Here is a 144,179-nt window from a genome sequence, read left to right as displayed (position 1 = left end):
ATGTACGGTATACTGTCCATGTCCAGAAAGGTAATTAAACATCTTCAAAGTAGTCCAGCCACACACAGAACACTCGATCATGCAGGATACACATACACATTTCACAAGATCTCACAGCTGGATTCGACTTAGTTTGCAAGGTTTGTGAGATTACTGTAAAGTGTTCATTAGACCGACTTCTTCGTATTAGACAGAACTGTTAACAATGACAGTAAACAAGAGAGAGACTGTATGCATTGCTCAGGTGCAGCCTTTCTCAGCGCCGTTAAAATAAAAGTCTGCTCCGCCGTCTAAATAAATTTCCTGCCTCGGACACATCGGCCAAGCAGAAAAACTTATTGGGCAATGCCAATATTTGAAAAAAATGCCCGATATCGGCTGATCTATTTGCCGTGACGATATATCAACTGATCACTTGTGTAGATAGTCAGATTTTTCACCTTACTTGTTATGTTATTTTAGTGTAATTGATATGCTACTATAGTTTTTGTTAGTATTTTCAATTAGATTACATTTGATATATTTCTTATTTTCAGTAGCGTTTTAGTAATTCTGTTGTGTTTTCATCATTTTTAGTAGTTTGTCTATATAGTTTTTCGTTGGTTTTGGTTTTAGTTAATGATAATAGCCTTTACCAATATTGACTCACTTTAAAATGTAGCCATCAATTCTGTTATATAAATATTTTTGTATGAGCTTTCTACGTAAAAAATATGAAACAAATTCTGAATTTGTGCTTGGTTGAACTAACATATGTAAGAACCTTGTCACTTAATATTTAATTTTGGAGCGTCAGTCTATTTAACTATATGACACTGTCTTCTTTTAGTGTCTTATTTTACGTTAATCACCAGCACGACGAAACACAAATGTTTCGCCTCAAGGCCTTCTTCAGTCTGTTGAATAATTCAGTCCCTCCACCCACTTCTTAAATAATTAATTTTATTGAAGTCATCATTCATAGCCAATGTTGAGTCTCTAAAAATACACATTTACATTCCATTTAAATGTTTGACAATTTCCATTTGCACATAACACAAATTTTCACAACTACCAGTACATTACATAAGACATGATTACACCCATGGCTATGACATGAATAACATGAGGGTCCCATATTTATAACAATTTTACAATTAAAGTGTTTAATAGTTTCATAAATAGACAACCACCGACATCAACTACCCCAGTTAGATATCAAAATACATAACAATGGAGGGTGCAATGATTAAAGAAATGCATCGTCTTAAATTATCATTGACCATCACATTTTATTTCACAAAATATTAAAATGAACTTGATCAAATGTACAAATGTTGAACCTTTATCACATTATCTTTCTAGTTGAGTAGTATTAAATATGACCTTATGATGATGAACATGTTATGACGATGTCTTCCTGTAACCCTTTGTTTTACTCATCTGGTGGAAAAATGGAAGTGTTTATTGTTTAGAGGCCATCTGTTCTTGCTGATGAATCACTTAGTCGGTTTAAATATGAGCATTATGCCAGCTCTGTTTTACTTCTCCGGGACTTACTGCTTGATCACATTATTTCCACGAAGGTGACTGAGAGCAGCTCTTGGACTTACACACAGCAGGCAGAGCTTTCCTTCTCATGCCAGCAACCAGAAAGCACAATTCACAGAAATTACGATGCAATATTTTTGTATCTGAACTTGAACAAGAAAGCAAGCACTAAATGTTTTAATAAACATTAGGTGATTAATAAAAACATGGCAGTGCCAGCTTAATTTTGAGCAGTTTTTGAGTGATTGTGGGAACTTTTAGTACTCAAAAGGAAAAAAAAAGGAATAATGAAAATTCTGCTTATTTCAGTGTCTGCTATTTAAACTTTATACTGATGGTGTTTCTTGTAGACATCATGCAGCTTTCAGAGGCAGTTCTGAACATCCAGCGGAAAGCGTCATGCGGAGCTCTTCAAATCAATATGACATGCCTGACAGCTTAAAACAGCAGACTTGGAGGGACTCTCAGATTCTCTCAAAAGGTGTTGGTTCTGCTTGCAACTAATGACTCTTAGCTGAAGGCACTGCATCATAATACAGTGAAGCACTGGCTGACACATAGATTCGATATTCAACACAACGTCACCTCCATCTCATCGCTTTCCATGAGCAATAGATGCCTCATTTTAAGAAACCTTTGCACTCCAAATTCGTGCTTAGGGTTAAATGTTTAATCTGTCAGATCCCAATTCATGTAATATGCATGACTGCAAATCCCACCTAGATCTGCGCTGACCTTTCTTATCTGTATGAGAGTGTGTTGTCATGACGAAAATCTTGACTGATGTACAGACATGAGATCGGGATGTTCATCTCTGGTGTTGAGACTCTGAAATGTATGTGTGGTGAAAGGTTCTCCACATTCAAACGCTGCTATTTTTGCAAACCTCTTGTACCTTGCCTAGATGCAATGTTTTTAAAGCAGCAGGAAGCAGTCAATGACTAGATTACTGGCAAAATGTTTGTTTAGGGTCAAGAGGGCTCTGTCACAAGAATGGCACGGAGCAGCAGTCCAAAAAGCTATGTGTTTTTTCATCGCTGTGTGTGTGTATAAAAAAATCTATTTTAATAAATTGCATTATTGAGAAATTAGTCATTGTAAGCCAGTTGAGGTTAATTATAGCTACATGTGCAGTGTAAATACACCCTCAGTAAAGCAACTTCTGCGCTCCACTCCATATGTATGTTAGATTGTGTAACCTTCCTGATTTTTAATGCTTTAATGTCATTTACTTGATGGTGTTATGTCTATAAACACATTTGTTTACTCTTCCTTTAAGTTTGTCTTAACTCTCACGAGGTAAAGGATGGAATACATTACATAACTTTTGCCTGATTTGCAGTCTGGACAAGCCTGGAGAATCAGTCTGCAGGTTTTGGGCAGTTGGAGATGACAGGTTTCACAGAAAAGTGTTTAGTGTATGATGGGTACAAATTCCTCTCCAACAACAAATCTGTTCAGACAGAGGATATCAAACATGTTTGATATTTTGAGCTCTTTCTAAAAACACACATTGTTTTCATTTGTCATATATCTTCTTGCAACAAATTGTACAATTGTTTTACAATTGTTTTGTAAAATCCATTCAGGATTTAATTTAAATAGTAAAAAAAAAAAATACATTTAATGGACATACATTTATATTTGGCCAGACTATGCAGAGTACAGTGGTGGTGTGATGTGCATGAGTGGTGTGGCTGTAGGCTGGTTATAGTGAAGATGGGATCTCAAGTATTCCAGAGGGGCTAGTAATGGAAGTGGGAGAAGCTTTCTTGAAAATGGTAGTTAGTTAAGATGCCGCAGATTATATTGTTCATGTCGGGAAGAGGAGGATGAAGGCTGAGATGGAGAGTTATTCAGTGGTGCCTGCAGCTGTATGCCTGAGAAACATTTTCCCTTCAAATATTTTTGCAGTTTTATGTCCCGTATTTCTATCAAATGAACCAGTGATGCCAATCATTCATGATTTAATCATCCTTGGGTTAAATGCAGGGCTTTTCACGTCATTTTCTTTCTTTCTTGCACTTTATTTTGAGTCAGTTCTCTCTTTTCGATGAACTGGCCTAATGCATTTGGATCACGCTTTCACTGAATCATATTGGCTTTTGGCCAACGGTCTGAAATTGACGGGTACTTGAGGCAAAAATGCCACCAAACTGGACAAAAATGTCCCTGTTCAGTTTAGCTGAATCTAAACTGAAAAGTGTTGATTACATTTAGATATGCTCAGATCGCATCATATTTATTTTTATGCGTTTTACAGCATTGCACATTATAACCAATCACACACTATTCTGAGTTTATAAATGCAATGGCCAATCAGATGCATTCAGATGAGTCGTCACTGAAAAGCTGGCGTCTTGTTCAGTGTGTGCATTCGCTGATTGAACTAATTAGTAACTTAAAATGTGTTTATTAATCTGTGATCACATTAAATATAAATTCAGCCTTATTAAAATATTATATGACGTGACACCCACTGGACTTGCCTAAAAAGCGGCCATTCACACCGAATCGTTTTTTGTGTCTACCCGCACTGTTTTTCAGTCGTTTTCCTATGTGAACATGTGATGGATGTCTTTGACCATTCCATTGCTCTTAGCAGTTTTGAGTGGTTTCAGGGTTTAACATGTCTGTGCGTACCCTCAGCTGAAATCCTGCAGGCACCCCTGCCTTGCAGCATCAAAATTTACATGCAAAGGCTAGTTCAAACGGTCTCAAAAACTTGCTGCTTGTTGGTGTTTTGCACAGACTTTTCTATTGCTGGTTATCGTGCCATGGAACATTTGAACAGTCTGGTATGATTTTCCATCGAACCCTGAGATAATCGTGTTGGGGAGTAAAGCAATACTTACTAAAGCATTACTATATTTGAATACTTTTTAAGTAATGGAGTAATTTAATGCATTATAATTTTCAAAATGGTAATAAGAATATAGAACAGTAATGGTATTGCTTTTAAAAGGAGTAATCAGTAATTTGATTACATTTTCAGAGTAACCTGTTCAAAACTGATCATGAACTGTTGCCATAGCAGTGAGATAAACGCCTTTGCAAAATCTTTATAAATGAATGTGTGTGGATGTAATTGCCTTAGTAAAACCAGAAAAGTCATAAAGTATGTATTGTATATTTGATGTGTAATTGAGTAGTTTAATTTTTCTTTATAAGTTTTCTGTAGCATCATCTTCAGCATCAAAACACAAGGAATGCAAACACTGATTTCAGAGCACATCAGTAATAATTGTGCCAAGTGGGTTGGTTCAGAGCTTAAAATACTTTTTTTAAAAATATTTTTTATAAAGACTACTGTTCTACAAATTGTGATTGGTAAGATTTAGTTTCTTTGAAGATCAAATATTCATCAGCATTTATTACACATATTTTTTCTTGTTTCTTTCAAGCAATTTAATGCATACTTTCTAAATAAAGTGCTTAAAGGGGACATAACACACAGTTTCACCATTTCACAGTTTTGGATGAAGCACATTGATGGGCGGCTGGGTGCGATCTCGCTCTCACTCTGGTCAGTGTTTGTTCCACCCTCGTCTACTTCATAAAGAGTCATGATAAAAAATTAAAAAAAAACTCTCCGAAACTAGTACAAACCCAGAAGTACGATTTTTTTGGTCACAGAAATACTCTGTCATATGTCCAAATTGTTTTTTGAAACTTTGACCATGCTTAGCTCTTTAACAGTGTAAACAACTCTGAATGCATGAAACAGCATTGTAGCCCCTCTTTAATGAAAAAAATCCCACATATTTGAATGGTAATATATGTTTTTGTTCAATATGTGTATTAACAAAAATGAATGGTAAATATACTTCTGGAAAAGCAAGTTGTGCTTACTATGGTTTTGCTGTGAAACTTTGTTCACAATTAAAGATGTTAAAGGTGCTCACCGTCATCTTAAGGGGGAGGTTGTTGTTCCTGCACCAAATTAACAGGTCAGCAAGATTCATTTTCCAGACTGATTCATCATCGTTTCAGTAATTCTTGTGGTGTCACCAAAATAGATAATTAAATAGTTTATTGTGGGTACATTTTAGTGTTTATTGCTCCCTTGTTCAGATCTCTTACAAGCAATTATCTTACAAATCTAACTCTTTCCCCAAATGGTTTGTACGCCCAAATTGTACAAGTAAACAAATTAAAAAATACCTGTATCTTTAAAAGTAAATGGAAGATTTGGCAACCTGATGTACAATTATTTAAATAATCAGTTTACACATGTTGGCAAACACTGGCATGACTAAACAACACATTGTAAGCACGCAGCTAATCTAGAATTTAAATGTGTGCTTCATAAAACCATCTTTTAACGTAAATACAATGACATAGAGGAAATGAGATGCTCAACATTTGAATAGAGGGCACAGCATTAATAACAACCAACCTCAAATAGCTGATTAATGATTAGAGAGGCCTGATCCCTGAATATATTTATGATTATATGAAAGGCACAAAGTTCATACCATTTGTGTTACTAGGCAACTGAAACAACTTAACGTTTGCAGTGAAGATGATGTGAGACTGAAGAACAGTTGGATGAGCTGTCATAGATGGCAGACTGAATAAAAGGGATGGAGTAGACCGTTTACTTTTTGAATTTTTAATGGTGTTGTATTGTATAGCCTGAGGGTTTTTAAATTTCTCTGCTTAGGGTTCTCAGACTGAAGGGTCCAAATGTCAAACAGCTGTGAAATGAACAGATGGTGAGACTTGGGAGTAATTCTGGTTTTTCATTTTATTCTGGATTTCGATATACACTTATTCAGAAAGGGATATGGATGAAAATGTCTATAGTTTATCCCTCATTGTCATGTCATTTTTTTGTGTAATTAGATTCATTATGGCAATTAGAGCAATGCATATGAATATTGCCATATTGTTTAGTTCAGTTTTGCTTTTTTGAAAATATTTTGGTAGATTGATTTCTGCATTGTTAAAAATAATAATAAAGTAAAACATCTGTCAAAGATTTACTTATTTGTTGTAGTTTTTTTGGCAGTTTACTTTTATTATTACTGTTATTGCACTAATGAAGCTTTGCTATTATGGTATGGGCTACATTAAAAAATACTTTTATGATTCAGTAAGATTTGCAGTCTTCCCAGCATGCACTGGGGCATTAATAATTAAGTGAAAGTGAATAGAAAGTGAAGTGACATGTGGCCAAGTATTGTGTCCCCATCTCTGTCTCCATCTTTCAGGATCAAACAATGTGCAAATCTAGCGTCGAACTGGGCCCTTTTTAATAAAATATCACAGAAATGACATCAACAAATAACCATATGTGAAACTGTTGCTGTCCCAGAAAAACAAACTGCATCCACTGTTAATGTAATGCTGGGTTCTTTGGGAAACTGAACAAGGTTATCTTTCCCTCACAATCAAAAACACACTTTTTTAAAGACATTCTTCTCAAGCAAGTCCTGTGCAGTGCTGCCGATGTCTTCCGTAACCCAAATGAAGCACATTGATGGGGAGGCTATTGATCTTTTGGGAGAGGTGCCCATACAAGGAACCCCGTCCTTCATGATGTCATGTAGGGCCAAGCTTGGAAAAAATACTTTCCAAAACGTATACAAACTCGGAAGGAATGTATTTGGTACAGAAGTACGTCCAAATCTTTTTTTTTTTGAAACTTTGGCCATGTTTAGCATGATAATCCATCTCTTTAACAGTGTTAATAATGCAGAATGCATGAAAAAGCATTAGCCCCTCCTTTAATAAGGATGGATTTAAGTGTATCTCACTGAATTTATATTTTTGTTGTATGATGACTTTTTGTCACTATGTTCTATCATTTTGTATCAGCAAACTGTCCAGGAACATTGCAGAGTTGTAATTCTTTTTGGCCTATTTAGAGAACATGTTAATCACTTATTATTATTATTATTTATTTATTTTAATTTTTTTTTAGAAAAAAAGCTATTTAGTACTGACAGCTGTTGGTTAAATGCTGCAGTAAGGACATATGTGCCCCATTTTGGCAAGTGGCTGCAGTTTTTCTCTCTTTTTTACTAGCCGACTTGCTCATTTGTCTAATGGGAATGAGTTGAGTAATGGAATAGAACAAGAGTTTTAACCCTGCAGTTCTCCTTCGGGAACATCATTCAATCTTTTAGCGTTAAGCAGTGTCTAGTGTCTCACAATAAGTTGAACAGCCTCAGTCTGTGCTTTCTGTCCTCATTAGATCTAGAGCTGAAGAGCTGAGATCAACATGGTGCAGCTGCTGTCATGAATCAAGCTCTTCATTAACACCAAACTAATCAATTAGATTAGAAAGGCTTTGGGTTGTTCAATAAGCAGTCTGCACAAGATATCAGAGAAACATCTCCTCTTCCCCTCTGTGCTACAGAAATCTGCAGTCTTTGAACCTCTTTGAAAGTGTATTCCATACATATACAGGATAACATTTCCTATTACTGGTGAGACATTATGTATAGATATTCCCACCTTAAAAATTTAACTCTTTCAAGCTGTTCAAAGCTTTGTAATGGAAAAGATTTATGCATCACAGAGTCAACACTACCTAATTTTTAATTATTATTATAATTTTTTAAAATAACCCAATATTTTTGGTGATTTTTATATAATATCACATTTTTATATGCTTGGTTATATCAAAGTCCTTTTAAGACAAGTCATGTCACTCAGCGGCCATCTTTGAAACACCGCTTGGGCATGCAAGTGCAACTCCTATCTCTTTGAATGGGGAAACATCAAATTCTCCAAAACAGTTCACTAAGCTTACGATTAAATATTAAAATATGTTAAATGGAGTTGATACTTTTATTCAGGGTGCATGAAATTGAGAGTCAAAACATTTCTGTCAGGACCACTATATTCAAAATGATAGATACTTAGCATGAACTTTGGTTTGGTGGGGAAAACATTTTTCAGTTTTTTTCTGTTCTGGGAAAAAACTCCCTGCCCATCCATGTAGCCTGTCTTGAATAAGCAGGGAGAGCAGCAATAATAACCCCTCTAGGGTAAACAGAACAGAACAGAACAAGGCAGATATCTTTAATGTACTTAATGATATTTAAGTGTAACACTTCATTCAAGATAAAGGAGTCTGATTTGCAAGGAATATCAGAAAGTCAAGTCCTGACTGTGGCGAAAGGAGGAGATGGGGATGGAGGAGGAAAAATTGCTCCTGAGCAATCTGAAAAGCTGCTGAATACTACTAAATAGAGCTTATATAGGAATGCCATGAAAGGTGTTGTATTCCTATAGGTAGATGTGATCAGCTGAGAATCAGCCGATGCAAGCTTGACTCACGTGACCTGCCAGAACTAACGCTAACGCTTTATTATATATATATATCAAATAAATGCTTTTTTTTTTTTTTGCCTGAACTTTCTATTCATCAAGTTTCTACAAAAATAACATTCTTTTGTAAACTATTTTTAATATAGATAATAAGAAATGTTTTAGAGCATCAATCATGTGACATTGAAGACTGGAGTAATGGTTGCTGAAAATTCAACTTTGCCATCACAGGAATAAATGATGGTATAGTGTATATACAAATGTGCAAGAGACAGTTAACATGTGGAGTTGTAAATAAAGGGCATCATAAGGGAAATCTATTAAGTTCTACATTCTCTCTCTCTCTCTCACACACACACACACACACACACACACACACACACACACACACACACACACACACACACACACACACACACACACACACACACACACATTCATTGTGTCTAGTTATAATCTTGTTTTTTTTTGCAGTCTTTGAAAATGTTTTTGTATATCCCTATTCATCCAACACAGTATACTCTGAATCTTTGTGTGTGCAGCTTTGTGGGAGGTTGTGGACTTGTTTCAATAGGCCTTAATGTTTATATATATTTTTTTACTACTATCTTTTTTTGTTTGACCTGTAAAAAAAGCCTTACTGATAGCTATTATTCTTTGTCATAGATGTGAAACAGAATGACATGCTGTTATTATATTTCACAAACCCTGCATATTACTGGTTGTGATTTTTTTTTTCTTTATAACTGAAATACTATAAACAAACAGTTCTGAGAAAGTGCGCCTACTGATGTATTATTGTTTCCTCAGTCCCTCTGACAGCTCATTGAAGTGCCTGCTTTCTTCTGCTGCCATGGCTTCCACACCGCCTCCTCTCATGAAGAAGCACAGTCAGACTGATCTTGTGAGTCGCCTCAAGTCCCGCAAGGTCCTGGGTGTTGGCGGGGAGGATGATGATGGAGAGGTGCACAGGTCAAAGGTAGCATCCCACTTGCCTGCATCAGTCTTCATATTTGACCTCAATATCTATTACTGGGGTTAAGTAAAATTTGAAGTGTCTGTATTAATATAAATAAAATAAAAAAAGCTGTGAGCAGCAATTATCCAGACCAATCACTATTTAAGCAAGCAAGGCATCAAGCATCAGACCAACTGCAGCAGTGAGTAATTGAAGCCATTGTAAAATTATTTGTCAAAATGGCAGAAAAAAAATCATAAATAAAACCACTAGTAATTTGATTTAATGGGTCATCACTTTTGACCACTTTTGTTATCAAATTGATGTGACGTGGTCAGTGTGAGGTGACAATGTCCCACACAAAGTTTGGTGTCAATATGTCAAAGCTTTGCTGAGATACAGCCAGATTCGGTTTGGTATCATTCCAGCAAATTCATTGATGCGTTAAATGATAACTGTTTGGTATATTGATGCAAAATCCATAACTTTTTTACCAGCATGGTCTGAAGATGAACTGACAAAATTCTACTCAACATTCTGCATTGAATCTAAAGAGACTAGTTGTGTGATTTTTGGCCAAACCTTTCAGAATTTATGTGCAAAAATAGCCATTTTTTATATCTTGTGCCACTAGGTAGTGCAGTGCTGAAACTGTGCAGGTAGCCTAAAGTCATAGTTTTTATAACCAAGTTAGGTCTTAATGTTCTAAAGCGTTGTAGAGATATAGCCAGCCTTACGTCCATTTTGGCATGCTCTTTGTCAAATTTGTTTGCACGTTATTTATTGAATGGTTTGACTAATGTACTTGAATCCCATAGCCAGCATGGTCTGAAGATATTCTGAGCCAATTTGGGTCAAAATCAGACAAACCATCTAGGAGGAGTTTGAAAAAGACATAAATATTGATTCATAGATCAATCCGATCAATCCGTAAAATTTTGGTGTGCAGTCAACTCGGCGTGATCCAATATATATATATATATATATATATATATATATATATATATATATATAAATAAATACATTTTGTGATTATGAAGTAAAGATGTTTCTGATCATTACATTTAGAAATTGTTGTTTATCTTTCATAAATTTCTGTTGAAAGCAATATATAAATTATAGAATACATTGCATACAGAGCTATTTTACTTCATGGGAGGTGGGGATACATAGCATGAGCCACACATTTATTGTGCAATAAGAACACACCTGCTATGGCAGAGGTGGCTGACTAGATGAGTTGTGTCACAGTGTGGCACACAGCTCTAGGACACTAAAACCTCTTTAACAATGCACGTTGGTCCCGGAAATTGCCAGAGTGTAAATGCAAATACGTCTGGGGATTGACTCTTTTACTGGGTGTTTTGAAGGCAGATCAACATTCACAAAAAAGAAATGTTTGCAAACTGGTATGAAACAGAGATCAGGGAGCTCCTTACTACCTGCGCTGCAGCTGAAATAGTTCGCCATATTAGTGAAACGGTATGGCAGTGTGAATGAACCAAAATAAAAAGATCCTGGGACAAATCACGAAACATTATCTGTGTATTTTCCGGAATCTCTGTGTGAAAGGGGCTTAATTGGCCCCTCACACTCATCCTGAAGCCAGCGTGCAGTCATGTTACATCACTATGAATAACCCACAATAAGAGCTTATTGGCACAACTACCCGTCTCATGTTCAGTGCTATTAAAACTCATGGGGCTTTGAGGTAGTCCACATGAAACATGGGCATTACTCAGACATGGTCACCCTCTCCACCTCCACACTTTGCATCAGACTCTGTGTAGGGTCACAGAGGAAGATCAAAGACAACATCCATTAAGCGGCAGTCGCCCATCACCCTCTCTTTCAACAGAGATGGCTCAGACAGCACCATAATGACTGGAGATATATGCATGAATGCAGCTCCACATGAGCTTTTAAGATATTTTATTAATAGAATAGTTCGCCCCAAAATTACATTTGTAGATTAGTCTGTCTCTTCATCTGAACAGATTTGGAAAAATTCATTCCTTTTCATCATTACATCACTTGCTCACCAATAGATCCTCTGCAGTGAATAGGTTCCATCAGAATGCAAGAAGGAAAAAAAATCACAATAATCCTCAAGACCAATTCACTTTTTGTGACTTGAAAGCTCAGTGTTTTTATAAGAAACAAATCCATCAAGATTGCTTCTGGCCAAAATATCAGTCCTTAATCCATAATAACACTTCCTCCAGTGAAAAATTATTGTTTTCTCACATCAAAATCCACCAACACATTTGTTTATAACGACTTTGGGCTGTTTCGGCTTCTAAAATGTGCTTGGTCTGTGCATATTTCTCTTTAAATATGCACAGACCAAGTTTAAGTGAAAGTGAAAGTGACGTGACATTCAGCCAAGTATGGTGACCCATACTCAGAATTCATGCTCTGCATTTAACCCATCCGAAGTGCACACACACAGAGCAGTGAACACACACACACACTGTGAACACACACCCGGAGCAGTGGGCAGCCATTTATGCTGCGGCGCCTGGGGAGCAGTTGGGGGGTCGATGCCTTGCTCAAGGGCACCTAAATCATGGTATTGAAGGTAGAGAGAGAACTGTACATGCACTCCCCCCACCCACAATTCCTGCTGGCCCGAGACTCGAACTCACAACCCTTCGATTGGGAGTCCGACTCTCTAACCATTAGGTCACGACTTCCCAAACACGCAGCTTTTCACTTCACAAGATGCTATTTGTTGGACAGGATTTATGTGGATTACTAGAGTATTATTATGATGTTTCTATCAGCTGTTTGGACTCTCGTTCTGACGGCACCTATTCATTGAAGGTGAGCAAATGATGTAATGCTAAATTTCTCTAAAACCATTCTGATGAAGAAACACACTCATCTACATCTTGAATGGCCTGAAGGTGACAAAATTCCCAGTGAATTTTCATTGTTAGGTGAACAGTTCCTTTAATAATTGACCCAGTTAAAGTAGATCATGTTTTTTTTGGGGTGCAAAAGCTTTCTGTGTAAAATCTAATATGGTAGAAAATGATTTTACTCTTGCATGACTTGAAGACTTGTCTTTTACGATATTGATATTTCTGTCCACCAATTAACGTGATAATGTGGGCCATGATGTATTTGAAGTACTCTGTTTAATTTCCCCATTATCAAGCTTTCATCCCAGTTGCCGCGATACTGCAGTCAGAGGAACATACTGTGTAGCTTCAACCATTACAGTACAAAGTACTTCCTGTCCCCAGCAGTTGTCAAGATGTATTAACCCCCCAGAAACAACCAGAGCGAGGTGTCGATTGAGTGATGGTCTCCATAGCACATGACATGCTTTTGTTTCTCAGTGCGACATGCATTCTGAACACTTCATCTCTGCGATCACTTTCCTCCTGAGAATAATCAGTGGCCCACCTTATTAGCTACTGCTGTTTACTGGGTATATACAGCAGCATTTGTTTATCAAGTCTCAACAAATTGCTTTGGCAATGTCAGTTGAATGAATTGCAGTCACTGTTCATGTTACAATGAGCTAAGGCTGCAGAACTAAATATTTACAAAACAGAAAGGGCTGATGTCAGCTTGTCTATGAGGAGTTTTACTGTAAGCCATTGCTATTTATGTGCTCCTGTTACACTAAAACAGTCGCTGTGACACACGTCCCCGTACAAACACACTCTCACACTTTCATGCTTCCCCTTTAAAATGACCTTTAATCAGAATTTCAGCGCCACAGCTTCTCATCAGAAACGGATTGGGTTTTCATCAACATGAAATTACCCATGCTGCAGAGGCTTTTAGTGAAGCATGGTGGAGTAGGAAGATGGACAGAGCCCTCTCTTTTAGGGTGGGAGAAGAAAGAGAAAGCCTGCATGTGTAATAACCATTAGGACAAGTTTTTTTTTGTTGTTGATGGAAATGGAAAAGAGCTATGTAACATAATTGGGATAATTTCTTATAGAGTACATCAAAGTAAAGATAATGCCTATTTGTGTTTCAAAAATATGTAAATATATATATAGCTACTGTATAGTTTCCTACTGATTTCCTGCTGAATATTTGGTCTCGCTACGCCTGCAACCGGTGTTACTATTGGTAGGTCTGACAAGCTTCCTTGTTAGTGTTTTATGCAGACAAAGAAAAGAATGCACTTAGTGAATTTTCTGTGGGATTATTTAAGAACATGTTTTTAAGGCTGGGCTTACCGAAAGGTTTGTTGACCTTCTTATCTTAACCACCTGTTTATGTTTGCACACAAAATGTACACTACCATTCAAAAATTGAGGTCAGTAATTTATTTTTAAAGATATTAAAACTTTTATTCAGAAAGGATCCAAGTAATCTTTCAAATTGCCACAGTAAAGCCATTCATGATGTTACAATAGATTTCTATTACAAGTAAATGTTTTTCTTTTAAACTTCAAGCAGCAAAACGGTTTTCAAAGTTGATAGAAATATATTTATTGAGGAGTAAATCAGCAGAATTCAGCTTTGTCGGCACATGAAAAAATTACATTTGAAAATGTATTCAAATAGGAAATAGTTTATTTAATATACTATTTCTAAATATTACTGATTTTACTGTATTTTTTGATCAAATAAATACAGCCTTATTAGTGAACAGTCTTGCTCTGTACCAGATACAGATAAAAAAAAGTTTTTGCAATAAATTACCAATCTTATTTTGTAGCTTTTATAATGTTTTTATAATTGTAATGTTAGATGCTCATTGCTTACTGATATGCTCTTTTAAAGAGAGCATTCTCTTGCAGTATTCCATGTCACTTATGGACTCATTTGGCTAACCAAAGGAAGCATAATACTGTAACAGCTTCCACATCCGTATCTGTATCTGTCTCTATCTGATTCTGTCTGAAGGAGCTCTGCTCTACTTTGGCCCTCAGCCTGGATTATGAACAAACAGCCCTCATTGTGAAACCACCAGCCTGCTGTCAAAATAGATCTATTCAATTAAAACAAAACTCAAACTTTCCTATCAGTCCCTTGAGATGCTACACCAAAGTTTCCAATTTCATAAAATAAAACTGTGTCCCTCTGCATGGTCCATTCAGTCTTGGCAGGCTTGGGCTATCAGCAAATCTCATAATCACACTTTTGTGAGTCAATTTTTCAAAATTTGACATTTTCCTACCATGGGCCTGTATTTTTTTTTCTTTTCGTGCCACCTTGGTCCGTTTCCAGAAAGATTGTAATAAGTTATTCATGTTTCTCTCATGTGTCTTAAAATGTTACCTGCTTATATTGACAATTCTCTCATTTTGCAGATCAGTCAGATGTTGGGTAATGAGATGAAGTTTGCTGTACGTGAGCCCATTGGTCTTCGGTAAGACTTTAGAAATTATCATTCAGACCACTTTCATATCATCAGACCAAACTCCCTACTAATTTAATTGCTCCATTGTTCTGTGAGGTTTGTTTCTTGCCAAACCTTGAGGGTTTTGATTTATAAGAAGTCAGCTGGTGTAGTGTCCTTCATCCTCTCATTGCAGGGTTTGGCTTCTCATCTCTGCAGTGCTTTTCACATCCACATCCTTAATGGTAAGAACTTTAATCAAAATGTTTTATGCTCCAAACAGTTTATGGTCCAAAATGAAATAATTCTCGCTGTATTTTGTTCAGTCAATTTACATTTACTTTTTAAAAGCTTTGGGTCAATAAAAAAAAAGATATTAATACTTCTGTTCAGCAAAGATGCATTAATTTGATCAAAATTTACAGTAAAGTCAATTATAATGTTACAAAAAATATTCAGCTTTCTTTTAAATTGTCTGTTCTTCAAAGAATCCTAAAAAAAAAAAAATACAGTTTCCACAAAAATAATAAGCAACATGGTTTTCAACACTGATAATTGTAAGAAATGTTACTTCAGCACCAAACCAGCCTATGAGAATAATTTGTGAAGGATCATGTGACACTGAAGACTGGAGTAATGTCAGCTCTCTGAATAATTCAGCTTTGCCATCAGAAGAATGAATTGCAGTTTATTCAGTTGCTACAATTTAGTCATTTAAAATACTATAAATGTAAAAAAAAAAAAAATATTTAAAACATTTATTTTTTCTGTCATCTTAAAGGATTTTTTTTTGCAGATTTAATGCCTCTCCCTAGAGTTCCTGTACCATTACATTCATTATGTGACCTTCTCTGTTTTGTAGGCCCTGGCTTTTCCCAGTTGGCTCTGCGAATTAATATTTGAGATCACCACCACCAGGATCTCCATCAGACTCTATGGGGGAGCTCTTCTATGTATGTTCAGTTTTATGGTATAGCATTAGAAGGAAGAAAGTTTAACACTATAAGGCATAATAATTCTAAACGTCTAACTTACACATACACAATATTGCCACATAAATTTTGAAACCTTTTACATAGAGTAAATTTCACTTTTTAAATTTGTAAATTGCAGACAAGTCTATAATTAGTTAATGTGGGTATAGAAAAGAATCAGTTTGTTGCTTTGCAGCCTGAAATGAAGATGGGCACAGTTTTTGCCCAAGTTAAAGATATAATACCAACATGTCAAAAAAAAAAAAACTGAATCAGAAAAAGATAATCCCCTCCTAAAAATGACGTGTAAACTCAATCAGAATTGCACACAAAGCATTTTGACATCCATCTATGATCAGGTTTGGTCACATTATTATTTCAGCATGAAAAGAGCTTTCCTAGAGCATTTCAGTCCTTGGTAGTGCAACTGAAGAAAACTATTGATGGCAAGGCACTGTCAAAAGATCTCAGGGATAAAGTTTTGGACAGGCACAAATCAGGATATGGATACAAATAGTTTTTTAAGGCTTTTTAAATTCAATTTAAAAAATGTCTAGAAGCATAGTGGCGTCTATTATTAAAGGGGCCATGAATTGCCTTTTTTATTATTTTGTTCTGTTCTCTGAGGTCAATAATGTTATAAAGATTTTTAATAAAAAAACTCCATAATTTAGAAGTAATAGGCTATTTTCTGTCCTGTTTTGACCCCCTCATCGGAATGCTCTGTTTGATTAGGTGTGGTGGATTGTAGACTCAGAAGTAAACGCCAGCTGCTATGACTGGCTCACAGTTGTGTATGGTAACAATAGTGTCATAACTATTTCTTATGATTTGAAATCTGTTTACCTCTCAAAGTAAAAAGAGGTTGTAAAGTGTGATTTTGTGGCGACTATGCTAAAATTTAATTATTCTAATCGTAATTCATGAAGAATTTTGAGAAGTCTGACAGTAATCAGTGTTGAATACTACTTTAGGGTTAACCTTACCTGTTTTAAGTGTTTGAAAATGATTAATAGTTGAAAATATTTGTTGAAAAGTTAGAAAAGTAATAAAAAAAACAATCAAATGTGATCAGTTACATTAAAGGGGTCATATGACGTTGGTGTAATGCAATGTTATGCAGTGCAGTTTAAGGTTTAAAAAACACATTATTGCTCCTCTATGCCCTGCCTTTCTCAAACTTTTAAAAAGCTCATCATTCTGAAAAGCGAGATGTACTGTATGCTGATTGGCTAGCTATCCAGTGCGTTGTGATTGGCTGAATGCTTCAAGCGTATGATGGAAATGTTATGCCCCTTACCACAGCGGTTCCCAATCCCTCAAAAGGAGGTGCCAAGCCAATCTTTGAAGGGAGCTTGAACAGAGACCACCTGGGTAAAGAAAGTGAAAGTGATAAAAGTGAAAATTGATAATTGATAAAGGTTACTACCGTGATGTTGTCCAAAAAGACCAGAACATGTGCTCCCTTAAGACCAGCAAGAAGGATTTCAGGGCTAGAAAAACTTCCATCATCTCAAAGCAGTTGATGTGCAAGTATTGCGCCAGGATTGACCAGGAGCCGAACGTCTGTCTGGCCTTTTAGAGAGCTACCCAACCTGAGTTGGAGGCACCTGTCTTGACCACCTTCTGGAGGTCAGTCACAGTGGGACGCCTGATTGAAACAGGCAAGGATTTTTGAGGCCACAGCTCTGATGCAGCGGTGGGTTACCTTGAGATGAAAACATCCCAGACGCCAAACTGCGAGAACTGACCCTCTCCTCTTCCACTCTGCATTTGGATCAAGATTACTTCTTTGGGTCCGATGTCACTCTGGGGCAGGGTCCTTGATGCGAAGTCTAAACAGGTAGCAATTTGCTGTCTGGGTGTGCTGTAGAAGCCCATGCTCAGATTTAACTTGGGGCTGAGGCGGTGCTGCCTTGGCCGGCTGCCATCAGGATGTAGTCTTCTGGTGACTTGAAACAGTCGCTGCACTGGAGGTGCACTGGAGCGCTTCGGCAGAAGGTGAAACATTGCCTTCAATGACCTCTGAGAGTTCTAAAGTGCTCAGCAAAACCATCCATGGCAGGGCCAAACAGTCCCTTGGGAGAGACTGGCGAGTCCAGGAAGGTGACCTTGTCAGCGTCTCTTATTTCCGTTAGATTTAGATTTAGAAGGTGGTGCTCCAGCATCCATCCACATCATCCACGACATCTTCCTCATCAGACCCGCCAAAGAAAATCAAGCCAACCGCATCTGGTTAGGGGCACTGATCCTCAAGTGTGAAGCACATGGGCGAGTTGAGGTGTTGTGGGTAGAGTGAAGCATATGGGGACCAGTATCAGAGTAAACAGAAGTTTCTCTCATAAGTGTCAGCAATGCAATGGAAGAGACTGTTCGAAAGGGAACTGTGTCCATCTTTATTTCAGTCTGCAAAGTAACAAAATGTGATTATTTTAAATGGGGTAATTATTTTCTATAACCACCTTAAATTGTTTAAAAAAAGAAGCATTAAATATTATTCAAGAACAACCAGAAAAGTATGGCATTTGTAAAAACGTTGTTGATAACATTAAAATAAAATGCATGTCTATGAATTGGACCCGTTAGGACACTTTGTATAATGGGCCACCTCCATATTGGCGCCCATCATTTTGGAAAGAGATGTTTAAATTTACATTTTTCTACATATTGTTGGATATGTACTGTATATGTGCATGTCTTTACACTTTCGCTTTTCCCTCTCTATCTCAGTTTATGCATAGCTAATGCATAATGTACACACATTTGTGCAAGTCTGTCTCCCACTCACTGGAAATATTCATGACTAGATGCGCTTTTCACTGCCAAATTCGTGTATGATTTCAAGTGGTATGAATATTTTATGCCTCGGTTTTAAATATTAATGAGTCAGTACAATTCCATTTAGCCACATATAGGGCAGGGCTTCAGTGTGCTGGGCAGTTCGACTGTATTATGACTAGTAATGACCCCCTGCTGGTCCCAGGATTCTTCACAATAACAGCACATGCCAAGCTTACCCCGTGCTTGAGCTTACAGTCAACCGTAGGAGGTCTTGTATTATAAAAGATTGCAGGGGTGGCTTATGGGTGTGTGAAAGTGAGTGTTTTGTGGAAAATAAAACCCTTCCCTCCCTATGCCCTTATTTCATTATGAACAGCAGCCTATTTATCTTTTCTCTATAGCGTAATATAGCCTCTAATTCAGCATAAAGACGTTTTTTAGATTTAGATTTAGTGTTTAAATTGCAGCCTTAACCATTATCCCTACACACATTATCAGTCCGAGTGCTCATGAATATGACACTGCAGCAGAGCCCTGGAAGTTTTACTGTATGTACACATGATATTAGCATGCAAAATTTTTGAAGGGCTGTCTTTAGCAGTCTAGACCCCTCAGTGAGAACCAGTGGCCTTTATACAGTGTGCCACCTGGTTTAGCTCACAAACAACTCATACCCCTGCAGCGATGCAAGGTGTGAGTGTTCTTCTGTCAGATCAATGGCCAGTTCGATGGTGGGAATTACTCAAGCAAGGTTGGAAAAATAGTGCTGGCAGATGGCACTTGGCAGGTTTGAAGAAACAGCTACTCTCCACATTACCACAGTGTGGAAGGAGATCAGAAAGAATCACAGCATCAGTTCTCTGATCTTTTGCATGATTTCAAGCTTTTTTATTCCTAGCCTAAGTGCTTTGGTGTTTGGAGGAGAGTCTGCATCCTATTTAATAGATAGGTGCCCTTTAACGTCTCTAGCTGACTTAGGATGATCTCAGAATTGACTGAGTGTTTTGCTCTTCCCAACAGGTATCTCATTAATTCTGTGGAATGGCTTGTACACAGCGGAAAAGGTCATCATTCAATGGACACTACTTACAGAAGCATGTTACTTCGGGGTACAATTTCTAGGTGAGAGAGGTTTTTTCTCTCGTAATTAAGGCACAATTTATCTTGTCTTAAGGTTTTTTTTTTTTTTTTTACAACCTTAACCAATTTTAAACATTTAATTGTATGTATTTTTATATTATTCATGTTTTTTTCCCCCATATTTTATATATATATATATATATATATATATATATATATATTAAATGTTAATATGTTAAAATGTTTTATGATTACTGTGTGATTACTGCATGATAGTGGTAGGTTTATAAACTCTTGCTTGAAAACAATGCAAATCATTATAATTATAATTATAACCCATTCTTAAGATCCTTCCAAGACTAGAACAAGTCAATAAAACCTGATGAAATCTGTGGGCCATTTTTGTTTTCTTAGGTTAGCAGAGAATATCTTTAATACTCATTGTGCTTAATGCTGTACTGCCCTCTTGTGGCAACAAGCGCTCTTTAAAATCCAATCCAAGCACAAGCTTCAAAGATTAGATACAAAATTTACCTTATTAACCCCTAAGTAAATGTTGAAGTGATTACACTTATGGTATTTAGGACTGTCACATAATAAAAGTCTAGTTCTAACTTTTCTGAAATATATGGTACATGCATCTACTGGTACTTTATGCTTATGGTGTTTTCCACTGCATTGTATGGCTCTGCTCGGCTCTTCTCGACTCGACACGGTTTGTGTTTCCACTGCAGTTTAGTACCGATTTAGATTGGGCGGGATATATATGTTGTTATTGTTACGTCACCTCTACTGCCGTGACATCATCGTGAACACGATATAAACAAACACACAACAATGGAGCATATTGATGGAATGGTGTTCTTCATTCTCGGCCTGTGGATGTTTTTAACTGCAAGATGAAGGAGTTTGTTTCAAAAGAAACACTGGAAAACTCCCCAAAAGTGAGCCATTCAGTGGAAAAGCATCATTAGATTAATAATTTATTTCATAATTTTTTTTTTTACTTATTTTACTTAAATTAACATTAAAAAAGATTCAATATTATGTTATGTAATTATAAAAATTTTTGTCAACATATTTCATTAACATAACATGAGTTAAATGTTTGTGAATTGAGTGTTGTAGCTGTGCTGCATGGCACTCTTGTTTTTTGCTAGATGTCTGTATATGTTTCAGACTACTACTTTGTCTGACTTTATAATTAGTCTCTGTACTCATTTTTCCCCCAGTGACGTCCATCACCCTCTTGGAGATGGGCACATTATCCAACGGTGCAATCGTTCTTCTTCTCAGTGAAACCTTCTTCCTCTTCATCACCTTGAGTTACTATCATCACCTCGGCCGGCGCACCAAAAAGATCTGAGGGAGGCCAGCTATTTGTTAAATGGGTAGATTGGCAGCACATAATGCTTTGAATACATTAGCACCTCTATCTGGACCAAATGAATTTACTCTTAAAATCAACCTCTGTTTGTGGGCAATTTCCATTTTTTTAGCACATTATTTTGGTCTTTACTTTCATTAGATACAGAAGGCTACAGATCATGAGTGTTGTTTTTATGTTACATTACCTACAGAGGGTATACTTTTCTGACAGCTCACTTTTTTGTAAAAGCTTTTTCTGAGATTTTTTTGTATGGAGGGTAGATTTACGGCACATGTGTATGCCAGAGAATCCCAAATGTGTCAAATTATTTTGGGAAGATGCCTGTAATTCAGGTCATATTATGTAATAGTTTAGTGAACTTCCAGTATGTGGCGTGTTATTCTATGGTAAGAATTTAGTTTTAAAATGGTACTGGTTTTAATTGCCAGGCACAATATACACAGCATGGCACAGTGGTCAACAACATACTGCAAGACAAAGGGTAATACAACAAATAGCATTAAATAAACAAATACATAAGTAGTTTTTTTTATACATTACAGAAATAGGATTGTTATATTTACTTGTAGTTACTAACATTGCAAAGTGAAGACTTTGCAAATAAATTCCTTTTAGATTTATGGTTCCCAACAGTATATTATGTGAAATAAAAATAACAGATCTAGTATTAAATGCCATTTAATGTGTGTATTTTCAAAAGTACCTTATTAACTTCATAAGATTGTCAAATACAGCTTTGTTTGACTTCACACAAAGAAATTCTGCCCATTTCAATTCAAATGTAACATTTTGCTGCTTTACATACCTAATGAACATTTACACAACAGTTACTAAAGTAAATCGTGCAATTATAAACTTAGTTCAACTTAACGATTAAAAGTTTACAGAGAATTTGAAAAATCTTTTGAGGGTTGAGGTGATTTTTCCATGTCTTCATGACATTCAAGATGCATGTTACTAATGACTTTACTTTCACAAATGCATCTGTATATAGTAAAGGGGCAGTCCTCCCAAACATATATTTTTTATTTTAGTTCAAAACTTATGAATATCTATCTTCATTGGAACAAAAAAGGAGTATCGTAAATGTAGTAAATACGATGTTTCAAGTCTGAATTATATGATGGTTCCTTTGTGTATCGTCATTGATGGTGAACTTAAGAGAATTTTCTTTTTTGTATGAACTATTCTTGTAACAACTACCATTATGCACAACAATCGTAAATTTTAGAACTGTATGTAATAAGATATGCTTTATGCCTTTAGTGATCATTGCATGAAGCCAACAATGCGGATCGGCAAGTAGCGCTAAAATGTAGCACTTTTTATCGCAGAAAGCACATTAACTTATAGAATAATCATGTATACTATTATGATTATTCTATAATTAGAACTAGCAGGTGTTATTCCTTATAGTATATGCTTCTATCACTGAACTGTCATTTGAGATGTGGACAGTTACTGCCCTTCCATAGATCTTAGATATTTCTTCCAGAGAACAACAAATGGCTTTATTCCAAAGGGAAATCAGAGGATCATATGAATATGTGCTTTGGAAACGTCAAGTCAAAACTGCTGTTTGTTTATTTATTCTGTGCATCTCTCTTGACCTGTTTAGTAAAAGTTAACTAACAAAACAATCGACCATGATTTGATGTCGATGCACTGTTCATGATTTTAGACTAGACGGTATATTTTTAGGACACTTTTTGCTTTGTAAATATTTGAATGATTCAGGAATGTGTAACACTTCTTAAATGTCTGAAAATGTGCAACTTTTCTTGTATTAGTTTTGTTTTGTTTTTGAGAATGATGATTGCATCGTCAGTTTTTAGAATGTTTGTTCTCATTCTTTTATCTGTTTTGAAGGAAAAAACACTCATGTTTAAAAGATATGTAGCTACTTTTGTAGAGAGACAGTGAATGTTCTTAATAAATCTATAAAGTTTTTGAAATGGAAAATGTATTCTTGAGTCATTGTCTGATTCCTATCCACAGGAGCTACATGGATATACATGTGCATGAAATATATGTCCAATGCATATTTTTATGAGATATGTATATACAGTATTGTTCAAAATAATAGCAGTACAATGTGACTAACCAGAATAATCAAGGTTTTTAGTATATTTTTTTATTGCTACGTGGCAAACAAGTTACCAGTAGGTTCAGTAGATTCTCAGAAAACAAATGAGACCCAGCATTCATGATATGCACGCTCTTAAGGCTGTGCAATTGGGCAATTAGTTGAAAGGGGTGTGTTCAAAAAAAATAGCAGTGTCTACCTTTGACTGTACAAACTCAAAACTATTTTGTACAAACATTTTTTTTTTCTGGGATTTAGCAATCCTGTGAATCACTAAACTAATATTTAGTTGTATGACCACAGTTTTTTAAAACTCCTTGACATCTGTGTGGCATGGAGTCAACCAACTTGTGGCACCTCTCAGCTGTTATTCCACTCCATGATTCTTTAACAACATTCCACAATTCATTCACATTTCTTGGTTTTGCTTCAGAAACAGCATTTTTGATATCACCCCACAAGTTCTCAATTGGATTAAGGTCTGGAGATTGGGCTGGCCACTCCATAACATTAATTTTGTTGGTTTGGAACCAAGACTTTGCCCGTTTACTAGTGTGTTTTGGGTCATTGTCTTGTTGAAACAACCATTTCAAGGGCATGTCCTCTTCAGCATAGGGCAACATGACCTCTTCAAGTATTTTAACATATGCAAACTGATCCATGATCCCTGGTATGCGATAAATAGGCCCAACACCATAGTAGGAGAAACATGCCCATATCATGATGCTTGCACCTCCATGCTTCACTGTCTTCACTGTGTACTGTGGCTTGAATTCAGAGTTTGGGGGTCATCTCACAAACTGCCTGTGGCCCTTGGACCCAAAAAGAACTATTTTACTCTCATCAGTCCACAAAATGTTCCTCCATTTCTCTTTAGGCCAGTTGATGTGTTCTTTGGCAAATTGTAACCTCTTCTGCACATGCCTTTTTTTTAACAGAGGGACTTTGCGGGGGATTCTTGAAAATAGATTAGCTTCACACAGACGTCTTCTAACTGTCACAGTACTTACAGGTAACTCCAGACTGTCTTTGATCATCCTGGAGGTGATCATTGGCTGAGCCTTTGCCATTCTGGTTATTCTTCTATCCATTTTGATGGTTGTCTTCCGTTTTCTTCCACGTCTCTCTGGTTTTGCTCTCCATTTTAAGGCATTGGAGATCATTTTAGCTGAACAGCCTATCATTTTTTGCACCTCTTTATAGGTTTTCCCCTCTCTAATCAACTTGTTAATCAAAGTACGCTGTTCTTCTGAACAATGTCTTGAACGACCCATTTTCCTCAGCTTTCAAATGCATGTTCAACAAGTGTTGGCTTCATCCTTAAATAGGGGCCACCTGATTCACACCTGTTTCTTCACAAAATTGATGACCTCAGTGATTGAATGCCACACTGCTATTTTTTTGAACACACCCCTTTCAACTAATTCAACTAATTGCCCAATTGCACAGCCTTAAGAGCGTGCATATCATGAATGCTGGGTCTCATTTGTTTTCTGAGAATCTACTGAACCTACTGGTAACTTGTTTGCCACGTAGCAATAAAAAAATATATGAAAAACCTTGATTATTCTGGTTAGTCACATTGTACTGCTATTATTTTGAACAATACTGTATGATTATTTTTCATAATTACATGTTTTACTTAATATGACAATATATTTCATATATGGAAATTAAATAGCCTAAACATATATTTTGCATTGAAGCTTAACTGTCCTGAATGAAGTGCTTGGGTCAAGTAACTGGGTTTCGGTTTCCTTCTACCTACATGCTGTCATTGTTTTAGTATCCAAAATGTTTGTATTCAGCAGATTATGTGCATCTTTCACTTTCAGAATTAATTGTTGATGACAGCTGCAAGTGGGCAGCAGATTTGTTAGGTAGTTATTGGTCCAGCTCAACTGTTTTGAATGTACTGCATGCTTCTAGCTCAAGTAATTGGTGTTCCCCTCAGCTGAAGCTTTCACTTTCCACTTCTAGCACCCCCCACTCCCCCCTCCGCTACAACATGAGGTGATGTTAATATTTATATGACGCTTTTATTTGGTTTTATATGTTGCAGTATGCCAACAATATATATCTAATGTACGCAACATATATGCAAAATATCTGTATGTTCATATATGTCTTTGAAATAATTGTTAAAATATGTGCAGTTATATTTATTGTTTTTTTTAGGATGGATATACATGTGCATGACATATATGTCCAATGCATATTTTTATGAGATATATGTTAATATATTAATATTTTTCATAATTGGGCCTATATATGTTTTACTTAATATGACAATATGTTTCATATGTTCCTTCTATATGCTGTCATTTTTTTTTTGTATCTAAAAAGTTTGTATTCAGCAGATTGCATGCCTCTTTCACTTTCAATACTGATTTTTGATGACAGCTGTGAGTGGGGAGCAGATTTGTTAGGTAGCTATTGGTCCAGCTCAACTGTTCTGAAGGCTACTGCATGCTTTTAGCTCAAGTAAATGGGTTTAACCTCAGCTGAAGCTTTCACTTTCTACTCCCAATCCCCAAAGCATTTCATATGGAGTCTTGATGGAGATGAATTAAGCAAAGTAACTGTCCATCACAGTCGGTATTGGTTCTCAACGTTTTTACAGATTTTTTTTTCTTTTACACTTTTGCTGAAATTAATATATATATTTTTTTTCACTTTTGCTGAAATATCTGATTTGAAAGTGACGTGTGATACAGCCAGTATCTGTTGGGAGTTCAGTGCTTTGCTCAAAGGGAATTACATCACACCCAATACCATTTTAAAAACCCCAGGATGTGTCCTAATCAAATCAAAGAAAATGCAGATAACACATTCATAAAATAAATTAAAGACATATTGTTGCTTTTAGTGCGAATCGTCTGAGAAAATCTGCAGCTTCCTAATGTGGGACACTGAAAAGTCTATGATAAAAGGCAAAAATCACCTTGATTCATGTGGAATAGTAAAATGGTTTTGATTATTTATGGTTGAAACATGGTTGAAACAAAGTTATACTATATTTTGATGGACAAACATTTTATAAGCACATTAGACCAACAAGTAACAGGATTGTCTTGTTTAAAATTAATTTATTCTCCTTAATATCAAGTTTGTTTAAATTCTATGTCACTGACCTTTGGGTGTTCTTCACACAATATGCTTCCTGTCTGATGATTGCATCTGAGAGGTCATATGATGTTGATGACATGATACCACAGCTTTGGCTACCTCATTGTTTCACTGGCATTTATGGGGAAGCTACAAACACTAGACTTTAAGTGTCCCACATTAGGCAGTGACCCATTTAAAGGCAATTCACCCTATATAGTCAATGTAGTATACAGCTTTCTCTGTGTCATACGTGGCTGCTTGTCATGCATGAAGTTTTATCTAAATTCTGAATAAAACCTCGTAGGTTATACAGCATGAAAAGACTGCTCCCTTTAAATTTATTAAAAACTGTCACTCATTCATCACGATCTAACAAAGTTCCAAAAAAAAAAAAAAAAAAACATAATAATAATAATAAAAAAAATACAATGAACGTGACAGCACGATGAAACTTTTTAAATGTTTTTGTTAGAAAAAAGTTACGAGCATGATGGAACCCAGCACTAGCCAAAAAACGGTGAGTGGAGCGGTGATTGCGTGGATTCCAACCTAAACACCTCTGATTGGCCATTGCGTTTTAGAAGTCAACAAACATGTCTGTTATTGGGTACATTGCTTATCTCTGCGAAAATACATTGTAAAATTATTGGACGCTTTCTAAAGAAAAATAGACACTGTATTGTTTGCCAAATCTATTTCTTTATGCTATTATTACGAAGAAAACAGCTGTTGTGGGCAGCTTTTCCCTCTAAAAGCAAGCAGACTGATTCAACAGCAGGCAGTTGTATGAGTCAGAAACTCAGGTCCGACCGTCCCCCTCGGACTGTTCTCATAAACACCACTTGACGGAGACTCTGAGTAGCCTTTATTATCCAACTCCAGGCTGCTCGCTCGCATTAGACTCATTAACGCTGGACGAGACGCGCAGCTGACATCTAATTCTACTTCTCTCATTTTCCCATCCCGACACTATACGTGAGTATTTTTTTTTAAAACATAATATTTTAGGTAGGCTAACTAATGTTTTATATCTTATTCTGAATATCTCGGCTATAAATCTCACACGACTGGAAATTAGAGACTGGATGAGAAGTTTAAATAGACAGTCATGAGTTGTCTATGAATATCTTTTCAAATGTTTTAATATCCCAGGCAGTTTTAATGTTTTGGTGTGTCACCTGTAACAGATTTTCTATTAGCAGTATTGTAGTAATATTGAATTTTTTCGCTTTTTCAACTGTCCTATAAATGTTTCACTTTTCTAGTTTGGATTTAATTTCCTGTTCATAGATTACGTCTGTGAAACATTATGAAAACAATTCAAGGTGTTGTTTATTCTCTCACTCACTGTCATGATTTCGCTTTCAGTTTTTTAATATTTGATCCTTGAGCTGTTATTATCAGACAGGATAAGGAGTGTTTATAATGTCCTTTTGCTCATAGTCCTTAAAAAAATGTAGCCTACTTGTTAGTTTTGTTCAGGGTTGTGAAAAAGCCTGTTTTCCTCCCCTGCACAAAGTCTGTATTTTTTCGCCTAAAAATATTTTTAGAGAGCTCTCTTTTTGAGGATTGGTTAATTCATTGGTTTCTGTAATCTGAGATCTGTCGAATGTAGGTCAGGTCGGTTTACAACTGTCAGTGATTTGGCAAGAGAATTGAAATAGTCTTTTTCTGTTTAGAGGGGAATAGGAATTTGATTGACACGTCTGTCTTTGCCTACAAATTAGGTTTTATGATTTTGATGATTAGATTAAATGGGACAATTCATTCAAAAATAAACATTCTGTCATTACTTATTCACCATCGATTTGTCCAAACCTGTATGTTTCTTTCTTCTGTTGAACATAAAAGAGGATATTTTAAAGAATATGGGTAACCAAACAGTTACTGGTCCCCATTGTCATCCATATACAATGGAAGTATGATGTTGGCCAGAAACTGTTACGTTACCAATATTCTTAAAAATATCTTGATGTGGAAAGAAATACATACAGGTTTGCAACAAATTGTGGGTGAGTGAATGATGAAAGAACTTACATTTTTGGTCGAACTGTCCCTTAAGTTGAACTACAAATCAGTAACTTAAGTTACAAAATAATGCATTAATAGCCTAATAACAGTTAAACATTACACTTTTAATACTTTACTGATTAATTTATACAGTAGCAAAGTTGGATTTATAGTCAAATTTGTGTGCACAAGCAAAGTGCATGTAATATAACAAATCTGAGTTTCGCTAGAGTAACTTCTAAACAATAAGACTTTCTTTTGAGTGCACAGTTCCAGTTTGCCCTCATTCCATTAGGTGATGCATCAAGTAAACATAGGTCCCTCCACGGTCCCTTCAAATGTTATCGTTTTTATTTTTAAACCATAGTCGTCATTCATCATAAAAACAGTCAATTTAGTAGCTACTTGCACAGCCCACTTTAACACGACTAGTGGCATCAAGTTGGTCTTTGTGTTTAGGTGGAGAGATTAACACTCCTAATGAATGTACGCCTTGTTTCTGCCTGAAGTAACTGTGGATAGACAAGGCTGTTGGCCCCTGTGGGCTTCCCCTTGTTTAGGGTTTCACTTTTCTCTTTTCTGCATGCAGTGAGGACTGAGAGACTGTTTAGTCTCAAGAGGGGACACTCTGCACCCCTCATACCAGCCTGCTTGATGGGTTACCACAGCAACCTTTTTGGCATGCACAAGTTTAAATGAAGCTATCGTGGAAACGTCAAAGACTAGAAGGCCTTGAATCATAGGCTTGATTTTGTAGCTTAAACAATTGCAAGTAAGCTTAATCATGTTATATAAAGCATACTTGCTCAGTCAGCAAAGAGGTTTGTAGTTCTAGTACTAGACTCCATGACACTTGTGCACTTGTATGTTTACTTTGGATGGTAAAGTTGCCGCACCTCTAGGGATGTTATTGGTTTGGTGGTAACTTCAAGGCTACAGTGGGTTCCTGAGTGTGCAGAGTTTCTCCTTTTGTTCAATTTAAAAAGCGTGGCTGAAAGCTGCCATTGTCGTGGTGGGAAATCAAAGCTGGTTCTATCTTTGTGAGTGTGGGGGAGGGTTGTTGGAGATTGAGGTGTGTACTAGAGCCCCAGTGTACACTGGGTAGATGAGCTGAATGCTGATGAACTTCAGAATGAGGGCTGAGCCTCAAAGGATAATTGTAATTGCTTTTAAGATACTCTCAAACAAGTAATTGCTTTTAAGATTCTCTCATTTTGCAAGCATTGCTTTGCCTTTCAGGTGATTTAAGGTTATTTTTCTGCTAAAGCAATTTTGGCAATGAAAGAGATAAGATAAACTACTACTGATGAACTGATGGTCCTGTTAATATATATTGCCATGTCTCTCCCTGTGGTGGTGTGCTGGCCTGATTCAAGTTTTAGTGCATTGTGACACACTTTTCTATCTGACTGAGCTTGGATAAGTTATATGTGTGTAGACCTTCATATGTGGTACATCAGCACATTGCTGACCTTGATCGGAAGCACAAACAGTGCTTTCGTCAAGGTTGAATTTGTTAACCCTTTATCTAATGTAAGACATGGTACAGAGATTAGGAAATTCACTTAAGGTAAAAATAAAGCCTTGTTTCACTCTGCAGAATGAGGAGGAAGTGGTAATTTGATTCCACAGACTTCTGTTGCATGGGATGTATCTGCATCTGAAAAACTCATTACAATCTCTCCCTTGGTATGAGAGATTTATAATTGAGCTGCCTGGCCTCTGCTCAGCAACACTGTGATTCTCTCTTCAAAACTACATTTAAACAAGCAAGCTAAACACATTTTCAATTGTATTCCTGTCTCACAAGAGTAGTTCTTCATGAACTGATAAAAACTAGAAGTTCATGTAAGTTTGAAGAAAATAAAAAAAAGACTAAGAAACTCCGTGGACATGCATTTGCTTATGGGATATTATATTTTAGACACTTTTATCCAAAGCAACATTTTTACCTGCGTATTTAGATGTGTTTATAACCAGGTTGATTATTTTCTATACCCACGGTCTGTGTCTTCAATGTCACATGATCCTTCAGAAATCAGATTAATGTAAAACATTTTTCATTATCAATTTTGATAGCAGTTGTGCTGCTTAATTTTTTTTTTTCAGGATTCTTTGATGAATAGAAAAGTTCAAAGAACAGCATTTACATGAAATAGAAATCTTTTGTAACTGTATAAGACTTTATTCTTTTCCCTTTGATCAATTTAATACGTAAGCCCCCATACAATTTTCTGCTGCTTATAGTTTATTGATACTCCAAGTCAAAGGTGTATTTCACTGTTAAACATTTAGCAAGGGTTCGAGAGGTTTCTTCAGATGTAGTATCTCTTGTATAGTATCTCTTTGTTCCAGCAGTAGTGTTTACTCCATCTGGGGCCTGATCTGCATTGTGGTGTTGCTCTATATTTGCTAATAATCAATCAAAATTTTTTCGCCCTCTTTGAGGTCACTGATAAAGTGCACCATGCTGCACACCAACAGGCCCTCAAATAGCACAGGAAGAGTGTATAATACTAACCTATTAAATATAGCTGGAATGTGGGTCATCATCAAAAAGCTGTGGCAACAGCCATCACGCAGTCCAGAGGAGAGTATTGATTGATCCTGTGGAATTTAGATATGTGTACTCCATTTGTCTCATGATGACGGCATGCTCTGTATGAAAGCAATTGGGACTTATATTGAATATTTAAACTGTAGAAAGATGGCATTGTATAAAAGTCAGTGTGCATGATGAAAACTGTATCTTTGTTTGCAGATTCCATTTTTGTTTCTATTTAACTCTCATCACTAATCCTAAAAAAAATATTTTATACAGCTGTCTGTTCATTTGACTGAATTAAACATTGTTATGCTGCCCACTTGCCTTTTGTCTTAATCAGTGTCATCATTTAACTGCTGTTTCCCTGTTTTGGGTTTTTACAGGTCAACAAAATGGGGAAAGGATGCATCGCTGCAACCAAGTACTTCCTGTTTCTCTTCAACTTAATCTTCTTCGTAAGTTTCACTTAGTTTTTAAAGAACAAGTTTAGTTATTTCAGTCATTTGACCTAGAAAACTGTTGATAGAGGTTCATTTTAATTTTTAATTATTCTATTTTTCATTTATATTATTTTCATATCACATAAATGTTAATATCTAATAAATAACATTACAGAAAATGTAACATAATCAAGTTGATCTTTATTATAAAGTGTTACTGCATTAGGAATGGGCAAACTATTCTTGGAAGGTTTCCTTTTCCCAAGACTTTTTATAAACAATGCTCTTTAGCTCACTCACAGCTGGTGCTCCAGTTTTCGTAACATTAGTTTAACACTAATATTCATTAAATCAGGTCTCACATTCATATAAATAAGTCAGTACTGTTTAAGATCTTCAAGTTGATGCAAACACACGTTTATTAGTTGTAGTTGCACCATAGCAGTCTTGCGCCTCTCTATCACAAGAATGTTATCATCCAGATTAAGTGTTTTCCATTTGTTACCCAGACAGTTTACTCCTCTCTATCTCGGGGGAAACAGCCCACTCTCCCTTGTCATCCTTGGGCTTGTTCCATGTAGGAAAAAATTTATTCTCTGCGGGCCTGGGTGCTCAGGCTCAAAGAGCACAGGAAGAGCCCAGAGAATAATTCCAGCCATTTGTAACCCAACTAGTATACTTAAATACATGTTTAAATGAACCCATAGTTTACAGTTTACTGCTGCACAGATTTTTCAAACCAAAGATATCCAAGAGTGCAAATGAACTACACTGTGAGCATAATGGGATCTTTAGCGGCCCACCATGCACCCCTAAACCTGGCACCCCAGCATGTGCCCTGGTGTTAGGCCTAAGGAGAGTAGATGGGGTGTTTGTCCGAGTGTATTTAGGGAAGGCTGTGGTGTTCTTGAACTCATGGAACATCCGCCGAGCTCCCCTCCCCTGCTGCCACGCAGAAGCACAGCCCAATCAGTCCCAGATGTGAGCCGAGAGCAAAGCAGAATGAGTCTGGAACCCCACAGTTAGAAATGAGGTCCATAACTTCCTACGGCCCTGGATTAGTGTGTTTGTTACATACTCCTGCACACGTAAGCACACAACCTTCCTGTCTTTCAGGGAAGGCATTAGTACTAGAGTTTTCATCTCTAGCTCTGTCCAAGAGATTTGGAGTGAACAAGTTGCAGCTTGTAAACTGAAATGTGGGGCCCCTCGTTCCTCTCCTGTCCTGCAGCACATGATTGATTCTCTCCTTCTTTCTTTCCTCTCTCTTCCTCTGCCCCCTGTCTATTCCTTTTTGTCTCTTGACAGATCTTCGGCGCTACGATTATGGGATTTGGACTGTGGATCCTCCTAGACAATCAGAGCCTCATTGCAGTGTTGCGTAAGTGTTTGCATAAAATGTGTGCAACTAAGAGAAAACCATAAAACATCATGCAGGCGAGCAAGCAGGAAAATCTACTCTCCTGGCCATTTTCTCTGGGTTGGACTGAAATGTGTTCACATTAATCTAAAAGGCTATTTAATGACCCATGGGAGAGTATCTTTGCTGTTGGCTGGTTGTAAAAACTAAAGGAAGTTATGAGAAAAGATGGTTGTCAGTCTTGTGTTTTTATGCTCTTATTAGTGAAGTTTTATCCCATTATGCCTTTGAGTAAAACCTCCTGGGCTCATGCGCCAGTGACTCAGACCAACTTTTTCTTGTTTCGTTTTGTTTGATGAGCACCATTAGTCTCATCTTAATGTGTATGATTCAGGTTTTTGGACAGATTGTCAATGATGGGCTCTGTGTTCTTCATCACCCCACCCCCTGCACACTTCTGATCTGTTTTCCATCCCAGAGGCCATTGCAGGGAGCTCTGGGTCACTGGGTCTGAGTCTTACAGACACTGCCAAGCAAGCCCGAGCTACATGTTCACAGCTGGCTATGGATCAGCCATTGAGTTCACAGCTCTGTGGCGAGCCAGGCAGGGCCTGTGTGTGACATAGCACGTCTGAGGCAGTCTGCAGGTGCTCCCTCGCTGCCACACAGGGCTCTTTTAGCGACTGTCTCATTAGCATGCATCACGTCAATGCTCAGATCAGGCCTCTCGTTGCATTACTCATTGGAAAGAACAAATTAACACTAGTGAGCTGTGAGCACGTATATGCAAGGATGTAAAAGAATGACCCTCTATCTGCCTCTGACACTAAATTCCATGTGGTCTTAATCTATACTGTAGTTCAAAAGTTTGAGATTTTTTAAAATGTTTTTCAGAGAAGTCTCTTGTGTTCCCCTAGGCTGCATTTATTAAATCAACAATACAGTAATAATGTGAAATATAATTACAGTTTAAAATAACTATTTTCTATTTAATATATTTCAACTGTAATTAATTCCTGGTATGGCAAAGCTAATAAAGCTTTATATTTTTGTGAAAACTGTAATACTTTTAGTTTTTAGAATTATTTGATTATTATTTAAGAAATAAAAAAGAATTATAGTAAAGTTAATAAAGTTAAAGTTGATTTAAGAACACATTTTGTTTGAAACAGAAATCTTTAGTAGCAGTGTAAAACTCATTACTGAGACTTTTGATTTAATGCAAAATTTCTGAATTGTAAGTAATCATTTCTTAAAAAAAAAAAAAAAAAAACGGAACAAACTTTTGATCAGTAGAGTTTCTCAAAGCCAGTGTCAACATTACTGACAAAAGTGGTCAATAATGAAGGGTTTTTAATTTCATCAATAAAAAGCACACCAAGATTATTCATAAAAACTTGTAGTTAAAAAAATACTGTTAATGCAAATATGGTAAAAGACAAACAATGCAAAAAATTAACTTTAGCATAATTTTGAAAAGAAAAATTGTAGGAAGAATATAAATGCTTTTAATAATCCTTCAAAAATGTTGGAAAGTGACTCACTTGAGTGGCATAAGCTGAAGCTAAACATTTAACATACAATTTTATATATAAAGTATTTGAATTTTAATAATAATAAAAAAAAATTGTTCTTCCTCATATACTAAAAATAGAGGCCATTTTGAATCCAAGTAATACTGACTAAAATAAATGAATATGACATGACAAAATTTTATTTTGTCTGCAACATGAAAATGAAAACTGCTCAAATGCACTGAAAGTCAACATTTGCAGTAGTTGACCTGGAAAGGTCAGGGCATTTTTAAGGTTGTCTTGCAAAATGAAGTGTGCCTGACCCAAGACTTGAACCCAGTCTGAGTGACTGCGCCATAACAAAGTTTTTGTTTGTTTGATTGTTCAGAGCAGAAAATGGATTTTAAAAAGCTCAGACCCAAACCATAGAATGACACCAACAGCAGTGGATTTGTGAACCTCCTGTATTCTTCCTTTGCCATAATTCATCTGACAGACACATTCCTGCAGTGAACAGTGGCTGCTGTATGTTTTTTGGGACTCCCAGACATGCATACAAACAGTGAGCCCATCGTAAAAAAAAAAAAAAGTTTTCTGAACATCATTGTTTTTCTAATCCAGATGACGGTGGCCTTTACTGGCTCAGCTGATCCCTAGAGGACACCATTAGGCACATTTACTGCATGGGATGGTTTGAGATTTACAGTACTGAAGCTACGAAGGCCCACACATTCGAAGTTGAAATGCAGACACGTTTTATGCTTTTGTTTGCAATGTCACTGCCCATTCTTAGGCTTTGAGCACTGGAGGGAATAACTGAAACAGAACTGGTTAAAAAGGCATTTGCTTTGTTAAGGAAAAAGGTCTTGTTCTTTATTCTGCTATTGTTTGTGGGTTTGTTATGGCGACATTTGTGTAATATTTACCACATGGCACAAAATAACTGTGTCTGGCTATTTCCAAATAAAACTCTCTGCTTCTTTTGATCGTATTAAAAGCTTTTTTACCAATAGTTAAGTCAAACTTCAAAAAAGCCAACTGCTGTGCATCTTGTGAGAATTATTCCGCAGTAAACAGAAGGGGCTGAAATGATTTCAAATAAGATAACTCAATTCACATTGTTTCTTAGGATGCTGGAGTTACTAAATGACATCCGCTAGTTCTCAGTTTTGGGTTTCCCAGTATCCAGTTCTCTCTTAATCATTAATTACTAAATAGTTTAAATTATGTAAGATGTAGACAGAACCTTCTCAACCGTGTGATAAGATTAACTCATTCTGTTAGTTGTGCTTAGATGCCTGCTGCGATCATCAGGGTTGAGATGGTCATCTCATCTAAGTGCTTGGTTTCGTAATGATGATTACATCGGGTCACATGATGGACCATTGTATCCTCCGCACCCACAGTCACACAGACACTGTGGTATTGTTTGCAAGGCTGTCTGTGGTAATGTTGTTTTTGCTGGGGAGCCACTGAGGTATTTCGAAGCAGGATGATATGACAGAGACTAGGACCAGAACACAGTTAGAGAAGCTTTTAGCTTTTAAGGTGAAGCCACAGAATGTTTAAACCCACTGTTCAACAGCATACAGTGGGCATTGCCTGGTACTATAGGCCCTCATGTCTCACTCAGGATCACAAGTGAGACTTGCCAACCCCATCTCAACATTACACAATGCATATTCATGAGAACTACCCAAGACTGTAATTACTGGCTAGGGGTATTTGAGAACAAAATTAGTTTTTGGTGTGCCAACTGACCAGCAACAGCACATTTCATTAGGTAGAATTGAAGTGATTGTGCTAAATTTAAAGCTCGACAGACCATAACAAGTTTTTGATCAATATGTTATTGTTTTTAAAATAAGTCTCTTATGGTCACCAAAGTTGCATTTATTGTAAAAAAATATAAAAAGTGAAGGATCATTTCGAAAGATTATTTTGAAAAATTATTACAATTTTAAATAATTACTTTTTTCATTAATTTTTTTTTTAATGTTATTTATTCCTATGATGGTAAAGCTGAATTTTCATTTTCAGACATTACTCCAGTCTTCTGTGTTACACGATTCTTCAGAAAACATTCTTATATACTGTTTTGGTGCTTTAGAAACATTTGAAATTATTAATGTTGAAAACGGTTTTCTGTTTAGTTTTCATGAGGAAACCATGGTACTTTTTCAGGATAGAAGGTTCAGAAGAACAGCATTTATTTGAGATTTGTCAATTTAATGTCATTGCTGAATAAAAAGTAACAGTATTCATTAAAAAAAAAAAAGTCATACTGACCCCAGAGATGTAAATTTTAGCACCAAGATTAATAAATACAAAAGTATTTTTCATTGCTATTTCATGTTAACTATTGAATTACCCCCCCCCCCCAAAAAAGTGTTTTCAAAGTGTGTTAACTGAATTACTGCTCATTAACACAATTATGATAAGTTTGTAACCAAGATTGTGTTTATTTTTCTCACTAACAGAGGATTCATCCATGGGGCTGAAGGTGGTCTCTTATATTCTGATTGGCGTGGGCTCATTCTCCATGCTTCTGGGATTTCTGGGCTGTCTGGGGGCCATCTATGAGATCCGCTGTTTGCTTGGATTGGTAAGACACATAAATGCAACAATGTTTAGCACTGTTTTTAACATCTTTCCTAATTTAGTTGCTGTTCGTTTTTAGAAATCACATGCTTTTTCTCATGCAAATTCGAAGTACAAAAAGAACTTCTGCTCTCGTGTGTAAATTTGCTGTGCTGAGTGGTTTAATGTCACGTGACCCTTGCAGACTGGACTGAACCAGCTGTTGCGTTTCTGTTTCACATATGTGAGACTGATATATGTGGTGGGGCATGCACATGGGTCTGTCATATCTTAATCCATTGTCTTTTTCTCTCTTTCCAGTATTTCACCTGTCTATTGCTCATCCTCCTTGCTCAAGTGGCTACTGCCATTCTCATCTACTTCCAGCGGGACTGGGTGAGTGAGTGAACGCTCTTACGTGCCTACCATAATACAGTAGTTCACTCAAAAAGTAAAATGTGATCATTTACTCGACCTCATGTCATTCTGAACCTGTATGACTTCTGTGGAACACACACACACAAAAAACATATTTTGAAGTGTTTTAGACATAATTTTCATTATGATGATATAATGACAGAATTTTCATTTGTGGGCGAACCATCTCTTAAAGCCTGGCATCAAAATGATTTTGAGGGCAAGACACATAGGACTTGTATGCATGTTAAAATGTTTTGGGAAAGTTGAGATCAGATCTCTATGTGTTCCATTTGCCAGCTAGACTTTATTGTGAAGGTTTTGTTTAGATTTCTGAAACAGCTTGAAAAGAGGTCAAGAGAATCAGTGGCTGAAAATGATCTATAATGCCCCCTATTGCATTTACCAAAAAGTGCATGCATTTGAGGATGGCTGTTTTTGAAGAGACCTTCACCATGATGACCCGTGAGAAAAATAATCACATATGTTAGATACAGGATGAGGACGAATGCACGCAAACACTTCAGCACCCTCCATCTAAATCAGCCAGCAGCGAGTGTCTCTGAGGATGTTATAGGAAGCATCTGAGCAGGATATGCAGTAAATCATAAAGAATTTGGAGCAAGTAGATGATAGATGTTGTCCTTGTTGTATTTGCTTACCTGTCATCTTCGACATAAATACAAACCCGTTTGGAGACAAGATGAGCATGCAGTTGGAAGATTTGCTTCCAATACAAATGCAACACGTTACTCTCACAGGAAAAGACTTGTGCGAAACAAGTGTGTTTGAATTTGTTCCATTTTAATAGCTTAGTAGCAACTGTTTCCTCAGTCGGCAAAGTGAGTCTCAGGTCAAATAGCTGGGGCTGGAAAAATAAACCACTAACCTGCTTTACTCTCGTTGCAGTTGAGGAAGGAAGCAAGCGAAATTGTGTCCAAAGTCGTGGTGAACTACCCCGGACAGAACAAAACCACAGAGCAAGCCTGGGACTACCTCCAGAGAACAGTGAGTTGAGAATGGGTGTAACTCATACACTGTCTTAAATTCAGATTAGAGACGTGTATTATGTGTAGTGTGTGCATTTGAATGTATTTCCATGAAAACCGCAAGGTTTAAGCTCTTGAATGTAGAAATACTTGTTGGGTTGACAGTTTAGCCTTTAAGAACTGACGTCAAGGCTTGACTGTTCATTTTTTCCACTGGAAAAGTGTATTAGGCTGAATACTGCATACATTTTAATGAGAAATTAGTGGGCCGATGTGCTAATTATAAATGATTAAGATGTCAGTGGGTTAAACAGTTCTGGTTCATAGTCAAGCCAACATTATAAAGTACTTCATGCCCGGTTATTTCTTCTCTGTGTGTCTCAGATGCAGTGTTGTGGCTGGAATGGACATGAGGACTGGGAGGCCAACCTTATGATAAAGAATACATCGTTGGATTTTTACCCATGCTCCTGCCACAATGCTTCCCTCCCACCACATACTGTGGCTGATAGCGGCTTCTGTCAGACCACATCTAATGATTGGCCCGTCTATAACACGGTATGGGAAATATATTGACTCCATTAATCATTTTTTAGTCTCAGTTTTATCCCCAGTTTAATAATTTTTGTGTAATTCTTAAAGCATTGTTAAAGTGAAAATCCACCCAATGAAAATGTGGTTCCAAAATGTCTTTCCTCCTCCTGTGGAACACAAGATATTCTGAAGAATAAAAGTAAACAAACAGTTTTGATTCCAATTGACTTCCGTTGTATGGCCAAACAATGTAATGCAAGTCAATGGTAACTGAAACTTTACCAGAATTCTTCAGAATATCTTCTCGTGTTACTCTGAAGTCAGTCAGTCAAACAGGTTGGGGATCATGAATAAACATGAATTTGACAGATGAATTTTCATTTTTGGGTGGACTATCCTTCGGTATGACAGATAAATACATAGTTCTGCTAAATGTATTACACATGTCTGGGAAAGATGGATGCTAATAAATTACATATCACCTACCTCTTTCCTCCGTAATTTTATGAAGTTTGAGATGCATATATCTGGTAACTGGTCTAGTTCAGGTGAAAGATCTTATGACCGAGTGTTTTTCTGCCTTTGTCAGGGCTGCCTGGGAAATGTGGAGAGCTGGCTCTTCACAAATTATGGAATTATTTTGGGAATCTGCCTTGGTGTGGCTGTCATTGAGGTATGTTGCATCTCCTCTGGCCTTGGCAGCATGAACAATACGCCTTTTCATTACTAAGAAATCATGGGGTGTTTATTATCAATTAAGTTTTGCTATGCACTCTAAGAAAGAAAACAAACAAAACCGTCATTGGTGCATTACTTTTTTTAAAAGGTAAACTTTTCAACTTTTTACAGCAGAAAAAAACATGTTTACAGCCTGGTTCAAAAAATGATTTTGGTCTATATTGCTAATTTTGCCCTTCATGACAACTGTGAGGGTGGTGAATTTTCTTATAACTCATCCGTTTAAATTATATTAAGCCTTAAGGTTCTGCATAATTAAGGGCGTGGCCACTTGAGTGACAGGTGGATTGCGCTGCTGACAATGCCGTCGTGCTAGGTGGTCGTGGCTTCAGCAGTCAGCTCCCGCCTTTTTGCCCATTTTCGATTATCCGGGAGTCGCGCGGTGACGCGCTGCCAAGATGGCGACGGCCCGCTGTGCACACTTTAGGCTTCAAAACCGCATCACGGACACTACATTCATATTTTTTTACAGTCTGTGGTACTGACCCGATGACAGCTCTGTACTTTGTGTGAAATGTAACATCACAGTTTTCTGAAGAACAGATTGGACATTTCCATCTTGATCCCTGTGGAGTGACCATTGTTTGTTTTTACAGCTCCTTGGCATGATACTTTCTATGGGCCTTTGCAAGAGTGTACACCAAGAGGACTACACCAAAGTGCCACGGTTCTGAGGAGGAAACACGGACACTTGCACACAAATGTATTCAGTCCCTCCTTATTGTCTTGGAACAAAAGATCTCCCTCTTTTTCTACAGTATATTCAGTGTTTCCAAAAGATAAACTTTAGGGTTATGTTTAGTCGTGAGATTCCACTCTTTGTCAATAACACTATCCCCTGTGATATTTAATCAGATCTTTTTAGTCCAGGTTGATTAGCCCATCATATGACATTGTGAAGTGTACAACATGAAGGATGCCCACATAAATTAATGAAAAGTGTATGATGAGTCCTGGATCCCCTGAATGGTCTACTTATTCAACAACGCTCTTTAACACCCAGGCTGGTCTGCTTGCTTTGATATTTTTTCATTGTAGCGGCCCAAACTATGAGTTAACAGCCTATTAAAATTTGGTTTATGCTTTATACAAAACAGAAAAACAATGAAGGCGTGCTTTTGTTAAATCAAGGGACTTTTCTTTAGATTTTGTGGTATACGTAGACTGACACAATTCCCACTCTGCCCTATAGTGGCATGTCCATGAGAAAGTTGTTTGTTTTATAGTCCATCATTTATGTTTGTAAATCAGTGTTGTTTCAGATGTGTTTATTTTAATTAGTGTGTATATATTTTAGATTTCATTTGCAAGTCTAGGGAGTCTCTTTTTTTGTACAGGTGATAAATGTAGTCTTTTTTACATGCTTAATTTGAGCATATTTGAATGAGCTTATTTGTAAGGAAGTACAAAATAAAGCTATTCCTGATGATGTGAACCAAAATGAAGATTAGCCCCCAAAGTTGACTGCAGGTTATTATTATTATTATTATTGCATTGATCCTAATTTAACTGATTTTCTCTGGCACAACTACGCATTCAATTGTATACTTGCTATGACAAGTATAAATGAAAAAATGCTAACAATGCTTTCTGTCATCTGTAATAGTTCTTTTGCGTATGTAAAACTTTGAATTCTTAATAAAAGGTACACACTTATTTTGTTATGTTTTTGTATGTTACAAAAAGTCATATTTTTTTTAATACAAGGAATACAGTCCCCTACAAAGTAATAATGAAATGATAGAATAATGTAACTTCATGTACCTTTCATTTGCTTTGTTTTTATATACCATGTACTTTTGCCAGATCTTCACTAGGTGGCAGTAGCACATCTGTTCTAGTTAATGTTAACTGGGAGTGGTGGTCAGCAGTTAACCTTTAATTCAGAATGATTTGCTTAATAGGTAAGTAAATAAAAATAAACCCTGTATTACTGTATTAGTAAACCATCAAAAAATAATACATATGCATACAGTAACATATTTCTTACCCTGCTTTTTGTTTATTTCTGCAGTCAAATGGTGGTCTTTCTCAAGGGGTCATTATGTAGGTCTGCTTCTCTTCTGTGTTTTAATGAGGTGTTAAATTACACTGTCCACCCTTTTTTCCTCCCTTCATTGCCTCCTGCTCACCCCCTTCACAACCGACCTGCCTGTGAAGATCCATCCTTTTTTCAGAAGGCTGTGACTTTCCAAAGTCTTGCCCAGCCTCCACACACATGGATACTCATGGTCAACTTGTCTTTTTTTAGATGCACATGTCCAACTGCTTTGAAAAAATTATTCAACATAATTATTATTTTTTTTCTTCTAAGCATGTAGATCTCTATTAATCTATGGTAATTCAGCTCAAAGAGGACGTGGGTTTCCTTTTCCATCCTCCCGGTAATGCTCTGCTCCAGGTCTCCAGAGCTAAACTTATAATTATAATGGTGACGGACTGACCCTGGAGCTGAGCTGTATTTTGTCAAAAGGCTGTCTGGAATATCATTCTGATCATGTTCTGCCAGCCTGCCAAACAACAACAGCTGCTGCTCTTTTCTCAAATAGCTCTCATAGCAAAATTATTTCATTGTGTAGCTGTAGAAATCTGACTTTTTGAGTAGTCTAGAAATTAAATTTTATAAGCAATATTTACAGTCTCATGTTGAGGTCAGTTTTGTAGATGTGATTTAGTTTTTAAAATGTTCCTAATGTTTATGACCACATAAAGAGAGAAATACCATATCATAGACTGATGGTAACTGTGAGAAAGAGCAGCTGACAGGAAGCCACAGAGACATGACTGCACGAGACAGAGCTGTCATTCACACACACACACGCACACACACACACACACACACAGTCATACTCTGCTCACCCTCATTAAGTTTAATCTAATTTCACTTCACATAGATGGCTAATGAAGGGTAGGAGGAAGTCCACTAATAACAGGAGAAGCAAGGGGAAGTTCGAAAAGTAAAATCAGCTCTAAATTACTGAAACATTTTACTTATTTTTTTTTTTTCAATTGTATTATGACACATATTAGGTTTTGCATACCAATATTTACGTGAACATGGGCAATAGTGTAAGATACATATCTGCTAACCCTTTATTTTGATGGTTCCTCAACAGACATTCTACTGACTATAAGCAATTTTGTAAGTACATCAACTTATTCTAGCAACCCTAACCTTAACCAAGACCAAGTAGACCATCAAAAAAAAAAAAAAAAAAAAAAAAAAAAAAAGAAGCTTACAGCAAAATTTGTTTTAGCCTCACAGGAAACACTCGAAAACAATCAACCACTCACTGTGCAGACCTTAAACAAACAATGTCATGAAATAAACCATCTTAAATTAAGTGGATTCAATATGGTATTAATTGTGTGTTATAAATAATCATGCTCTTAAACATTATTACCACAAACGCGCAACTATTACAATGTATTATAACTGTTGTTATGATCATTATTATTTTTTTTTAAATGCATAATGCATTCATTATAAAGCCTTATGCATGTATAATAAATGCAGGCTTCATAGAAAATGTTACCGAAATTTCTTATATAATAAAATGTATAGCCACCAAGGCACACATATTATATTTATAAATAATATATTATTTCGATAGCCAGTGAAAATAATTGTTTAGATAGCTAGGGAAAATTGCTGGAGTTTACATGTCTTAGGAGTTTTGAGAACAGTAAAATCACCATTATAATTGCGTCTTTCACTGTATGTACCATATCTGGTCCTTGAATAACAGAACAGCGTAATAGAAAACTGGAACAAAATCCCTATTATAGCAGTGTCCTATGCAGACTGCATGATATGCAGCATCCAAAAATGAGAGGCGCATATTTTGGACTTGGCAAGATCACCCTTAAGTTGAAGAAGTACAAGCCTCTATAACACATACTCTCACGCCCCACAGTACACCCTGGACTACATTTCCCATGCTCCATTGCACCAATCACAGGCACTTGATAACAATCACAACATGCACCTGAGACCAATTACACACACACACACACACACAGCACAATCAATCAGACACGCTTTATAGCACTGGACTTCCTTTCACACACTGCCGAGTATTGTTCTGCCCATATCCTTCTCCTAGCGATAGCTGTGATACCAAGCCATTCCATGTTAGTTTTCATAGTTTTGTTTCAGTTTCTAGTTTTCAAAGTCTTGTTTCAGTTTCTAGTTTTCGTAGTCTTATTTCATTTTCTAGTTTTCATAGTTTAGTCTTTTTCTTGCCTTGCCCTGTTCTTGTGTTTTTACCCTTTGCTCTGGATTCTGGATTACCACTCTTGCTTAACCCTCTGGATAGTGTTCGTTCATCGAAGACCCACGCTTGCCCTAGGAATATTCTTTGTCTTGCCCTCTATATACCTGTTTGCCAGTGTTTGACCATGCCTATACAACCACCTCTCTGTGTAATAATAGTTAGAATATGGATCCGCATGTCTCACGGCTCTTCAGCCCCGTTACAGTTTTCATGGAGGGGCAAGTGAGATGTGGGGGTGAACAATGAGTGAAAGGGCTGACCTGAGAACAGTGATGTTGAAGGTCTGGCTGGAGAAGATCTAAAATGTTGCCATGATTTTGCCAAGGAAGACATGTTCCTGGATCAACATCTTTTGTTGATCCTGGATCAACATTTAATGTCCAAAAATACAGACTTAACCCAATCACTACCTCTAAACCTTAACTTACCCATAATTTATTCCTTAAATCAGAGGGAAGTGATAGCTTATTAACAAGGGTGTGGATGAACACATTTCCTGAAAAGTTATCTCTCAATTCTTATTGGTTGATTAGAATGATGTTCAAGGATCAACAAGGATGTTGATCGAGGAACATGTTGTACTTGGTGAAATCATGCTCACCAGATCTAAAGGGCAGCTCATTGTAGGTCTGGGACACTCATCTACAGGTGCTGGTCATATAATTTGAATATCATTTAATATCATATAATTTTGATGACTATAACTGCCAACTAAGGAAAATCCCAGGAGACAGGTCACCAACATTCGCTTTTTACCTCCACTCTTCATGTATGAAATAAGAACAGTTTCCTGTCTGGAAATGATTTGGTTCTACAGCATATCCAGCAATGAGATCAGCACCAGCCACTCCTCTGCACTCCAGATGAGGTCTCCTACAGGCCGTGACCCTTTTTCCTGCTCTTGGCAGCTGCTGGAGACTTACAGACTAGGATGGACCGCTGACTTGTGCATATTATTGGGGTCATTCTGTGTGAGCTCAGCTGCTACTTTATATTACTGTAAGTTTTTCTCACCAGTTTTCAGAAGAAACGGAGTGCTAAATACTTTTTGAAGACTCAAAGTATGCTGTGATTTTATTTTTAGGTTTTAACATAATGTTGTGTTACCAGAACATGATGTGACAATTATTTTTTATGCACCCATGCTAATCATAATACTGACAGAGGTCTTAGATTTTTAGAGGTCTTAAATTTGGGGACTGAAATACAGGAATTGTGATATAGCAGAGAATGAATGTGCAGTTTCATTAAGCCTGTCTACTGTTTTAATCAATTTTAATACAGCTAATGCAGCTGGAAATGTGAACGGGTGCATCGACAAGAAGCTAATTGTTATGTATTACAATCTAAAAAATAAAGACACTGATATATCTATATGCTATTAAATAATTTATAATAATTTTTTTAATTAATATAATAATTTATTCTTTTGACTCTTCCCTTTTTTAAAAACAATTAGTTTTTGTGAAAACATGTATCTGAACTGTAAACTGTATACTGTAATTTTACAGTCCAATATGTTATCATAGATATTGCCCTATGCCTTATGGTATTCACTTAACTTGTGTAGGTGTCAAAAAGTCTTAAATTTAAAAATCCTGCAGGTACCCTGGATTTATTTAGTCCTTTAGAGATGATTACATAACTTTTTCTGATTGTCAGTATGTTGTGCCCACTGAATTGTTTTTCATGGTGAGTCTTCTCTTTTCAAATATGACGAAATCTCAACTAAATACCACAATTTATTAAGAAGATTCCAGGGAATTCTGGTTCCTATAAGAGCCAGGATTTCTTATCTCTTAAAAGAATTTCCTGGATCCTAAAAAGCTGACGTCTTCCTGGAACCAATCAGTTTGGACATTTATGGAATATATATATATATATATATATATATATATATATATATATATATATATATATATATATATATATATATATATATATATATATATATATATATATATGTATGTATGTATGTATATATATATATATATACACACACACTTTTTAGAGAGAAAGTAATTTTACAAAGTCTACATGTTGAAATATATGAACACATCTGTATTCATATGAAACAGTTTAATATTCACAGCAAACAAATGTATTTCAACATTATAATTTCTTTTTTTTTTTTTACACAATTGTTTTTAGAAAATTATCCAAAAGAAATATCACAGCAATCTCAGTGACAGTCTAATCTCTGTAAATGGTTACTGTTAGGGGTAAATAATTTACGGTGTTAAGGATTCCTTTTTCTGGATTTAAATACATTTTACAAATAGCGTAATTATTGAATACCACAAAACACCAAAAAAGTGTTTTAACGAGTTTGGAAGTTTTCCCATCTGTCATCAACTTCCTAGAAATAGGAAGATAAAGACAAAAAAAGCCATGTAGCATAACTTAATTTTGTCCCAAAGAGATATTTTAATCTAAATGCATGTCTGCTGGTTGTTGCTTGCCTTCACTGGGTAAATGAAAGACAATAGTGAATCTATTTATGCTGATCTGTGGACAGATGGTGTTCTGATGTGCTGTATCTGGTCAGAAAGGGCATGAAGGGCACTAGGCTTGAGAAACAGAAAGGAAAGGGGAGGCAAGACTGAACTGAAGCTGTTTAAACAGCTGTACTGAATCAGCAAGTCCCACACCAGAGCCCGCACACCTAGCTGAGATATATAATTTAAAAAAAAACTTTTGTTTTTGTTCAGATTGTACACATAATCTCAAAATACCAAAGCCAAACCTTGCCATACACTCCAAAGTCCATAAACTTTCTCTTTATACCTTATTTTTGCAACCTAAATGAATAGACTTTATTACATCACATTCACCTAGTCCTTTTATATTAAAAACGTCACAGTAGGAAATTGATGCTTTTCATATATACATTGACTAGTACACACACACACACACACACGCGCACACACACACACACACACACACACACACACACACACACACACACACACACACACACACACACACACACACACACACACACACACACACACACACACACTTATATCAGAATGCATGTACTTTTTTATATTAAATAATTCAATATATGTAGAGAGAGCAGCTAATGCATAACATTTTAAGTGTCAAATCTTATTTTCCAACTGCCATTGCCAAGAAATTAATTGTTTCAGTAAAGCTATTAAATGTAAATACAGTATTGTTCAAAATAATAGCAGTACAATGTGACTAACCAGAATAATCAAGGTTTTTCGTATATTTTTTTATTGCTACGTGGCAAACAAGTTACCAGTAGGTTCAGTAGATTGTCAGAAAACAAACAAGACCCAGCATTCATGATATGCACGCTCTTAAGGCTGTGCAATTGGGCAATTAGTTGAATTAGTTGAAAGGGGTGTGTTCAAAAAAATAGCAGTGTGGCATTCAATCACTGAGGTCATCAATTTTGTGAAGAAACAGGGCTGAATCAGGTGGCCCCTATTTAAGGATGAAGCCAACACTTGTTGAACATGCATTTGATAGCTGAGGAAATTGGGTCGTTCAAGACATTGTTCAGAAGAACAACGTACTTTGATTAAAAAGTTGATTAGAGAGGGGAAAACCTATAAAGAGGTGCAAAAAATGATAGGCTGTTCAGCTAAAATGATCTCCAATGCCTTAAAATGGAGAGCAAAACCAGAGAGACGTGGAAGAAAACGGAAGACAACCATCAAAATGGATAGAAGAATAACCAGAATGGCAAAGGCTCAGCCAATGATCACCTCCAGGATGATCAAAGACAGTCTGGAGTTACCTGTAAGTACTGTGACAGTTAGAAGACGTCTGTGTGAAGCTAATCTATTTTCAAGAATCCCCCGCAAAGTCCCTCTGTTAAAAAAAAGGCATGTGCAGAAGAGGTTACAATTTGCCAAAGAACACATCAACTGGCCTAAAGAGAAATGGAGGAACATTTTGTGGACTGATGAGAGTAAAATTGTTCTTTTTGGGTCCAAGGGCCACAGGCAGTTTGTGAGACGACCCCCAAACTCTGAATTCAAGCCACAGTACACAGTGAAGACAGTGAAGCATGGAGGTGCAAGCATCATGATATGGGCATGTTTCTCCTACTATGGTGTTGGGCCTATTTATCGCATACCAGGGATCATGGATCAGTTTGCATATGTTAAAATACTTGAAGAGGTCATGTTGCCCTATGCTGAAGAGGACATGCCCTTGAAATGGTTGTTTCAACAAGACAATGACCCAAAACACACTAGTAAACGGGCAAAGTCTTGGTTCCAAACCAACAAAATTAATGTTATGGAGTGGCCAGCCCAATCTCCAGACCTTAATCCAATTGAGAACTTGTGGGGTGATATCAAAAATGCTGTTTCTGAAGCAAAACAAAGAAATGTGAATGAATTGTGGAATGTTGTTAAAGAATCATGGAGTGGAATAACAGCTGAGAGGTGCCACAAGTTGGTTGACTCCATGCCACACAGATGTCAAGCAGTTTTAAAAAAACTGTGGTGATACAACTAAATATTAGTTTAGTGATTCACAGGATTGCTAAATCCCAGAAAAAAAAAATGTTTGTACAAAATAGTTTTGAGTTTGTACAGTCAAAGGTAGACACTGCTATTTTTTTGAACACACCCCTTTCAATTAATTGCCCAATTGCACAGCCTTAAGAGCGTGCATATCATGAATGCTGGGTCTTGTTTGTTTTCTGACAATCTACTGAACCTACTGGTAACTTGTTTGCCACGTAGCAATAAAAAATATACTAAAAACCTTGATTATTCTGGTTAGTCACATTGTACTGCTATTATTTTGAACAATACTGTATGTAGTGCAATTTTTGTCTTAATTTTTTAATGTGTATCAATGCAGCCATACTTATTCCATGCATATACTGCAATATATTGAAAAATATAAGCTAGTTTCCCATGAATGGAAATGTATTATTTAATATATTGCATTAGATTTATTCCCAAATAAAATGATAATTTTTATGGGCTCAGGCAGAGGATGTTATTGTATTATATGAAATTTTTATGAGATGTGTAGAGCTATGAATATCCCCATGACAGCTGTCTTTTTCGATCTATTTTGATCAAATCAATACATATGAAACACTGTATGACTGCTGTTTGTTGATTTTAATGGACTGCTTCCAAATGACTCACATTTTATCACTAAAGATTTAAAGGCTATTACGTTAACTCATCTGGCATGACATCACTCCAAATCACTTCACAAAAATGCATGAAAGGCGACTCAGTCTTGGCCTTTCTCTCATCTACTCTCTGTCAAGAATCTGATGTTCAGCTTGATGACAGCTGGGAGAAAAACACAGTCCCAGCAGACTCCAGCTGCCACTCTATCTTTATGTAAAGTGGAGAAGAGTGTTTCAAGACAAGTCTTCACATAAAACTTACTTGGACAGCGGGAAGCAGGCTCTGCACTGAAAGAAAACACATGTCATCTGAGGTAGTTTTGCTTTAAAGTCTATGAGGCCATTTCTTTTTCTACACTTTTATGTCCTAGGAATTTATTTTTATTAAAATGAACTAAGATCAAACTACCTATAACAACCCTCACCATCATTTATTTTTTATATTTATTTTTCCAAAGAGAAAACCTTGTTGATAAAGAGCAATTTCAAGTATTATTTTTTTTACTATGTAAATATGACTTTTTTTTTCATTGTCATTTCCAGTCAAGCTGCAGTTTTGTCTATGCAAAACATGCAAAAATATTATTTATTTGGATGGCCATGGGTCTGTTGAAAGCACTATATGAATGCAGTCCATTTACCATTTACCTGTAATTTTCAAGATGATAGCTGACCATCCATGACATGACACATGGGAATTTAGGGGTATGGTTTCTGCTGGGCCACATAACACTACCTTCACCTCCCTATTTCATGTAGCTTACATAACTGAATGTCAGTACCCACATCTCAAGAGTTGGCTCAATCCCCGTGGTCTGACAGAGAGAGAGGAAAGAAAAAGTGGAAAAAATAATAAAAAACAAAACAAATACATAGCTTGCCAAACTGTAATAGCTTGATATGATATATGCCCTGCAGCATTCAGACACAAGGCTGTACCTGTCTCCTCCTAGCATTGCACACGTGTCTTTATAAATAGTGAAATGGCTTTAAACTATATCTGTATCTGCTTCAATACCGACACACTTTACCTATCTCCCCCTCAGGGAGAAGGAGGGATATCTATACCTTTTTGTTTCCACAGCATGTGAATGTCAATTAATAATGTCAGTTAACATTTCCATTCCTCATTCCCCACCCTCAGAGCTCGACCTTTCCTGAAGCCCTTTACTTTGCTGCCTTTTTAATAGCTCCTGCCAGGAATGATATCAGAGCTGGAGGGTTAGCGCTGCAACTGCAGTACAAAGGAGTAAAGACAGGAATACAAGAGGAGCTGATAACCAGCTCAATCAAGTTCTGAAAACATTTAGAATCGTTGTGCAATTCTAAACAACAAATATTCTTCCTATAAACCACAGGCAATTGTTTCATGAAACTTTCTGGAATTTATAGTTGACATTATTGCTCTTCGTAAAGAGTAAAGCGGCTTAAATTCGGATGTTGCTCATCTGTATTAAGGTCTATCAGGGATTACTTGAACTGTGAAAGATCATTTCTGACTCACTGAACCTGATGAATACCTAATTATCACAAATGCTCTCAACTTTCTGCCCTGAATAATAATGACTTTTATGACTAAAAACTCCAGAACAGTTATAGTGAGGAATTTAATATATTATTATTATTATTATTATTATTATTATTATTATTATATAAAATATTCAGCCATATTAATTATATGTAATTACATATCCACAGCAAACATAAAAATAACAACACTATAAACATAAATTGTATTAGCTAAATGATCTATCTTGTTGACATGTATTTGCAGAAGCATCTCCATGCCTTGTCATGTGATGACATCTGGAGCTGTAAATAAGTTGACTTCTCTCACTGTGATCTGTCATTCTCCCCACAGGTGACAAGGAGAATTGTACATTATTTATTAGTGACCTCTGGCTGTAGTCACAGCTGCTCTGGACTTATTACTGGACTGCTCCTTTTCTGATAGCGTGGAGTTGAGGTTCTCCCCATGTATACATTGTGTGATGGATTTATTAGTCATCTCTCTTTGAAATAATGAGCTATTGTATGATAACGATTTATTTCATCATACCACTTTGTTGTTTAGAAATGCCAAGATTTAGTCATCTTCAGGACTATAGTGACATCCAAAAGACTATGACTACATTCAAAAACTGGGATCTGGCAATAGTGATTTAAACCTAGAAAAAACAAGTAAAGATTGTGAAAAAAATAAAATAAATAAATAAATAAATATTATGAAATATTTATGATTCTGCATTATTTCTTTGTCAATAATCATATAAGGAAATGTTGTGACATTGATCATGTGAACTCCTTCTGATATTCTTGTAAACAATGACGCTCAAGATGCTCTTTTGATCATTCTCAAATCATGCTGGAGAACATAAATATGATCTTTTCTGTAGCTCAAAGTGTAGTGCATAGCACTAGCAACACCAAGGTCATGGGTTCAGTTCTCAGATAAATCAAGAAATGTAAACATTGAATGCTATGTCACCACAAGTTTCTGCCAAACGCATAAATGTAAATAAACTTCATGTTCTGAACAAACTTGTGGAGTTCATGCCTGAGAGCAGACTTTCAGAACCCCACTGTGTGGGTTTTGCAGCTAAAATGTTGTTGATTGGTCTGAACCTTTGCCCACCTGTACTGAAGATGCCCTGTATCAAAACAAGCAAAGAGCTGACCTCTACCTTCGCCCACCCAGACTCCCTGTGGTTTATTTTGCCGGATGATAGCTGGATCTTACAGGCTTCTCCACCTATCTAGGTGGTAATAATTCAAGGTGTAGTCTAAAATGTGATGCCCTAATATTGTTGAAACTAGAAAGACTAATTCGCTTAACAACTGACAACACATTATAGACGAATCGGCACAGAACCAGACTGCATGTTAATTTTCACTTAGCAACGGAATCATAATTCTGACCAAAGTCAGAATGCAGTTTTAGTTCCTAAATTAACATATAGCTTCACTTTCAGATGTTTATGATTAATTTTTTTAAATAATTTGATTTTGTAATGAATAGCATGATGCTTTTTCAATTGCCTGCAGAGGTCATTGAAGATAATGGGCCTGATGGAATAAAGAAAAAAAAAAAGTGAAACTGGCATGCAGAGTTGGGCTTATTACACAAACATCATTACTCATTAATAATAATTCCCAGTTTGCCGGAAAAATAAAATATATCAATCCCTGCATTAGAGATACACTGTTCAGTGATTAAAAATTAAAAACAATGAAAATGTAAAAAAAGAAATTGCCTCATGCAATGCTGTAGCAAACAGCTTTGGTATTTTTAAGTTTCCAGTCCTTGAAGAGTAAGATGGAAGTTAGCTTTCACTTTTGCTGTTCTTCACAAAAAAGGATGTAAATGAGAAAATAGCTCGCCGATTTGTATTCCATGCTTCTTGATCTTTCCTTTAGCTCAAACAGGTTTAATTGCAGGGAATGCAACAGATAAATGTACCCTGAATACTGTGTAAGTTGTTTTAGATAAAATGTGTCTGCCAGAAGTGTAATTGTAAATATATGCCCAGCCTTCTAACAATAAATGAAATTAAACCTTGAATTATAGGCCCTGTGACATAATATACAAGATAGTCTTGGTTTATCCATTAGTAGTGATAACCAAAAATATGAAAACATTTGGGGAGGTCACCTGTGACCTTTTGGATGTACATCTGCTAAATCAATATGAAATTATCTTATGAATAATATCAGAATTTGACTGTACCATTTGACTATAATTTCAGGAATCATCAAATTTTCACCACCCCTCCCAAAAATGTTTGGACATATGCCCATGAGCTTGCTACTGAGCATAAAATCTCTCTAAAATGTGTCTGCCATCACTGGCTGAATGTAAAGCTGAAACTGTCTGTGACAGGAAAGAATAAAGTGAGGACTGCAACTGAGCAATGTACCTGTAGTCTTTGTCTATAAATATAAGCCTAAAGGCTCAAGTGGAGCATGTTATGATCTAGGCTGGGTCACCTTGCATTGAATTATTTATGCAGTTCTCTCAGGACCTCACAGAGCCCAGATCAGTCAGTTACAGTTCCTACAGCCAATGTCACAGTCAAAACAGTGTCTAACTGGTCAAGAGTGATGCCACAGACTCACGTTCATATTTATTCTAAGAAGAGCATATACACATTATTTGTCTCTAATGCTCTGGGCTGGAAATTAGAAGGTTGCTGGTTTGAGTCCAGACAGGAGAGAACCATGAGCCATTTCTCCAGGTACTGTCTTTGTAAATGCTCTATTCCTTTTTTAAATTATAGTTCTTAACTCTCAGAAAAAAAGGTACAAAAGCTGTCACTGCTTGATATTTTTACTATATGATGCAATGCATCAACCAAAGGCCATGGGTTCAGTTCCCAAGTAATGCATACAATTATTAACTACATTTTGATAGCAATGCTAGTTGCATTGGATAAAAATGCTGAAATAATATGTGTGCTTATGTCTTATATTTTATATCTGGGACCTTTACACGAGGAGCTTAGAAATTAATGGAAAGAAAAGTACAATTACTGAGGCTGATAGAGCAACACGTTCATTCTTTATTAAGGACAGACATTTTAGTCTCTTAACTTTTGTGGGCCAATGTTCATGTAATATGTCTACAGGTAGTTAATAAAAATCTAATCAAAAGCTGTGAATCTTTCATCTGAGAAAAAGCCTATACCAGATAAAACAACTGCTGGTCAGAGCGAGTTTGGTCTTACTGGAAACTGACTTGATTTGATGACTTGATTTGACTGACTTGATGACTTGATTTAGGTTTCAGATAAAATATAGCGAAGGATTGAATATAACATGATCTATAAAAGGATGTAGAGGTATACACACAAACACACGCGCACACATATATAACATCCCCGTGATTTTCTCTGACTTACAGTACACCGTTATGTGAAAATGAAGAATTAATGACAGGAGGCGAGAAGGTCTAGTAGCCGCCTCTGGCCAGTGTGTTTTGTGGCTGAACAGAATCACACAGAGCGCGCAGAACAGAACAGCGTAGTGTCGAGTGGAGTCAGTGCAGCTGAATGATTCAGTGCTGTCGAAAAGAATGAGTAAACGGGGCGAAAGGTTCACACAACAGTTGGAAGAATCCTAAGGACGTTTTCATCCTCCTGGATACCGGATTTTTCGTTCAGTTCACAAAACACGGTAGGTGTTTTAATCCACCGACGACATCGCTGAAAGCTGACTGCAGCAGATAACTGTGAGACGTGTGTGTAGGCTTTTTTCTGAGGATCTGAAAGTTTCTTCGCGGACATGGAGATGTTTGCGATGACATATCAGGATACAAGTTTTTTTTTTTTTTTTTTTTAAAGTTGTCTTTGGCTACCTTTGCAGTGCTAAATTGGACTAGACTATAATGTTATAAAAGATAAAATTGTTTGAAGAAATCAATTAGGCTACTATACTAACGACGTTTTTTTTTATTATTCTAACTTTTTAGTTGAAATGAATGACAATAATAATTATATGAGTATTACACATTAGGTCATATATGGGACGACCATTTATTGGAGATGAATTACAATATTGTTTACAGGTTTGATCACCAGGTAAACATTCTAGCCATTTGCATTGAACAAGGTGGGAGATGTCACGTGATGTTTGGGTGGAACCTAAATAATTCACAATGTGTTTTGAAGACGGAAGAGTATATTTTGTTTCCTGGAAGGAAGTCCGTGTTTGAGGCTGAAATGACTAGCAATCATTGCGGGCGCCAAGGGTTTTTACTTTGCTTTGCTTTGGTTAACTTGTGTAATCTCATTTGGCAGCTGCCAAACCTCACATATTCTCCTTGGGATTATGTTGTGCGTTTGAATTCAAGCCAGTCATATTTCTAATTTTCCCCTTTTCATACTGTTCCCATTGCCAGTTGTAGCCTAGCTGTTATTTTCACGTAAAGTGATCACAAGAAAATCATCATCAGGGAAGTTTACAGCAGGTTTGTTTGCTTCAAAAATATTTACAGTAAATTTCTTCATGACAAAAGTGCTTGTCCAACAAGTCTCTGAATTTGTGTGCATGCTGAATTATTATTATTTTTTTTTTATCAGATCAAAAAAGATCTCTCAAAAATGTAGTTGTAGATGCAAAAATGAAAAAAAGTGCAAAGTAAAAAAGACCAAAGAGCAGATGTTTCAGCAAATGCTTTCTTCAGTACTCATAAGGGGAAAAAAAGCAACAACACACTTATATATGCACAATTGCAAACTGTTGACAGCTGATGAGGGATAATTGTCATGCAACAATTTCTCTTTACAAAAAACATACAAGATCCATCACTTCATTTAATCCAGTCGGGGTAAATGATTTCTAACCTCTCTTTTTTTTCTAAACAGGATGATTTTGAAAACAAAGCCCAGAACTTATAAAGCCCAGAAAATGAAATGATTGGATGAAGCATTAAAAAAGTACTACTTTAGCTTAAAATGTTAGAGAACATGGCTTTCAGGGGGTTAGGAGCTGGCTAGTCTTAGCCTCAAACGTGACGCCCATGGACCCTTGGCTAAACATCTGATGCATATGGGTCACAAAAGTGGAAACACTTCAGGAGTGTCGAAGTCACCATATGATTGGTTGAATTCTACATGAATTCTAACATTTTAAGCTAAAGTAGTACTTTTTAATGCTTCATCCAATCATTTCATTTTCCTGTTAACTTTTAATCGCCCATTAAGGAAAATAATAACATTTTCAGAATTCAATAATTATTTGCCATGTTTATCTGATGTCCCGCTTTTGCTCAACCCATCCTACACAATTTCAGACCCATGTTCTTCAGTACTCCTTATACCCTTGCAATGTGTTGTCGTTCATGACACTTCGGTGACAAATCCCTGCTTCCAGATATCGACTGGCCATTTAAACTTAAGATAGATGTCAGGAAAAATCCCCTTTAAAGCAGCCAGAACCGTCATCCTCTGATATCTATTGCTATTCATCCTCTGGCTTTAGTTAAAGACAGGCAAAGCCACTTAAAAGAAGAAGTCGCGCTGGGGAGGAGCTGATTGGCAGGTGAGGGGCTGATTTGGAGGCAGTGGGATTAGACAAGAGTCTGAAAGAGAGGAGAAGTGAAGCTCAGTCAGAACCCGATTCCCTTTTGGTGAATAAAACAATTAAATGCATTTACTGGGTTGAGGAAAGAGGGGTGTGGAAGGGCTGATGTGCCAACACCAATACTTTTTTTACTGTGTATTTGCCGTTTACAGCATAAACCAATTGCATGTATCTCGAACAGAAACAATGGTTCTTTAAAATGGACTCAGACAGTTTAAATCAATTACACAGCCTGTCAGTGTCGAAAGTTGTTGGATTGAATCAGGGTTTGTGGCTAGCAGGGGCTGAGGAAGAGCAGAACAGCACTACATTAGTAGCACTCGAGTATCTTTAGTATATTAGTAAACCTGTGGTGCCAGTTACTGTACAGAATATGTCTACTGTCTACTTATGTTCTTTGGTTTTCCTTTTTAAATTTTATAATTATGGTTGAATGTCTAATGAAGAACTATATTGTGAGGGTTTGTTAGTTTTAATGTACAATGATAGATAAAGTATTGGTTCATTAAAAAATAAATATTGAAGGGATTGTAAGAGATAATGATTGATATTGAGGAAGTATTTCTGGCCACATGCAATCTGCAGAGTTGTACGTGCTTCTTTTCATGTCCCAAATTAAGAGACTTGTTTGAATTGAAATATCCCACATTGGCCACGTGGTCTTCCTCTCTCTCAATAACTTGTTGGTTAAAAGTCCTTTTATGTGTTGGATTATGCTTTTTCTTTGCTTGCTATCTGTCATTTACTTAGGCTCATGTTGCCTTAAACTTGAAAGAAAGGTGACCTTTCATTGCATTCCATTCAGTGAAAGTGAATGGTGACTGAGGCTGTCATTCTGCCTTTGTCTCCCTTTGTGTTTCACAAAAGAAAGGTTTTTAAGTCACCCAAAGGTCTGGAACAAAATGAGGGTGAGTAAATGACAGAATATTAATTTTGGATTTTTTTTTAATTTGAATGAAAGTGTAATTTAATGAATAACAATTCATAAATTCAACAGATGATGTCATACTGACATTTGTACTGTCATACAAATGAGTGTACTGTATATGTAATTTAAGTAAATTAATTTCTATATATGACATTTCAAACAAATTTGTCTAAAGCCAATAAACCTTTTCAACATTTAGACTTTCAAAAAAGACTTTGTCAAGCCATCTTTCAAAGTTTGCCTTGACAAAGCCTCCTATTGTAGTTTTAACCTACACTTATTGCAGTTATATTTCAGTTAATTAAATTCAGATTCAAATAGCAATTGCATTGTGTTTTCATTGTGATTGCTACATCAATTCAAAATCATGAATTTAATTGGAATTTAGAAAGCATTGTCAATTGCACAACCCCACACAATGCATCATGTCAGAGCATGTGCAGTACCCACCAGGCCACGTTTCCAATGAAAAAGAGATTTTTTGTCCAGGGCTCCACCTGTGAGCATTTGTGATGTTTCTGACTCCTCCATGATCAATGGCGACCCAGGAGATCCCGGATTTCAGCCTGTAAAGTCTGAGGCCATGCAATGAGGCTTCGCCCGGGCCCATCTGAAAAGCTTTTGATGTGTCCGTATGTGGTTGAGAATGTGGGTGAAGCTCACAGGTGTCTGTGTTCATTTGTACTTTCTGATGCTAGTTAGGGACCTGCACCATGCAGCGCACTGGCTAATTAGGAAGGAAAAGAGAGGAGACAAAATTTCATTTCACAATGGGACAATTCTGTCATTCCACGCTGCATATATGTGTAGACTGGTGTCTTTGTGGGGAATCACGATGAAGTATCCAGGGATATGTAAGTCCCACCTGTTCCTGTTTTTCAGCTGCAGTGCAGAGTGTTTGCCTGCATTCAGGTGTTACTTTGGTTTCAGAGCTGTATGTAATATGTAAGTGTATTTTGTATTCATTCAACATTAATATTATTATAGAGATAATATAAAACAGTACATATCATATATAATTTATCCTCTATCTAAACTATACTGTATATATTATCTACATCATAATTTGCTAAATCAAATGCGGCTAGGTTAAAATTCTTGTTTTATTAAAACAAAAAGGTATCTTAATTCCACATTCTGAAGTCATTGTTATGGTGGCAGGCTTCTTTGTCGATGTCTGCAGCATAGTGAACAATGGCCAGGTGGTGCCAGAAAGCCTTCTATCAAAAACGCTTTGACACAGCATATATGAATAATGTCGCTCCCTGTTTTCTTTGACAGACCTCTTTCAGTATGCACAAAATTAATTTCCAAGTTTCCAAGTGGTGTTTTTTTGTGTGCGTGTGTTTTGTACTGTTGTGCTCATAGCTATGAATGTTGCTTTGTCTAGGATTCAGCCACAACAGAACCGGATTGGAGTTTAATAATTTGAGATCTAGAGTTTTCCTGCTTGGGCCATATCTGGTCTCTTGGCATCTATAAAAGAGGCTCATGTTTGCTTTCAGATTATTGGGTTGTAAAAATGTTTAGACTGTTGTTTACATTGTACTGAAGTCTCCTTTTAAGACCCTAGTGATATTATTACTCCCCCCCCCAGTAACATGAAGGTTAATGTACTGGGACTGTTAGCAGGTGGAAGCTGCTGGGTGTTGAAAATGAGAACATGAGCCAGAACCGTGCTCTGTCGTTATATAACTGTGTTAGAGTTGCATTTACAGTAGCAATATATAAAATTTGTTTAAAAAAAAAAAAAAAAAAAAAAACTTTTTGGTGCATACTTTTGCTTTCATCGGTCATGAGCCGTTTTCATAAACTAACACCATCTGTCTTTCCACAAACCTCCTCGCTGGCTCAGTGATTTACCCAGCCTCCATAATTGTCCAGTTTTATGTAACCTGGAAATTTGAAAATGGGAGGACTTGCATTATCTCACAAGAATTTTTAATCTTTACAGCCTCCCTTTTCCCCCCTCACTATTTGCACTTGTTTTAGATTTTACATGTTTTTCTCAGCATGCAAGGCTAACTTGTTTAGCTATCAAATTAAAAAAAAATCATCTTTAATTCCAATCTTGCACCCCTTGTGTACCAAGGTTATGTTATTTTTTAAGAAGAAGCACATCCAAACTCCATATGCATGAAATAAAAGCAGAAAGAAGAGGATTAGGGGAGAGAAACTGCTCTCCACAATTCATTAGACATGCTGCTTTACTGCTGTTCACCATATCCTACTGTGCTCTAATAGAAACTGAGCTTCGTGTTGGTGAAGAGAGACTCTTTGTGATGATCATTAGGCCCAGATGGCTTGATTGTTGTAAGGGATGTGTTCACTCAAAATTCAATTTGGCCTGTACACACGCAGTGCAAACCAACCAATATTAGACAAGAAATCGCAGAGGTATAATATGGTAATGTAATTTCAGTCATATTTGAACATTGTGATGATGATTATTGATTTTTATGGTACTGTGGCCTTGAATTATGTACCTAATCTAATTTTTTGAATTTGCAGTCATGAAGTGGCATGAATTCTCTCCCAGAAGTCATTTAGTGGATAGATGCTGTTTGCTGTGAGGCTGTGTGAACTGAAGTCAGATCTGCTGCCTTTGACCAGTGCCGTAATAAATCACACTGACTCCCTCAGGACGTTTGAACATCTCAGACAATGAAACATTGGGAAGAAATCTGGCCATGCAGTAAATAAGTCTGAGAATCTGTGCCTTTTCCCATTAGGAACTGCCCCTTTGTCTTTCCAGGTGTCGCATGGTTGCTAATTCATTCTTTCCTAATGGAATCACTCAAGTAGAAAATGAAAAGTCTGTGAATGACAAGTTTTTTTAGTCTTTTCTCGTTCTGCAAACTCTGACCATTATGTGTACCACCTCTTGATGTAAGTGTTTATCTAAAGTGTCAGTGTAGGAAAGCAATGCTGCACTTTGAGAGCTTGCTGGAACATTGACTGCTATTTTGTCCCTTTGGCTCTAGGGGGTTGGATGCAACATAAAGAAATGGAAAATTTAGTATTAATGATAAGCAATCAGGTGATTATATGTATTTCTGTAAGTGCTATTTATAATATGTACAGAAGAAGAGAGAGTTTTTGTTTGATTTTGAAATATTTTTGTTCATTGTTAATACTGAATGAGAATATTCAGTAGGAATGGTGTGCTCTTACGGTCCATTTTACACATTTTACAATGTGTAGAGTCATTCTGCTGAATGATTTTCTTCTGAAGTGCACAAAATGTGTAAAATGCCTAAGCCAAGGAGGTCTATAATACTTGGACATTATCGATTGATTGAAGAAGTCTCTTACAAAGAAATGTTGTTCAGGGGAATGAATGTGAGTTTCATTCTTTCCAGTTAAGTTAAAGGCTGTGCATTTGCTTTTCTTTGTCATCATTTATAATTTAGTTAATTTATAATTTAGCAAAATTTATATTTTAAAAATTTATTTATTTACACATAATGCATAGCATAGCCTTCATCTCAACATTTATATTTGGTTGTGGAGCATTCCACACTTTGCACTTTGTTTGCATAAATTACAGAAAATACATTTTGGCTTTTTATCAGATTAATTAAAGTAAAAATTGACAAAACAATGGAAAACTGCTAATTAAAGCAAATTAAACCACACCTTTTTGATTTGAATGGCCATATTGTGACTCTGATTTTGTGAAAAATTAGATTAAGATTGGATTAATTCAAATAAATGTGCAGCCATAGTTGGTATATTTTGATGACGGAATGTAATTGCACTATGGATGGGAACATTTTCTCCCCTGAAATCTTTGTTTATTTACATAAATCGATGTCAACAGCTGGCTCACAAGTTGACCACCCCATAATGGAAAAGACTTGGTGCTTTTCTAATTCGTCCCTGGAAGTGTCTTTTATGATAGCACACCACCCACACTGAACCACTGCATTACCCAGTGACCTCATGCTGAAGGAATCATTGAGAGAATGGTAAACCTAATCGTCATGCTAGTTACTTGTGTGTTATTTCATCAAACATGCTGTTGAGTTGATAGAAGAGACCAGTGGGTCACTGACTGTAAATGTGCTGCATTTAGTGAATGCAAAGAGTATAGGGGTGTTAGGTCTGAGGAGATGAAGAGAAGGATTGTGAGTATTAAGTCCTCACAGGTGTGCTGAGTTATAAATATAAGGTTTAAAAAGTACATCACTCTAGGTTTGGTTTGAAGAATAAGATCAAAAGGTATCCCTAAACCAAAAATGATGACATAAAAAGAGAGAACTAGTCCTTCCAACAGTGGCCTGATTCTGTGTCCTGTCAGGAGTGTTTCTCAAACGGTGAGTGTCAGTTATATTTGGGACCCCAGGTACTGTATAGTAGCCGAATAGCTTTGTGCTCAGTAAGTGGATGGATATGGGTCATGATTGATTCCCTTTGCCCCTGCAGTACTGGAACAGACTCCAGAGACTGTGAGAGAAACCAGGCTCCTCAGTGTTTTGGACATGTACTTTTAAGGTATACTGCACATAACTGTGTCCTTGGGGTATAGAGTTTGGCATTCAGTTCTCCCTTTTCATGCCTAAGGTTTTCTCTGACACCTGTCATATGAAACAGCAGGAATGGAGCTTTTTTTTGTAAAGGCTGATCTGCATTTTACCATGTTTAACTCAGAGAGAATTGTACAGGAATGGAATCCTTACAAGCAGTATGGCGCAATTGTGGGATTCATCCTTAATTTATATTTCCTCCGAGCAGGGAAGGGCAACAGTGTCTCCTCTCCTCAAAACTGGATGAGAAAATAATTTATATTACAAAAATAACATACAATATATTTTACATAATAAAATACAGCACAAATATGAATAGATACGATTTGAAAAGTCTAAAAGTTACGTGTATTTATAAAGTAACACTGTCCGACACCTGCAGATAAAGTTAAAGTGGAGGCTTTCCCTCCCTTCGGTCTACTGACTTGCAGGGGTGTCAATCTCAAATCCTGGAGGGCTGGAGCCATAATTAAAAATGTCAAAATATAACATGAAATGGCTGTCAGTTTTTAGTGAGCATTCAGCTTGATTTTCGTGTGTGTGACAATGTTTGTGACAGTGCTTTTTTGTGACGATGACCCGAAAATAAGTTGACTATTAAAAAGAACAGCTGAACATTAGTTCATTTAGGTTATTTACACTAACTCGGCCCATCAAAGTGTGATTACAAAGTATTGCAGAAGACTTGTTTCAGTAACTGTTCTAGTGGCGCAGATGGTCAAGAACGTGTTAAGTCATTTTTGACGCGATCGACAAGGGTTTGTATCCGCATTCTTAGATGGCTGCATCAAATAACATTGAAAGCCATGGAAGTTGAGTGTAAAGCATATGATTTATTTCCCAATGAATGAACAAAATTTCAGTCTTTTGATGGATAGGCTGCTTACATAATTTTTGGCAAATCAAAATAAAGCTAAAAATGAAAACAAATATTAGATGAAATGCTTAAATCTTTTGAAACACTAAAATATTGCCTTGGCAACTGAAATAAGTTTAAACTGAAGTACTAAAATTAAAACTAATGAAATAAAGTGAGATTTAAAGGGGTCCTATTATGCTTTTTCAACTTTAGTTAGTGTCATGGTGTGGTGCGGGAGAGAAGCACGTAAAACAAGGAAGATGATTATACAGAGTCTTTAATAATCTACAGGGGTAGTCCATAAGGAGAAGGCAGAAAGACACATACACGTCATCAAAACCAGACAACTAAACACTGAACAGAATGAAACTTATAAGGGGAACGTTAATGAGCACAATGACAAGACACATCTGAACATAATGACACAAATCAACACTAGACAGAAACTAGGTCACACAGAGAGCATGAGGAATGGAAACATATAGTAAATATATGTGATAGTTCGCACCCCTCCCAGAAGGTGCGTCCTCACTTTTTTTGTCTTTATTTATGTTATGGTATATAATTCTGTATATTAAATAACAGAAAAAGAGATTTTCTTCAGTTGAGCTGCTGACATGTTTTCTGCCTATTTGAACTGAATCAAAACAGTCAGATTCACTTTTATTAAATTATACTTTGAATTACCATTGTAGCCCTTATGAAAGCTGGAAACAGGTCTTGGTAATAACTGCTGGTTTGTTTATCACAACTCAGATGAGTTAGTCATCACACCGTGTTCCAGCCATGGTAACGTTAATGTGTCGCTCTTTCTCTATCATCAGTTCTCACAGTTTGTGCAGCATGGGAGGCTGTGGAGCCCTCAGAATTGAATTGATCCTGGGTGATGTAACTCTGCAACAGCTGGAAAGTTAGTACAGACAAAGATCAATATGGTCGGGGAGCAGAATTAATGTTCTGGAAAATGTGTGGTTTGAAATTTTGTTAAAAATATCAAACTTCTTTAGGAAAATGCATGCATTAATTTAAATGTATGACTTAAATATTTTTTTTAAATAAATAAAAATTATAAGTTTTTTATTACTTTAGTTTTTTCAGAATATATGTCATATATATACATTTATTTACAGTATATATACATACATAGAGAGAGAGAGAGACCTCAGTTTCCCGCAACATTTTATTGGTCCTCTATTTTCCTCTGGGTTTGTTTCCATGGAAACAGATGAACGTTTCAATCCCTTAGCAGCATGCCCTATACGAACTCCCCACCATGGCTAATCTGCTCTTGATGCTCTGTGCTCAGAGGCTTCAGGTTGACAAAGAGTTTTCTACACAGTGCATTGAGTACTCGGGACGCAAGTGGCTTATATCGTTTCAGTTGTGTGGCCTCCTAGTTGATAATCAGTGTGTTAATGATATTCTGTTTCTCTGAAGAATTGTGGATGTGAAGCATCCTCTAGCTTGAAGGTTAAACTGAATAAACTGCTTGTGAGGGCCTCTGGAGAAATTAGTTTTGTGAATGAAGACATTGTTCATTCATATTGTTCTCGAAGTCATTGATCAGATTAGAAGAATGAGGACTTTGTCTTAGTTGGATGCTCTTGTTGTTGCAGAAGAAATCCAAGCAGACATCTAGCTTTTCACACTAGGAGCCCTAAAAGCATGTATGATCACTCACTATTGAAGAGAGTTGAGAGTAGGGGGTCTCAATAAAGGTATTTTATGAGTAACATTTGAAAAAGTGTGCCATACGAAATAATGACTTTATTTTATGCACATTTATCCACAGTCTCAGAGAAGAAGTTTGAAGCAGGTCTCTGAAAAGCATCACTCTTGCCATCAACTGGAAGGGAGAGACAATTACAGGTACATTATGGTATGGTGATTTTTGATTATTTTTAATCATGATATCAAAATCAGATGGCTCTTGCCACTGAGGTCAGCATGCAAATTAACATTCACTTGCTTCTTATTTTTAAACCCACATTTAACCCTGGGAATGCAGTGTTTGTGCATCACATCCACTAATGCTGCCTACAACCATCAATCTAAGGAATCGTGTTTTCATAAAACCCTCATCATCTACCAGTTGCTATTTTGATCTTGGTTTCACAGTGTTACCTAATATAATTTAGTATACTGTCCATCTCCTTTAACAGTTTCTTGGAAGTATCAATAGTTTATCTCTGATGCTTGACAAGCCATATTGACAGTATAATGATAAATGCTCCTCTTAATCATTTAAGCTGGCATGAAATAGAAAATTGTTACCATCTTTTCTTCCATATAGTTTAGTATATTCAAGTGAAGTGGCTGTTTGAACAAGGAAAAACATGTAGGGCATGACTTGATTTTGCCTAATGGGAATTATGCTGTTGTTGTTTTCTAAGAGTATGCCTTTAATGCGAGGAACAGGTTGCTGCAGGAGAAGGATTGAAACCCGTCTGCCTGTTAGAATCTTATTAAAACATATATATATATATATATATTTTAATAAGAATTGTATATTTATACTTGACTTTAACCCTATAAAGCTTACTGTATTATGTGTGCTGCACAAATTTATGGTCCCTAAATTATCAACAATATCTAAACATTGCTGTTGTATGCAAAGTTCAACATTCCTTCTGTCCTCTGACTGATAGTTCAGAAAAAGCAAAAGGCCATCTTATGTCATGTCAGAACTTATTACTTTTTGCCCATATAAATTACCACATCTGCACCAACTTGTATATTCCAGCTCTGTTTGGGCCGCTTAATAAATGTTTTTAGTATGAATAAAAGTATGAGCTCCATGTGTTCCTATATTAGATTAAATAAGCTATAAAAGCCTGATGTATCAAATATAATAAAAAATAATGAATTTTTAAAAATATGTTTTGTCTAACGTTTCAATAAACTGTTCCATTATTTACAGCTACAGGAACATTATAATATATGCAGCTTCAGACATTCCCACACTGAACAAATGTCTTCTTTTCATGATGAGTATGGTGTGTGTGTGATGGTGTGTGTTTTACTAAATTCAGCCGCTCTGAGAATGTACAAGAGGAGCAAGGGTAAATTTAATCTCTGCATTTGTATGCCATAAAATTTTCCATTGTTAACAATTTTATTGTCTAGTGCTTTCCACTTCCTTCCTTTGGAAGTGCAAAAATGTGAAGGAGCCTGAACTAAAAAAAATGCGAAGGAACCTGAACACCGGTATACTAAACTTTCTCAAAACAGAGGCTCAGTGTGAAGTGTTTTAACACTATTCTGCATTGATTCATTCATGTTATTGTTGGTATTTAGAGCAGATGATGCAAGAGTAAACTATTTGTGAGAAGGTTTCCTGCTGTTTTTTTTTAAAAAAAAATTTTTTTTAATCACTACTTCTCCCTCCAGCTTTACTCTTTGTTTTTTTTCTTCTGGCTCCCTGAGTCTGTCAAACCTTATCTCAACAGGGTGCTAACAGACATTCAATATAGCTAATGGTAAAGTTTTTCTTAGCATGTTCATGGGTTTCATTGCTGAAAGCCTGTATTTTTGTGGTTACATGTCCAAAATGGTGTCTGGTAATCTCAAAGTTTATTAAAAAGCAAAACATTTGTGAATATAAACCTGACATTTCCTTGTTTTCAAGGAAACTAGACACCCATCCAATCTCATATACATGTTTGTGTCATTCTCAGCATGTCATTGAAAGTACTAGATGTATTTTGGCAGATGTCTTGCTCTCGGATTGTGACTGGTATCCTTTAGAGACAGAGAAGAACAGCACAGTTCATTTGTTTATCAGTTAGCAGATAGCACTCAGTTACCCTCCAACACTAACACCCTCTTTTCCTTTTAGAGTAATTAGAGCTGGGAACATGGTAACACCCAGTGGATGTTAATGGTCATCATTTTTGGTACTCTCTCCATTGTCATAGTGAGGATTTTTGGATAAAACTAGAAAGTTTGAGAAAGAGCGCACTACTGTACATTTAATTTATAATGCATTAAAATTAGGAGAAAAAAAATATTACCTTTTTTTGTGAAATAATTATCTTATTTTGGACTAACACATTTACTATATAAAATCCCCCTTTTCAAAACTAAATTAAATATTTTCCATAATAACTTTATTGGCAGGTTTATCAGACACGTAGTTTCTAGTCCTAAGGAGAGCCACCATTAAGAGTCTATGTTTTGTCCTGAAATATCCACCATGTTTTTGTTGTTCCTTCCTTACAGCATAATGCTGTTGACTTCTGCTAAAAGATTCAATTCACAGATCTCTTGTGTATTTTAGGGTCAGTGTTTTCTGTCAAAACACATCATGTGAAGGTCATAGCATTGTGGATCAGAGTAACAGCTCCTGAATACCAATGAGAACATGGTAGATTAAACATACACGAAACAGTATGGAGAATTTGTCATCACATCAGGAGGCTTTATACAGTTTAATATAGTTGAATTCAGCATTTAGTGTAAATTAACCTTGTTTTCAGTTTTTTTAATCCATTTTATTGTGAAAGATTCATTAGTTGTTTGTGTGTGTGTGTTTGTGTGTGTTTTGGTTTTTGAGCTTATACTTTTCAATCAATGTTATCTTGACCTTCGGGTGAAACGACAGAGTTCTCTCTGGTGATGACGGACTCATTCATTTGATCCACTTAAAACCTATCTTTAACTTACAATTGACTCCAAACTCATATTCAGATCTGCCTTCATCCACTCACCAACCGATGGAGAGAACCAAGTTCCCGTCCTACCTATTTTTTGTTTTTCAGTAATCTGTTTAACTCAGATGTACATTACGGAAGAAGATCAGCCACTACTTCTGTTACAATTTCAATTACCATAACAAAATTCTATGCATGTGATTAATATAGTTCAAATAATGGTGATTCATAGTCTGAATAGACTGAAGAATCACTGTTTCTACTGTGTGCTTGGCATGAATCTTGAGAAGGACGAGCTTTATCTCATTTTAAGTTATTTGGTGCAGTGATTTTTCATCAGAGGTAAAAGCAATAGCCGTTTCCCCTCAGTTTAGGGACTTGGATAAGAAGAGTGGGAGGAAGAAAAAGCTCCCCAGGGAAAAAAATCTTTATTAGGTCTCAGTTCAGGAATTTATGCCTCGTTTCATCAAAAGGACTAGATATAGAGAGGCCAGTACATCTAACCATAGATCCTGTTTTGACAATGTATTTCAAAGAGTGTGACATTTAATGTGGTTTTATTATTTTTAGTTTCTGATCATTATTTAGCAAAGCAACCCTCTACGAATACTTTGGGAATGTAAACGTTATTGGCTAGTAGATTTTTTAGTTTAATTGCCAGAATTATTTTACACACACACACACACACACACATACACACACGTTTGTTTTTGTGAAAAATGGGGACATCCCATAGGCGTAATCATTTTAATACTGTACAAACTGTATATTCTATCGCCATTCACCAACCCTACCCCTAAACCTAACTTTCACAGGAAACTTTGTGCATTTTTATTTTAAAAAACCCATTCTGTATGATTTATAAGCGTTTTGAAAAATGGGGACATGGCTTATGTCCTCATAAGTCACTCTCTACTTGTAATACCTGTGTCATATCCATGTCATTATACAGAGTTGTGTCCTGATATGTCACAAAAACAAGAGCACACACACACATACTGTCCTAACTTTTTTGGAATCGGGTTTGTATTATTACATGTATTTTCAGTGCTAAAGTATTTTAAGTTCAATATATTTCACTGAAATCAGCCTCTTGCTGGTACAGTTATGAGAAATTTAAAAGCATGCTGTCTGGTTTATATCACTAAGGGGAATGCAAATCTGTTAAAAGGTTGTCTTTTAAAATACAGTATACAGTAGATGGCTTATTTTTCAGTTGATTTCTGTCAATATTATTCTTAATAGTAGCCAGTATATTACACGTCTGTCAAACATTTTTCATCATATGCTGAAGTATCTAAAATGTTTATTGAATGTTTAGAAACAAATCTTGATAAAAAAAAATACATAAAAAAACTAATACTGTTATTTGTTTGTAATGTAAATGAGTGAGATCTTTATAACAGTACAAAAATGCATTGAATTTAATTATCAGTTGTCACTATACAGTATATATCCAAAATAATAGCCTACAAAATGATAATTAAATGCTTAGATTTATGATCTATAAGCTAGGTTTAGTTTAGTTGTTTTTTTTTGGGGGGTGGGGGGGGGGGGTTCCTTTCCTGTTGCTTCAGAATTATACTACATTTTAGAAATATACTAAAAGGCCTTTTACTTGATAAAGTACAAACTATTAATCAGATGAGAGAAAGCTTGTAGCAGATTGTGTACATAGATTTTTCAGCAAAAAATTTGATCAAGTTTATAATTTAGAGACCTCAGAAATTTGTGCATTAGATACGATGCAGTACACTTTATATGCTTAATAAAAGTTCAGACTGGACCACTTTGGCAAGTTACTCGAGTTTATTGAACACAATTTATCTTTTGCGGTATGGTTCTTTATGGGGGTTCTTGCTCCCAAATTAATAAACATACAAGAGTTTAAACATTAACCCCTCAGAACCATCAGCATAGAAATACATGGCGATTTAGACACTTAATAATGTGTCTAAAAGCAGTGGTAATGTTTGCTTTTAATCGTGTAAATGTGGCCGTGGGACGTCTATCCTGTAGCTTGGTTATGAGGATGAGTGTCTCTCAGCAGTGAGGTCCATGCCATCCAGTACTTGGAAGCCTAAGTGATCTGAAACAAAGAGATGACAACCAGAAGGTGCACTGTAATATGCTCATGCTTATAATGGGGAGGGAGGGAGGGTTGCAAGATATTTGAGCATACTTATCGAGCAGTAGTGCCACGTATATATGCCCCGTGTCTAATAGGAGAATGGTAGTGATTGGAGCTATTTGACTGCTGACCGCATCAGCTGGCTGCAGCCTATACCTCCGTGGCCTGACTGAACAAACGCTGGGCTCGATTTTACCAAGAATTAGAAAATATGTCAGCATTCATCCTCTTGTAAACCTGTATGAAAAAACATCCTTGGATGCCTCTGACTTTCATGGTATTTTCCAAGAAAGAAAGACAAACTTGTTTGGAACAACACCGAAAAAAAAATGTTTAATTCATCCAATTAAAAAAAAAATTAGGGTAATGATTCACATCTCTATTTATTTAATTTGAGCCAATGAAAAATAACTAACTTCCCCTAAGGGCAGGATGTTTATTTTTCATTGGCTGAAGTTAATTAAATAGAGATGTGAATCATTACCCTACATTGTTTTAATTGGATGAATTAATTTTTTTTCAGTGAACATGAAAGTGAGGAAATGATGACAAAATATATATTTTGTAACCATATTTGTTTATTCTCCCTGAAGCTGCCAATAAACATACTTTACCATTGTATCATAATTCAGGCAATAGTTTGTTGGTTGTATGGTATTCCTTTTTTATTTCACTTAGCTTCAGATTTGCTGTCTTTTTTGCTGCCAAAATGGGTGTTGCAGTTTGTGACAGGGAATCGGAGAGAAATGTCAGAGGCAGTCTTTTAGTCTGACACCCCACTTCCATTTTTAATAGATAACTGTGACAGATCTCTAATGACAGCAAGACTTCAGCAAATGCAGTCGGTAGGTGTGACATCCTTTACCAAAATAGAGTTAAGTGTATAGTGAGGAAACATGGTAATCATTCAATCAGAAACATGTATCCTAATGTTATTATTCGTAAAGCAATTTGTACTTCCAATCCAGAAAAAACCTTCCAGATGGAAAGATCTTACACCAATGCTGGATCTCATGGGTCAGCTGAGACAAACATGCACAGATGGTTTGAAGAGCAATGTCCTCATGTTACACGCAAATAGCTTATAACAAGTTTTTACATGCTATGTGAGGAGTGGATGAAGAACCTCCATACTGTTTCTCTCTGAGCTGTACCACCCAGTTGGAGGCTGTCTCGTGATGGATGAGTGCGTCGAGAACAGCTAGATGCAGAAATCATAGCTCAATCCTGCCCTACTATCTCCTCGGTCATGGACTTTCATCTACTGCTCTAAAAGTGCAGTGTTTTTTTTCCCTCTTCAGTTCAAGAGGTCCTTTCTGCATGAAACACAGATTTTTGGGTGCTTTATGAGTTCAATGAGCAAATAGTGTAAGACTGTGAAATCTGATATGTAGATATTTGAGTTTTAACTGAACAGAAGACAGCTTAGTTCCTGTATCCCGGTTTAATTTGTGCCATTTAATAGTCAATCTGTTTTGTAAAATCAATTGTAAAATGTTTGCTTGTTTTCAAAAAAAAATCATTAATCTGACATAACATATCTTCTGGTTTTAAGAGTTCTGATTGTCCTTGCGTCTGCACTGATTAACCACAGTATAAAGCCACCTTCCCATCACCCCCTTAGTGTCTGGTCTTGTTGTTACTTCTCACGGTAACTTACCTGACTACTTACCTGATCTGCTCTTTGATCCCTTCATCTTCAGTCATCTGCTCAGCATTCCCGATTCCCCATGAACCTGCAAATCAAGCACTGTGTTACTGCTCAGCTAAGTCTCAGCTCAGGTCAAGTATTGTTATCCACTTTCTCTGGTCCCGTCTGCCCTGGAACAGCTGTATGGAGCTCGCATTTTCTCAAATCTGGACCTGTGGTTACAACCTCATTTGAATCCTGGAGGGTGGTGAATGGAATACGCCATTTGTTAAACCATCTGGCCACTACGGATATTAGGTTATGCCTTATGGCCTCTCCAACTCAGTCTCGGTCTTCCAAGGATTCATGAATGAGGTGTTCCAGGAGTACCTCCACTGCTTCATCGTAGTGTACATCGATGACATCCTTGTTTTCTCACAGAACCTGACCAAACATCACCACCACGTGAAGAAGGTCCTTCAGAAGCTGAGAGAATACCACATCAATCTTAAACTGGAGAAGTGAGAGTTTCACCATAATTCTATACAGTTCATGGGATATGTCATCAACCACCATGGCATTCAAATGAGTAGAGGAGGTATAAGTCGTCAAGGAATGGCCACAACCAAGCGCCATCAATGAACTTCAACAATTCCTGGGCCTTTTCTACTTCTATCACTGGTTCATCTCCAATTTCAACCAAGTCTGTGCACAAAGCCTCTTAAAGATTTGTGTTGTGGTTATTTACCTGTGTTGTCTCCTTCTGTGTGCTGACACTAATCATAAAAACAAAAAAAGCCATGGAAACTTTTTAGCGAATATTCAGTCTCCACCACTGACCAGGTCATAATATATGAAACATAAACATGGGCATGCAAACATCACTGCACTGTGCATGCATGCTAGTATTTTTATAATCTGATTAAGATATACACCATGCATTGTAAATTAATTAAATAATGTACGAAGATACAAACAAAAAATGTACGTAGACCATTAATTTATCTAATGCAACTTCTTTTGTCCATTATTGGAATATCTGGATTGTTGTGATGAGGTTTAAAGACCTTGATAATAATTTTAAAAAAAGGTCAATATGACTGTGATAATGGCCTTGAGATGTTTGGGCTGAGCCTTCGAACCTACTAAAGTTGGTGGTCTTAATGTAAGAAGACTGATATGTCCAACCATCCTCCTTTCCACAAACATACTGGACAAATAAAATTGCTCACTTACCTGCAAGTTGACTGAGTTTAGCAGGGCTCCCGAGGTCCCTTCCATTCCACCACTTATAACACCTGACTGACTCGCAGTGTTGCACAGGAAATTACTTTTAAAAACCAGGCCGGGAGGATTATTGAATTATGCCAGAACCGTTCCGTGAGAAGAGAGGTGGAATTATTTTCCGCCATGGCATCTACAATCAGCTCCCGTGAAATCGGCCAGCTGTTCAGAGCTATTTTTACAGGGACCACAGCTGCAGAAGGCTAGACGAGACACTGGCCGAGTCCCTCTCTTATTATACACACTACTGCTTCACCTGATCCCAATGGTCAGTGTTTGAGGCAGTAGCATTGTCAAAGCTACCTGTGGCAGGTGAGCTCAGGACCCAATGCTCTAATAAAGAACTGTACCATCATTAACCTAGATTCCCCTAATGGCCTGTAATTATAGAGATTGTATTGTCAGCAAGGGACACTTTAGCTCTTCAAAGAGGGAGCACTTACCATCAACCTCATTACTCTAAAAACACGTGGAAAAACAAGTATTCTTTATCATCACAAAGCTGAAAAGCGAGATATCGATAGCCAGAATCGAATTTGTCCAATCACTTTGTTGTATTAGCACACTCTAATAGTATATTTGTACACTGTGCACCCTGCATTGTCTCGTAGCAGAGCAAAGGGAAATATGCATCATTAAAGTAGCACAGGTGATGGAACATCGTTTGAAAACACCGGGAGCATATAGGTAGAAAAGAACTAGAGTGGATGAATTTCAGAGAAAGACTGGAGCGCACAGCTTGCGGTCTGGAGTGCTGAAAGGAGCCGTTTATTTATCCGTCTGAGGATTGCTCCTGGTGTGAAGATGAGAAAATGTGTTCTCCAGCCAACCTGATGGTGTTTTTTTTATAGCCAAGCTGCCCGTTTTCAGTACTCCTCCTCCATATTTCTTTTCGCAAACAACTCATTGTGTACATCGAGTCAGCATGTAACATGCATGAGCAGTCAGTGCGAAATGTTTTGTACAGAGAAAAGGCTGTGAATTTTGTTTTACGTCAATCTTAGTTGTTACATTTCCAGGCATATGATTACAGGAGCTGCCAGTCATTCTTTGAGCTACACAATGCTGCATTATTCATCTGGAGCGCCTGAACACAATATGTCTGTCAATGTGTGTTTTGTCAATGCCAGTGTATTATTTAAGTAACAAATTCACAAAATGATCTCACTGAATGAGCTTAAAAACACAAAAGCCCCTCAGTCACAACATTGACTCCTGGACTTGTCTTTAAATGGAACATGTGACTTTCGCATCTCCTGTGCAGTAACAGCTCTCTTTGTTTCTTATGATGCTTCCTCAGGGGCAAGGAGAAGCTTCAGCAAGAGGCACAAGTATGGAGGGGGACTGTCTCATTTGCATCAAGTACCTCATGTTCATCTTCAACTTTTTCATTTTTGTGAGTGCTCTCTTTCTCTAAAGGTTCCACAAGGGGGTTTGAAGTGATGCCATTGGGGAACCATTTTGCGTTCTCCAAAGAACCCTTCTTTCAACAGTGTGAAGAATATTTTAATAATTCAAAGAAGCTCTTCCACAATAAAAATGAAAATTTGAATGTTCTTAAAAAGGTTCTTCATGGACCTATTGATGCAGTTAAAGAACATTTTTTTTTTATTTTTTAAGCGTAGACCATTGTTTTACATACCATAGGCTGATAAGATCTGAATTTAAATACAGCATCATGCTAGTTGTGTTTGTTTCAGACTGACTAGGAGTGCAGATTTGCTTTGGTTGGAAGTGTGGGAAGAATCTGTTTACTTTATTAAATTGAAAACCTGATGAGATGCAGGTGCAGACAGAGTTCAAAAGAGTCTGAATGAAATGTTAACATAACAGTATGAAAAAAAACCGCACTGATCTTGCGCCAATGTGACTTCATTTTGCTCATAACCACACTGCAATTCCTTTGTTCTCAAAGGTGTTTTTTAGCAGTATTATTAATTTCTCTCTTCCATACTATTGCTGTGGAAAAATGTGCTGTTCCATAGAAAAACTGAGCATCAATCATTATTTGATGAGCTCAATATGTCTATATCATAAAATCATATTTTGTGTTTACATTGTGCTGGGATCTATACTAAGCCATTTTGTCCTCCTTTAGCTTGGAGGTTCATTCCTTCTTGGGGTGGGAATCTGGGTGTTGGTGGACCCAACAGGTTTCCGGGAGATTGTGGCAGCCAACCCTCTCCTGTTTACAGGAGTCTACACAATTTTGATCTTGGGCGGCATGCTGTTCCTGCTGGGATTTCTGGGCTGCTGCGGAGCCATACGAGAAAATAAATGTCTTCTACTGTTTGTATGGGATTTTCTTTCCTACTAGATACAAAACTTTTTGATATCTGTCAATATTGGATATTTATTGTAAATGCCCTTTTCCCCAATTGTACAATTTAAATAATTTAATGCTCGCTTAAAATCAATCTTTAAAAAGTAATAATAATTTTAATAATTTAATAACACAATGTAATCTTTAGCAAATATTTTTTAACGAAATGTCATATATCATATATATATATATATATATATATATATATATATATATATATATATATATATATATATATATATATATATATATATATATATATATATATATATATATATATATAATGCAAATATATCATAATGCTTTTTTTATTAATTTAAACAGAATAATATTCATTTTAAAATAGGCTATAGCATCATAATAATAACTGGCTTCTCAGTATCAGCTAGAATAATATTAATATTGTGAATTCCTATTCATATTTGGCCATCTAAACTACTTCACATCTGATTTAGATGCAAATGTCCTGTTTTTCTTCCACAGTTCTTCATGCTCATACTCATCATATTTCTGGCAGAGCTGGCGGTGGCCATTCTGGCATTCATTTTCCGGGAGCATGTGAGTATTATTCTAGCTGGATATCATCAAGCCATCTGTAATATACCTCTGTTCTCACTACTACTGTCTATCTGTGGATCAGCAGCTCACCAGAGATTACTTCACCAAGGAGCTGAAAGTACATTACCATGGCACCAATAGCACTGATGTCTTCACCTCAACATGGAATGCCATTATGACCACAGTACGATGACATACTGTAAAAAATATAGCACAATAATGGCTTTAAAGACATTAAACTGTGTATTGGTGTCTTTATAGTTTGATTGCTGTGGGGTGAACAGCGCTGAAGACTTCGATGATCAGAGCCTCTTCAGACGGCTGAACCCCAGCAGACTAGTGCCAGAGGTTTGTTGCCAGAGGAAAAATCTGATGATGAGCAAGGAGGAGTGTCTCAAGGGAATTATGCCAATCCGTATCAAGGTCAGCAATGAGTTTACTACAAATTAGTAAATGATTGGGAATGAATGTGCAACAAGAAATGCATCAGCAAACTGAGAAGGAAAAAGGATGAAAACCAAAATATTTTTAGAAAGAACAATGTGGTATATGACCCTCTCAGTGTAATAGCTCTCAAAATCAATGATTAATATTCTAAATCATATACAGTATATTCTTCTATTAGTATACATTAACCGGCCACTTTATTAGGTACACCTGTTCAACTGCTCGGTAACACCAATTACTAATCAGCCAATCACATGGCTGCAACTCAATGCATTTAGGCATCTAGATGTGGTGAAGGCGACTTGCTGAAGTTCAAACTGAGCATCAGAATTGGGAAGAAAGGGGACTTTGAACGTGGAATGGTTGTTGGTGCCAGACGGGCTGGTGTGAGTATTTCAAAAACTACTGATCTACTGGGATTTTCACACAGAACCATCTCTAGGGTTTACAAAGAATAGTCAGAAAAAGAGAAAATATCCAGTGAGCGACAGTTGTGTGGACGAATATGCCTTGTTGATGTCAGTGGTCAGAGGAGAATGGCAGACTGGTTAGAGTTGATAGAAAGGCAACAGTAACTCAAATAACCTCTCGTTACAACCAAGGTATGCAGAATACCATCTCTGAATGCACATCATGTTGAACCCTGAAGCAGATGGGCTACAGCAGCAGAAGACCACACCAGTGTCACTCCTGTCAGCTAAGAACAGGAAATGGAGGCTACAATTTGCACAGGCTCACCAAAATTGGCCTGGTCTGATAAAAAATTGGCCTGATCTGGTCTTGATTTCTGCTGCCACATTCAGATGGTAGGGTCAGGATTTGGCGTAAAGAACATGAAAGCATGGATCCATCCTGCCATGTCTTAACAGTTAAGGCTGGTGGTGGTGTAACGGTGTGGGGGATATTTTCTTGGCACACTTTGGGCCCCTTAGTACCAACTGAGCATCGTTTAAATGCAACAGCCTACCTGAGTATAATTGCTGACCATGTTCATCCCTTTATGACTACAGTATACCCATCTTCTGATGGTTACTATGTCACAAAGCTCAAATCATCTCAGATTGGTTTCTTGTACATGAAAATGAGTTCACTTTACTCAAATGGCCTCCACAGTCACCAGTTCTCAATCCAGTAGAGCATCATTGGAATTGGTGGTGAATCTGCAACAACTGTGTGATGCTATCATATCAGTATGGAACAAAATATCTGAGGAATGTTTCCAAAACCTTGTTTTAGAGGATAAGAATTATGGCAATTCTGAAGGCAAAAGGGGGTCCTACTTGGTACTAGCAAGGTGTACCTAATAAAGTAGCCAGTGAGTGTGTGTATGTATAAACATGATACACACACACACACACACACACACGAGTAGTTATTAATAAATGATGAGGAATTGAGTATCCACTGAAGCAGCATCATTTTGTTCTCTCATATTAAAATCTGTACTTCTTTGAAACAGGGCTGTTATTCAGCAGTAGTGGACTATTTTGAGACATACATCTACATGGCTGGAGCCCTTGCTATTGTGGTGCTGACTGTTGAAGTAAGGTTATGATTTAGCTTTCTAATAAAGTATGATGTAATAATTTTACACTTATAATGTGATGAGGAATTGTTTTTCAAGAAGTATGGGTTGTGATCGCCACCTAGTGGAGAGAGAAGTTGATTTACCATGAAATGTGCTTCTAATAATAATAATTATTCATAATTATTATAATAAAAATAATAACAACAATAATGTTTAATTTATATAGCACCTTTCCCAAGTTCAGTGTAGTAAAGAAGTATTTTTAAAACAGTATTTGCATTGAACTCTTTGCTAAACTCTATTTGTTTTTCTTTCTCTCCCATCAGCTTTTTGCCATGGTGTTTGCTATGTGTTTGTTTAGGGGAATCCAGTGATCTTAACATGCTGTACATTAAGGACATTTTGAGAAGGAAACACATGACATGGAAGACATTTTTAAGTAAGAAAAAGAAGAAAACACTTATATATCTGCCATCTCTATGTTGTGGTGTTGGAATATCTGAGAATTGCCAAAATGTATCATACTTCACAGATAGGAAATAGAGGCACTTGTGAAAAACAAAAGCAAGAGTCATTCATAAGTTAAGGATGGCATCTCTGGCAGTCCTTTAAGGTCAATGGAGGACACCTTGCACTGATATTTGGTTGAATATTTATGGATGACAAAAAGACTGATTTGTACCAATGTGTTTTACCTTTTATTTACAGCACATTGTTCAGCACTTCTTCAGGAGAAAAATAAAACTACACTGTGTGAATGGGAGAGTTGTCTCTGGAATAGGGAAGATTGGTGTGTGTGTGTGTGTGCTCTTGTTTTTGTGACATATCAGGACACAACTCTGTATAATGACATGGGTATGACACAGGTATTACAAGGAGAGGGTGACTTATGAGGACATAACCCATGTTCCCATTTTTCAAAACACTTATAAATCATACAGAATTAGTTTTTTTTAAGAAAGTAAAAATGCACAAAGTTTCCTGTGAGGGTTAGGGTCAGGTGTAGGGACATAGAATATACAGTTTGTACAGTATAAAAACCATTACGCCTATGAGATGAACCCATTTTTCACAAAAACAAACACGTGTGTGTGTGTGTGTGTGTGTGTGTGTGTGTGTGTGTGTGTGTGTGTGTGTGTGTGTGTGTGTGTGTGTGTATAAAATCAGAGTGGCCAGCAGCTTAAGTAATGTTTTGTGAGTTGCAACCGTGAATATTTTATGTGATTTTAGCAAAACTGTGCTGTATTTGTGTTGTATATATTGTACACATGACACTGAATGATATAAAAAAATCTGCAGTGCTTATCATTATTATGTTTTTCATCATTGGTTGAATCTGGCTATTCCAAAAGCAAATCTAAGCATTCTAGATAAAAGATTATGGCAATACACCAGACTGTTTTAATTTTTTGGGAGATTTGTGATTCAAGATTAACGCGTGTCATAAATATGGTGCTGCATTCATATTGCATATTAGAAATCTAGGAAGCCAGAATGAATTAGACTTTTCAAGTGTTAGTCATCCATTAACCACTTGTGAGCAACACCATGTTTACGGACTTCATTTCCTTGACTACCTGTAAATATTTTCTAACTGCCTGTTTCATTTTGCTTTGCAAGCATTGTTTGTACTGTTTCTAAAATATTTAAATTGTACATAACATATATTTGTTTATGAACTATTAACCTATTTGTTAGTAGCTTTTAATGATAGACTGGAGGTAGATTTTATTACTCCCACAGGACACAACCAACACTGGATGCCATTCTTGTAATCTTAACATCTTTCGGTATTCTTTTGACATAGCCAATTTATATCATGCAACACTCTACTTAGGAGGTAAGTTGCAGAATCAGATCTATCAGAAATAGGGGACCAGGTTTGAAAATCACATCTCCAACATATTATGTAAATATGACAGTCCATATACTTGTTGATATTCCCATCATTATTGAAATCAAATAGCTAGGTTTAGCTCCATAATATTCATTGAGTCAGCTTCATGTCAGAGATTTCGGTAAAGTTATGTTTATGATTGTGCCATTAAGCTTGTGTCTGGTGACAGAAGTTACATATATCAGACTTTTCTCATGACTCCATGCCCTGATCCATGCTAAGCAGTTTATAAGTGATCTTGCTGCACATTACTGATGTTACTTGTGACTTTTAAATATTGAAAGGAACAGTAGGTTTATGTAAATGTTATCTGTCTAGTCGCTTAAGTGTCAGACACTTCTCTGTTGAATTTTATTTATAAATTTCAAAGTATTTTTGACTATTTACTCATTTTATAATTTCAGAAATGAAAAAAGAAAACCAATGTTTCTCTTTCATTTAATTAATGTTTTCCTAACTGAACTACGGAAACACAAATTAAAATGTCTGAAAACAGATTTTACTGAGTCTGAAAGGTACCTATCCTTTATTCTGACAGTTAATTATCAAAATATCACACTTCCATCCAATTTCCTGTCCAATAATGGAATTTCCTTCTCCACTTTGCACATTTTTAAAGCTCTGTATGTCATTTCTTACTTTCTGTTGGAGATCTCTAGATACTTCTTGTATAGTCTCTTAACATCTTTCACAGGTTCCTTTAAAAAGAAAGCATTAAAACATCTTCCTGCATTTCATATCACCAAATAGTACTGTTTTGCCCATCCACATTCTATTTATTAAATATTAATAAAAATGAAAAAAAGAGAAATTTGAAGGCCACATATTATTTCTAAGCATTAAGTGTGTGTTAAATATTACATTGTTTATTTAATACTATAATCATTGATTTCCCATTAAAAAATGAAATAATCAGAGCTGTAAAACTCATCTGATAATGCAGGTGGCTGAAGTAGGGTCAATCCATGTTCAGACACTGAAATAATGTGATATGAATTATTTATATTTACTGCAGTATCGATTTGTAGAGACAAATAAATAATGTGGTGCACAGACCTGTGACACCTAACTGCTGTATCTCCTGGATCAGAGAGCAGCCAACTATGCTCACTAGGAGCGTCCACATTGTATTCGGGGCAGCTCCTCTTCACCTGTGCTCCTCTTTTGTTGGGAATAGTCCCATCTTCTTTGGTACAGCCTTTCTCCTGTTAGCTAAATTGTGTTAAACCCTGAAGTTATTCAATTCAAAACACTTAAAAACTAATTCTAAGTTTTTAATATAGAACAGGGGTCTTCAAACAAGGGGGTGCTAAGGTCTGAAAAGAAAATGTCTGAAAAAAGGGTGTAAAAAGGAAAAAGGTTTGATTACACTTTGACTCTTTATAACAAAACAATAATAAACAAATCTGTTTAAGGGAAAAGTGTTGCATTGTACATGCTTTCAAGAACAGTTTTTATTTTAGATGTACAATAACTAAAAAAAAAAAAAAAAACAATCCAACAAAAAGCAAACAAACAAACATATTTTTGGGGTAAAGCACTGCACATGTATTCTGTCAAGATTAGTTTTTATTTGTGTTGTAACCTTAAAACAAGTATTTTTTATTATTTGATCTAACAATGTTTGTTTAAATTAAAAAATTGTGAAAAGCGCTATAGTCTACATAACTTTGTGTTTATCTTCATAGTAAGACCTTTATAGGCCTACTTATGGACTACATAGCTGACATTACTCTAAAAGTGTGTAAAAATATATTGTGTTGTCCTACACATAGAGAAGAAAAGTTAGAAGATAAAAACAACAAAAACAGGCATCAAACCCCCTAAAAAACCCACTTTGAATGATGTTCTTGTATTTCGTCTTGACTTGTTGCACGTTCTTCTAGGACTGGATCTGTTTAGCCATGATGTAAATAGATTAGATTATTATCTTGATACGTAAATCCGAGATATGAGATCTGAGTTTTGTTAAACCACAGTCAAGGAACAGGACCCAGAATACTGTTTCTTGCATAAAAGATAAAAACACCAGGCATAAAGAAAATATCACTTTTATACTCAACTAATGCTAGCTAGCTAGACACATACTACAGAACATGACATAAACACACCAAAAATGCTATGTAGGCGGTTTACTAGGTTTCAAGACGCAGCCAATGCCTCACATTCGTTCTCCCTCTACAGCAGATGGCGCCACGCGACCCGAATTACAAGAAAAACGGATGAGACTAACGCATGAAGGAGAGACGATTTCAGCTGGCTCTTTAGCAAAAGAAAGGTGTTGTGGGATAATTTACAAAATTTAATCAACAATTTCATTTTCAGCCTTTGCACCATACTGGGGCAATAACTGAGATTATGGTTGTGGCGTGCTGAGATTTGAGGCAGGGAATTGGACACCGTTAAGGTAAGTTAATGATTTTGTAGTTGCTAGCATACCTGCTGTCGTTAGCGAGTGAGTTTTGGATTTATTTACAACCCAAGAAAGACAGTACATATTTTGAGTAAAATGCTTGTTTAAAATGGCTACTTTTATTAATAAATATAAGTCATGAAGAAATTAGAGGAATTGGCTTAAATAAAGTAATTGGAGTTTGAAGGGTTAATTGTATGAAAGATTAGCTGTATCAGTCGTGTCACGTTAGTAAATTAATTGGAATTAACGTTAGATAAATCAATCATATTATAAATTATTTTTAATGTACCAATAATAAAATGAATCCGTATTGAATCCGTTATACCTTTGTTAGAATTAGAACAATCAATAATATAATAAATGATTTATAATTAGAGGAAACAATCATGTGTAATTCCAGTAAATGTATTACGTTAAATGATGAATCCGTCAATTTCCAAATATTTATCATGTCATAAAACAAATTCATTCGAACCTCACCCGTTAATAATTTTGTAAATTAATTACATTTAGATATATTAGTAATATAATAAATCCAAACGAGACTCAACAATCATGTAAAAAATTAAATGGCATTATATGGATGAGTCATATAATGAATTAGAACATTTACTAATATAACAAAGTATGGATCAAATTATAAATTAATTGGAATTTGATAAGTCAAACATAATTAGTTTTATTTAATTGGATCGATAATATAATAAATCAGCTTTCCAATGTAAAATCATATGATAACTGAAATGTCATTAGATGCATTAGCTATAAAAATTAGAATTGGAACAACCAGTCATATAATAAATTGTATTTTAAAGAGTCAAAAGTATAGAAAATGAACTGATAAAGAAGATCTTGTACAGCTATTATATGTTGTTGTTTTTTTTTCTGTTCATCAAAACATTTGCTGATATTCTCACTGCATTCACGTGCAGATGTTCATCAGTGTTGTTTGTGTGTTCTGCAGTGGGTTTGGCTCATCATGTGTGCATCAGTGAAGTACGGTTCCCGGGGCCCTGCACTCATACCCCGTATGAAGACTAAACACCGGATCTACTACATCACCCTCTTCTCTGTTGTCTTATTGGGGCTGATTGCAACGGGGATGTTCCAGTTCTGGCCTCACTCCATTGAATCCTCCGCAGAATGGAGTCTGGACCGTCGTAGTGTGCATGATGCACCATTGGTCAGGATACCTATGAGCAGCCCTATTCCTGAGAGGGGTGACCTGAGCTGTCGAATGCACACTTGCTTTGATGTGTATCGCTGTGGATATAATCCCAAGAATAAAATCAAGGTGATGCAAAGAGAGAAAGAATTGTGTTATTGATTTATGTTTATTAGGTTGGATGTCATTACAGGGCTATTTTGATCTGATAATAGTGTGTGTTTGTACACAGGTGTATATCTATCCTCTTCAGCGATTTGTGGATGAGGTCGGGGTACCCATCAGCAGCACTGGCCTCTCTCGAGAATACAATGACCTGCTGAGCGCCATATCAGACAGTGATTTTTACACTGATGATGTGACCAGAGCATGTTTGTTCATACCCTCCATTGATGTGTTAAATCAGAACTCACTGCGGGTTCGTGAAACTGCTCAAGCACTGGCCGTGCTACCCAGGTAGATATCTTTGAGTATTTATAAATTACCTTTGCCTACTTTGACTTTATTGGGTCCTCAATGTATTATTATAATTTTTTTTTTTTTTTACATTAGAACTTTCTCTTACATTGTCACTTCTGGCACTTTTCTGAGCTATGTACTTTTATTTATGCATTTTTAGGTGGGACAAAGGCATGAACCACCTGCTGTTCAATATGCTTCCTGGAGGACCCCCTGATTACAATACAGCTCTGGATGTGCCCAGAGACAGGTGAGAGGTAGTAGAAATTAACAGGCACACAAAATTGCTTAATATGTCAGGAAGTCTGAATGTTAAAATCATGTAAACTTCCTTTCAAAAGTTTGGGGAAAGTGCGATTTTAAAATGAGATGCGTTAACCCAATCAAAAGTGACACTGAAAACATAAAAAAAAGAAAAAAAGATTCCTATTTAAAATAAATGCTGTTCTTTTACAGCACAAATGTTTTTAGCATTGTTAATAGTAGGAAATGTTTATTGAACCCCATTTCAATTTTGAATGAATTCTTAAGGCTCATATGAGACTGAAGACTGGAATAATGGCTGCTAAAGATTCAGCTTTGCCTTTACAGCGATAATTTGGATTTTAAAATATATTTGGTAACACTTTATAATAAGGTTCATAAGTTAACATTAGTTTACCACTTTAGGTAACATGAAGTTAGTGTAAACAACACAACGACAGCATTTATTAATCTTAGTTAATGTTAATTTAAACATTTACTAATGTATAAAATCAAAAGTTGTGCTTGTTGACATTAGTTAATGCACTGTGAATTAGGGCTGGGCTATATATCTAACAATATGATCATGTGCACCTAGTCAGTAAATCCGGTTTCGTGATTACCACTAAATCGCCATCGCCTGCTTTCAAATGGAGCGTTATTTAATAGACAGAGCCATAAATCACTGACAAGCTACGCAATATCGCATTCATTATCGAAGGCTATTCATCTGTGATATTGAACGCGATATTGTGTAGCTTGTCAGTGATCTACGGCTCTGAACATGAACTAACAATGAATTACTGTGTTTTCAATAACTAACATTAACGAATATTTATAAATATCGTTGTAAATGCATTGTTCATTGTTCGTTCATGTTAGTTAATACGTTAACTAATGGAACCTTGTTGTAAAGTTTTACCTTATATATTAAAATAGGAAATAGTTATATGGAATGTTAATAATATTAAATAATATTCACAATATTAAAGGTTTATTGTATGTTTGATCACATAAGAACCTTTCAAAAACATTAAGATAATCTTACCAATTCCTGAACTTGTGAACGGTAATGTAGATTTTGTTCAGATCATCTCTATACCTTTCGACGAATTCAGACCCTCATATTTTGTCATTTTGGAATTTTGGATCATTCTTGTATGATGAAACCTAGGAAAGATTTGTTCTTTCACATTGTATGCATTTCAGTATTTATTTCATAAATGTTGTGTGAGTTTAGTCCTTTCACAGTCACCTTAGTGACCTATACTTGTCAATTTGCTCTGTATTTTCTATTTAAGAAGTGAGTGGTGTTGATTTTGTAAATTTTTTTTTTTAAATTCAGCCTTTTAAATAGGGCTGTATGAATAAATCGTATGCGATTGTCATACGCATCTTGTCAGTAAAGCCGTTTCTGTAATCAGTAGTAAATCTCCATCATGTGCTTTCAGATGGAGCAGCATTTACTACACAGAACTGTAGTTCACTGACAAGCTGTGCAAAATCACGTTCATAATCGCAGACCATAATAATCACGTGATAATGTGTTTTATGAAAGCTGTTTGCATAGTTTGTCAGTGAACTACGGCTCTGTGTAGTAAATTAGTAGCCCTTAACTGCAGAACACAAGATTCAGGGTGAGTGGTTTGATAAGCATCTAGGCAGCTGGCAACATATTTCATCGTATTCATAGCAGTAAACAAGGCTATGTCGATTAGCATTCCATTATTATATACCTCTTCATTATGATAAACGTTTTAATAAGACAAACTCAGATTAATCATATATTGTTGTAGTCATGTGTTTATTAGTCATGTTGAATGAAAGCAGTTAAATCTTCGGTTTATACAGCAACCACTATAGGTATTTCCTGATTTCTTCTGCAGGATGTATTTGGCATTCAGATGGAGATTTACTTCTGATCCCAGAACCCCTAAATTGCAGCTTCTGCAACTTCTTGCGATATATCGTGATTTAATTTTGTTTAACCGTGCAGCCCTACTTGTAAACACTAAACAAGAACACTCCCAACACCCAAATATGAAGCCAAAACTAAATATTTTTACAGCTATGTTTGTATTTAATGTTGGTTTTATTGAATAATTGGCAACCATTCTTGTTCAGATTAATCTTAGTTAAGTTGTGGTCTTTGATTATGAATGGAAGACATACAGTGTTTTTATACAGTTAGGAAAAATATACCCTCAAAGTAAAAAAAAATAATAAATGAAATTGCCCTTGAAAACCATTTCCATAGGGCAAATTTTGTCACTGCATAATTCATTTCCAATAGAGACTGGATGTAGTGTTTGCCACTTGAGGGCAGTGTGTCTCTATGTTTGACCTTGTGCAGCAGCAATGTCACCTGAGAAGCAATAAATGCTCTCAGTCTCATATCTTCTCTAATATTTTTTAGTCTCAGGATAGTTGTATTTATGTGAGTTTGCAATATGGCACTCTTTTACATCCGTAGGTTAGCGTGATTAAGTTGACACTTCATGGTTGTCCACAATGACATAGAACCACAGTGCTGACAGACTGATGCCAGACTCCAAGAAATCCATGCTGCATTTAAGGATCTTCTTGGTGTTTCAACACCCTTGTATTGAGAGAAACTGGAATGCTTGCAATATATAATTAAAACAGACATCCATCCCCAAAAATATATTCATATGTATCACAGAACAGTCCTATTTAGATTTCAACTTGAATTTTTATCTTGGTTAAATTTCCTAAATGTTCCTTAGACCCAGAGATCAAAGATGCATTGAGAGTGATCATGAAAGAGAATAGCACACTACCGCCTAGAGCAGGCAGACAAACAAAATCTCCTGGTATTTACTGCAACATGGTCCATGCTTCTCAGCCTATTACTTGGCCGATCATTTGCTTTGGGTGGAAAAGGTGAGTTTTATGTACTAGAAAGCCCTGAAATGATGAGCACTTATCTGGAGCTGTAGGGAATTTCCTGGGCTCATCCAGCTGTGCTCCATTTGGCGTACAGCCTCATCAGAACCAGCTGCCCATATGTGCATATGTGTGGGGTGAGATAAAAAGACATTGATGTTGCGTGGCCATATTTGCAGCTTACCCTATACTCACTCCATTCCCTCAAACCAAGCACCGTTTGAAGTTTTATTGACTCGTAGAATGAGGACGCGAAGGCAACTCTGTTAAATGCTTCGGAGCGGCATGTTCACACATTTGTCATGTAAAACCATATAAAGGCCGTGTTTTATCTTCAGCGCCTTTTGCAGACATTCGCGGCGACAGAGTTGTCATCTTCATTGTTTCACAGAGCCCTGCTGGCTGGGGGAGGCTTCTCCACATGGACGTACAGGCAGGGTTATGATGTCAGCATCCCCGTGTATAGCCCTTTATCTGCTGAGGTGGACCTTCCTGAGAGGCAACCAGGGTGAGATCCTGCTTATCGACATTGATTAACCAATTTATCTTTAATGACTGAAAATTGCATCACATAATGTGTTTACTTCAGGCCCAGACGCTACTTCATTCTGTCATCTCAGACGGCCATCCATCGGGAATACCGTGTGGAACTGGAGAGGCTGAAGGAGGAGAACGGGGAGGCCCTACTCCTCCTAGATAAATGCAGCAATCTCTCTCAGGGTTTAGCCTCGGTCAGAAAGCGCTGCTGTAAAGGACAGGTCTATGACTACCCTCAAATCTTACAGGTCGGTTTCTCCACACATCCATTCTTATTAAGCAACATTGAATTCACAAATTTCACATAGTAAACATATTAAAACATATTTTAAAGGTCACCAATATTATAATCACTTAGCTCCTAATCTTATTTAATATATATATATATATATATTAGTATGTAAAAAGTAGAATCTTTTTATTATTTATATATTTTTTTATTTTAATTTTATTTATTTTTTTAAATGTTTTTTAGGGATGTCTAGTTTTTAATTAAATTAATTACATGATATAATCTATATCAGTGGTCCCCTACCTTTTTCTACGCGCGTCCCACACAACCAAACACATATGTTTGCGTGGCCCACTGCAAAAAAATTAACTGACCCCACCATTGTTGGGTGAATAACTTAGTACTCAGAAGCTAGATTGTTAACTGTCTGCATTGAATGAACTGCCAATGAACAGAAAAAAACTCGGGCTGGCACAGTTCAGCAAAACGGGAACCAGATCCAGGCAGAGCTCGGCAGTCAGTGGAGCAAGCAGTCAGGAGTGAACTTGTTGACAGCCATTTATGCATGTTTGAATTTGTTGTTCTGTAGCATATGCAGCAAAAATATCTAAGATAAATTGGTGGTTTATTCTTAAACCAATCAGTGAGCTCAAATAGTGGAAGCATAGTTATTGTTTAATATTTATTTGTTTGTTATTTAATTATATATATGAAATTATGTTATGACTTAGACATTTTTACATATGTTAACAATATTAATATTTCTTTTAATATTAATTGGAGGCCCACCTGCAATACCATTGTGGCCCACAGGTTGAAAACCACTGATCTATGTATTATGTATATTTACATAATATAAAATTTTGGGTTATATAATTTCATTATTCTAGACTACATCATTCAGTTGTTACCCTGCATTATGTTTGAACTAAACGACTGCATGCAATGTAAGATAACATACAGATCTGGGCCGTGGCGGTTTGCGTTAAATCCATTTATCATTTAACATGTTGTTTTTTCCCATAATTAGTCAGATAGAAACATCAGCCTTAATTTATTATATATATATATATATATATATATATATATATATATATATATATATATATATATATATATATATATATAGGGAGAAAACATGACAGAATAACACGGCGAATATCGTGAAAAAATTACTTTTCAATACCGACCAGATACAATACTGATTTTGGCGGGAACTCACTTCTTAAACTTTTTTACATTTAATTTTATCGCGTTCTGGAAACAAGCTCTTCATATTTTTTTTTTTCTTTTTTTTACTGCTTACATTGTCAACTATTGGACTAATTGGACTATTCAGATTTAAATGTTGACCTTAGAAAACATTACATCTTTGTGTAAATTAAGCCCATCCTTCCTTTGAGTGCTTGGTCTGAATGTTCCTATTGACTTTAAATGTTCTACCCATTCAGAAACAATCTTTACCACCGCAACACATTTCTCCATTGGTGTAAGCAAAAGCAAACAAATGCTGTTCCTGTCCACCATGCTCATCTCCCATCCAGCCCTGTCTAGACAGGAAGTATGCTTATCATCTGGGTTGGGTGCTGCAGCACATCTGGGAGACGTTCCACAGTGGGGAGGAGCAGAGGCCAAATCCCTGTGAGAGCCATCACCCCCTTTTCAACACAAAGCCCCTCTAGACTCTGATCCTAGCACCTCACATTGCAACCCCTTCATTCACACCACACACCTAGATCACACTGCTGTCTGTTACAGCATAACTCAAGAGGTCTGACAGTGTGTCGTTATTACAGATGACAAATTGGTCCCCTGTGTGTTCTGTAGGAGTCATCATTCTGTGTTGTTCTGCGAGGGGCCAGGCTCGGGCAGGCCACGCTTAGTGACGTGCTGCAGGCTGGATGTGTCCCTGTCATCATGGCTGATTCTTACATTCTGCCTTTCTCTGAAGTGCTGGACTGGAAAAGGTAAAGGTCAAAAACCTGTTGTTGTCAGTCACCAGTGTGCATGAATAAAGATAATATGCTACCTGGCCTACTGATCACCTTATGAATATCTTATAAACAAAAATCGTATTGAACCCTTTATTATAACTTCCGAAAGTCATGCGCTAACCCAGAAAATTAAGATTGAAGATTTGGATATAAAAATGACCTCATTAATCAAAATTATCACGTACATATCTTTTTAAATTCATTTTTTTTATATATTTGATAGAAGTTTCATACGCTCATCAAGGCTAACAATTTATTTAAAACATACAGTAAAGACATTACAATTGCGGTAGAAAATATTACAATTGATCAACTTTTTCACTTTTGAAATGAAATATTTTCTGTTTTAAATGTCATTTATTTTTGTACAGGCAAAGCAAAATTTTCAGCATCCATTACTCCAATCTTCAGTGTTACTTGATTCTTCATACATTTACATTACATTTACATTTATTCATTTAGCAGACTTTTATCCAAAGCGACTTACAGATGAAGACAGTGGAAGCAATCAAAAACAACAAAAAGAGCAATGATATATAAGTGCTATAACAAGTCTCAGTTAGGTTAACACAGTACACGTAGCATGGGATTTTAACTAATATAATAAATAAAAAGAAAACAGATAGAATAAAAAAATAAAAGAATAGAGCAAGCTAGTTAGAGGTCTTTACACATACACACACACACATACATATACAATTGCATAATAAATGAAAAGAAAATAGAATACAAAAAGATTAGAAAGGTATTTAGATTTTTTAAAGAATAGAATTAGAATAGTGAGTGTTAAAGTTAGATGGTCAAATAAAGATGCAAGAGATGTGTTTTAAGCCGATTCTTGAAGATGGCTAAGGAATGGAGTTCATTCCACCAGAAGGGAACATTTAATTTAAAAGTCCGTAAAAGTGACTTTGTGCTTCTTTGGGATGGCACAATCAAGCGACGTTCAATTTCAGAACGCAAGCTTCTAGAGGGCACATAAGTCTGAAGTAACAAATTTAGGTAAATGGGTGCAGAGCCAGTGGTAGTTTTGTAGGCAAACATCAATGCCTTGAATTTTATGCGAGCAGCTATTGGAAGCCAGTGCAAATTGATAAACAGAGGTGTGAAGTGTATTCTTTTTGGCTCATTAAAAATTAATCTTGCTGCCGCGTTCTGAATTAATTGTAAAGGCTTGATAGAACTGGTTGGAAGACCTGGCAAGAGAGCATTGCAATAGTCCAGCCTGGACAGAACAAGAGCTTGAACAAGGAGTTGTGCAGCATGTTCCGAAAGAAAGGGCTTGATCTTTTGATGTTGAATAAAGCAAATCTGCAGGATCGGACAGTTTTAGCAATGTGGTCTGAGAAAGTCAGCTGATCATCAATCATAACTCCAAGGCTTCTAGCTGTTTTTGAAGGAGTTATGGTTGATGTGCATAACTTGATGGTGAAATTGTGATTTAACGATGGTTTTGCTGGAATCACAAGCAGTTCTGTCTTGGCAAGGTTGAGTTGAAGGTGATGGTCCATCATCCAGGAAGAAATGTCAGTTAGACAAGCTGAGATGCGAATAGCTACCGTCGGATCATCATAAATCATTTTATTTTTAATATGCTGATTTTGTGCTCAAGAAACATTTGTTACAATTATCAATGTTGCTGTATAAACTAGGTCATTTGAAAATCAAGTGAATTGAATAGGAGTCATTTGTGTACTTGCAGGGCATCTGTTGTCATTCCAGAAGAGAAATTGCCAGAGATGTACACTATTTTGAAGAGCATCCCTCACAGACAGGTGGAGGAGATGCAGAGACAGGTAAGAATGTGTTTGTACTTTTACAGTGACCGTAAAAATCCAGCAGCATCTGTCCATCATGATGGTCAATAGGTCATTTTCACTTCTTGGGTCAGCCCAAGGACTAAAAATTCAGTTAGTAAACAGTACCAAATACTGTCGAAACTGATGGAAACGGAGTTCTAAAGAGTCCCATTCAGACTAAATGTAAGCAGTCTTAGGTTTAATACAGGCAGGGTTGATGGCAAGGTTAAAAAAGTCACAACATCTCTTCTTCTCCACTAACATTCATTTTTCCTTTTCAATGGAGTTCTAGCTCGGCTGTTAAAATAACCATTAGACAGGTGGGTTAATGCCAAAAACAATATTCCTGCAAGTGTATACTTTTGATTCTCTAAAGATTAAATTTCTCCAGCCATAGTAAATCATGATGAAAGCTAATTTTAAGTATTGATGATGTCTCTTTATCCAAACAAATTGTTAACCGCACTCTTTGGCTTTAATTTTTCCCCTTCAGCTTTTTCAGCTGTACACTTTTGTTAAAGCAGCTAAACGACATGGAATGCATGTAAAGAGATCTTTTGATTTCACTCTGTAATAATTATGGTCAATATAATGCCATGTAGAGTACTAAACGATAGCCATAAGTAATAATAATTGCATTCTGCTTCCATTGGCATTGGCTTCTTGAAGAGTCAAGTTCTTCTGCTCGAAGTTGAATATTTTGTGTGAGGAGAATGTTATAGTTTAGTTCCACAGGTTTCTGGGTGGTGTTAGGAGGATGTAGTGTGCTAAAACACACCGTGTGCTGGAATATTGACATGGCATGAAGCCAGTGAGATATCAGCCCACACTTGAACACATCTTGATCCACTCCTTTCTTTCTAGCCTATACCACCTCCAGACAGCAGAGCGATTGTATGGCTGCTATTGATATCGATAACTGATTCTTGATATGTATACCTTACTTCAAATTTTACAAAAATCCCTACTACTTTGTTCTTGATCTTGCCAGAAGACACCCCTCTTGAACTTTTAGTGTAGGACTGCATAAAATGCAGATGCTGCAAATAATAGGAAGCAGAAGTATTACAGACCGTTGTGAGGAATAGGTGAAGTGGATTTTCTCTGCATTTTGACCAATGGAGGCAGCAGCCAACTACTGTACATCATGGTGTGATTGCCAAGTCTTTCAGCCTAAGAAAGTAGCTGTTTCTAACATTTCATCAAATAGTCTCTTGTCCTTTTTGCTGAATTGATTTGGTTGTGCCCTCTTCTACGGATTGAAGAGCGCTAGCAATGCATGGATCAACTGCATGGATGTTGCTGATGATTTGGTGTGAATGTTTTACTCATGACAGTGCTCAGTACTTTTGTTATTTGTTATATTAGCAGTTATTTAGGATAAATATACTGAAAAAATTTACAGTGGGACAAGTACAGTCAGATTCTCATATCAAACGACTCTAACTTGCACGTCAACCACTGTAACCCAACCGATTCTTCATAACTCTGTTCTTTTTAGTGAATCAAAACAATGATGCACAAGCTGTGTTTTCTATGGTAGTTCTAAGCGGCCATGCATTATAATTTTTTTCTTTCTTGTTTTCTCGTTATAACGACTTAATTTTCTCATTATCTCGACATAACGAAAGTCGTTTTCTCGTAATAACGACTTAATTTTCTATTTATCTCGACACTAACGAAAATTGTTTTCTCGTTATAAGGACTTAGTTTTCTCTAAGAAGTTACAAAACTGCGGCAGCAGGTGGCACTATAGACTAGTGCTGTCACTTTTAGTTCGAAAATCGATTGCACAATCGATCGGACCAACCAAAAAAAGTTTCAAAATGGATTGAATCATTATTTAAAATAATCTTGGAGATTTTTGAATTGTCTAAATCATAAATGCAGCTGGGTTGAAGCCTGCAGTGATGTTTTTCTTTTGTTATGGCAGCCGTCCCCTCAGCATATATATTTTTTCGAGAATGTTTCACTCCTGTTGCTGTTTGTTATTCTGCACGAAACTTTATGCCAATAAATAAGAAATATTACTGACTTGTGCTTTTCCAGCTCTCTCTTTACGTTCGTCCGTTATTTGACGTTGAAAAAGGAAACGTCTTTTTTTTTTTTGACATGGAAAATTTATTTTACAATCGATTCAATGAACACTTATGTCTTAGAAATCGAAAAGTGACAGCCCTACTATAGACCTGCATATAACTGATGGGGTGTTGTACACTGTCCACTTTACTGTATGCGGACCATCCTCGTGATCGCTATAATTTGTGCAGTCTTGTTCATTACTGACATTTAATTAATTCATAAATGTTAATTGAATCAATATGGTTATTTAGTGTATTAAGTTCTTGCTAGATGCATGAGTTTCACCAACGTGTTCTGTGTCATAAAATAACTGCTTACCAAAACCAAGGTTGACGTCACTGTATTCTGTTTGCACCTATATCTTTATTTGTGCTTCTTTGAGGCACATGATTAGGGAGTTAATAAGTGGAGCTGTTCTGTTTATCTACAGTAGGAGGGGATTTAACGATGTAGGCTATTTGTGATGTGCTTCTTTTCCTTATTATTAATCTTTATTGTTAACCATATTGATGAGAAATGTGATGTATATGTAAAGTGCATAGGCTAATTTAATTAATTAATTAAGGCTAGTTTTGTTCTACAATATTGTGATCATTTTTTTATGCACACACACTACACGTACAACGCTCTTTTCAAACAGAAGCTTGTAACGCACATGATTAGGGGTGCTCCGATCACGATCGGCCAATCGTTATGCGCATCTCGTCAGTAAAGCCGGCTAATAGAGAAGATGCGCAAATCCACTTCATTTTCAGCGTTTTTTGGTGCATCTTCTCAGTTAACAACGGCTCTGTGTAGTAACAGCTGCTCTATGTGAAACCCAGCACCTGATACAATTAACTGCTGATTAGATAACCGGCTTTACTGACGAGATGCGCATTAACGATCGGCTGATCATGATCGGAGCACCCCTACACATGATATCTACCACAGCATATAATGACTACTAAAAATTACAAATTATATATAATTTTATTTCAAATAAAGGGAAAATTAAAAGTGAGTTTAATCCAAGCAGCTCTAAAAGATCTTAGAATAGCCCTTCTGAAGTGTTTGTGGAGTTGCCATTTAAACATGTTAACTACAAAAACAAAATGTTTGGTGTATACAGTATTGTAGACGTTATTACCTAGGCGAAGCAAAGTTTGCTGAAATATAGGCTACACTAAGAGCGCCTGCATGGTTGTCCATCAGATGCCTGTCAAAGTTGAGTTTGTTACAATAGCAACAGTAAAAACTGTCATGTCGTTATAATGAGAAAACAACAAGGAAAAAAATTATATTGCCTGGTCGCTATTCCTAAAAGAACGATTCAGATAAGGTGATTTTATTTTTATAGCATTTATTATTGAAGTTATCTCATCATTTAGCAAATAATTGCATTGCATTTTTTGAAATATTTCTTCCAAAAAAGTATTAAAACCAGAATCATTAAGATTTGGAACCAGTCATTTAATACTTTATGATTCCCATCTACAGTTATTATTGCAACAGTGTCCTGTAAGATAAAGGAATGATTATTGTATGTTCAAGAGATGAACAATCTTAAATATGTCAAAAGAGCAGCCAACATCTTGTTATGAGATGCCGTCTTTTCTCTTCTCATAAAAATTCTTGCAAGCGTTCAAACGGGGCGGGTTCAGCTCTTGGTGGGTGCGGTTTTCTCTCTGCCTTCTCCTGGTAGGAAAAGAAACTTTCATCATGAGCTGATTTATGGGCGGCTGTGCTCCCCTTGGGACCAGAAATTCTTTTTGAATCCTCTTCCCCTCTCCATATAAAGAAAAGCTGTTTTTTTTTTTGTAGTTGTATTTCTTTAAGGTTTAAGGGCCAGGCCCTCGGGGGCTGTTGGAAGGAGGGGGTGACTGCGCTCTTCTAATGTGCTGAACTGAGTTCATTTGGACTGAGAGTAACTGAAATGGTCAGAGGATTCGCTTTTTTTAATGTGTTACACAAACCTCTATTTCATCAAATGACAAAAATTTTTTTATTATTGCTTTTAAAAGAAAGACCACACGCACTCTCTGATGATGTTCAATAACTGCCCCAGGAAAATGTTGTAACGGCATTATTCATGTTTTTTATATTCACCCTGGTCTCATTTGACTCTTTGTGGTTAGACCTAATCTGACACTGTTTGCAGTCAGGACAGGTAATGAAGCTGCCTCTAGCATGCACTTGGTCGACCCTGTTAAAGAGATCAGGGTCAAACAGGACCAGGAAGGGTGGAGCTGGGTCACTGCGGCATGGCGCCTCCTAGCAGGAGATAGCACTGTTTTATGGGTAATTAACTCTAATGTGCTCATCGCCCCTCACTGCTTGAGCTTTGGGTTTGTTAATGGATCTGCTTTGGAGGGAAAAGAGTGTGTGTTCTTGTATTGACAGATTATCAGTATTGGTGATTCATGACATTCGAGACAATGTTTTGATCACTTTTTTTTAAACCCTCATGGATTAATTGTTAAAGCTTATAGATAAGTTTAATATAGGTCAGCTTTCAACATTTTGGTAGTAACTATTAAAGGTATAGGCTTTTTTTTCTCTAATGGTATTATGAAAATTATTTCTCAATGGCTACATTTACAAGCACCCAAATAATCCATTTGTAATCGGATTGATGGCTCAATCGGATTGAAAAACTTTAAGATAAACACCTTAATCAATCTGATTGAGCTCGATCTGAATGAAATTTTGATCAGATTGAAGGGGGTGGTTTATTCCCCTTCCAATGTGATTAAGAGTGCGTAGAAAACACTAGATCGGATTGAACCATGAAACTGAAAGGACTGCGCATGTGCAAGGACACAGAAATAACGAAATGACATATGAATAAAGTGTTGTATAAATGTGTTTAAGCGTTCATGTAAACACTACAGTCAGATTCATCAATCTTAATGAATTCAGTCCGATTAAACAAAAAGTGTGCATGTAAAAGTAGCCATTGTAAATCTTATATTCTGTCCACTTCAAAAGTTTGTGATCTGTAAGATTTATTTATTTATGCCCCTTTTTACAAGATGTAATATTAATCTTATTGCTCTCTAGAATATACATGTGAAGTTTCATCGTAAAAAAAACATTATTATAATGTGTTCAAAGTGTAATTTTTAGGGCGGGTCTAAAAAGTGTGGTTTTTAAGGGTGGATTTTCTTCAGGGCCGGCCCTGATCAATTTGCTGCCCTAGGCAAGATTTTACCTGGCGCCCCATGCATCACAGCCCATTTCACCCTGTCATTGTGAAAACAAATTCATTTAAATTGTAATAATATATCACAATATTACATTTTTTTTGTATTTTTGATCAAATAAATGCAGGCTTGATGAGCAAAAGAAACTTCTTTCAAAAACATTAAAAATAGTAATGTTTCTAAACTTTTGGCCTGTACTGTATCCCCCCAAAACTGAACAACTGTAGAGTAAAACATTAATAAAAAAGTGATAATAAAAAATGCGTCTTAAAACTGACATGATTGTACAAAATCACAGTCTGGGGACTCAGAACTCAGAACAACTGCTAAAATTAAGTTTAAGGTAAAAATAACTGCCATGAAATTATAGTATCTTACTCCTATGCAATAAATTGTTCTTTCATTACATCTCTTTACTTCTGTCTTTATCCTCTTCTCTTCTTTTTGGCACTGTATCTATCGCAGACTATGCTCATTTATAATGTGTCATGTAAATTCGGCCTTCCGTCACAATCAGGAAACTTTCACCGTGTCTAGAACTGCACATAGACAGTAAAAGAAATGGACACAGCGACCCCATTGGAACTCAATTGAGACAAGTGAAGCCCATTTTTAGCGTTTTTTAGCACTTTCGTTTCTGACGCGCAGACTCAAACAAAGCTTGACGACATCAGCAACCTGTCTGCCAGATGTAAATCTTCTAAGTGGCTGTGCGTGCAAACTGCCAACGTTAATCTTGCAGAGACGGCGAGCTTGAGCGGGGAGTTCTTTGGCGTGAGTGAGCAGGAGTAAGTATTCTGATTAATTATTTTGTATAGTATTTTAAAATTTAACGCCAGTACACCATATTAAGTTAATTGCCTGCGAGCTTCTCCTCCTGTCTGTACGGTAATGCGACATAGAGTCGAGTGGTTATGATGCAATCGTTAGCCTATTTTTTACAAAAACTGTTTATACGGGGCCATAATGTAACATAGAAGGTAATGGAGCCCTTTATACATTGTCGTGTATCTTTAGAAATAAATAATAGACAAACGCCTCAGATGTAAAGTTATTCACTGTCAAAGTGACGCCAAAATGAATGGGAGTCAATGGGAATGCTAACGCAAGTGAAGTTCTGCTAAAAGATGGCAGCCCCCACCCGACTTCAACTTCCGGTCGAGTTCCTTGCCGCCTGGAACTGGCGCGAGCTGCCAGGCCCATTTCTACGAGCTGTGTGTTAACAAAAGCAGTGTTGTCTACATTGGATGCGGCGTCGGGCACGCTACACAACAAATTACCAACAACTGATCGTGCACGCGCTCTATTTCTGACGCACTCCAAGCACTCGATGGGCGGGGGAAGATAGAAGAGCGGGACTTTTTTTTTTTTTTTTTTTTTGCTTTATTTGGTAGTATTTCGAATTAATGTTTTTTAAATAGTAGCCTATTATAAAAAAAATAATGTAAAAAAAAATAATAATAAATTCACTCGTTCACTCATTCTGGCGCCCCTATGGATGAGTGGCGCCCTTAGCATTTGCCTATACCGCCTATGCCGCAGGCCGGCCCTGATTTTCTTAAATTAAAAATTGCGCTGCAACTTCCAGCCCAGGTCCAGAAGGGGGCGGAGCCTAGGCATCTCTGCAATGGCAGTAAACAACAGAGAGGAGAAACAACATGAGTGAGATCTATAGGACCGGTGTTCAGCCGTGAACCGAAGTCAGCTTCAAACTCTGGTCGATGAGAGAGGGACTCCGGCCTGTCTGAACACTGCTGGCCCCCGAGTCGCTAGCCATGGGCATGGTAGATAAATCGCACCACTAAGTTCTTCTGAACCAGACCACAGGGCCTCGAGGCTCTACCTTCCACTTGAGTTTGTGCTTCCAGGACCCCCGCCTCGCCAAGATATAAGAATTTAAACCAAGTTCCTCCACCTGGTCTCGCTGGCTTGGATGAGCGGCTCGGAGTGGGTGGAAGTCAGAGCCAAGCTTGTTTGAACTATTTTATATTATCATCAATGTTGAAAACAGGATTCTTTGAATAGAAAGTTCAAAAGAACATAATTTCTGTGAATTATTTTGGTCAGTGTGGAATTCTTTACTGTCTTACTGTTCTTTATGTTTGATCAATTTAATTCATCCATCCTTAAAAAAAAAAAAAGTATTGATTTTATAAAAAAAAAAAAAAAAAATTGTACTGACCCCAAACTTTTTTAATCACAGTTATGAAATTTGTACAGTGGTACTATGTTTGTTTTCTTCTGTATTAAACAGCATTCAATTAACATGGCAAAAGTGTAATTACATTGCAGCGTTAAGACCTGACCTCTGCCCTTAAACTTTAGCTGCAGTCTCAGTGCCACTCGAGTGGAAAAGTTAAAAGACTGATAGTCTGAAGGGCTCATAACCGTCTGGAATAGGGCCTGCAGTCATGTCACCAGGGTTTAATGGACTGTTTTGCCTTTGAAAATGTGTTGGGGTCATAAAGGCACGAGCAGGATGGTGAGAGTTGAGGGATGTGAGAGGCCTTATCTTATGCCTTTGGTTTGTGTTTTTAACATATTTTGTGTGATTTATACATTTCTGTTTATCAGTCATAATATTTTTTGCACAAATATTTGAAAGTAATGCCATTTATTGTTCCCTAGGCCCACTGGTTCTGGGAAGCCTACTTCAGCTCCATGAAAGCTATTGGCATGACAACTCTCCAAATCATTAACGACCGCATCTACCCCTATGCAGCTCGTACCTACGAAGAGTGGAACAATCCTTCTGTAGTTGTAAGTATCTTTTTTTGGTCTTTTTTTTATATACATACAATGAATTTCAAGGTTTAAATGTAGTTTCTTCAAACTGCCCAAGTGTTATTTATGGCTGTAATTATAATCTACATTTTCTCAGATTGGATGTTGAATGCAACAAATTTACAGTTATTATTTATTTTTTGCAATCTATGATAATTCCTACCCTGTCTGATTTTTCAACTTTCTTTGGTGACTTTTTTGGAATACAGTGTATGGACGATTTAAATCGAGAGCGTAAGCTTGTACCATTAAAAAATAAAATGAGTGAGCTTTTACATCATATGTTATTTCACATTGTTTCACTCAGCATTGGCAGCAGACAGCTTTGTAAAGACAACATTGCACATTGGTATGAGCTTCAGAATACTCCATCACATGAAGGACACTCGTCTGTCTCCATGTCTGTCTGTCTGTCAGTCAGGTCTGTTTTGAGCACAGATCCCAACTCGTACATTGCAGTGTGCCGAAAACTAAATCCAACTTTGTTTTTCCTTCACCTCATCTCTGATTTTGTACACAGTCAGAGCTTAGACCAGAAATAGCAGGAGCATGGAGTTCATTGGGGTTTTGTTCGTTGTTGTTGTTGTTGTTTTTTTCCAGTTCTCAGCATAACGCTACAATTCAGATCAAATGGAGGGATCCAGAACCCCAAGAGGCTAATACTCTCTTTTTGACTGCTAACATTACAGAAAATATTAAATACTTACTGAATGTTCAGTAAAAACACGCTGAGCAGAATTGGAGCTTTACGTAAATCGAGTGCATTTCTTCTTCTTCTTCTTCCCTATGTCCACCGGGACATAATTGAAAGCACATTTCTCCGGCTCTGCCTTAGGAGACATCGTTAGGACAGGCAGCTTTTTGTGCTTGACTTCTGAGCGAATTCACATTCATCCTCTGCTTACCAAACGAATGCTTTATGTTCCATCATACATTTATTATCTGTGAATAATTCTTTACATCACTCAGTTTTGGGATGCCTGGTCAGATTTTTTAAATGCTGAAATAACTTGAAAGGTTAATAGAGCTGTAGAAGATAAGCTACTACATCAGATGTGTAATTTGTAAACGTGTATGCACCTTGTGTTTTCAAGTGATGTATACTAGGGTTGCCGCGGTGAGCAATGATGAAAATTTCCCACCGGTTAATCGCCGTGTGACGACACGGGTAATACCGGTATCACCATGGGGGGAGGGGTGTCCTCTCTTCCTTGTTTTTAAATCGCTTATAAATGCGTGCGCATTAAACATTCACTTTCGAATTAGTGGCATTTGGCAATCCGGTGTCAATTGCTTCAATGGACAAAAAAAAAAACTTAAATGTGATATACGAATAAAAATACCAACATATATATAACAAAAAATATCTGAAATCGGCAAACTGTGGACCCAAACAAATAAGAACCATAGAACGACCTACTGCTTAGTCAATATTAAAAAGTTTTTTAAACGAATAAGAAAATAAAATGGGCCTAAATAAATTACATAGTTTAAATAAGATAAAACCATATAAATAAGAAACGAATATAAAATAAAAACTTAAGCTCACTAAATAAAAACACCATAAATTTGCATTTATTAACAGTTCTTCCAGAGTTTTTTTGTTTTGTTTTTTGTTTTGGGCTGCGGCTCGACGTGGGGTTCCTCATTTTGTTCTCCCTCTTCTCTCACGGGGTTCCTACCGAGAATTACCATTTCTTTGTCTCTTTTTAACATTCGGGTCGTAGTCGCCCCGGTAGTGCGGGTCCAGGAAATATCGTCTTGCTCATAAGCTGCTGGCTTGCTTCTGGCAGAGCTTCATATTTCTTGTCTAAAGGTGGTCACAAACCGGATGAGAAGCGATACGCCGTGTCTAGTACATCTCGAGGTCGCGCACACCGGATGCGCAAATTCTATATGCACAAGCTCAATTTCCAGCTAATTTAATATAAAACTATGCAGATGGCGCGGCAGGAATTTAAACGGCATCCTGAGTCATAGCTGGGCAGCGTGGACAGATGCCGAATGTCGCTGCTGGTGTTCATACACTCATAGAAAACAATGTGTTTGAATTTTAAAGACGTGGTGCTGCGCTTCTCGTCCGGTGTGCAACCCCCTTAAAATAGACATGATGCCGGCTTTCAGGTTGGCTGTCAGTTGTCTGTCTTCATCCAATGTGGCCAATGTGGCGGCTTCAATGAGATGCAGCACAGGGAGAAGAGATGACGCAGTTATGCTGTGACGTGACTCTCTTGGCACGAAGCATTGTAGCTGCGTTCAGTTTTAATTATAGTGTATGCTTTCTGTTAAACTAAATTATTTATGATTATTATTTTTACTTCAAATAAATATTTTAAGAAAAAACAAATACATAAAAAAAAAATCAAAACGACGGTGGAGATGGTGTCACGGTGGGAAAGTGATGTAACCAGTGTTGCAGCTTAAAACCGGTTACACAGTCAACACTGTCTATCGTGGCAAGACTAATGTATACATTTCTAATCCAATTTCTCTCTGGCATCAGAAAGAAGGCGGCAGGCACTGTTCATCTGTTTGAAGGACAAACTAAAGCAACGTGACCAGTGCCTGTTCCCAACAGTTGAAATCTGCAGGAAGCCGCTGCCACTTAGAATGCAGCTCTTTTTTTAGCCCAGTCTCTGTGATGTTAGCAATCGCTGCCCATCAGCTTCAATGAGTATCTGGAGGTAAATGTTCTGCAAACTGAGTCTTTGCAATTGAACAGGCGTCCATGCTTTCATCTGGGTTCCATTTTCGACTAATCCCAAAGCTGTACTAGTGTGATCCCAGCTGCAAGACTTGCCAAGCCCCCTCGGCCCACATGAAACGGCCTGCAATCCCTCACAATCACTCGAGCCGCCTGTAACCTCTTCTTTTCACATGTGACAAAAGAATACTGGTGCCCAATAACAAGCTCTTCCTGAGTAATTGTTTCTAACCCGCACACTTTCACATCCGGGATGATAATAACGGCCTTGGTTTTAGGTGGTGAAGTTTGTCTCTGCATAATGCATTTCAAAGTATAGATGAAGAGATTTAAATTGGACTTCTTGGCACCATATTTCAGACCTTGGAGAGTCTGGTTGGATTTGGTTTGTGCAAATCTGCCTTCAAAGAAACAAGCCAAAAGTTGAGAACCTGGTCATTTGCGGCTTGTTCTAAATAGCAGGTGAACACTGACTAACCTCAAGCAAATATTCGGAATAAAAAATTAGTCTTGTTGTCCTGCCTATTTACTTTAACAAATCACAAAGGCTCGACATGCACTGAAGCCTGCTCAAAATTAGATCAGAGCATTCAGACTGAGCTTATACACCCCACACCCCTGTGTTCTTCTTGAGTCATCTTACCACTTACATGTCACAAGTGGTACATTAATTAATTTCCCCTCTGCTTTTGGTGTCAGGCACCTCAAAGAAATTTCCATTGGCATATAAAGTTTTTTATTAGCAGGATGGTTGACTGATGTTGTATGAAGGATGGCTGTGTCCATGGTGACAGAGCGTGGTGAACTCTGCGAGAGAGCTGATTAACCACCGCTCTCTATTTGCGGGCACCTTCAGCAGCTGCTGGATAGGAGGGTGTAATGAGCCCACAGCCTTTCTGTAGGCTATCAGCGCTATAGCATCTCTGCTTGCGGCTCTCATTTCGTGAGGCCTTTTTAGTTTTTTTTTATCAAACACACACCTTAAAGGTGTTATTAGTACGGTTATGAGGAAAATTTTAATGAAGGTGAGAATTTTATGTAGACAAAGTGAAATATTTGATGTTTTCTCTCCTTTTTTTTTTTGATAGAAATGAAAATGTCATTGGCTTTGGCTACAGAGTTTAGGATCTGTACACCAGATGCAAATTCTTTCACACTTAATCTCTTCAGACAAGGTCCTTATTTGTCATTCAGCATTGGTGAGTTTTTTTTGAAAGCTTGAATTAGTCTTTAAATTAGTCTTAAACTTAAAGTTGAAGCACTCTTTTTCATTAGAATTGCACCAAGCTGTTTGCTATTTGTTGCTTCGCTTTGTATCTCTTCTCTACTGACAAAATAGAAGAGACCATGAACGGTAAAGAAAGTCTGTGTACTCCGTCTGCGTTCAGTCTTCATCCTTCAGGCCAATAAACAGCAGTCTTCATGACCGCATCAGAGGCCCTTTAAGCACTCGCAGTATTTACTTTACAGCGTCACTTGATCTGGGCTCCAGTCTGTGCATCTTTGGGAGTTTACAGGCTGTTTTAAAGCGGGCCAGGAAGATGAGCCAAGCCCCACACTGGCAGGAGACAGCCACTGACGCCGATAGCGTCCCAGCACCCCTGCTTCTCCCCTGTCCTGCCAGGACTCATCTGCACCCCTGCTGCAGCAGAGTTCATTGGAGTGCAATCATAAAATTGCACTCTCGACAAAACAGCTTGGGATAAACAGCAACAGAAGAGATCCAAAATAGATCGGAATAGTGCTTATTAATAGGTGTATCACTTTACATTAAAACTTGAGCTTGCTTTGATGCTGGTCTAATGGATTAACAGGCTCAGTAAGCTGGTTTTATAAGTACCAGAACTGTGGAGGGATCATTCAGAATAATGTTGAAATAATATAAAATACGAATATGAGCCAATATATAGTTATATACCCAAGAGAAAGAGTTTCGATCTAATATTTAACTATTTTGCAGTTCCAATTTTAAGTATGTCCAGAAATGATTCTGAATATTATGAAGTGAATATAAGATGGGTCTGAGAAATATTGTGTAATCGAGATCTCTGTTTTTGGGCTGTGTGGATTGAGATCTTCAGTAATAGACAGAAAACTGATGTTGACTGTCTCTTGATGAGATTAAACATACTGAGTTGGTGTTAACTAGACCTAATGGTAATAACAATTACTGTTCTATAAATGCTTGACACTGGAATTCAAGTTCTCAGTTTCTATACGTATTTTGTAGTAATGGAAATATTAAGAGCTGTTGTTGTTTTGACCAAGCTTCAGTGAATACCATATGTTTGCATTTTATTTCAAGAAGAACACCAGGAAGTTTAACATTCTAATCAAATTCAGATACAGAACAGTTAACAGGAAAAGGATGGACGGATGCCATGGAATGACAAAGAGCCTGAAGCAAGGAAGTATTTTATTTAGCTCTTAATATCTGACCACAGTGCATTGGGTCTTCATGTTGTCATCTTCTGCTGTCTGCCAGATTTCACTAAGGTCAGCTAAGGAAAACATTCTTTCTTAATCCATTCCCTTTAGAAATTTAGACTACTGCAAGGAATGTAGCACCTATACACACAAAGCCTTCAGCAGATTATGCTGCGATAGAAGTTTTACAGGACTGTCACGATAGAGATGCTTTATTGGGTAAGTTCAGCTGATAGCAGTTCTCTAGGCTATAGAGAGTGAGATCTTGGCTTCTGACTTATTGACCTAAAACCTCTCCTTCAGACAAAAAATAAAAATAAAATTAGGAGAAGTTTTAGGTGAATGTTTAACAACCAACAAAGTTTAGAGCAGAGTTAAGAAACAGCTGCCATGACCATTCACTCTGCTAAACATTCATCTAAAACTTCTCCTTCAGACCTCAAAAAATGATATATATAATTTTATTTTTATTTTTTGAGGTCTGAAGGAGAAGTTTTAGGTGAATGTTTAGCGCAGTGAAAGGTCGTGGCAGCTGTTTCTTAACTCTGCTCTAAACTTTGTTGGTTGTGTTCTTGACATTCCATGCCACTTTTAATCACCTACCCTCCACTGCTGGTTATTCACATTCTTAGTAATCTTTCAAGTTTATAGTCCATGCGTGTTTCCAAATAAAGCCATGTTTTGTCCTAGGTTGCTGATTGTCTTTACTGCACTTCAAGTCATTAAATAGGTCATGGAAAGTACTTGCATTTGTTGTAAAGGTAAGAAAACAGGTACACTGAATTTGAGTTTCCCACTGAATCATTGTTTTTTTGTTGTTGTTGTTTTTTTATCTTAACAGAAATGGTCAAGTGTGAACAGTCCACTTTTCCTTCCTCTCATACCGCCGCGTTCACCTGGGTTCACGGCTGTGGTCTTGACCTATGATCGAATCGAAAGTCTCTTTAGGGTCATCACCGAGATCTCCAAGGTGCCAAGCTTGGCCAAATTACTGGTGGTGTGGAACAACCAGAACAAGAGCCCCCCTGAAGGTTAGTGTCACATTGTTGTAGGGTTGCATTGTATATTTGTACCATATGTAATTTTAAATGCTGTATTTTTGTGTTTTCTTGGTTTTTGCCATACTTGTTCAGGATAAAAATATATAAAAAGAATAATAAAAATAATAATTTAGCTTGACTAAATGTATTTTATTTGTTAAGCAAGTTGAATTTCATAAGAGATTGACTAAATCTACACTGTTGTTCTGACTGCTTCAGTTATTATGGAATGAAAATGTGACACTCGTATGAAATGCAGTGGTGTGGCTTTCACAAAAGACATGAAACCCCTGATATGGAACAGATGAATGATAAGCCAGTGAATAGCCAAATTGTGTTCCTCTTGAAGTTGGAGAATTGAAAGCATGGTATGCTTTGGGCTGTGGCCAAACCTCTCTGGTTTATCTTCAGATACAGAGTGTTTGGTAGCACTGTTCCTGACATGTAGATGAACATAAGTAGATGGCAGAAATGTTGCTTTTCTCATTGACTGACTAAGAGCTGTTGATATGGGTCCTATTACTCCTGACTAGACGAATTAAGTGTATTTTAATTCATTGTGATATATGGCCTGTTTTAACCAGACGTCCACCCTTAAATTTTATTGTCAAACCAAAAGGATAGTTTCCATAACGGTCTCCCTTTCCTATGGCTGTTGTCAAAATTATGGCCCATTAGACCTGTCAGAATAAGCTGATATTAGTAGTAATTTATTGTGGCTCTGCCTCTAATGATACTAGACGATTAGGTTTTCGTCTGTTTATGAAGTCTCTTGGAAATTTGGTAAGAGGACTGGGGCATTAAATATATCCTCTCCATAGATTTGTGTAATGCCATTATGAAGGGAAATACTTTGAAGTAGACGTTTGATTCGCTGTTGCCTTTGATTAGAGGCATCAGTGAAGCCAGGCTCAAGCTTTGTGACCCATTAGAATTAATAAGGTCTGTTCACGGGTCAACCAGGGGCTCAGGCCCTGATGAGGATGGATTTCCTCCATACCCTTTTCCATTGCTGGTAATGTTTGTTTATTTCAAACAGCTTAAGCTGCCCAAGACTTGACTGTTTGTCATTTTAATGAGGCGCTGGCGACTTCTGACAATAGGACTGCATTTAGAGAATTTCTCAATGGGCTTAATACTTGGATGGAAGGAGAGCTTTTCTATGGTGGTGTCAGAGGGGATATAATTTGGTAAAGCTCTTTTAAAATGGTTGTACATAAAGTACAGCCCAAGGGAAAAAATCAGTACAGGGCAAGGAAGTGATTATAGGCCATTAAAATCTTTCATTAAATGTTATTTGACGCTTGTTCTTATGGTGCAGATTTATTATGTGTTAATGTCTAAGCTTGTGCATTGTGCAGCTCTGGATTTACCAGTTCGTTTTAGTTGTTAAAATGTTGCTTGTCTTGGTAGTCCATCTTGTCTGTGTTTTTTGTTACTTGTCGGTGTCTTTGTTGAATCCTCCGTGCCAGGCTTGGATGTGGTGACAGAATCCGTTTACTTGCATGTGAAAATCTGGCCCTTCTTTCATCCTTTGTCTGAGGCCAGGGAGGTTTTCCGGCAGTTAGGAAATACTTTTTCTGTTCTTTTTTTTCTTTTTCTTTTTTTCTTTTATAGTTTGTTGTGTGATCTTGTGGAGTAAACTATAGGCTGAATTGCATTGACCTACCGGAGATGAGCTCATTCCAGATCTATTAAGATTTCCAGGGTCTATACCCCGACTTCAGTAGACTTTCTCTCGTCAGTTTTATTAGGTGACACTGTGTGTGTCATCTGTCTTCTGCATGCTCTGAACTCCTCCCAAGCTCTTACACAACTGAAAATAAAGAGCGTTGTCTCTTCTGCCCTGAGAAGAATGTAAAAGTGTGGTTAGATTCATATGTGTTTTTACTCAGTGATGTGTTTAGATTTATCCACCCACATTCTCTTTTCCATAGTTACTGCCATCTCTCATAGTTTTTCATCTTGAATCTGACAGTGTATTATTATTAGCTCACTGTTTTCTTTCTCTCTGTAACAGAGTCACTTTGGCCCAAAGTCACAGTACCTCTTAAAGTGGTCCGCACCAAAGAAAACAAGCTCAGCAATCGCTTCTTCCCATTTGATGAGATCGAAACAGAAGCTGTCCTGGCCATTGATGATGACATCATCATGTTGACCTCAGATGAGCTGCAGTTTGGATATGAGGTAGTAAAAGCTATTTGTGTACTACTAGTACTATGTACTACAACAAAGTAGGTTTACTATACAGGTCTATCTAAAAAAAAAATGAATATCATGGAAAAGTTCTTTATTTTTTGTCATTTAGTTGGAAAAAAAGCTAACTTTTTTATACTATAGATTCATTGCACACAAATTGAAATATTTCAAGAGTTTTTTGTTTTAATTCTGATGGTTATGACTTACAGCTTAGGAAAATTAAAAATTCAGTGTCTCAAAAAAAATATTTTAGAATATCAAAAAAAGATTTACAGAACAGAAATGTTCAAGATCTCCATAGCAGGTTTAATTATGCACTCAATACATGGTTGGAGCTCCTTTTGAACGAATTAGTGCTTCAATGCAGTGTGGCACTGAGATCAGCCTGTGGCATTGCTGAGGCTTTAATGAAGCCCAGGTTGCTTTGATAGCTGCCTTCAGCTCCTCTGTATTGTTTGTCAGATGTTACTTATCTTCCTCTTCACAATATCCCATAGATTCACTGTGAGGTTCAGTTCAGGTGAGTTGGCTGGCCAATCAAGCAATACCAGGGTCAGCAAACCACTTGGAAGTGGTTTTGGCACTGTGGGCTGTGAGATCAGCATCTCCATAAAGCTTGTCAGAAGATGGAAGCTTAAAGTACTCCAAAATCTCCTGGTAGATAGCTGCATTGACTTTGGACTTGATAAAACACAATGGAGCAACACCAGCAGACATCACAGCACCCCGAATCATCACTGACTTCAGAAAACTTCACACTGGACTTTGGATTCTGTGCCTCTCCAGTCTGCGTCTAGACTCCAGACCTTGATTTCCTAATGAAATGCTAAATTTACTTTAATCTTAAAATAGTACTTTAGACCACTGAGAAACAATCCAGTTCTTTTTCTCCTTACCCCAGGTGAAATGCTTCTGACGTTTTTTCTGGTTCAGGAGTGGCTTGGTTCTAGGAATGTGACAGCTGTAGCCCTTTTCCTGAAGACGTCTGAGTGTGGTGATTAATGCGCTGACTCCGGCTTCAGTCCACTCATTGTGAAGCTCTTCAAGTTCTTGAATCTGTTTTTCCTGACAATCTTTCCCAAGGCTGTGGTCATCCCTGTTGCTTGTGCATCTTTTCCTACCACACTTTTTCCTTCCAGTCAACTTTCTATGAATATATTTTGATACAGCACTCTGTGAACAGTAAGCCCTTTCAGCAATGACCTTCTGTGGCTTACCCTCCTTGTGGAGGGTCTTTCCCATAATTGTGGTTACATGTTCTAAACTAGACAAAAGGTACCCAGTATCTATACTCAAAATTATTCAAACTAATCAAGTTCAAAATGGAATATTAAATTTTTTGGAGATGCTGAAATTTTTATTTTCCTAAGCTGTGTGTGTGGAAACTGTGAGTAGTTGCCTAAATACACAGTATTTCCAGGGGTTGTATCTGGATCAGCCAGGGATTAATTGTCTTCTCCACATGCACAGTGATGATAGAGCAGAACTGTGATCCCAATACCTCTTTGGGTCACTCCTACTTAAAGTTGAGCTTACATGCATTGCAGGATTTTTGAGCAACCCTCTGTTGCATAAATCTGTGCTCGGCATCTCAAAGCATTCCTAACAGTTGAAGTCTCTCTTTTTATAATTTACTTTTTCTTTTTATATATATGAAGGATGACAGGACAAGCAATGCTGTCCATGGCTACAGGCTTGCCTTCAACTCACCTGCAGGCATTTATGCACTATTGAGAGAATGAAGCGTAATTTATGGATAATTGTATGAAATGGAAGACAGCTTTAGACATGGCTGCCTGGCTAAAACACTAGCTGCTTTTGCCACAGGGGAATAACATTCAAGAATTTCAATATCGTATCATGTATGTCTGCCTGTCTTTTTTGGGATTAACTAACATTTAGACCTAAACTTCATTGATTTAACCCTAGATATTCAATGTTTAGCATCCTTTGAAGCAAGCATTATCTAAAACAACTCTAATTGTTGAACAATTGACTAATCCTTTAAAGGATTTTGTGATGTGTTTATATAATGTCTCATATGTGTTCTTTGTGTCTGTGTTTAGGTATGGCGTGAGTTTCCAGATAGGCTGGTTGGATATCCCGGACGGCTCCACTTATGGGACCACGAAATGGGCAAATGGAAATATGAATCTGAGTGGACCAATGAAGTGTCAATGGTCTTAACTGGAGCTGCGTTCTATCATAAGGTATGGCACAAATAATAGACTCTGCTATCATCTTGTCAATGTCTCTGTCCTCCCTTTATCTCCTTTAGAAATCAAGTCGTCATTTGTAATTCAGTACCCTCAATTAAATTAAAATTAAATTTATCCCTTTTATCCAAAGCGACTTACAGTGCATTCAGGATATCAATTTTTACCTATCATGTGTTCCCGGGGAATCGAACCCCCAAGTTTGCGCTTGATAGTGCAATGCTCTACCAATTGAGCTACAGGAACACTATTAAGGTCATTCTTTTCAGCAAAATGTTTTTGTGTTTCTCACGTTGCCAAAAATGTTTTGACATCAGTTTATTTTTTCTTTTCAGTACTTCAACTATCTCTACACATATAAAATGCCTGGAGACATTAAGAACTGGGTGGATGCTCATATGAACTGTGAGGATATTGCCATGAATTTCCTTGTGGCCAACATCACTGGCAAAGCCCCAATAAAGGTAACATAACCTCAGAGTAAAATATGGTCAGTTGTGTTCTGATGGTGCCTGTTTGTTTTGTTTCTGCAACTCAATCAAATAGGCCATATCATGGAAAACGAAGTTGTTCTTGCTTTTTTGAAATAAGAGTACACAAAGCTCCTTCTTTAGTCCACCCAAATCACTAATGGAAACTAATATCAAAAGCCAAAATCTTCATGGTATTGATACTGAATTTTCTACATATACTACCATTCAAAAAATTTTCTTTTGTTTTTGTAAGAAGTCTCTCAAGCTCGTCAGGCTGCATTTATTTGATAAAAAAATATACAGTTAAAAAAGTAATAAATTGAAATATTATTACAATTTACAACAACTATTTTAGTTGAATTAAAACTCCAGTATTCAGCGTCACACGATTCTTCAGAAATCATTCTAATATGCTTTTTTAATGTTTAAGAAACATTTCCTATTATTATTATCAATGTTGCAAACAGCAGCAACATTAATGTTGAGCTGCTTAATATTTTTATGGAAACTGTGATAAATTTTTTCTGAATCTTTGAAGAATTTCAGGTTCAGCAGCATTCATTTGAAATAGAACTCTTGTTTTAATATTATCAATGTCTTGAATTTTTAGTTATAGCAATTTAATGTGTCTTTGCTGAATAAAAGTATTAATTTCTTTCAAAAATAAATTTTACTGATCCCGGTAACCAAGTCCCATCATATCTATTTAAGAATGCAAGCTTACAACTATTGTGAAATGTATTACTTTCCCCATAGCACTTAGGATTCAACAACAGTCTAGTCATGATATATATATATATCCCTTAAAGGGGAGGTCTAATACTATTTCATGCATTTTGACTTATTTATACTTTTAAACAGTTGGATTCTCATGCTAAACATGGCCAAAGTTTCAAAAACGAGTTGGACGTATTAATGAGTATTTCTGTGCCAAATACACTCCCTCAGGGTTTGTATAAGTTTCATTATTTTTTTTTTATTTTTTTTTGAGTATTGCCCTGTATGATGTCATAAAAAGATGGAATTCCTTTCATGGGCAATTCTCCTGGAAGAGCGTGCGCACAGCAAACAAAGCGAGAGCCAGAGCGTGCACATCATCAACGTGCTTCATTGGGGTTACAGAAGTTGTTGAAAGCACTGCACAGTACTTGCTTGAGAAGCATTTAACTTTTTGTTTTTGACCACAAAATCAACAATATCATTACAGAAGTGAGTTTTTGGTTGTGAGAGAAAGATAACCTTGTTCAGCTTCCCAAAGAACCCAGTGTTAAGGGAACAGTGGGTGCACTTTGTTTTTCTGGGGCAGCAGTGGAGTTGTGCAAGTGTGTTTTTGTTTCTGTTTTACTTATTTCAATGTCACAGCTTGCAGACAATCTCTACGCAAAAGCTTTGCATGCTCTCGACTCTTTAGCTTCGCCCACAGCACGTCTCCAGGAGCAGGACTGTTTTTATAGAGAATCGTGAAGCTGCATCTGTCTTTTATAAATCTAATAAAACTAAAGACTCTTTGGAGATATGAAGGATGCAATACTACTCTATAGGTACTTAAGGTTAACATGAGATTGGCAGAAACTGTGTGTGTTATGTCTACTGTAAAAATCAATGTGGGCGTTCCCTAAAACAATGCGGGCATTCTGACAGTGTTCCCTGGAGCTCTGTCTCTGATCAGCTTTTACCTTTTTCCTCCAGCCTCTACAGTTTGTAGTCTACAGTGTGCTGTTCGGCCTGTAAAGTCCTGGCCTTAACCTCTGTTATCTGGATGCCACTGTCTGCCTCTTTCCTGCACTCTCTGTTTTTCTAAGCTCACTGGGGCACATACATCCTGCAGTCAGTTACACTGTGAACCTTCTCCCCTCTCTCCTCCACATCCCCACTTCACCCACACCTCCCAGTGCTCCAATCCCGTGCCCCACTGTGGAGAGTGTCAGTCAAGTGTGTGTGCTGTTGAAGGATGGATGGGGCAGAGGGGTCATACATCATTCGTCTAATGAGCATGGCAGATACGGTCGTTTAGTTAGGCCACGGGCACGGACGGCTGACTTATATGACCTGTCATCAAGTCATGTCCACCCACTCAGCTCCCAAACACACACACTTCACAGAGGCCCATCATTACAGCCCCAGCTCATTAAACATCTGATAAATGCTTTCAGATTTTTTTGTTTTTTAATATAAGGAGTGTGTCATGATTTCTCAGCCTTAAATTGGGAACTAAAGGCAAATGTCGGTCAGAATTTTTGTTTTGTTTTTGTGACCCTTTTGAGTTTTAGGCACTGAATTAAACATGAAAGTCTGCCTTTTAATGATCTCTCTAATGATATAAAAGTCCTAAAAGTTTGCTTCTGTAAATATAAAAAAAAATGTTTTGACAGATTTATAAATAAATATATATATATATATATATATATATATATATATATATATATATATATATATATATATATATATATATATATATATATATATATTATATAACTTAAGACATCATTAACAAATAAAAATATAATATATTTGTTATGGAGTCTATATATTTAACAGTATATTTGCAGTTTTGGTTGAATACCTTTCAAAAGTTACTGAAAAGTTTATCCTCATGTATATTTAAATATACTTCATCATTATTATTGTTATTAATATTCATGTAATTTATAGTAAAATTGCAAAAAAGAAAAAAAAATCCCAAAAATGCATGTACAGTAACTTAACTCCAGTCCTCCTTTGGTACCCAACTCCCATAAAGTTATATATTAAACCATATTTTAACCATATTAAAAACTCTGAGTTGAATCAGGTGTTTTAATTAATGAGACATCTAAAACATTCTGGTAGGTGGGTCACCAGGACTATAGTTGAGAAGACCAAAAATGTATTAGGACAAACTTTGAGGGACTTTTTTTGTAAGATGGAGACACACACACACACACACAAACACACACAAAAAGCACTACATCAATTTCACTAAAACTAACTGTAAACTGAGATTTAGTTTGAGATTGAAAACAAAAAAGTCATTGTGACTTATGAATAAACGATCAAAAACATCACATTTGTTTTTCTCTCTTTCTCTAGGTCACTCCTCGGAAGAAATTCAAGTGCCCGGAGTGCACAGCGATTGACGGGCTGTCCCTGGACCAGACACACATGGTGGAGAGGTACAGTATAAACAGGGATTCCCCTTTAGTTGGGCAGAGGAGGCTCTGGCAGCATTCTTGGCTTCTGAAACGCATTGTGGGTTTAACCAACAATTGGCTCATTGTAGCACAGTACAGGAGATACTTTCCTGTGCTTTCAGATCAAAACATTCAAATTCACTGGACCTTACGAAAAAACATTCCTTCTCAAGTAACTGTGACTTTCCTCTCTGTCAGAGGTTCACCACAAATCATTGATTCATTCTGTGTTTCAATTCAAGGATGAACCAGGCTTAGCATGCATCAGAAAGGCTTGAATTGATTTTCCTTGAAAATCACAACCGTTTCCTCATCCACTGAAGCATAATCAGTCTTGATGATTGGTTTCATACTTCCAAACTGTGTTTGAGACATTAAAGCAGTCGAAGCAGCCTGCGAGAGAGTGTTTGACCTTGAAGTGAATACGGAGTTAGTAGCAGCCAATCAGGGACTCCGTTGACTGCTGAACTTTTCCAGGGGTCACACTTGTTTAGATTGATGAAGGGGATTCTGCCTCTGGTTATGCTTCTCTCTCGATACATTTCCTGTCATAAGTGCAGGGTCCCGGGAATGCCAGGGATTTTGAAAACGTTGTGCATGTACCTCATGATTCAGATGACTCTACAAAACACTGGTTAGGTTCTACCATGAATGTTTTTTCCTCATCATCCATTTCTGGAAGACAGATTTCCCAGCATTGGCATCAGAATTGTCCATGTTTTCCTTTTTCCTCCAGTCTTTCAGCCTCTTTCTTTTTCCTTTCCAGATCTGAGTGCATAAACAAGTTCGCCTCTGTGTTTGGCACCATGCCTCTGAAGGTTGTCGAGCACCGTGCCGATCCTGTACTCTATAAAGACGACTTCCCTGAGAAACTCAAAAGTTTCCCCAACATTGGTAGTCTGTGACAGTACTACAACTCTTTCCCACCACTTTTATTTCACAGACGGTCTATGGACACTCCAGGATTTCTCTTTCCTGTTCTCTATCTGACCTAATGACTTTTGAGGAGTGCCATTCCATTAGTTGTTTAATGGGAAATTATGCACTGTATAACTTATTATCATGTTTTCTCTCTTGAGGACGCTTACTGAAACAGGCCGACACGTTGAGTCAGTTGATGATTTCTGTGAGGACAGGTCAGAGTTTGGCTCATTCTAAAACCTTCTTTGTGGCTGACACTTTATCTGTGTGAGGAAAGTGAATGCATAGAGATAATTCACAGCCCACTGGAAAACAGTGGAGGATAAATATATATTAAAGTAAATGTACATTTATAGTTTAACTTTTTTTAATTTTAAAGATATGCATCACGCTGAACGAATTGTAGCAGAAATTAAACTGAATATCTCGGATGTTGTGTTAAGGCCATTAGTTTGTACATGAGATATTGTTTTGCACGGTCGCTGTTAGTGATTTTAATATTACAGTTTGAGTTATATCAGTTTGACATTTCATTTTACATTCAGTTGCTGACTTTTTGAATGTTGCTGGAAAAAAAGTATTTTATATAAATGTTCCCTGTTTAGTCCAGCTCTTATGACTGCCTAATTAAAGCATATTTTGGGTATTGCTAGATGTTAAAAGACAATATTTGCAGAGTTATATACTGTACACCTGATTACAATGTAGTTATATGCCATGAAATTGCAAAGAACTCATTCATACTCCTAATGTTTTTCATATTTCTTTTGATGTCTCCATTTCTTTGAATCGTTTGTTTGTTTTTTACATTAAGATGTATTATTATTATTATATGTAATAAACAGAGTGTGAAAAAATAAATGCTTAATTTAGAGATGTGCATTTTGGTCATTTTGACTGTTAAAGGAGTCATATGACGTTGCTAAAATGAACATTATTTGGTGTATTTGGTGTTGTGTATTTATTTTCCAAATACTGTACATTATTGTTGCTCCTCTATGCCCTGCTTTCTGAAACACACCATTTTTTACAAAGCTCATCTTTCTGAAAAGCGAGGTGTGCTGTGATTGGCCAGCTATCCAGTGCATTACTGATTATAATGACTTATACTGTGCTTTTAGACGTTGTATTGCGTATCGTGCCACGTAAACATAAAACCATGTTTGCATTTGAGATCGGAGAGCCACAAACAACAAGCTCTAACTCTTACTCTACACTGCTTAAAACTCGCTTAAAACTATGTTTGACAGTCATCAGTGGCAAATCCTTTACATATGAAAACATACTTAAAACTGTGAGTCAGAACTACCAGACTGTCCTTGAAAAAGTTGGAAATGCCTCACTTTATAGAAACAGACACCGGCATTTTAGGCTACTCTCACAGGAAATAGTCCTCTGCAAAATGCACTGCACACCTCTGAACTGTTCTGGAACAGTGTTGTAAATACAACTTAAACACTGATTTCAAGTTGTGTCCTCTTTTAAAAGGTCATAGTGGTTTTGTTTTTAACAAAGAAACACACAACGTCTCCGCAACATGGTGCTGGTGGCAACAGCGAGAATAAAAGTTACACCTTCTTTCTCTGGGTGAACATTTGGGCAATGTTATGGAAATCTTTCCACGTTGTGACATAGAAGTGGCGGCGTGATATAATGAGACATTTTAGGAAGGAGTGGTTGACTCTTAACTTTTATAAAGAATAATCTTTGGATTTGAGACTTTAGTCTTTGTAACTTTACAGATCTTTTTTATGCACCAAGAGCTTGTAATTGAAATCACAACATATGACCCCTTTAAAGTGTTTTTTTTTTTAATGGTGGTTTCTTGTATAAATGCATTTTTGACTGTTGCATTGCATTTAGTTTTTTTTATAGTATTTCACAATGTGAAATATTCACAATATGAGTGTGGAATTTTTAAGACCGTGTTGTAAAGTTAAAATAGTCCCATTTTAAAAAGTGTTATAACATCTTTCTTTTGGTTTCAACAAGTTGCACTCAGTGACTAGCTTTTAAATGAATTGTCATCTTTTTTCCAACGGTCTCTGTCTGGGCCCAGAAGCAGATGTCTGAGAGCTTTGAGTGATTTAGGTTCAGAAGCCTGCACGTCTGAGATCAATTCATTTCATCTCCATGGGGAGTGAACTTGTGAAGAGAAATCTATTCCTGTTCTGACTCTTCCTGCATGAAGAAAGTGAAGATCTGGTAAGAGAATTTCAGCAACATGTTAAGTATTGGAAATGTCACTGAATGACCAATTATACACCGAGTGTCAGATTATTTGCAGCTTGTGAAGAGTGTTTTATGCAAAATTTGTCTACTTTAGAAAAATGTGTATGAGAGGGAGCATTTATCTCTTTAAGGCCTATCTGAGCTATCCTTTTCTGCATTATGAAGGCATTTGTCACCTGTTATTAACATGCATTTCATAATCCTCTAATATCAGCAGTTTTTTGTCCACTTTGTTTCGTGCTGCTTTTCTGGATTTATGAATCAAAATCTACATTCATGGACTGCAATTTATTAATAGAATTAATAATATATTGCACAGGGATATTTAGTTTGATTCTGTTTTTAAAGATTTTATTCATCTGGATTTAGATAAAAGTTAGCACACAGAAAATGTCAAATGAAATGAAACATCCATAGTACAATACCCAGCACCTGTAATGGATCAACTTTTAAATGTACGCTTTTTAACCCATTAAAGGAAAGCCTAGTTAAAAGCACAGTCTCTAGCCAACAGGTACTTCATGTCTTTAATGTAATGTAAGATTGCTGTTACATCCAACTCAGAACAGTATGTCAAATGTCCCCGAAAATGTCTTTCTAAAAAAAAAAAAAACAAAGCCTCTTAATTTTTTGAGAGGTTTTGATTAAACTTTAAACAAAATGTACAACTTGCTTTAGCCTGTTTTTCAGATTTGAAAAAAATGTGAGTACACATTTTATAGTGCTATTCCACTCGAGTCAGATGTTCTTGAAGCAATTCAAACAATAACAAAAGAAAATGTAAGTGCAATAACTTACAGTTGTAAATCACACAATATATATAGAACATGAACGAGCTTTAAAGTAAATAATTATTAAAAGTGATTCAAAAGCCATACATTTAGCTTTAAGCCATCACAACTATTTTAAGTTCATTTACATATCAAAAACCCAAATATATCGCATTTTATCCCCAGACCCACAATACAACAAGATCAAGAACCCTCAGTCACACATAAAATAATATATTTCTAATTAGGATATTTTACAATAAAAAAAAAAAATTTTTATTTTTTGCAAGAAAGGAATCCAATGAAATCCATACATGTGACCACACACAAAACAAAGCATTATATTATTCTAGCACTTGGATATGCCTGCTTCAGTAGTATCAGTTTTGGGAGATGGGACAGAGACTTAAGAATCTCTGGAGCTCATCTGCAAGGTACTGTCTGACAATTAACATTTCCTTTGGGTAATGTACAATCTGAATCATTTTGAGGACTGTTTTAAGAGTATCAGAAATAAATGTGATGAGTTGTGTTCTGTTATGTGCAGATCATGGAAGAGTATATGTGCTGATATTACATGATAACTAATGATAGTGTTGACCTGAGCTTCATCGACTCCCATCCCGGTTCCACAATAGTTAAAGATAGGCTAACACAGAGCCAATGCTGCTCTGTTCTGTCACAGAATCCCTCTCTGCAGATGTCTCGGTGTTAATTAAAAAGGTCACCTGAGAGCACGGGTGTGCATTGACTCAGAGTCTCTGAAGGCTAATGCTTTGGCTGGGGTAGTAGGCCAGACCCTGTTCAGCATGGGGCTTTGAAAGAAGAGCCATGACAGCTGAAGGGGAAGCATGTGCAAGGCATGTTTGTTTTGCATTTACTCTGCACACAGCTGTGTGGATTGTCCTTTCCCAGAACACCGGAACACTATAGTCACTTCACCCGCTCCGCAACCTCTTAAAGGCCAAAGTAAGAGCGTCAGGACTTCTAATTCTGCACTGCCAGAACTCATGTCTCTCAATGAGGATTGGTGTTTGGACTGCTGCTCTGATGGATGGATTCAGTGCTGGTTTTAGTCATAATGAAAAGCACATTAACATTTTATCACTAACTTTTTTGGCAGGTCCCTTGGTAGGTAAAGTGATAAGATGCAGTGGACACTTCTGCCAAAAAATTAAAGAAGCATGGCTCAAAATGAAGGCCCTTACACTTTTCATTTCATATCTGGGCCATGAGTCACGAGACTGAGCAGCAGTAAGCAGGTGATCTCTAATTAACTTTTGACAATGAGGTTCATTTACAAGGTGATTATTATATGATATTTTATCCAAAGCATAGTATATTTTTGAGTTTTGGAAGCCTAGTTTTCTGTCATTCTAAAACGGAGCTTGATACACGATTCCATGTTGTGTCACTGCTCTGGTATTATAATAAAAAAAAGTTGTGTGTGTGTGTGTCTATATCTAAGTATCTCCAGGGATCTAGATAAGCTGCACCGCAGAATGAAGGAAAGGAAATGTGGTTTTCATTACAAATTAGAAATGGCTTCTCCAAAGGGCAGAACGTATCCGATTCATCTCCATATTTCAAACCGCTTTCTATGTTTTACCTGACCTAAATCTGACTTTGGAGAATCAGAATGATAGTACCTTGCAATAGTGCATGCTTGATATTTCTGTCACCTCCGTGCATGGCAATGTCAGTGATTGTATGCAAAAACCCAGCATTGCTTCCACCCAATCAAAGCCCTAGAGGATGTTGCACAGATTGGCAAATTAATAGTTTCTTTTTAGATACTGCAATGAGGACTTCTGCCAAAAAAAATGAATAAAGCATGGCTCAAATTTCAGACGGCAACATTCACTGAAAAAAATTAAAGCGTATCATGATATTCATAATGCAAAAAAAGAAAGTGTTGGCAGCCTGTTTTTGCATCCTTCATTCTCTGTAGTTCTTAGTTATGTTTGACATTCAATTTGACGGCTTGTATGATGGATCCAAGATTTGTGACTCAGAGAATGATGCTGTCATATTTTATCCAAAAAGCTTTAGAACAAATTTTTCTTCCAAATTTTTTTTTTTAAATGTGGTAGCTAAGAAGAGAAAGATAGATTGCAATGTGGACAGAGACCACCACCTGTAATTTGATGGTGATTAACTATCACATTGGGATTGCACTAGCAGATTGCTCTTATCTTTTTTTCCGGGGACTGCTGGTACTGGGGCACACAATTCATCAAAGCAAGTGAAAACCTCCTTGGAGTGCCTAGTTACCTGCAAGAGAGTTATGCCTGTCTTTTTCGGCTGATATCTGGCACCTCCAAGCCCTCTTAAGTCTATCATGCCTGATGCGCAGCTCCCAACAGGCTTTTTCAAGTGTTTGATCCCTTTTTAGACCGTGGCAAGTGTAGTACTTATCCTAAATAGCTGATAACTGAATTAATATGAACAAACTAATCCATGTTGGAGTGATCAGTGTGGGATTTTGTCAGGTTTTATATGGGAAGTCCAATTTACCCCAATTACTGCATATATGTTTGGATAAAGGCTGCAGTGGGAAAGTTTTTATACTGTGAGAAACTCTATTTTCAGTCCCTTTGGAACTGTCTAGGCAGAGATGGCATATTTAGAATAGGAGCCCGTGACAGAACAGGAATTGAACAGGTTTTGATCATGCTGAGATGAAAACGAAGCCAGATGCCTTTAGATAAATTGATATATGTTTACAAATAGGACACTAGTGGCGGATAAGTGCAGTTTTTTTTCCCCCCTATTCATTTTTTATTCGTTTAATTCTTTCATGCATTCAGATGTCAAGTTTCTGTCTTTTTATTTCTTTCTTGTTTTAAAGCCAGAACATTATCAGTTTTATGATCTCTGATTTTTCTCTTGTCTCTATAGACTTCAAATCCAAATAAATCTCCCGGTATCTCTATTACTTATTTTCTTTGTCAGTCCACGCACTCCTTTTTCCCAGTTCATGCTTTTGTGGCTAACTCGTGTTCACATTTGATCATCCTTCTCTTGTTTGTTGACGGACTTCAGAGATAATGTCATGTAGCCCAAGAGATGGCTGCACTGTGTTCTTTAGCTTTCATTCGCAGTGTCGCGATGCTGGAGGATTTCCGGTCGGGGTCCATGTTTAGATCATACCCATTAATGCCAGTGCTCATGCCTGGACTCCCAAACAAGCTGCCCATGTGTGCCTGTCCCATGTGACCTCCAGGACTGGGCACCCCCAAGAAGTCAGACACTCCGCTAGCAGCGTGTGGATGTGGAGGCATGCAGGAAGTGACTGAGTCGCAGGGTACGACGCAGCCAGGGACCGGAGATGATGCACTACTGCTGCCTATCCAAGAAGGGTTCTGAATCTGCAACAAAGACAAATGCAGAAGGTTAAGGGTATAGGGAGTTTACATTCTGCAATCTTAGCATTAATACCATTAATGTGCTTATAGTCATGAGAGCATTTATCAAGTCCAACTACTCTTGTTTTTAAATACTGCATTAGTGAAGCTGCAGAATCCTCAGTGGTACTCGATGTGGAGATTTATCAAGAGCTGTGAGGCATTCATCTGGTCCCATACTGAGTAGGAGCTGCTTGCCTAGTGTGGAGGAGGATTGCCTGTCTCTAGACGTTCCTTCGACACCCAGAGAAACCTCCTCTGCTGAGCAGAGGGAGCACAGAGTGAATTGATAGGGCTGTGTTCTGCTCTGGACCTGGGGAGGTGGGGGTCTGAGGGAGATGAAAGCCCTCTCAGGGAGATGCCCCAGATGTGAGCAAAGCTGCATTCCACAGCTGCAGGCGTGCTCCCCAAAGAGCCACCTCTGCCCTCCGACCCAGCCACATATTCATAATAAATCCAGGAGATTCTTTGGCTCTCCTGTGAAGGCTTGCCGTCTTCTGCCACAGCCCACAGACCTGACCTCGACATTGTGCTTCCTCAGGTCTCACAATTGTCCAAGTAACACAGATTGTTTTTCATCGTTCAACATTTAGGTTTTAGAAAGTTAACTTACTATTCATTAAGGACATTTTGATGACTGTCAATAACGATTGTCAATAATGACAACACATGTATTCTTAATAATAGTTCTTAATAGTAATCTTAATTCAGCAGTGCTGGAAAAAACAAAAAGGCTTAAAGGTACTGTAGGGAACTTTTGTAAAAAAAATATGTTTTACATATTTGTTAAACCTGTCATTATGTCCTGACAGTAGAATATGAGACAGATAATCTGTGAAAAAAATCAAGCTGCTCTGGCTCCTCCCAGTGGTCCTATTGCCATTTGCAGAAACTCCATCGCTCCCGGTAAAAAACAACCAATCAGAGATGCGGTCCGTAACTTTGTTTGTGTTCAAAATGTAGAAAAATGAACATAATAAGCGAGTACACCATGCATCCATTTTCCAAACCATGTTTTAGCTTGTCCTGAATCACTAGGGTACACCTATAATAAGTGTTTATATTCGGACTATTTTAGATTGCTTTGGGGGTACCACGGCGGAGTAACCCAGTACCTTTGTGATTCTTCATAGACATAAACAGAGACATAATTGAGTGCCTCATCTGGGCACTTGAAGCACACTTTTTATTTTTGTATATTTCAGTGTGAACACACTAATGACTTTTATACTAAAAAGTGACCTAGATTAGTGCATAAATTGGGATGCACCTCAAAAGAAACGTTAATGGAATCTTTTAGATATTTATTTTTCATTTACATCCTCAATAAGCATAAATAATAATCATTAATATCCATTACTGATATTTCCTTAACTTTCAGCTGTTATTGATGATAGTTCTCTACCTGAGCGTAGTTCTCAGGCCGAGTTAGAAGGGGCAGTTCATAGGCCGTGGAAAAATGTGTCCGGACCTGCTGCATCTGTCCGAACCGCTCTCTCTTCCGCCACTTGGCTCTGCGGTTTTGAAACCACACCTGCAAGACAGACATCAGTCCTTAATCATGAGAATCTCATTAGTGATTGATTAAATAACATCACAATAACTGGCCACTTGTGGTGTTACATCTTAGATGGGGAATGTTTTCTTAGTGGAGATTTACTTACACAGAGTGATAAACATCCATCATCAAACTTCCCATTATTACACCGCAAGTACAGATCATGGTGTGTAACTCATTTGGGATCAAATGTCTAGATGTAATTTTGATTCTTTTTATTGATTTAATTTTTTTTGGTGCCACTTGAGTTGTAAGTCTAGAGCTAATGTAGGAAACACCTCTGCTGTATTATTATACAGCACCTTTTCCTGGAAACAGTTCGGTGAGACCTGGCCGTTGTTTGATCTTGTGTGAGCTGACAGACTGTGATGGACTCCTCTGAGTTTCTTTTCGACTGGGGAAGTCGTGGCCTAATGGTTAGAGGGTTGGACTCCCAATCGAAGGGTTGTGAGTTCTAGTCTCGGGCAGGACGGAATTGTGGGTGGGGGTAGTGCACGAACAGCTCTCTCTCCACCTTCAAAACCATGACTTAGGTGCCCTTGAGCAAGGCACTGAACCCCCAACTGCTCCCCGGGCGCCGCAGCATAAATGGCTGCCCACTGCTCCAGGTGTGTGCTCACAGTGTGTGTGTGTGTTCACTGCTCTGTGTGTGTGCATTTCGGATGGGTTAAATGCAGAGCACAAATTCTGAGTATGGGTCACCATACTTGGCTGAATGTCACTTCACTTCACTTCTATCAGAGCCATCAACAGCAGCAGGGGGCTGGGAGGAGAAAGCAGGAACCCACCGGGGCCAGAGGTCTCAGAGAGCAGTGTCACTCCCCCTGTTCCTCCACCACCTCCATACGCTTGCTTTGTTGGATTAGGAGTTTGCTGCTCAGTTTTTAGAAAGGAAAAGGTGAATCGAAAATACAAATTCGATCATTTACTCACCCTCATGTCATTCTGGACTTTTCTTTTTTTTTTTTTGCGTGCATGCATGCAATGAAAGTCAGTGGGATCACTTATATGGAAATCAAGACTGAAATGTTATTCCAAATATCATTCAGTTTGATAGAGGAATGAACGTCACACAGGCTTGAATGACACGAGAGGGTGTAAATAATGCAGCATTTTTGACTGAACTATTTCTTCAAGAAATGGTCAGTACTAGATTTTATCTGGAAATGGTACTCTTTCTTTCTTTTTTTTCTTTCTTTTTGCTTTTCTATAGAAATATGCATTGTTTCCCTGAATAGATGGGTGTTATCTGGAGCCCTGGGAATTAGAGAACAAATTACACACAAAGTGATTTCTCATGGGTCGCAGTCTGAAGAGCTGCCCAAATTCCATTCTTTTAATCCGGGATCTTCTCTGTTTAGAACTATCTGTTTATTGATTTGTGTAGTGGAACGTTTTTCTTTTTCATACAGAGACTTTCTTTTGTCTTGCAATCTCGATTCGTCACGGAGCTTGAACTTGGATCTGGGTATGGCTCTTTGGTCAATCAGTTTGTGGTTTTTGCATGTATTGCCAGCGAGATGTCAGCGTAACCTGATAGCACCTCAGCTCTGCTTGCACTTAATGTGGTGGTGGACATCAGCGTCCCTTGGCTCCACATCATATGTTTGTAGAGCTTAACTGCCTCGAGAAAAAAGACCATTTGTTTTCCGAATTGCAGAGATTTTTTTTCAGCAGACATCATCACTCTTGTGGCTCGCCGTGTGCGTCCTTGTGTCCTTGTTTGAATGTTTTGAAATTATTCTAGTTGTTGATGCTGTCTGGGCATCTTTGAATGCTAAAATGTCTGTTTAACATGCATTGTGTGCACCATCATTTGGATTTTAGTCTTTATATTTATATTTTCTCAAACTGTCTTCCCCTTCATAAATCTAAGTATGGAAGTTGGGAGATAGAAAAGAAAGATGGAAGAAAGTACAAAATGGAGTTTGTTTTCATTCCATGTTTAATTTCCTGACTCTTAAGCTCCTGGATTTCCATATCTGACTCTCCAACCCAGTAGAGGCACGTAGACGAGTGGTAGAAAGATTGCCTTATTCCTTTCCTACTGATGAGCCATTGCTGAGGTGTGTAGTATATGCATATACCAAAAGCTCAATTAAACTAGACTGACAGGGAGAGAGAGAGATTATAGATGGGGAGTTATTTGGGTCTTTAGTTCAGTCACAACCTTGGCCTTGCATTTTGTCTTCTTAATTTTCTGTCATTCGTTCCTTTGCTGAATTAGTTCAAGGCTGCCAGTTAACAAGTCAACTCATTTTGACCAGCACCTGTTCGAAACAGCAGAAAAAAGTCTCTTTGTTAATCTTTTGTATGTTGTCCATGCATGCTAGTAACAGTAATTGGTAAAGACGTTGACAGCTAAAGCAGCTTAGAGGCTTATTATGGAGCTTTATTTATGTTCCAGCAGCAGGGGAGAGAGAACAGAAACACTGAACTAAACCCAGGAGAAAAGGGGAAAGAGCAGCTTTGAAGTCCAGAGTAGCCTTGAGGATTGATGGTCTGCCTCTGCTGTCACTCAAGCTCACCTCTTTTACTTAAAAAAAAAAAAAAAAAAAGATTCATTTTTAGATTTTTTTTTTCTTGAGCCTCCAGAACTGAAAAATGCTATTTATAATAATTTATTTCTATGTCTAAGTAGTTTTTATTTGGTCATCAGGTCAAATTATATTTTTAGATGAAAAGGTTGACTGTGTTTAAGGCTTTAACCTTTGACTAGATGTGTGTGTGTGTATATATATATATATATATATATATATATATATATATATATATATATATATATATATTATTATTATTATTATTATTATTATTATTATTATTATTATTATTAAATATATCAATATTATCAGATTTTTCTCTTAGGAAGGTAAAAACAAACCAAAAATGTTCTGCCAATTTGTGTTTTTAGTATAGTACACTAGCAATTTACAATGCTACTTAGTTGTAAGTCTGTTTATATGCAAGTACATTTTAGTTTTTTAATAATAATAATTATTATTATTATTTGACTTCAGTAATACAGGAGAATAAAGAAGCAACAGGAAATGATGAGAGCAGAAGAAGGGGGTAAGTTCAGCAAACCAGACTCTTAACTAAGCTTGCTTTTTGCCAAAGGAATAATTCGTTTGTATTTAATTTCATGTTGCTGCACAAAAACAAAAGCTGTGGCTAACATGAGAGTTATGTGTAGTTAATTATTTTTTTTCTGTGCTGTCCGAGAGTAGATAAGGAAAGGCTGCATTTTAAAGTACCAAAAAGATTTGACTATTTGCATTGTCCCTGAGCCATCATTGTTCCTTGAATGTTTCCCTTCTTTCTTTAGTTATAGTCAAAGTTGTTTGCACGTATGTAGGTCATAAGCAACCCTCACCACATGAAGGAGCTTCAGGCCAGGTTCGCTCACCTAACCTTGAGAGCAGGGAGGGACACATTCTTTCTTGAGTGGGACATTAATGAAAGAAAAACAGTGTAAATCCAGGGCTTCTAAGTAAAGCGCACATTTGGGGTCGGGTAAAGGGATCTCCCGGTCTGTCTGTTGGTGCAGGAATGCAGCAGTGGGGTTGCAGGGATTATATGCAAATGTAGGAGTGGGTGTTGGGTTGGGTCGGGTCACATAAAGGTTCTGGTTTTCCAGAGCTAGGCTGAGTTTAAAGCAGCTGGGCTCCGAGGTTCAGGTAGAGGCTTGAGATAAAACCAGACTCTGGACATGTCTAATCTGTAAGCCCTTTTTCCTTTTATTATCTCTTGTGATGACCAACCTTTCCACTTTTGCCCTGCATTCTCTATTTATATGTTATAATCATGGCGCTGAGTCCAATATCCCTTTGCAAGATCCTCCCTCATTTTGGAATACAAAAAACTCAACTCAAGACTCGTGTTCATCTAGGCTCAACGTTAAAAGTTATTTAAAACAGGATTTGATTTGGTAGTGGATATGTGGAGTTAACGGGAGTTCACACCTGTACTCGAGCTTCTGTCAGGTCAGTCCTCAGTGCGAGTTGTTCCCGGGCGTAGACATCGGGATAGTGTGTTTTCTGAAAGACTTTCTCCAGCTCCTCTAGCTGATAGCTTGTGAAGGTGGTACGGTTGCGTCTTTTCTTGCCCTTGTTGCTCTCTCCCTCAGCCTTGTCCAATGGAGAAGCCAATTCTGAGTTTGACTGCTGAGGGCTTTTCACTCCTGACTCCTTTACGCTGAGGTAGCTGCCATCCATCCCTGCAGGATCACTGTTTTGGGGCAACTCAGAATCTGTCAGCCCTGTGCTCTCCTTACCTGTAGACAGAAAAAGAGACAGAGAAGGGTTATTACTTACTAAAGTAGTGTGAGGAAAGCAATTCTGCTGGACTTGCCATTAGATAACCAAAACATTTTGTTTTAATGACATTTTATTTATTATGGGTACTTGAGGGAGCATATGAAGAGTTCAGATGCAAAAACCTCTAAGTGCCATCTGAAATTTTCATCTAAAATTACGATTTTTAACCAGCTCCTATTCTTAGGTTGAGAAATTTTACTCTAATGGCAATATGCAGATTTTTTTCCAGGCTATTAAAGTGAAATAACTGAACATAAATATATAAATTTGATAAAAATCCTATTTTTAGATGAAAATTTCAGATGGCATTTAGAGGCTTTTGCATCTGAACTCTTCATATATCATATCACATCCTGAGTTTGAAATTAATTAGCTTGAACATACCCCTCACTACACAACAAATAACAGCGCAGTGGTTTCCTTTGCATTGAAGCAATAGCGAAGACTCAGACACTGTGATCTTACTGTCAAGCTGAACTCTCCTGATTTCATACACTTTGAACTGACCAAGAGGAAAGAGGAAGGAAGGATATGGCAGGATGAAAGGATTTCGTTTGAATAATATGAAATTCAGATTTCTAAATATATTTCTATATACAGTATTGTTCAAAATAATAGCAGTACAATGTGACTAACCAGAATAATCAAGGTTTTTCGTATTTTTTTTATTGCTACGTGGCAAACAAGTTACCAGTAGGTTCAGTAGATTCTCAGAAAACAAATGAGACCCAGCATTCATGATATGCACGCTCTTAAGGCTGTGCAATTGGGCAATTAGTTGAATTAGTTGAAAGGGGTGTGTTCAAAAAAATAGCAGTGTGGCATTCAATCACTGAGGTCATCAATTTTGTGAAGAAACAGGTGTGAATCAGGTGGCCCCTATTTAAGGATGAAGCCAACACTTGTTGAACATGCATTTGAAAGCTGAGGAAAATGGGTCGTTCAAGACATTGTTCAGAAGAACAGCGTACTTTGATTAAAAAGTTGATTAGAGAGGGGAAAACCTATAAAGAGGTGCAAAAAATGATAGGCTGTTCAGCTAAAATGATCTCCAATGCCTTAAAATGGAGAGCAAAACCAGAGAGACGTGGAAGAAAACGGAAGACAACCATCAAAATGGATAGAAGAATAACCAGAATGGCAAAGGCTCAGCCAATGATCACCTCCAGGATGATCAAAGACAGTCTGGAGTTACCTGTAAGTACTGTGACAGTTAGAAGACGTCTGTGTGAAGCTAATCTATTTTCAAGAATCCCCCGCAAAGTCCCTCTGTTAAAAATAAGGCATGTGCAGAAGAGGTTACAATTTGCCAAAGAACACATCAACTGGCCTAAAGAGAAATGGAGGAACATTTTGTGGACTGATGAGAGTAAAATTGTTCTTTTTGGGTCCAAGGGCCACAGGCAGTTTGTGAGACGACCCCCAAACTCTGAATTCAAGCCACAGTACACAGTGAAGACAGTGAAGCATGGAGGTGCAAGCATCATGATATGGGCATGTTTCTCCTACTATGGTGTTGGGCCTATTTATCGCATACCAGGGATCATGGATCAGTTTGCATATGTTAAAATACTTGAAGAGGTCATGTTGCCCTATGCTGAAGAGGACATGCCCTTGAAATGGTTGTTTCAACAAGACAATGACCCAAAACACACTAGTAAACGGGCAAAGTCTTGGTTCCAAACCAACAAAATTAATGTTATGGAGTGGCCAGCCCAATCTCCAGACCTTAATCCAATTGAGAACTTGTGGGGTGATATCAAAAATGCTGTTTCTGAAGCAAAACCAAGAAATGTGAATGAATTGTGGAATGTTGTTAAAGAATCATGGAGTGGAATAACAGCTGAGAGGTGCCACAAGTTGGTTGACTCCATGCCACACAGATGTCAAGCAGTTTTAAAAAACTGTGGTCATACAACTAAATATTAGTTTAGTGATTCACAGGATTGCTAAATCCCAGAAAAAAAAAATGTTTGTACAAAATAGTTTTGAGTTTGTACAGTCAAAGGTAGACACTGCTATTTTTTTGAACACACCCCTTTCAACTAATTGCCCAATTGCACAGCCTTAAGAGCGTGCATATCATGAATGCTGGGTCTTGTTTGTTTTCTGACAATCTACTGAACCTACTGGTAACTTGTTTGCCACGTAGCAATAAAAAATATACTAAAAACCTTGATTATTCTGGTTAGTCACATTGTACTGCTATTATTTTGAACAATACTGTAAAGCTGTGATGGTCCATGTACTTTTGCATCCATTAATTTTTTTTAACCATGACAAAAAAATAAAATAAATAAATAACAGTAAGTTGTTACCTGTAAATGTTATGCTAAAAAAAAATTAACATTTGTTTTTTAGCTGCCAAAAACAAAATACTGCCCAAAAGAATTATTTTCAGATTTTTATTTATTACTTTTTGTAACTTTATAAACAAAACAAAAATGCACAAATTAATATCGAAAATGTTTGATTTTAACAACTTTTCTTTGGCAAAATTAAAAGTGTTTCTCCCGCACGTTCAGGGTGTGTTTCGTAAAAACAACTATGGTTGCAAGTTCCGTTGTTAACGATTCTTTTGGGAAACACACCCCAGCTTAGTTAGAGAGGCTCAACTAGAGCCATCTCTGGAACAATGCAGAGACCAAATAAAAATATGATTTTAAAATAGACAATGAAGAATTTTGGGGAACTTATCATCATACAATTATATATTGGAATATAATTTTGTCCAGAATCAAAATTTTGTTCCAGAATCAAATCACTGAGGGTGCTTCTGAATCAGTGAGGGTGCTCTAACATTAATGTATGCTATTTTGACACATTTTTGCCCTGTTCATTAATAGTGACATACTGATTTGCCGCATATGCCGCAGTCACTGGTCCTGTTAGCATCATGAAAAACAGCTTCTGAATGAATTAGCCAAGAAAGTGCGTAAAGAGCACTCCCTTTTTAATAATTAAAAAGCTGTCTCTCATTTCAGTTTATCACGATCTCACAAAGTTCCTTTATAATCAACAAAGCTCTACACTGCACAATGAATCTCTTATTTACATCAAGCTACACTTTGTTTGTTATGATGAGAGTGTGAAGCACTTGTGGATCCTAACTTAAAACAGTTGGCCATTGCATTCAGGGAATCAACAAGACATGTTGGTGATTGGCTACATTGATTAGTGCTACAAAAACATGTTGAAAATGGAAATTTCCAAGCTTTCCAGAATTTTATATTTGCCAGTAGCCTATTTCTACTGATGTTCTCTTGCTTTTGTTTCATTCCCTCAAGCACTCCTGCAGAACCGGCCCTGAATACAGTTAATTGAAAAGAAACATTAAATGAGAATTTCATACATGTTTTTAGGCAAGAAAAATTATCAATATCATAAAAATAGCAAAGCCAAAGGTTTTCACAAAGCAATAGTTTACTGGTAGCCACTTCAGTAGTGCCAGAGGTCGCTTATAGCGTCTGTATAGAGATGCTAAAAAAGCTAGAAAATAAATTTAGCATTTATATACATTAAAAAAAAGCTTTATATGATTTCTAAGATATTAAATGAAATATGCATTGTGAACAATTTATTTTCTGGGTTACAAAAAGGGTTACAAAAAGAAAAATGAATGGACACAAGTCCTTGGACCCAGACCCCTGTGACAGTTAATCTGAATGATTTGTGTGTGTGTGTGTGTGTGTTTTGTGTGGCTGGTAGATGTTATAAATGGCCAGTAACAAAAATGTTGTAATTGGTGAGTGAGTTAATTTCAAACCCATATTATATTATGTTATATAATTATACATATTATCATATTATATCATTCTATATTATTTTATACACTAATTTATATGGATATAGCCTGTTAGATCAAGTTTTGTCATGACAAGATATATTAACTTATATATCTATATATAATAATTAACTAAATTCAAATTCAGTTAATATTAATAATTAAAATCTAGTGTGATTCCAGTTTGTAATCTATTTTAGCAAAAATATGTAGGTTATACTTATAAAATATGGGTGTTGTAAACTAAAAATTTACACTTTTTACAGCATTTTTAATCTAGGCTCAACTATACTCTGTGGTTCATCATAAATTCATATTTGTTCATAATACTTTAACTTTAAAAATAGCAATTGTATTATTATGAATAGAAATGAACCTACATTGATATAGTCCATTATGCCTGCAATGCACCAAATTATGTTAACAAAGTATACAACCCTATTGTTTTATCTAAGCATTACCTGTGTAATATTGGGCAAGGCAATGTAGTGTTGTCCTTCATAGTTCTTCAATCACAATATTTATATGATTCCATAACTGGGTCTGTAGTGAATGTATGAGAGAGTCCATGGCTTGATGTCAGACAAACAGCAGCAATGGCAGCCAGTCTCAACTCATAAATCAGCTGCTCATGTGAAACAGACACCATGGCTTTAATTGCAGACTGATAGAAAATTACAAGTTTCCCGTCCAGGCACAATTCGAAGATTGCAGCCCGGTTTGATGAGCGCAGCCTCAAATGTACATACGGTCTGTGGCAAGGGTACAAAAAGGAGATTGGCTCATAATGAGGCCTCACTAGCCCAGCGACAAGACTCTAGAGTGGTAATTTTCTGCGTCAAGCCACTGGAAACACACAGCAGCTCAGCTGTGAAACCCCAGTCAGCATGTCGGTCATAAATTTAGTCAGATCAATGAATGTGAGGATTCCAGTAAATTAGGTCATTTCTACAGCTCTCTCTCAGTGCTCATTACCTGTCTGTGCTCTGCGGAAGAGCTATGACGCTCACAAAATTGATGGCTGTATTGGCAGACTTTAGTCTCTCTCACTCGGTTTCACTTACTTGGCTGCGAGGAGGTGTATGGTGTAAAGCTGGATTAGTGTTCCTTTGGGAACATTCCCACTGATGTGATCCAATGGCGACCCTGAGCTTTATGTTGTACTTTAGCACTACATTCATTGATGGAAAGTTATTTTAGGTGATGCAGTGTTGAGGTGTGTTCGTTTTCTAATGTGAGACTTCATTAAAACCTTCTCAGTTTTAAACTGAGGGGCAGATGGGTAAATGCTGTGGTTTCCACACGGTTTCCTCAGCACTATAGAGCCATTTTTTTTGTAATGCACAGGGCTGTAAAAAGGTATCGTGGTGTCCCTGGACACACAGGGCTGAAAAAAGGTCAACCCTTAAAAGTACGCTTTCCGAATGGTCATATTAGTACCTTAAGGTATGACCATTTAGGGGATAGTTCACCTTAAAACATAAAAAAAAAAAATAATAATAATTCATCACTTACTCTACCTCATGCCATTCCAAATCTGTATTACTTATTTTATTTTTCTACAGGAGAAAGAATTTAAAAATTAAATGAAAGTCTACAAGCTTTAAAGTTGTTTTGGACTATACTGACTTTCATTGTATGGGCTTAAACATTCTTCAAAATATCATCTTTTGTGTCCTACAAAAAACTTAAATCATACTGGTTTTGAACAACAGAAAATGGTGACAGAATAGGCACAAGCATGTAGCTTTGAAGGTACCACCAAGCTGAAGGTATAATGTTTGAAATGCTTTTTCACTCATTCACATGTGGTTTTTCTAGCCCTGCTAATGTGTGCAACTAGAACATGTTGGCAAAACCACCCTTTCGCTCCTCTAAGTTCTACTCTTTCGTTTGCCAGTAACCATATGAACTGTGATCAAGACAACTAATGTTTGTGGCTTTGTGAATCTTGTGTGGTGTCAATGATTTGAAAATTGACTCTGCCTAGGGAAAAAAAACATTATCTTGATATATAACACACTCCATGAAATGGAAACAGCTTTTTATGACATTAACTTTCAGTTGAATCTCTCTCTTAAAGGGACAGTTCATCCAAACCTGTCTGACGTACTTTCTTCTGTGAAACACAAAAGAGATTCTGAAGAACTTTGGGAACCAAAACCTTTTGGACATTTCTCTAAATATCTTCCTTTATGTGGCCCAGAAGAAAAACTCATACAGTTTTGGATCAACATAAGAGTGAGTAAATGAATTTTCATTTTTGGGTTAACTATACTGGCTTTAACTCGTGTTACTTTTCTTGACCACATAGCAGGTTGTATATGCTTCCTTTTGGTTGTCTCCCTATTTTGCCTTCTCCAGACAGACATGGAGCAGGCCTGGGGGTATAATGGCTCCCACATTGCCTCTTGTCCAGGACTGACACATCTTGTTAAGCAAGTGGGAGCAGCATATTTACTCAAACATAAATATTTTCAGCTTGTCCCTTCATATGCCTCACGCCTCTTGCCCCCACACTGAAAAGCTGACAGCCTGTTTGAAATCAGGGCCTAGCGATCAAAGGCTTTTATTTATACTCTGTGTCACTGAAGGCTTTCGGCAGACCTAGAGTATTGTGACAGTTTCGTGGTCCACCAAGGGTTCACCCCAGGCTCTCTGCTGCTCAAGGTGAACTGAGACTTGGCTGCCCCTGTAGCTCCACCATATGGGTGAGTAACACGACCTGCTTTCCAGGCAAGAAATCTCACGGTAAAATGTTTCTGGCAGAGTAGAAAAGTTTTGAATCGGAGCTCTGAGGGGGGTGGCCGATGAAGATTGCAACAAAAGTGCAGAGCTGAACATGCTCCTGCTGTGTAACCCTGTTTGTGGTGCTGTCACACAGAAGACTCATGATATCATATTTGGCTTTAGGAAAAAAAAAATTCACAGATGTCATCAGACGACTCTCCTACATTTTCCAGTGAATGCAAATGAGAACATTGTTTTAGCAGCACTGAAGAAATAAAGTGTTTTGAATATTGTCCAAACTGATATTTCTGGCACTGCCTGCAATAGCATAAAATCAGAACAAGGAAACTATTCAGAATTTTTAGATTTTTTGTTTTTATACAGGCATAGCTAGAGGCTAATTTTAAACTAGTTTGCTAATTCAATCTTTTGTAGATCTTTTTTGTATGTAGATGTTTGTGTATACCAGTATGTATCCATTGCTATTGACCACAGATTGTTCTGATTGTGCATGACATATTTTACATTTGTAATTATATTTTTGAATGTCTGAGAGTCTGGGAGGTTTGGAGTTGATATGAATTTGTTTTGTTGTTTGTTTATATGTTTTTGAACAAAGACCAAGTCTTTTAAGAAGGATAGCCAAAATACATTATCAACCGTAATATCGTGATTTATATTATTACATTTTAAAATAACTGTTTTCTATTTTAATATATTTTAAAAATTAATTTATTCCTAGAATGACAAAGCTAACTTTTGAGCAACCATTACTCCCATCTGTAGTCTCACATGATCCTTCAGAGATCATTTTAATATGCAGGTTTTGTATTGATGTCAAGAAACATTTATTTTTATTATCAGTGTTAAAAAGTTGTTTCCTTTTTTTTTTTTTTTTTACTGATGTTTTTTTCGTAATTCTTTGAACAAAATGCTCAAAAGACCAGAATTAAAAAAATAAAATAAAAAATTATATGTGTGTGTGTGTATATATATATATATATATATATATATATATATATATATATATATATATATATATATATATATATATACAATTTTCATTATAAATGCCTTTTAAATAATTGCAGAATAAACGCAGTAGGGAAAAGCTGTGTATAGGATTTTATTTCTCTTCAGGTGACAGAGTTTTTTCTATTTATAATTGCATTTTCCATGTGGAGATACAATTGTTTTTGTGTGTTTTCCATTTAATTATCTGTTCGCCAGCTTTTATAACACTGATTCCAAGACTGCACATCCATTTTTCTGCTTCCTCACAGAGGGATGTGTGAAGTCCTTTACTTTTCCAATGCAATGAGGTAAAACAGATATGACATCTAATTTCTTATGTTAATGCCTCACTGAATTTGCCAATAAGCATTATAGCAGTGCTATACAAACGTGGAAAGCTTTTTTCAACTCAGAAGTTGCCAGGGCAGGACACGAAGTTCGGCTCTAGGTTAGGAGATGGTGAGGTTCAGGAAAAAGACTAATTGGCTTTTTAACTTGAGTAGATACACAGTCGTATGCGTAGCAAGAATGGAGCTTGTAAACATATTTTACAGCATCTACTTTTACCTGTGATTCTAGAGTAAAATAACTTCAAATGGGTCGCAATTTGATACATCCTATAAATCATGAGAAAAGGGCACCACTATATATTTTCATAAGATATGCATGAATGGCTCACACAGTGGTTCCAGACCCACTCGCACTAAAAAGGTGCCTTGCCCCCAGTGAGAGACGCCAGTGGTTCCTGCCTCTATAGGATGTCGCTGCTCGACCTCATGAGTTAGCAGGGGTCAGATCTTTACAAGGGGCCGTCATTTAGTACCAGCTGAAAACGGGGGAACACATCAAAGTGTAATTTAACTAGCTGTAAAGCGGCAGGGCATCCTCTATGCTTTTTTACAGAATCTGATTGTTAGGGTCAACAGCAGGCAAATAAAAGAAACACTGTAAATTAGGCTACCTGGGGTCTCTGTGAAGGGTTAATAGTGACATACGCCAAAGCCTCTGAAGAAGTAAAAAAAAAAAAAAAAAAAATTAAACATATAAATAAGACATTGTTGGGCTGGATTTCATCTCTGTTATGACTGAAAGCAGATTGTAAAGGAAATGGGAGAAGACTGTTTGCTCATCTAAGCTTTTATTTTTATCTGTAATTAGGTTTGTATTCGGTGCTTAAAATATGGATTGAGTTGTAATAGGCAGCTTTGTGCTCTGAAGCCAGGCCAGCAGTCTGAACTTCCCTTCCGCTGTCTAATTATTTCAGGCTCTTACAGACGGACACGGCACGGAGAGATTGATAGGTTGTGATATGAAGAGTGGCTCCGGCTGGTAGCATATGGAAACGGTGAACGAATGTTTTTATTTTTATTGGTGATTGTGAGCGTGACACCACAAGATATTAGTAGAGATGGAGCCTCATTAGTAAATGTCTGCACACGCATCCATTTGCAAAACCAGAGCAAATCACATACTCAAAGACAGATGTGTCGACAGCAACTAACAGGGACTTTCTCCTTCCTTTTAGACTTGCTTTGTTTTATGGGTCACCTCTCATTCTTGTTTGATTCGGACTTCAGAGTGAACTGTGTGACTCTATCCAAAATAATGCATGAGATGGTAGTTGCTTCAGAGGGAGAGAAAAAAAAGTGAGGTATAGTGAGAACCCGATCGGTGTCCGCAGAGAAGTCCAAACACAGCACTAGTCCTACAGGACGATTTATCCCAGCAGGCTGCAGCAAAGAGCACATGCTGGGCAAGATAACACAGCATTTCCTTTAAGCTGCTTCTTGCGATAAATCACAGCTCGTCGGGCTCTCTTGGTATTTGAACTCAAGACTGCTAAAACCTGAGGATGAGTTTATCAAATGCAGTTTGAATCCATACACACTGTCAAAAGAAAATGCAGGGTGTCTTTGCTGGTTTTAGTAACACCAGTTGGTTAGGTTGCTGCCTTTCCAGCAATTATGATTACGGAGAGATCAGATTTGGTGGTTTTCTGAAAAATATAGGGAGGTAAAGTACTCCGTGTAAGTGCAGTATTTTGGTCATTTCGGCTGTGGCTTTTCTTTTGGAGCATCATTGGGCACAAATATAGCACAGATTTTAGTGAGTATTTCTCTGGTGCTAGGGTTACAGAATTAAATCACTTTAAACATGTTGCAACCCTCTGGCTTTTACTGCTCTCTCTTTTATTTATTTTTTGTTATTTTGTACCATTTTGTTTGTTTAGCAGTGGACATTGCATTTCCCAAATCATCAGTCTGGAATTTGCATGGCATTAGAAACCACACTGGAGCGGTTCTGTAGTTAACAAGCACCGTGGAATGCTGTCAATTAAGATTAAAAAAAAAAAAATACAGAAAAAGACCAAAGCTAAGGTAGAATATAGGCATAGTCATTTTTTTTACATTGTGTAATTTAATGTAATTTACCCTTACAGCATTTTAAACTCATGATTGACTGACTTCTGTGGAAAACCATATTTTCTGAATATAAAGTCAGTGGAGCCCAAATGTTAACATTGTTGTGTAAGTGACAACATTTTCATCTTTTTGTGAACTATCCCTACAAGAAATATAATAATTAATCGTGGTTACATTTCATGTTCTAAATAAGTTCCAAATCAATATTTAAGAATTAAAGCAACAAATTTCAAATATTTGCTTGGGCCTCAAATGCTCAGCCCTTTACTAGTAGTTGAGGAGCCATTACGTAATCTACTGGGGTTTGATTATGCTGTTTAAATAGAGGTCTTGTCTTTGAAGCGGACTGCTGGTGTGCCACATTCAGGCAAGCGCACTGAGGTTAATGTAAACTGTAAAGCCAAATTTTCAGCTAACTGGTAAAATGATCCCAACTCCTTGTCACCTCTCCTTAGATCAACAGACTATGGGAATTTGCTTTTTTTTTTTTTCTCAGGTTGTGCAGAAACTCTTTGACTTTATGGCCCAGTATGCTTATTCTTTGTTGAAATGGACTAAAGCCACAAAAGTAGGCTGATTGCTTCATCTCCTATTAAATGCTATGACTGTTATACATGTTAAGTGATATTTTGAAGTTTATTGGTTAACATGGTGATATTTAGTTAATAGTTATGTTATCGTTAATTTTGTATATTGCAGCACTATAGACATTGTAAGTCCTTACTGAAGCAAATTCATAAAATGCATGTTAATAATTAACACAATTGTTATCATTAAATATAGCTTTTTGGTAATCTAAAATGTTTTGTAAATTAAAAGCAACTGATATTCTTTAGGAATTTCAGTACAACGGCTCTACCTTTGTTTGGCATGTGCAAAATATACAGTATGTCTTTTTTTTCTAGTTATTTTAATTTAGATGATTTTCTTTTATTTATTTGTATGACAAAGGGAACTGAAAAAAGTGAACACTCAAAAAAATTCTGGCCCTTTTTAGAACATTTTAATAATTTTTTGTTCGTGTTGTTTTGTTATCCCTACATGCAGTATTTAATTGTGTTTTCCAATGGGGAAGAAAAAAGTCTTGCTGTTTTGTGAATGTTCATTATAGAAATGCAGCTGAGCTACTTCCTTTCATATAGTAATTCATCGTATCAACCAAACACAAAAAAAAACAAAAACAAAAACAACCTAGTTTGCCAGATTTACTAAGAGTTCAATACTGAAAAAGAAGCAATAACCGAAACCAAATTAGTCATGATGTTGCCTGTTGTACAAGACTGTCAGTCAAGCTATCATCGTTTTGATAAACTGCCAACTTCTTGTACTGCAAATATTTTAGCCCAAAAATACTTTAAAATGTTAACTTTCATAACCTATAATAATACCGAATTGCTTAAATACCTTGTTGACATGATATGAAACCGATATATGTGCTATGAGTGCACGTTTAATTGATGCGTTTAATGTTAATATCTCCATAAGTTTGTGATCTCTTCCATTAACATCTCAAGCCAAATGTAAATGCCGTGATGGTGACACATTGTGTATTTGTCCAAGGCATTTGTTTTACAAGGTTGTATGAAGTCATCATCGTTTGACATCTCACAGACTCCCTTTTGTTTTGGGCTTAGTCTTCATTAACAGGAACCTTGTCAATGAACTTCTGACCTACATTAGTGATGTTTTTTGTAAGGACAATTCTAGTGTTCTTGTTAGCTAAAGGTTGACAATACTGTGGTAAAACTGGGGTTTCACTGAAGAAGTGATGAAGGGCATCCTTTTAACAGGGTCGTTTTCTTTCGTTATTGGTGCTGACCACAGAGGAGGAGTTACTTAAAAGCTTGTTTTGAAAACCACATACCCTCTTCGACAAAATAATCATGCCCAGGAGAATGCAAGTCTAGTCTGTAAGCTACACTTGATGCTCGTAAGTATCATGGTTTAACTTCTTGTCTCTCTTCTTTAGGCACCACACCTCATAAAATCACTACACACAAAAAGGGCCTTAGCAACTTTCATTTTGGCCTAACAAATTTCTCTGGCAGGACATTTTGTATGTTGCTCTTTTGAGTTGCTGTAATTATGTCTCTTCAACACAAAATTAATCATTAACTTTTAACAAGTTCTTGTAAATTAACTGCAAATTGTAAAATTATATTATGATTTATTATTTGATAATCCTTATGGTTTTTCAGATTAGACAAAAATGTTGTAATTTGATTGCCCTAATGAAAGGTAGTTACCTGTATCGGACGGCCTCATCAGAATGGATTATTATCTTTTATGCTTCAAAATTGCTTTACCTAATTATATGATCAACATATTCTCTTAAAAAGGGTTATGTTTGTGGCAGCGTTCAGCAGTTACTTGTCCATCGCAAACATATTAACATCATATATATAGCACAAAAACAGTCATAAACTCATTCATCTGTAGAAATGGACAAACGTGTTTTCAGTTTAAGTACACAGTGTTCACTAACCTCTAGATCAATGATGTATTATAGAAAAATAAACTTATCCTCGGACCTGAGACTCTTAGATGCTGTTTTCTTTACAGGATGCAACCAAAGGCATGGATTCTAGCAGCCATTTACAAATAGTCATAAACAGAACTGGATACTGTTAAAAATATCTCCACTTTTTGTAACTGATCTCAAGCATTACCGGTTATAGACATCCATTTTTAAACAAACAAGTGTTTTCCCCCTGTTCTCTATTTTTCTATAATCCATCTCTACCACTGACACCTCTTCATATTAGCTACAGGCAATATCATACCTTGTGAGCAGATCAATTATTGATTGTTATGTGCTGGAAGATTGATTGGAACTGCTCGTTAACACTTTATAATAACTCCCATTTATGAACAAATATATTATTTAACGCATAATAGGTATATTGTATATTAATAAATTTTGAAATGTCATAACGTTTAATTTCATATAAGATTTAAATGTCTTTTTATAGGACTTTATCAATCTAAATCAACTGCTGGTCTGTTAAGCATTACATCATGTTATATTAAAACATACATATTGAAGTTATTGTAAAGGGTTTCCTCTTAAAACATCTTTACTTAAAATGAAACGAGCTAATTTAGCCATTCGCTTGTGAGGTTCTGTTAATCAACTCGGTTTTTTATTTTATTTTTTCTTCCTGTCAGAGCGGTTTTGATTAGTTTGGGAAATAGACTTTTATTTGACAACATCTGCACAACAGACCATTATTAAATCTAATGTATGTCGATATCTCACTGCGTCATCCGTTTATTATTCAGCGCTTTGCCGAAAAATGCAGCTGTTTGTATTTGTTCGATATGAAAATGTGAATGCGATCACAATAACTTAATTAGTATATCTCTAAATGTGTTACTAATAATCCAGTTGTTATTGTGTTGTTGCTGCTGCTTCTGCTGCTTTTTTATTTTATTTTATTCTCTTTTCTTTTTCACTAATAGCTACTCCTTCCCTTGTTTTCTTAGGCCTGGAACTAACTTGGTTAGCAATTCCTTATGCTCTTTCTTATTGCTGCCAGTGTTATGTGTTTTTCTGGTATCCTGAATTATTATTCCGTTAGCTCATATTACATGCTAAATAATAATAATTATAGCCTATACTACAAGACTGTAGCAGATGTCTGAAAATGCATTTTTCTTACTCTTGAAAGGCGATTCATGTTTTTATTTTAAGCTTTGTTTATAATGTTATGATATGTATTTGTAGTTGTACAGGCCTATCTTAACGAGGCATCCACATCGTGTTGGTGGTGTTTTTGAAATAAGCAGTATATTTCTACTCTGGAATGAACCTGGAACAATGCAGCCTTAGAAATGGCTTTAGTGATTATAAGCCTGTTTTTCTATTATTTTAAACTCTTAGAGCTTTATGATCGTACAGCACACTTGACGTTTTTCTTGTTAAATCGGTAAAAGTCTATTAATCTCAAACACATTAGTGTCAGTTTAAAATATGTGCATTGTTAGAAACGCATTAACTAAAACAAACATTTGCAGAAGACTTTTTATGGACACATTGAAACATTTTTCCAACCTCATTATGGGCTACCACTACCAGCTCTTTGGCTTCCGTGTCCCTCCTATTTTGTTTTATTTTGTTTAATTTTATTAATAAAAAGTTTATTCGTATAATAATAATAATTACTATTATTATTAAATAGCATGAGATGGTAAAGGACGGGAACCCTGAGAAAAGTTCTCGTGCATCTAATGCTGCTTCTTTTACATGCCCTCAGGGCTGTTTCCATCCACGAACAGTAGGCTAGGTTTTATCCACAGATTGCTAGAACGTGTTGAAAAAGAAACCCACATATTTCTTTCTTTCTTTTTTAATAAACGGTTATTGAAAATGAAATCACTCTACGGAGATTATTGCTGATGCTACAACATCTTTCAGTATTCAGTAAGTGTTTTGATTTAGTAGCCTATACTAGTTCAGTTCTCGGGCTAAAGCCTTCGATTTTTTTTATTTTATTTATATGGCATTTTCAAATATTTTATTGAATACAGCTAATTCCATATAAAGCACACCTTTTCGTTTTCTGTGTGCAGGAGTAGGCGCTTGCATATCTGTTAGAATTGGTTTTGGTCTTGGTTTGTTAGCTCAGATCGGTTTCCATATGATCCGAACCTGCAATCATGTCAGAGAAAATTTCAAAACGCTCAATGTGCAACTTGTAAAAGCATAGAATTAGTCGTCTTTGCCTTATGAGATGTGTTAATTCAGTTGTCAGATTCAAATCCAGTATTAAGTATTGTAATATAGATTATCGCATTAGATCTAATTTAATTCGGTCTTCAAAGGTAAAATGTAATAGCCGGGGAGGTTATGCATCTTCCTAATCATGTTACTGTGATAGTTGAGCCAGATATAGTAAGCTGTGAAGTCCATTGCATTTGCTTTGTAAATATTAGCCTACGGATGGACGGTATGATGTGATTATCAATATGAATAACTGCCTCTCACATAAAATAGCATTGTCTAATAGTAGATTTTTATTGAAGGGCTTTGCAGATTATCCTGTTTTAACGGAGTCATACAAACATTAATGTCATTGCAGATGAATGCTACGCGTAATAGAATCTTCTTGCACTCTGGCTCTGCATTTATGTCAGGAAAACAATCTTGAGTTGCTTCTCTCTGCATGCTAAGACTGTTATACAAATGCATCCTTTAAGACTCACCATAACACGCGATGAGTCCTCCGTTGTGTCCGCTTTCCTGCTGGAGTTTGCTGCTGTCTGGGGGAGTTTTGCCGGAGGACTTCTGCATGAAGAGGTGGTATTTGTTAAAGGTGCCTTCCCCAGCAGTGGCATCCAATGACTGGCATTCCTGCTGGAACGGGCTCCCAGATCTTTCCCCGTACGCCTGACCTTTGTGGGTCAGGAAAGCGGGGCTGTATTTGGTGTCACTCGCCTGGAATGTCCTGAAAGGGTTCGCCTGGTGATCCCTTCCTTGCGGTGCAGATGCGCTATAATATGAATCCATGGATGTCATCTCACAGAATGAAACGCACGTCTCTGCGTTCATTCCTAAAAAAAAAAAAAAAAAAAAAGTTTCGGGAAGAAAATTAAGTCCAAGCGTTCCCCCCACTTTCTTTCTTTCCTTTTTGGAGAGCAACGCGATCAGATACTCGAACACTCTTTCCCTCTTCCTCATACAAACGAATACACGCACACTCACACGCCCGCGCACGCATGCATAGACTTGTGCAACAACTGGCGTTGGTTATAAAATGATTCAGATTTTTTCCAGAAACGGAAAGCAAACCAAAAGCTAAAAAGCCCCCTTAAAGTTAGAAGGTGGTACGAAAAATGCGTCTTCTGAAGATGCAGCCCATCTCCTCGGTATAGACCAAGGCACGTCAAGACCTCTCCTCGGTTATTATGTAGCTAGATAAAATGAATGGGGGAGGTCAGACCTTTGCTAAGAAGAAAAAATGTTTTGTTGGAAATATGTGGGGGGACTTAACACATGACATTAATGTCATTAGGACATGAAATATGTTACTTGAATGTGAATGGCAACAAGGAGGGAGCAGTATAATGGTTGATTCGCAATGCTTTTGAATTAAACTTAACCTTGCCAACAGAGCTCGGTTTATATGTTTATTGTGTATTAGTCACTTATGTGTTTTCATTGTTAGGCTCTTATGTTTTTCTTTTGTGTTACAAATACTTTCTCAATTTAATTGACGTTTTATCTTTATAAACAAGTTCGTGGTGATCATTCAGTTCTGATATCACGTTTAACCTCATATATTGCCACCGATTTAATGACGTTTTAGTGCTTTTAAACAATTACAATTTCTATACTATCTCTATTGATTTAGATTCGAGCCAGAGCAGAACTTGTAACTAAATTATATTTTGACAGTCCCTTGTTTTCTCACTGCAAACACTATATCATGTTTCCTAAATGACGAATGTTTTAGCTTTCACATTTTTTTTCATTCTAATTGTGTAATAATCCTTCCTGAAAAAAAAAAAAAAAAACGTAGCCCGTAATTACGTGTTCATAATGTATTTGGTCTAAATGGCTGTTAAAAAATATATATGACCTTGCAGCAATGGTGATGTACAAGTTTTTGGCAACGAAAGATCCAGTCAAGTAAAACACAACCACTTTATTGTCATTTAATTATGAACATATGTATATTTTTTTATTCAGCAAACTGTCAGTCGGGGGTAAATAAAAAAAAATAAATAAAAAAATCGAAGAAACATTGTGATGATACTAAGATGCTCACTCTTGCCATCAATCGAACATTAACAACACTAATGATTTACTAATGTAAACTAATGTGACCTTTGCAGTTTTACATTTTATCCTAATTTATAGATTTTTAAAACACTGTTAATCCGAATCCACGGTTGAGATAAGGATTTCGAGTACTATTCATGGTCAGTATCGTTTTAGTATGTGAGATGTCTTTTAATTTGTATGCAGCAAACAAAAAAAAGGCTTACCTTAATTTTCTTTATCCAGATTTCTTTCTGCAACAACAAGCTATACTATTCGAGCCAGCCTTTTAAGTTGGTTAGGTAACGATTCGAGTAACCAGCGTGACATCTACATTATTGTAAGATTTTGCAATTGCTTTAATGTCTTTAATAAGTAGCCCACATCATGCATGCATAATAAATAAATAACTGGAGAGACGCTGATAGCGTCGTCCTCTGGTAAAGTAGGCCTACGCCTGCATTAGTTTAGAATATCAAAAGCAGAGGGGAAGCCTGGGCAAGATAACAAATCTGGCCAAACTACACATCCTAAACATATCCAGCAATGTCAGTAGCCTGTTCAGGGCCCTGTCTGATGCCAAACTGATTCAGCAAAGTGAAACACATGTGAGTAATTCTTTAAAAAAATGCATTATAAAGTATTCTCAGCAACCTGTGTCAAAATTATTAAAATATATATATTTATTTTGCGCCTGTTATTTTTGTATTTATTATTATTATTGTGCGATGGCTTGACTAAAATATTATTTTTGTCGCCTAAATTTAAAGTGATTTACAATAGTGTTTGTTCTCGGTGCCATCGAGATAGTGATAGAAGATAGTGAGGGGAAAACAAAGAGCGTCATAAAAAAGTGTCAACAAAAGCTGCGTTCCTTATAAAATTCAATAGAGCATTTATTTCTGGTTCTGCATTGAAGTTCTCTCTTACACCAATCCTTCCGCTATCAATGAAATAACTAAAAAACGAAAAAAAGAAGGGATCATTGTGTCCACCGCAACCAAATCCTTGACTTAATAAAGGAAATACGAGCTTAATTGCTTTTCTGCAATGAGTTGGTTGCTTGCAGTTGGAACAATACTGAGATGAGTATTCTATTGCTAATTACCCCAGCTGTCTTGCATTGATAATAAAACACATTACTTTTTTATTGCACTGTTTATGGTTTCAGCACTGATTTACAGTTAAGCTTTAATGTAGCCTAATTATCTTTATAAACAAGACATTATTTTTCCCTTTATTTAATTTTGTAATTATGATCTTGATCATTGTGTTCTATTTATTTAATATTTCCACGTTCTCATAGTTTATTTTATTATATTTTCGGATTATAT

The 144,179-nt window shown here is 36.7% G+C and overlaps 5 protein-coding genes across 9 annotated transcripts in view; 4 read left to right on the top strand and 1 right to left on the bottom strand.

Annotated features, from left to right (window-relative positions):
- Positions 1-23,273, top strand: part of LOC113052050 (tumor protein p53-inducible protein 11-like) — a 28,135-nt gene extending 4,862 nt beyond the window's left edge. The window contains exons 3-8 of one of the 2 annotated variants that reach the window (XM_026216328.1): positions 9,625-9,793; positions 15,058-15,116; positions 15,283-15,331; positions 15,949-16,039; positions 19,862-19,963; positions 21,154-23,273. In XM_026216328.1, coding sequence (XP_026072113.1) covers positions 9,668-9,793; positions 15,058-15,116; positions 15,283-15,331; positions 15,949-16,039; positions 19,862-19,963; positions 21,154-21,287 — 561 coding nt within the window. In that variant the 5' untranslated portion in view covers positions 9,625-9,667 and the 3' untranslated portion in view covers positions 21,288-23,273. The remainder of the gene's footprint in view (positions 1-9,624; positions 9,794-15,057; positions 15,117-15,282; positions 15,332-15,948; positions 16,040-19,861; positions 19,964-21,153) is intronic. The other variant, XM_026216327.1, reaches the window with a different exon arrangement.
- Positions 23,274-27,335: 4,062 nt separating this feature from the next.
- On the top strand, positions 27,336-41,291 carry LOC113052044 (CD82 antigen-like). Its single transcript, XM_026216319.1, has 9 exons — positions 27,336-27,483; positions 31,447-31,518; positions 32,812-32,884; positions 36,858-36,982; positions 37,279-37,353; positions 38,284-38,382; positions 38,748-38,921; positions 39,487-39,570; positions 40,232-41,291. Exons 2-9 carry the CDS (start codon positions 31,456-31,458, stop codon positions 40,307-40,309), a joined length of 771 nt encoding a protein of 256 aa, XP_026072104.1. The 5' UTR covers positions 27,336-27,483; positions 31,447-31,455; the 3' UTR covers positions 40,310-41,291.
- Positions 41,292-53,969: 12,678 nt separating this feature from the next.
- Positions 53,970-77,756, top strand: LOC113052045 (tetraspanin-18-like). 4 transcript variants are annotated; one of them, XM_026216322.1, is made up of 9 exons: positions 53,970-54,221; positions 64,238-64,314; positions 73,443-73,538; positions 74,241-74,435; positions 74,949-75,023; positions 75,106-75,207; positions 75,285-75,446; positions 76,930-77,013; positions 77,325-77,756. In XM_026216322.1, exons 3-9 carry the CDS (start codon positions 73,476-73,478, stop codon positions 77,370-77,372), a joined length of 729 nt encoding a protein of 242 aa, XP_026072107.1. In that variant the 5' UTR covers positions 53,970-54,221; positions 64,238-64,314; positions 73,443-73,475; the 3' UTR covers positions 77,373-77,756. The 4 variants fall into 4 exon arrangements, with proteins under 4 accessions (XP_026072107.1, XP_026072105.1, XP_026072106.1 ...); XM_026216320.1 differs by having other exon boundaries at positions 53,971-54,221; positions 64,238-64,324; XM_026216321.1 differs by having other exon boundaries at positions 53,972-54,221; positions 64,238-64,324; positions 75,109-75,207.
- Positions 77,757-81,105: 3,349 nt separating this feature from the next.
- On the top strand, positions 81,106-114,279 carry LOC113052033 (exostosin-2). Its single transcript, XM_026216294.1, has 15 exons — positions 81,106-81,302; positions 82,276-82,605; positions 82,709-82,932; positions 83,096-83,185; positions 86,477-86,593; positions 86,675-86,870; positions 88,682-88,821; positions 90,551-90,644; positions 98,543-98,674; positions 104,671-104,860; positions 106,890-107,056; positions 109,135-109,278; positions 109,620-109,748; positions 112,827-112,909; positions 113,694-114,279. Exons 2-15 carry the CDS (start codon positions 82,291-82,293, stop codon positions 113,830-113,832), a joined length of 2,160 nt encoding a protein of 719 aa, XP_026072079.1. The 5' UTR covers positions 81,106-81,302; positions 82,276-82,290; the 3' UTR covers positions 113,833-114,279.
- Positions 114,280-117,612: 3,333 nt separating this feature from the next.
- Positions 117,613-142,246, bottom strand: LOC113052038 (homeobox protein aristaless-like 4). Its single transcript, XM_026216305.1, has 4 exons — positions 141,288-142,246; positions 125,778-126,088; positions 121,663-121,791; positions 117,613-120,221 (listed from the first exon to the last, which is right to left on the bottom strand). Exons 1-4 carry the CDS (start codon positions 141,760-141,762, stop codon positions 119,904-119,906), a joined length of 1,233 nt encoding a protein of 410 aa, XP_026072090.1. The 5' UTR covers positions 141,763-142,246; the 3' UTR covers positions 117,613-119,903.
- Positions 142,247-144,179: the final 1,933 nt, after the last annotated feature.

Source organism: Carassius auratus, chromosome 32 (assembly GCF_003368295.1).
Source record: "Carassius auratus strain Wakin chromosome 32, ASM336829v1, whole genome shotgun sequence".
In the NCBI taxonomy this organism is placed as follows: domain Eukaryota; kingdom Metazoa; phylum Chordata; class Actinopteri; order Cypriniformes; family Cyprinidae; genus Carassius; species Carassius auratus.
This window is presented reverse-complemented; position numbering and strand designations above follow the sequence as displayed.

Coding starts and splice junctions, on each gene's coding strand:
- LOC113052044 (XM_026216319.1), top strand. CDS start 31,456: ATGGGGAAAGGATGCATCGCTGCAACCAAGTACTTCCTGTTTCTCTTC. Junction 37,354..38,283: donor TCTACTTCCAGCGGGACTGG/GTGAGTGAGTGA, acceptor CTCTCGTTGCAG/TTGAGGAAGGAAGCAAGCGA. Junction 38,922..39,486: donor ATTGGCCCGTCTATAACACG/GTATGGGAAATA, acceptor TGCCTTTGTCAG/GGCTGCCTGGGAAATGTGGA.
- LOC113052045 (XM_026216323.1), top strand. CDS start 73,166: ATGATTACAGGAGCTGCCAGTCATTCTTTGAGCTACACAATGCTGCAT. Junction 73,539..74,240: donor TCTTCAACTTTTTCATTTTT/GTGAGTGCTCTC, acceptor GTCCTCCTTTAG/CTTGGAGGTTCATTCCTTCT. Junction 75,208..75,284: donor GGAATGCCATTATGACCACA/GTACGATGACAT, acceptor GTGTCTTTATAG/TTTGATTGCTGTGGGGTGAA.
- LOC113052033 (XM_026216294.1), top strand. CDS start 82,291: ATGTGTGCATCAGTGAAGTACGGTTCCCGGGGCCCTGCACTCATACCC. Junction 86,871..88,681: donor ACTACCCTCAAATCTTACAG/GTCGGTTTCTCC, acceptor TGTGTTCTGTAG/GAGTCATCATTCTGTGTTGT. Junction 104,861..106,889: donor GAACAAGAGCCCCCCTGAAG/GTTAGTGTCACA, acceptor TCTCTGTAACAG/AGTCACTTTGGCCCAAAGTC.
- LOC113052038 (XM_026216305.1), bottom strand. CDS start 141,762: ATGAGGAAGAGGGAAAGAGTGTTCGAGTATCTGATCGCGTTGCTCTCC. Junction 126,089..141,287: donor AGGACTCATCGCGTGTTATG/GTGAGTCTTAAA, acceptor TTCTGTCTACAG/GTAAGGAGAGCACAGGGCTG. Junction 120,222..121,662: donor GGCCTGAGAACTACGCTCAG/GTAGAGAACTAT, acceptor TCTTTGTTGCAG/ATTCAGAACCCTTCTTGGAT.